The sequence below is a fragment of the Numenius arquata genome, chromosome 9 (assembly GCF_964106895.1).
Source record: "Numenius arquata chromosome 9, bNumArq3.hap1.1, whole genome shotgun sequence".
NCBI lineage: Eukaryota > Metazoa > Chordata > Aves > Charadriiformes > Scolopacidae > Numenius > Numenius arquata.
The window spans coordinates 37,066,808-37,209,573 of NC_133584.1; the positions used below are offsets into that span (position 1 = coordinate 37,066,808).

Consider the following 142,766-nt stretch of genomic DNA (forward strand, 5'->3'; position numbering starts at 1 on the left):
CCTATTTCCCCCTCCACTTTTAATATATCTTATACCATACCTACAGTTTCTTCTTACCATTTTTTCTTTATGGTTTTTATGGAAATGTACCAACTGCTGTACATGTGCAATTTACAAAGCTGTCCAGGGGTGTAGAAACAAACATGAAATGTAGGTTTAGGTCATGACTATCTCCATCAACTCTGTACTGGAGCAAAACTGAGAAAAGTCATTAGTTTTTTAATTCCTGTAAACCTTTTTCCTCTTGAATCAAGCTAGTTATAACTCTTTGTGTCTGTCAAAATTCTGTGGGCAGAAGTCCAGCAACTGATTGAAGCTATCCTGATGGTAGGAGAGAAAGTGCCCTCCATTCTCACCAAGTTTCCTTTTCTGCAGATGATTTCTGCAGGTAACACATCCGTATTCATTCAAAGTTTTGAGGAAGACAAGTTAAAAATGCTTGGCAGTTTCTCGCTCTCTTACAGAATGCAGAAGTAATCAAGTGAGGATCAGGAAAAACAGCCAACAAAGTAAAATACAAAGAACGGAAAATAAAAAAAAAGAACTAAGAAATGCATGTGAGAAGTGAATTACAGTGCAATTTGCTTTAAAAAAATTAGATAACTTACTTTTTATGCACGTGGTCCCAGTAAGAGAGACACAGAAGGGCTTTCTTCTCCCCTATCTTATAATAGAAGTGGAATAAGACACTCAGTGAAATTAAAAGCAGCAAAATACAAGCAATGAAAGGCAACATTTTCATACTAAGATGGTGGAAATCATTGTTAGAGGATGATGTTGAGGCCAGGAATTTAAAAGGATGAAAGTGATATCAAGGGTAAAATAATAAATGCTGTGAAATCTTGAAAGAGATTGAACATTCAGGGGTTAAGCAGCTCTCTAGTGCTGAAAGATTAAATTGTGAGAGGCAGATTGTCCCACTACTGGCCATTGCATAGTTTTATACCTTGCCTTGTAGGCTTACACCATCTGACTTGCACCTAATTTTCTCTGAGGTTGTATCATCTACTCCTGGGAAACTGCCTCCTCCCTCATCATCAGCCCTGAGCCACCATCTGATGAAGATGATTCCACAGGCTCGTGTTGGCTTGTCAGTAGAACTTTCCCCCACCCTTATTCTTAGAAGTTGCGTTGTTTTCAATTTTAGGCTTTTAAAGCAAGAGTAAGCAACATTGCCCCAAATATGAAGTTCCTCCAGCCTGGCAGCCAGTGAAAGCCACCACCAGCTGAAGAAGCTTGCAGCATTAATAGGTTTGTTTTTTACCAGGTTCCATCTGCTGTCATTTTCAACTCCTTTTCCTACTTAAACCTTGATTTTTGTTCTTCTAGATTTGTGCGGTCTTGCACGTGCAACATGAACAAATGAATCTCATGCTGAAAATGTCATTAGAGAGCAAGCCACCTTACATTTCAGAAGCTGTTATCTGCAAAACAGGTAAATGCAGAGTTAGAACGTTACTCATAAATGTCATTAAAACCCATACATTTCATAATTTAGAACATGCTACCAAACAGTGAATAAAGAGTATCTTCTTACAGGAGAAGAAACGGACTTGTGGTCAATAAAACCTATTTCTCCTTGTCTGAGAAGTATAAATAAATCTGGTCTTATTAAAAAAAAGGACCAAAACAAACAAAAAATGTTTTACAGGCTAAGAACTTATTTTAAATATTTTCAAAGTGATCAATTTTTATCTTTCTTTTATTAAAAAAACCATCCTTTTTATTGGGGAAAAAACCCCATATTGTTGTCCAGCTTTATAATTGGCCAACATCAGATAAAAACAGGATGGAAATTTCTGCTTTTGTTCTTTACACCCTCTTTTGAAAATGAAAGGGTTCTTTAAACCTAAGCTTAGATTATTACTAGTTTTAGTTGTAACATCATGCGTAAACTCAGAGTCTTAAAAAGTTTACAGCACACACCAGAGACCAAGCAGAGGAAACATACAGAAGTTTCTGTCAAAATATGAAGTTGGTAAGATACCCGAGTTATTTAAGATAAATATTTCACAATGAAATTTGTACTACTAAGGTTATTTTTCAGTTGTCTTTGAAGCCTTGATCTTGCCTATCTTGTGCCTATATAAATGTGCCTTTTGACCATGTTGAGACACTTAGATCAATAAAGACTAAATGATCCAAATAATAGCATACTGTAAACTGGCTCTCCATTTAAGCTCTCCTTGCCAGTAGCACAATGGGTGTAAATCAGAATGAGGGTTACTGTGTCCAGACTTTTCTGTGCCAGTGGCGCAGGTAAGTGCCAAACAGCTTACAGAACTACGTGTGAGGGTGAATCCAGGCTTGGTTAACCTTGTCCTCGGGCAGTCAGTAAAGATTCCAGGACAGAACCAAAGCACTCGCTGAAGGTTTGCAGCGAGTCTAGGTTTGAGTGACATATGAATTGTTCTAACTATTCATGTGGACTCTAATTTTTTTATCGCAGTGGTGGTGTGCGTCAGTTTAGGAGCTCGATAAGCAGCACGGGGAGAATTCTCCAGTGGCAGTTAGTTATATACCCTGTCCCCATCTCTGAGAGGATGCTGTTGGAAGCTGGAATCAGGCATGGTCTCCCAAGCCAGCTGCTTAGTATCTTGTGAGGATTGCAGGCAGGTACGTTTTGAGAAGACTTTGGGCTTGGTCTAACCTACAGCACAGTGAGCACAGAGCACAGTTAGGAACTTGGCATGCCAGGGCATGGTATATGCACTATTTAAAATCTGCCTATGCCCCACCCAAGATCACTTGAGTGGTACCTGGGCTTCATGCCAGCTGCCTGAATACTCACAGGCTGGCTTAACAAATTATTTATAAAAGAAACTTATTTTCTTCTCTACTCTAGAGGTTTAAAGAACAGCTATTCAAGTTATAGATAATAGTAACCTCATTGATACAATACCTTTAGATGTTAAAGGAGCTTTACAATTACATTATGAAAGGCTGTGCTGGAAGCAAAATAAAAAGAGGACAAGAAGGAAAGCCTTTCTGGCAAACAGGAGTGTGTGGAAGGGGAACAACAAAGTTGGATGTGGTCACGTTCAGCAAATCCAAAAAGCATCAGAAAGCTTTGCCTGACCACTCATCCCTGAACCTCAAATCAGAGACCTCTTCCTCTCCTTCTTCTTTGCCATATGAGACTGCAGAAAGGACAGGGAGACACTAGTTACTTGCGTAGTGTTCTGTGCTCACTGTTCCTGAGCCACCCCTTGCACTCAGGTACATGCTGATACCACAGACCTCAAAAGCAGGAACAGATTAATCTTGATTCAGTGCTGGGTTCTGTGAACAGATCTTCAGATCAGCTGTACTGACGTCTGCTGCAGGAGTGTTAAGTGATGCCCAGCATCACATGTGGGTCTATGCTAGAGGTGAGAACATGATGTTTGGCACCCAAATCCCATTTCCCACCTGCTATGCCGTTCTTGTGTCTGTTCACATCCACTTTGAGGTTTGGTATTTTCACCTGAAATGTAGATAGCAAAGCTGAAGCAGTTACTTTTCATGGAAACAGGGTAGGAAAATCATAGTTTATCTCATCTCTAACTGAGTATTAGCCACGTACACTCAATTTCCAAAACTGAGTGTGTTGCCTTAAGACGTAGGGCAAGTTGTGACATAAACTGTTCATCTATTTTTTTTACCAAGTCATCCCTAAGGGAGTTTGATACTGGCAAACTGTATTTTGAAGTAATTGAGCATTGTTATCTGAGACTTTGGGTATCTTTTCTGTGCCATACAGGACTGACAGTAAAAACCTGGGTTACTGTTAAATAGTGAAATAAGCCTAGAAACTTCAGTGGTTAGTCTTTAAATGGTTACTATTACCCTAAATATGACCCAGAAAAATCTGTAATTTTCTCAGTGTTTTAAAGTCTCTCGCCCTTATATTTGAGTAAAATGCCCCAATAATTCCAAGAAAGCGGTTTGAATAGATGCCTACCATAGAAACTATGAGACTAACCACATGGTGCAGTCATATCAGCAACATGAGAAAGGAAGATAGATAGTCTCCACCTTGGATGGCAATTTTCAGAGACGTACGTCTTTAAGCTGGGTAGAGGCAGCTGAATAGCAACGGGAGATTTTCTCTCTAATTGGGTATGGCTGGAAACTCCCCTAAGCTCCAAAGTTTAAACAGCCCCGGGGAACCTGCCTGTGCTGGGTGGAGGCTGAGTTAAGGTCAGGAGGTAAGTACTAACTTACAGTTTCCCTTTTCTTAAAGCCTTTGAGCGACTACTTGCAGTGAAGCTACTTCCAAATTTATTAGGGCATCTGCTGGGTTAATGTAAATTCTCTGCTCTCCTTAGTTCATGTGCCAGGTAGAGTAAGCATGGCTTGATAGTAACTCACCAGCTGGAAGCTGCAGGAGGGAGAAAGCATGAGAAAGACTTTTTTTTTTTTTAACCAGGAAATGAATCCTGTGGTGCAGTTCAGAGCTGAGGGAGGCAGCCGTGAAACTGCTGAGGGGACAAAGCGTGGGAAAGCAAAGGTGGGTGGGAGAACAGCGCGAGCCTCTCGCACCGTGGCGGTTTCTTCTGGGTTTGAGCAGGAAAACTGGCCCATTTGGTACCCTGGACTCTGCTCCCAGCTCCAGGGCTAAAGGGCTCTGCACACTGAATGCAGATAATGGTGTTTCTGAAAGACCATCCCATCTTAATCTGTTCTTACAATGCTAAGAAGTATCCTTGGAGAAACTCAAGACAGGCATGTCATTAAGGCTCACGAGGAAATAGGATGGAAATATGGATTTCAGACAAAAGCAGTGAAATCATTTGTATATAGACAAATTTTGTGTTGAGGTCTTTGCTAAATATTAAGGCTAAAGGTAGTGCATGCAAGGTGTGGTTACTTATTTAGCTGCAGCATAAATTCCTGACATGAACCGATTCTTCAGCAGTGTCTGGGCTAGTGCAGCAATCCCAAAATGCCCTGGATGGTGATGCATTTTTGCTATGGCAATCAGGTATTGCTTAGGTAAAATAGGGAAGTTTTCCATATCTACTTTCCATGTTGCCTTGGGAGTCTTTGACCATTTCATACCTTTTGCAAGAGTCCATTTCTTCAGCAGGAAGAGTCAAATGCATCTTTTTCAGCAGTGGGCAACACCAGGCCAGACCTCTGGAAGCTTGTAAGCCCGGTGGTTCATACGGCTGTCGTGCTGTGGCTTTAGGAGCAATATCTGTTAGACTATTTCTTATCTCTTCTTCTGTCCTTCGCCAGCATGGGCTGGCTGATGAATGATAGCAAGTTTCTCTGGCAATTGTATAGCTTTTAGCTGTCCACTAATTTGTGGAGTGTTTGATATTTTACTTCCACTAGAAGTTATGATCCCACACAGCTTCCATAACTGCCCAGTAGCATGGTGTGCTCCAAATGCACATTTAGAATCAGCATAAATATTTACAGTCTTTTATTTGGCCAGCTGATAGACCTCTGTTAATGCAATTAATTTGGCTGCTTGTGCACTCAGCTTCGAACTGAGTGGTGAAGCCTCCACCAGTTCATTCGCAATAGTTATTGAATAACCCATAACCCAGTTGCTGCTCAGATAATAGGAAGACCCGCCAGTAAATAGTTTTGGACTGGGAGTAAGAAATGGCACGTTTGTTAAATCTTCGTGAGTCTTTTCGGCTTCACGGATGGTAACTACACAGGTGTGATGTGGAGTTCCTTCCCCAGGTGAAGGGAGTAGAGTAGCAGGGTTCAGAGTGTTAGTCACCATCCCAGAGACTATTCCTTGCCCTTCTTGTACACACAAGGTAAATGGTTTGTTGTAGTCTAGCAGTCCCAGGGCAGGGGCAGCTTGCTTCCAAAGCCCAAATGGTTTTACCTGGTCTGTTGTCCAGTGAATGAGTTCTCCAGCATCTTGAGCAATAATTGGTATCAGGGGGTTATGCCATTTCCTCAAAAACAGCTATCCAGGGGTGGCAGAATCCTACAGCTCCTAAAATGGCTTGCATTTGTTTTTAGTAACTGGTCGGGAAAGATTTTGAATGAGTTTAATATGGTTTTCAGATAAATGTCGTTCCTCTTGTTGAAGAGTGTAACCCAGATATTCTACATTTCTCTTAAAAAAAAAAAAAAAAAGAAGATTGTAACTTATGTGGAAAGGACCAATGGCCCTTTCCAGCTGAGGCAAACAGTAAGGAACGGGTGTTAGCTACACAAGATTCCTTGGCTGCTAATAAATCATCAATATATTGCATCAGAAACAGATAATTTTTTTTATACACAAACTAAAATCTGTTCTTAAAATTTTAGAAAAATAGTGGAGGACTGAGTGAAGTTCTGAGGGAGCCTTGTCTATGTTAGCTGTACCTTTCCCCAGATGAATACATCTAGGCATTGAGAGCCTAGACGGCTAGGTATACTGATTTAAGGTAGAAAAAGTTGCCCTGACTCCAGTAAGATGAGGGATATATCTGCCCACCTTTAGGGAATCTCAAGTGTCAGCAGACACATAGGAATGGGCAACCAAACTGAGCTCTCGGGTCCAGACGCAGGCACTGAAACGCAGCTGCCTGTATGTGAGCTACCCGTGCCGGGTCCCTGTGCAGTCAGCGGAGATGCATTCAGTGGAGCTAAAGTTTGAGGAGGCTTTACCAAAAACCAGGGGTGTTTTTCCATGTCAGAAGCTTAAAACAATTAAAATCTACTTAACAGCTGACAGAGTTATTCTTAAAAAAAAAAAAAAAAAAGCTGATGACAGGTTTTTATTCTCCATTTGTCATTGTTCTTCTCACATAATTTAATGCCATATAGAATTTCTTGTTCATGTAAAACGATAAAATTAGACCTAAGGCTTTTCACTCCCTCTGCTTTTGTTCTGCAAACAATAGATAAATTTTCCAAGAGGATTAAGTTTCGCATTCTTGGTATTGCAGTCTGTGGCTTTTTTAGTTAAAAGTCTTATTTACTGTAAGTTTCTGCTCATCACAAGTTGGGGTGATGTGTGTTGGAATGATAGGGATGCAATGTATCGGAGAAGTAGGATAATGAAAGAGGCACAAGTTAGCTGTTGTGGGCTATATAGATAAACCCCACTGCCTTACAGTGAAAGTTAGTCACACAACGTGCAGAAAGTAATACAACCACTGTCTTAGAGGCAAAACATTGTAATTAGCAACAGTTACTCACATTTTAAAACTGGAGGTGATTGTTTTTTCCTTTATGTGTATTTGATTTTATATTGTCTAAATTACCCCAAGTATCCCTATTTATTGTAGTAACATGACTTGGTTCTTACCAGAATTGCTCAGGGGAGAACTCTCGATCTGATCGTTCTTTAAAGTCAAGTTTTGGCAACATATGTTCCAAATGTACTTTAAGTACACGGACAAAGCACTGTGATTAGAAGAAAACGCATCACTAGAGGATGGCGAACCTGATTTGAGTGGGAAATGCCAGGTGGATGCAAAGTGTAACAGACGTCATGTTGCAGCTTCGGCTTTTAGCTCTGAGAAAACTGGGGTCATCTGTAAATTATTATTTTTTATTTTTTTTTAAAATCAGGCACCCTATGCTGGTTTCTGAGCCATTAGGACACGATTAGGATACCCGTTTTTAGGTGTTTTTTCCTCCCAATCATTAGTATATGATACTACTGTCTTTGAAGGGGAAATTCTATTTCTTTTTTTAGCAACTAGGGCAACCAAGCACAGAGAAATCGAGGCCTGAATTTGCAAACGCTTCGCCTCAAGTGTCAGCACCAATAGTCCGGCTGGCTGTCCCTCGGCATGAAACAGCTCAATACGGACAGACGTGGTGTCTCTGCCACGCTCCCTGCGGCTCCGGGTGCCGAGAGAGGGGCTGTTACAGCCAGCTGCAAAACGCGCTCCAACATCTGGCAAACAGAGCTTGGGCAAAGTGGGGCCTACCAGTAAAAGACGTTTTCCTTTTCTTCTTTTCATCTTTTCCGTGAGGATGATGGAAACGAAGGGTGGGTGAGTAACCTCCCTGAGGATGTGGCAGCGTTTTTCAAGTGGCTTTGTACAACTGTGTTAAAACGCAGCCAGGTTCCCCCTGCAGCTCGGGGCTCACACCGCTTCTTTAAACATGTCAGTCTTTGCTTGCAATCATAACAACCACCCCCCGGTAGCCCTGGGGAAGGCTTTACAGCCCTGCACATCCTACAGGCTGTGCGGTGTCAACGGCCCGTCTCTCATTCTACCTTTCAAACCAGAGGAAGTTTAAACTTCAACAGGCATAGCGAGGATAAAAGGCTCTCTCTCCCCTCAAAATAATGGTACTTATACCAGTTTTATGACACTGTTTTCTGCTTAATGTGTTTCAGGGGACCAGGAGCTCGGAAGCATGTCGGGGAAGCCCAGGCTTACCTACCTTAATGGAAGGGGGCGAATGGAGCCCGTACGATGGCTGTTGGCAGCCGCTGGCGTGGAGGTCAGTTGACACTCGGTACAGTGTTCCAGACTGGTGTTTTCAACTGGTCTCAGCATCAATTTAACACGCACATGGAGGATTAACGGCTACAAGAAAGTGGCTTTTTAATTCATTTGGCCAGCGGCACTGCGTGTTTGTAACTACGTTGCTCAGTGGTTAATATTTGGGGTGCAAACGCAGTTTTGGAGTTTATTAGAGATAGTATCCGTCCCCTGGAGTAATTAATCATAAGACATCAAAATGGGGATTTACCTAAAGGCCCTTAATTATTGGATTTTTCCAGCTGTGCAAAACCACCTTAGCTCAGTTGTCTGTAGTTTGCAGTTACAGTGTGCATGGACAAATGCCGTTGCTGACCTTCACGCCTAGGGTGGGGTTAGAAATGGTTGATTTACCTTCTCCTTCCCTTTGCACTGGCTGCAACCTGTCTTCCTCCTGAAGATGTCTGTTCCTACCTGTGCTTACCTTATTTCTGAATCGGTGCCTTGAGGCAGAAGTGGCCAGGCCCTTCTGCTCCTCCCCAGCTGTGGGGATGTGGGAGTGATCCTCAGGACATCTGTGGCCAACCAGCGCAGCTGAAGATCCAGCCCACTCTTTTGCTCAATTCGGTCATTCTGCACGTGTTTATGCACAGTCACTTACAGAATAAAAATGTCCACGTGCAGCCGTGTAACACTATTCTCTCTCCTTTTCCAGTTTGAAGAAATTTTTTTGGAAACAGGAGAGCAGTATGAAAAGTTAATCAAAGGTAAGAATCCCAGTGCCTGGGGCTTAGTCTCTCAAAAAATTGCTCTGATTTAGCTAAATTTGTCACTTAAAAACAGTTTATTTAAACCAGTGCAAACTTCTAGAGGCACATCTTGGATACTGAAATACTTGTTTTGAGTAATCTGTTTTTTCCGGTGCCAAAAACTGGTATAAGCTAAAAGCTTCTGTGACTGTGTTTATTGTAGTACTTTCAACAGGGGCAGCAAACATTCCTATTTAATGCGACTTAATTATCTGGGCTGTTGAACTGTTAACATGGTTCCTGGCATATTTTTGGTCCAGGGCAAATAGCACTCCCTGAAGCAATTCCAAGGCATCATCTGGGAGTTGTCCCAGGCCAAGGGCCATTTCCAAGATGTGTTGTTTAGATGTGACCACCACACTCTATAGGCAGAGAGAGCTGAATAGAGTGAATGTGGCCATTCTGTGCCAGCTGGCCTGAGCTGCTGTTGAGTTGACCAATATAGATGTACCTGTACGCTGGTTCTGAACCTCAGTAAGATAAGCCTCTAAATGAAAGGCTGGCATTCCCAGGAAAGCAAGTTTTCCTTTGTGCTAGGCTGTGTGTGAACACACTAGTGAGAGTCTTAAGCAGGATAAGCCTGAGCCATGAAACTTTCCCCAGTTAAAAAACAGGGAGCCAGCGGGGAGACCTGCAGAAAGTCTGACACTGTCAAAGCAGCAAGCCACAAAGGCTTCATGTCAACCTTGGGAGTGAGACCAGTTCCCAAACACCAGTACATACCCCCAGTCACTGCCCTTGATATTTGGCCTGATGAAATCCAGCACTGAACCCCTCCACAGCCACCCTGGAAGGAGAAGACCTTGCTGCCGGGGTGGGGAAGGAGTTGGGACTGCGAGGAACACTATGGAGTGCAGTTTACCTGCTGCCCAAGACATGTAAGAGAAACCTCACAGCAGGCTGAGCTTGCCAAGACATACTAGGAGCCTTGGAAGAGAATTCAGCTGTGTTCTGGCTGCTTGCTCGGAAAGGAAAAGCTGTGTTTAAAGAAATTCTGACAGGAAAACTAAAATGAACAAAAGTGAAGAAGAAGTGGTATCAAGAAGATCAGAAGCAAATTGGCAGGCCCAGCTGGCTGGGAATCTGACAATGTGGGAGGGCAGTGCAGTGTAAAGACACCAGTTATAGCTCTAAATATGATAGCTCAGGTACTGAAAGCCCAAATCTAAGTTTGCTTCAAAATACTAATTAATCCAGACAGAGTGGTACAATCCTGGATACAGCAACCAAGTTTATCCATACCCAGAGAGAAGAATTAAATGGTGATGAAAAGGATAGGGAAATTTTATAAAGAAGATTAAGGGCTTTTCTGTATATATATATTGAACTTAAGAGGGTGAGAACACAAAGAAAAAGGTGGAGTTTCATGCATTGTGTTGAAGAAAGACAAATTAGTCAGTCATCCTGATAAAGGGACCTCTGGAATGCTGTCAGTCGTGCAGGGAAGGACTGAACACGAATAATCCCACATTACTTCTCCCTCTATTTTTTTTCTTTCCCTACCAACATGCTTTTTGCTAGGGTACCCTGTGTTTAGACACCACCACTTTGTTAGAATGGTGGAGGCGTGACTTTGGCCCGTGCCAGCTGATGATCTAAGCGATGCCCCAGCAGTGTCCAGGATGAAGCCTGGGCTGGGGCCTGTTCCCAACTTGCAGACAGACAGCAGTTTTGGAGACCAAGAGAGTTAAATAGCATTGGCCTGGCCAGACCTGTACCTGTTGGCCTGAGAGATGACTAGCTTAGCTCAATCTGTGCAGCCATGGGTTGTCCAAGTTGCTACCTGGATATCAACAAGCTCTGCTGGTCAGTGACAAATGGTCCAGATGATTGTTTCTAATGTATGCTCTACAGACCACCTTCAGACAGCACAATCCAACCCGCAAAACAACTGGCAAACTGCTTTTAATCCTGCGTATATATTCTTTGCAGTGATAATGTGAAGTGCTTCTCACTGCAAAGTGAGGAGAAGCAGAGCGCTACTGGTCATAAGAGAGAAATCCCTCTTTTCTGTAGATAAGAAACAAACCATGCATGTAGGTCACTCACATTTGCTGCATCACTTTTTGTCAAGGGCCAGAAAGTCAGATTTTATTTTTCACTTCACATCTTTCTGCTGAAAAATATCCTTGCAGAGCTCTTAGTTTTCCAGTTCTTCTATGTTTCTGCTAGATAGATACTGATTAATATTTCTTCCTTAAGCTGCTGAAGTGTGTTCTGGAAAGACACGAAGACACATGATCTTTCTGAGAGCATTTACAAGAAACAGGCTATTTGTTGCTGCAGAGAAAATTACTATTTGAATTTAAACTGTAAATTTGTAATACAGAATGAGTGAAGAATATTTGTTAATTCTAGACTAGCAAAGTATTCTAATAACTCTGTGGAGAGCAAAGCAAACAGAAATGTCTCTTAAAATGAACCCTTATACCTAGAAGAAAGATGCACTGAACAGGTTAAAATTGAGCAATTAAAATAAATTATTAACTTTGAGCAATGCAAAGTGGAAGCTGCCTAGTTGGATTTGGAGTTTTGCTGTGATTTTTAAGAGGGCGGGATTGTTCTCTGGATGCCCTTAATGTGTAAATGGAGGAGGGAGTATCTCTGAAGACAGTGAATTAGTCCAGCAGAAAACTGGTCTAGAAAAGACTGACTTTGCTATGCTGAATCTACGTCAGTTTAGCCCTCAGAGCTGCCTCACTGAAGGCTCAGACAAACTGGCTGGCTCCTACCAGCACCAGGAGAAAAGGAGACTACAAAGACACATCTAAATAGGCTTAAACTTTTGTGGAATGACACTGAGGATAGGCCTGTAATGAAAATCTATGGGGACTCTCAAACTCTTGTCCCTGGAGTGACTGTGTAAAACTTACTTAAGCAGCACTTGCTGTCATAGTCCCTGCCTCTAACTCCGTAACTTCACAACGTTTAAGGTGGCCTGGCCTCTTCCTTTATCCCAGCAGCTCAGTCTTCCTGTGATACCACCCCTCTCATCCTTTCTACTCGTGTGTGTATGTCCCTGACAGGGAACCGATCCACATCCAAAATAATTTTAGGGTTTTTTAAGCTGTGATTTAACACACATCTTTATTCTCCTCCGATCCCTTGGGTTGAAAGTGCTGGTTCAGGCTTTTCCTGCCAGCATGAGGCAGGTCCAGAGGTGCAGAGGAGCAGGCGGTGCCAGCTCCCATCAGCCAGTGAAGCTCTGGTAATGCTGTCAAGCGAGGGGCCCAGCTGCACTGCCATGGCCGAGCTACAAAAGCCTGATGCAGGCTAGTCAATGTTTGATCTTTCCCACAATGTTAGTTTACTGCATGGGGTTTTACAGTTAAGGCAAGACATCAATGAGCTCCTACACTGCAAAGGAAACGTGCTCGTCTTTCACTCTCCTGTAAAGCTAAAAGTCTATGAGGAACTAACAAGCTTTCCCTCAACTTTCCACCCTAGATGGAGTCCTGCTGTTCCAGCAAGTGCCCCTCGTTGAGATTGATGGGATGAAGATGGTGCAGACCAGAGCCATCCTCAGCTACATAGCAGGGAAATACAATCTCTATGGGAAAGACTTGAAGGAGAGAGCCCTGTACTGTTACACCTCCTTTCACTTAATGAGCAATCTGTTATTTGATAGTTGTATTATATATAACAAATTCAATGCTGTAAATCCAGTAGAAAGGCATGAGAAAGGCTAATGCAATAAATAGCAAGGACTCTAGCCTTTGCTTAGGTTTTAACCACTGCTTCTGAAACACTGCTGAACAGAAACAGGCTTTTAGTCCTTTAAAAAAAATATTTAGCTTTACTTTCTGTTCAGTTTTGGCTATGAAAATTGGCACTATGGTGGTGATATAAAATTCCTGTAAGTTGCCTTAGTTAATTGGAAAACAGATGAAATAACTTCTGTGCTCTTTTCTACTGTCTTCCCCCCACCAATAGGATTGACATGTACGTGGAAGGAATAACAGATCTGATGCAAATGATTTTGGTGTTTCCTTTCTCTCCACCTGAGGCAAAGGAGAAAAATATGGACTCAATTAAGGAGAGGGCAACTAACAGGTACTTTCCAGTCTTTGAAAAGGTAAGAGACAGTGAGGAGGTGTCTATAAAACTTGTATTTACAATTATCAAAAAGTTTCCCCAAAATAAGAACATGTTTGTAGTGCAGGTCAGTTCCAAATCCTCAGCTTTCCTGGCTCTCTCAAAGAAGGAGAAATAGAGCAGCATGTTTTCTCTATTTGTTGGCTTGTGTTGTCAGGGCTGTGGTATGTGAACATCTACAAAGCAATATGTTCTCAGCTACACAGCAAAACTTTTCACTAAAGTAAAAGCAAGAATGTATGATTTCTTTTTTCCTTGAGGGCACACTCCTGCACTTATATTCGTTTAGAGCACATCTCTCTGCTCTACTTAATTTCAGGTGGAACCTTTTCATTAGAAGAATGCAAAAATCCCTTACAAATAAATCAGGTAGGGAGATTAGGAGCACTTTAGTAAAACAACAGTCATAGATTTCTGCACATCCCTCTTTCGAAAACAACAAACCAAACCCAAATGACTCAGACGTCTGGCAACATTTCTCAGTTTTGTAACATTCATCTAGTTTTGATGGAAAACAATAATAAAAGCTGAACATCCTAGAAGTTCTTATGACTATAATAACTTACTCCCAAAGGCAGGGGAGCTGCCAATAACCAATAGCTTTGGTTAGCTATTGTAGTTCTGCATTTCTAAGTTTGCCTCCTGGTATCAACATTGGACATAACTTTAAATGAAATATCAAAATGACAATTTTATAAATTCCCCAAGTTACTTTCTCGTACCTCTGTTATCCCTGTTTCTAATTCTATGAGTGGCACTCGTCCACCTAAGTGTGTGGTTTTGTCCCTGTTCCCAGTGCCTATCACCATTCATCATTACTGAGTGACCAAAGTGTGTAGTCTGTGCACTATAAGACTTCAGATTTTTTTTTTGGCTCACAGCTTCCAGCTGAAAACTCCACCCTGAAATTTCAGATGTAATTGCTTTTCAGCTTTGCAGCTGTGCTGTGAGGCTGAGCTGCCAGGCGTCATATGTCCCCTTCTCATCTGCAGCCCACTTTCTCTTCTGTCCTACAGGTTTTGAAACAACATGGCCAAGACTTTCTCGTGGGCAACAGATTCAGCTGGGCAGATGTTCAGCTAATTGAAGCCATTTTAGCAGTGGAGGAGAAAATACCAGCTGTGCTGTCGGGGTTTCCTCAGTTGCAGGTAACTTTGCTGTTGAGCATGCCCCTACTCAGGAGTTAGAGGGCAACCCTGAAGTGATCATCTCTCCATGCTATGTACATCAGGAGTGGGTGCTCTTTGAGGACCTGTCCCTGTTGTGTGTTTGCTTAACACCAAGCACAAGAGGGAATTGAATTAGCTGGTTTGTTGTAAGCTGTAAGACACCGTGCTCCTGACTAACCCTGTTGAGGTATGCCTATCTCTGGGTGGTATATGCCTCCTCAATAGAAATAAATTAATATCATCCCAAGGGAGTCACTGATCTAAACTGCCCTCTTTGCATTTTCCTGCTTCCTGCCAGTAGATGCTATCTAATACCAGATGTCAGGCTGTATCACAGGCTTAATTTGTTATGTTAGAATTGGTGTTACAGCTTTGGGATCCCAGTAACCTCACTTCACTTCTGCCTTCTACAGTGTGACTAGAAACTCAAGCCTTGGCACTAAGCCAGGCTTTTCTTTCAATAATCAACTCCATACAATCGAGAATGAATTCTCTGCTTTTGTGCCACGTACAAAGTCTGAAACCAAGCAGAAGTGAGGCGCTTCTGCTGTGAGACTCGACCAGAAACCAGAAGCCTCCAGGCAGGCAGTGTGCTATGGAGCACAGCGCGTGGGCAGACCCGGGGCACGACCTGCAGGAGTCATTAAGAGCTGAGATACAGTGGGCCCAAGTAGCCTGTGACTGGAAAAAAGCTGATAGTGTTCTGCAGCTCTCCCATGTGCCTGTAGTCACGGTAATAAAGCAGTGTAGGCAATGCAAATTTGGGTTGAGGAGGCAAGGCTTGAGGTCCTGCTTCTTTGTGCTTACAAACTGTTAATTTGAGGAGTCCACTCAAAGACTTTGGCTTTATTCCCATTAACAAAAGAAATAGTTCAGCATCAGACTATCACAATTAAGTTTTCTGCTTGCAATTGATGAGGAAAAGGGCTTTTATTTTTTTTAATACTTTTTTTAAAAAGTTTTAAAATCTCAACCCCAACAGTTTAAGCCTGAATTTAGTGTGACAGAATGAGGCACTTCAGCCACAAAGTGGGCAGTAACGTGTGTCAGATTTTACCCCATATGCAGTTTTGCTGCCCTCGGGTAATTCTTGCCTTTAGCTCCCATCTTCTAGCAAGCTGCCTTAGCCACTAGGCATGGACACGGTTCAGTTGAAGCCGTGCTTTGAGTTAGGGAGGGAATCCTTCGCTGCCAGAAGGGAAAGGTGGTTACATATTTAACAGTTTTTCCTTTTCTTGCTCCTTCTTGTATTTCCCCCTTATCCTTCCAGCGCCTATAAGGAAGAGGAAATTACGTTTATACATTTGCCAGCAAGAACTGGCTGCTGTTCTGTGAAGCTCCCCTCCCTTAGCCCCGTTGTTAGAAGAGGTTCTTGTGTATCTAAGATTGCTCAGCTACCCGTGGGGTCTCCAGCCGCTCGCAGTCTGCATCACTGAGTCCTCTCTGACTTTCTGTACAATGAGATGTGTCAGGATCCATGACTCAGTTGCCTTAACACAGGCATCTCTCGCCACCTGAAATGCCCAACTCTTCCCTAATCCTAGTCCTGGCCTCCAGCCTCTGCTCCAGAAGGGAATAGGTCTCCCTGAGGGGCTGTGTTATATCTGCCAGCCCTATGTAGATATTTTGGCTACTCTAGGCTGCAACACAGTATGAGAAACCTCTAATGGACAACTGAGTTGAGCCAAGGATACCTCCAGCTATTTCACCTTCACCCATGCAATCCTAGAAATGCTGGGACAGTGGGACAGCAGTGGCCATACCAGATGCAAGCAGAGCTCAGATACTTACATAATGTAGTAAAAATGGAAATCGTGTTAACGTATATCGTGGTTTGCCCACACGGAAGAACCAGCAATGAAAAGAAACAGGTCGTGAGCTGGCTTAGTGCACTTGTACCTTCAAACCTATTCCCTGGTGCTCCCAGATATTGAATTTTTGCCTTCAGTTTCTTTCAGGCAGCAGAGATTTAGCTATTGTCTGCTCCAGGACTGCCTTCTTTGGTAAGAACAGGCGTTTTGCAGCAGCTGGGTCCTCCTGTTGGACAGAAGAAGACTTGTGTAGGTGGCACCGAGACCTGAACGAGCCTTAGGATCTTTTCTAGCAGCAGGGGGAAGCAGTTGTTCTGTGCAAGGAGCACTGTTTGCTACCGGAGTAGCTGGAATTTCACTCGTACTCTGTTGTTTTTATGTTTTAGGCTTTTAAGAAAAGAATGAGCAATATGCCTACAATTAAGAAGTTCCTGCAGCCCGGCAGCCCAAGGAAGCCCCCACCAGATGAATTTTATGTAGAAACCGTGTTGAAGATTTTTAAGAAATGAATGCCTTGCTACCTTCAGTGAGACCCAAAATACTGGGGAAAAAAAATCCCCAAAACCCAAACCAAAGGAAGTAGGAAGCTCATTAAATTAGTGTTGTTGTAGTTAAAACCAATAGCGAAAAAAAACAAAACCCCAAACTGAAATAAAGCCTTCTGATTACTCTGGCAATGTGACAGCAGATTTGTCTTTATTGATATCAAATGCTTCACAAAACATGAAAACAAAGGCATATGGAAGCAAGAACTATTTGTAGGGAAGGGAATTAATTCATTTGGGAAAAGACTGATGCAGTGTTAGTATTGTCAGAATGTAACTTGTTGAAGAAGATATTTTTCTGGATGAAAATAGGCTTTAGAATAAGAGCTATGGAAGAGAAAAAAAAGAGTACTCACTGAATCACTAACCCTTCAAGAAGTAGACTTGTTTCAGGACCAATTTTGGTAAGTACTTTATATTGCAGTATTTTTACAGTATTGTGTGAGTGAAAGTGAAGTGAAACTTGTAATTTAATACTAGTTTCATCTGTTGTTATCAAAGCCAAATCTCTTTGGTTTCTCACACTTCCCAGGTCTTGCCTAGGAGCCAGCTTTTATAATGTTCCATTATTTTCTTCCTCTACTTGTTTAATGTGATTCTTCCAGGCACCTTAGTTCATTGTTCCTGGTGCACCGGAGCCTGTGCGCCTCTTCACGAGATGAACCACTTCAAAGGGTGGGGAGGGCAGAGCCACATCTGCAAACAGATGGTCCCTCAGGTTCAATATTTGTTCATGCTTCTTTCTGGGCATTCATCTGCCATTTTGAGGGACTCTCAGCTGCTTCCTAGCCCTGGTTCTGGATACCAACGGCCAGCTACATCTTTGTCCTAGTAAAACAAGAAGCACCAGGCTCGGTTCCCTGGCTCTGAGGCCATATACACACTATTATTACCCAAAGCTGTGTAACCACGTCCAAACAGCCCCAGCGTGGACTGACTGTGGCTGGGAGCCATCTGGGCGAGAGCGATGGGCACAGAACAGTAACCCCGGAGCCAGCCGCTGTCAGTCCAGTAACACAGACGGTGTCTTCCAGCGCCTGTGCCCTGGCACTGCCTGGTGTTGGATGGGATCTTAGGAGAACTCCAGAGGGCAAAGCCTGAGCCTGAGCTGCCGCTTTGCAGGGAGTGAAATGTGGGCAGCCTAAGGGTGCTGCTGCTGCTTCGGCGGCACTGGGGGGCACCACCCGTCCCTGCGGCAATGTGCTGGGACCAGTGACACCAAGGCGGTCACAGCTCCTTCCAGCGAGGCCGGTCTGCAATGGTGGAGGCGATTCACAGGGTGGCGTTGGGGAAGGGAGGAGTCGGGTCACAGGGCAGCGCAGGTTTCATGGCCAGGACATGTCAGGTGCAATAAAGTTGCCTAGATTACCCTTACTATCAATTCCTCCTTGTGCAGAAAAAGTTCAGTGGTCATTTAGTGAGTCGTGCTCATTATCTCCATCTGAAAAGCTATTTAAGGTTTCTTGGAAAGTGATTTTGGTCCAGTGTGAACAATGAAGAATGTGCCATTTAAAAGAATCCCAGGTCTGATGTCAGGGTCAGCTCAGGCTGAAGGGAGGAATGGACCTGTGTCGCTCTCACCCTGGATCTCTGCTCCAAATACTGAGCCACTGGGCACAGCGGTGGCAGCCACCGTGGCTGGCCTTGTCACCTTGCTCCACAAGACTGTTAGTCCTATTTGGTGGTGACTGTCTAATCTTCTGGGAGTCACAGGAGGTCTTGGAAAGATCTTCTCTGGAGATGGCTCCCTCCTTAGCCAGCGTGCCAGCACATGGGATCTGTGCTGGCCTCTCTCACCCTCACCAGGTGCCTGGTAAGTGAAAGCAGCAGGTCTCAAGCCGTTGCCGGAAAAAGTTGCTTCTCCTGTAAAATCTAGAAGGCTGGATTTTACAGGAAAAGTACCTGGACCGATTTGTTAACAGTTGGCAATGCCACAGGCAAGCTGCCCGTGTGGCTGCAGTGCTGCGGTGCACCCTGCGACCTTGTGTCACCAAGGCACTTCTGCGCTGTCCCAAGAAGAAAGCCACTGCCTACCTGCCCGTGCAGAACACTTGGTGGCATCTAGGTAACCCACTTGCTCTTCAAAATGTCTGGGAAAACACCTAATGCCCTTCACATACCCAATACCAAGTGTTAAGTCAGGAGGATCACCGGAGAAAAGGGCAGTTTCTTTCTTTTAATGTCTCTCTTTCCTCTGCAAGGCTATCCTTTGTAAACGTGTTCTTGGGTTGATGAGATGGTTGCATTGCACACTTACCCTGCTGGTTTCTGAGGGCACAATTCGGTGTGGAGAAATGTTTCATGGGACATAATGCGTCAGCTGCGCTTTCGGAGCGTGCTGAACGCAGGCAGCACCACTTTGGAAAAACAACAACAAACAGGACCTTTGTTTTAAATAATATGAGAAAACGGAGCTGCGCTTTGTTTCTGCAGCAAGGCAGGGCTGGGTACGTCCCAGCAGGTCTCATTAGCCACAGAGAACAATCCCTTCTCTGCAGTCCCTATTCCCCCTGCTGATACATGTGGGCACCTGTTTCCCCTGCGAGTGTATTTGAAATATCGGCTCATAAGATTGAACACAGCTCCAACCCAAATTAAAATAATTCTGATGCGTTTTATATAGAGAGGAGAGTTCACAAAGCCTGATGACACAAACATTTTCCAGTGCTTTGTCAAGAAGTCAGTATCTTGTCTGAAAAAAACAACAACAATTTATTTTTTTTTTTTCTGGAAAAAAGGTTTTAAAGGAAGAGACTAAATGTAAACAAGCTGGGGGCAACAGCAGCAGCTGGGGTGAATATTCATCCCTAAGTTATTAGGATATCTTTGACATTTCTCCTGTTTTAACTCCTGGATGGTCAATCTGAACCTAAACGTTCTTAAGAGACCAGAAACCTTCAGGTATGCAAAACACAAATTACACTTCTATAGCATTTTCCAAAATACTTTACAAGCCCAGTGAAGTGACATTTCCAGAAGTCCTGTTAAGTTAGGAGACAGATGGTACCATATTTTTCACTTTTATTTAGGCTAGTAACTGTGTTGAAGAAGAGTTGCCTGAAATCTTGAGGGATACCTCTGATAGGATAAGAAATGTCAGTGTTGGGGTAAATCACCCTCTGAAGACTTTACTCCTCTCCCCAACCCCCTAAGGGAAGGCTGAAGGGACTGGCTTCATCCAGGAACAGGAACTGGAACAGGTTGCCCAGGGAGGTGGTTGAGGCCCCTTCCCTTGAGATATTCAAGGTGAAGCTCGATGAGGCCCTGGGCAACGTCATCTAGTTGGGGGTGTCCCTGCTGACTGCAGGGAGGTCGGACTAGATGACCTTTGGAGGTCCCTTCTGGCCTGGACCAATCTATGAATCTAAACTTTTAACTGCCTCAGTTGAGACACCATCCTTGCGAGTAGTTTGGATATCAGCTGTAGCTCAAGCACGTGGTGAGGATTCCTCCTGAATTTAGACCTATTTAATGGAAACTAAACAGCTAAAGTAGATGTAGGTGTCTACAAAGTTAGGCGAGGTGAGTTCTCCCAAGTTGCCTACACTGTGATTAACTTTCATGCTTGCACTTGTGTTTTCATACCCTGTAGTCCTCTGACACGGTGGATGTCAAGTCCTTGTAGGAGTAGTCACTAGACCTGAGATACCTCCTAGAGTTCATCATGGCCAGGCCTACAAATGATTAACCCAGCCGAGCTACCTAAGAGTGAGTTTGCATTTGTGAAGCGCCACCAGACACACCTGGGTGCACGTGTCTATGCAGGGAAAGCTTCGGTCTCCCACATTATCCTAGATTCGGGATCGTAAGTCATGTCTGTCCAACGCAGGAAACAGAGTTTCCAGCAGTGTAGTCTGATCTTTCACTCTCAAAAAGCCCCTGTGCTAACAGCAAACGTCAGCACTCCCAGAAGCCTAGAGGGGAATGCAGTCACTTCTCAAGCAAGCAAATAAAACATTCTCATGCAGAGTTCTGCTTCATGACCAAATATGAACAAAATATTTTGAGCTGGATGTTAACAGAAAACAAAAAGCTTGTGCTTCTACAGTGATACCAAGAGTGGGCTTCTGCTGCACTTAGCACAGGTGGCTGGGGCTCTCCAGGACAGCTCTGCAGGGCTGGCCATCGTGCCACAGCACGTGCCACAGAGCTGGGCTCTCCGGAGCAGCACCTGGAGGCCAGCGGAAACCCTGGAACATACACAGCAGCGTGGACCCCTCTGTGCAGGTGACTGAGCCCTGCTGCAGGCTTTCAGAGGCTGGAGAGAAGAACCTCCCCAAATGTAAGAAGGGGACAGAGTAAGAAAAATAAGAAAGAAAAGAAAGAAAAATAAGAAAGAAAACAGCCCGAACCAGAAGGTGGAGGCTACGGGATGGACTGTCAGTGAGGAGTCCCCTTCTGTGAAGCCTGGCTCTCCTCACATGTGGTAGAGGGTATGGAGTGTTCCATTTAGGGACTAGGCACCCCCTAGACATTGCACTGGTGACCATTTTGATGCCTTGTCTTTCTGTGGTTCTAGTTCTAAATAAATAATTAAGCTTATTTTACTGTCAAACGTGGAACACATTGGTCTAACAGGCACAGAGTCACAAAATCACAGAATGGTGGGGACTGGAAGGGACCTCTGGAGCTGGGGTTGTTCAGCCTAGAGAAGAGAAGGCTCCGGGGAGACCTCACAGCAGCCTTCCAATCTCTGAAGGAGCCTACAGGAGAGCCGGAGAGGGACTCTTTGTCAGGAGATGTAGTGACAGGACAAGGGGTAATGGTTTTAAATGGGAAGAGGGGAGATTTAGATTAGATATTAGGAGGAAATTCTTTCCTGTGAGGGTGGTGAGACACTGGAACAGGTTGCCCAGAGAAGCTGTGGCTGCTCCATCCCTGGAGGTGTTCAAGGCCAGGCTGGACGGGGCTTTGAGCAACCTGCTCTAGTGGGAGGTGTCCCCCCTGCCCATGGCAGGGGGGCTGGAACTCGATGATCTTTAAGGTCCCTTCCAACTCTAACCATTCTATGATTCTATGATCATCTAGTCCAACCCCCCTGCTGGAGTATCTCCAGCAGTTCCTTGTCTTTCTTGAACTGGGGAGCCCAGAACTGGACACAGCACTCCAGATGTGGAGCACCACTAGTGGAGACTGATGGGATGAGGGTCATTTTCAGCTACATAGCAGCAAAGTACATCTACAGGAGGGACCTGAAGGAGAGACACCTCTCCCCCCATACTGTAACAACTTGGGGGTTTTTTTGTTTGTCAAACTACAATTCATACAACTTGCCTGTGCAATATGAGGAGAGTTTCCCAGCTCGCAGGTACATTCAGAGTGATTCAGCAGATTTTTATATCGCACGGTGACCTTGCCCGCAGGTGATGTCTACAACAGTATTAACCAAGGAGATTAGACAGGCAGGATGGGGCACAGGAGTTTATGCTGTATCGACGCTTTGAAGTCAACAGAGTTATCAGAAGAAAGCAGTCAGGAGTGCAGAGGGCAGTTTGCCTTCTGATGCCGCTCTTCATTTACTGTTTCCTACAGTTGTCTTTGGCGTGCATTTTCACCAGGTCAAAATTCAGGGGAACGTTTTTAACAGAAAAAGAAAAAAAACCCTTCTATGTCCAGGAATGAAATTCAGCAGAAAAATGCCCTGGAGGAGTAGCCCCCATCACTAAGGAAGGAAAGGAAGTCAATGAAGGATTCAAGCTGAATTAGTTGATGTGACTTATGTAAAGCAGCAATCTGTTAAAAGTAAAAAACCATAAACCATTAAAATAAAATTTTGATTGCTATCACAGTATTATTTTTTTTTTAAATCTTAGAGGAGTTTTTCAGCCGTTCCAGTTATTTTTAACTAGCAGGTTGACAAACAATGAAAATAGGAAGCATGCCATTTTCTGCTGGCACAGATGTTCCCACTGACCATGAACTCTCATGAATCTTACATTTGTACATGGTCAGCATTAGTCAGGAGTTTATTCCCTGTAGGTGAGAAGTGACTAAACAGACCTAAGTGATATCGTTCATTTCAGAAATAGGGGTTTCCAATCGGCAGAGACCTGTTCACAATTCTCTTTGTAGGAGGGGCTACAGACCTATATAGTCTCAAGGCAAAGCTGCTGAGAGTTTAGCGTGGGTTACACTGTGTACAAGGTAAGCTGCCTGGATTTTGGACATGCATAGGGAATTAGTGCACTTGAAACTAAGTCAGTGAATGGGTTTTATGGGTTAAATACTTGTATGTACTTTCTTTACTAACATGGTTATGTGCATTAAATATTAATTTATTAACCAACTGCTTTCTAAGCGTACAGATTTACGAAAAAGAAATTTAGATCTCAAAAGTGTGGAGTGTTTCCCCTCACCCCCTTCTTCCTATTGTAGAGAAGATGATATGTTATTTACAACAAGGGCAATTTGGGTTTTTTGCTGCTTTTTTAATGCTGTAGCTTTACTGTTGACACAAGTTTATTAACTGTGAAGCTAGTATAAACTAGGCGCTGTCTCTGTGTTTGCTGCTTATCTGCCTGCACTGGTTCTGAACGGGGAGATGACAATCTGCCTAAAAACCCCTGTTGCTTTAAATTCCAGCAAAGAGTTGGAATTGAGCAGATCAGGTATTGCACTTTGCCCCTCTCTGCGGTCAAGGCAAATCTAATGTTACCAGAGACGACATTAAATTCCATGTCCTCAGGTGCTTGCCTGAAGAAATGAGGAGGGTGGGGAGTGTTGTAAAGAAGATATTGAATGTTTACAACGGGGGGGGGGGGGGGAAATCCTTCCTGTCACTTTATAATGGAGTTACATAACGGTTGCTGGAGAAAGCACAGCAACTGCTGAGTTTATATTGTGTACCTGATTAAACAGTGAACTGTACCCTGAGATAATGCCATAATACACAGAGCAGTGTATCGTCTCGCGCACCCTGCTTTTTGGTCAGAGCAGAACGCTTTGGGATGCAAATGGGTTTTGATTTATTTGCTTGTTCTCTGACATGGGGCAATCTCTCTCAGGATAGAGTTCTGCTTAACTGAACTGCACATGGAAAAGACATCTTAAGGCAAAATGATACAATGCAGCCTCTCAACATAGTCTTTTACCTCCCCTACGAATTCGATGAGAGTCTTGGACCATAAATCATTGGTTTCAAACAAGACAACTTTGAACAATGCTTGAGAATGAATTAGAGACTCAAAACTAGCATTCTGAATCTTTATTTTGCAAAACTTACTTCTTTATTCCAGGTAGTGGGAAATCAGGCACGTACAAACATGTCTGGGAAACCCAAGCTGCACTACTGCAACACACGAGGCCGAATGGAATCAATACGGTGGCTCCTCGCAGCAGCCGGGGTTGAGGTTTGCCTCCTTTTTTTATACTAAGAGCATGTGACAAATACGGATTTTTACTGTTCCTTATAAAAAAATGTGACTGACCAGCAGTTTCAAGTTCTGCATTTAGTGCATTGCTGACCAAGCCAACAATGACCACTAGCTTACCCTAAGGAGGGGGCCAAGTTAACATTTTACTTCCAAGCATCCAACCGTACTGGTAGCACCATAAATGCCTCTCCCCTGTAGCTAGGGAAAGAAACAATTTAAAACCACAGCGGCAGAACCTGGCCTCTCATCTTCTGGTCACAGTGGTAGAACACTTTCAATTCTGAAGATCTTCAGTTAAATCCCAATGTCCAAAAGAGCAAAAAATGATTATGCCTACTACAATGTGGCTTACCCCTGAAGGTACTGTATATTATAAAACACAAAGTAATTGTTTTTAGCTCTAACCGTTTCTGATATTAAACTGGAGAGGGAGCGTGGGGATCTGTGTGTTTTAAGAGCTGTGAGGTTTTGTCATGGTGATGGGCAACCTGCCAGAGAGCTGCACGGGGCATGTGATCTCTTCTCTTCATCCCTCCTTCTGCCAGCTTGTGGCAAAGGACCTGTAACACAGTTCTGCTGCTGCAGTGTGTACTTACCTGTCCTCTCCTCTGCCTGCACCATCTCTTGCCAGCACCGGCAACAGAAGCAGCATGGTCATCGTCACCTCAGCAGACAGGGATTTGTGCCTTCAGTCACCTCAGCTTTAGCCAAAATCTTACCTGCACAAAAACATGACTCGCATGTGAGAGGGAAGAGGAGAGGCTGCGACAGAGGCAAAATAAGTTTCTAAAGATATCACTTCCAAATTGGATTTATTTTTTTTTAAATAAAATTCTCCAAAACACAGCTCCTTGTGCCCTCGCTGTCTCATGCAAAGAAGTTAAAACATGCAATGACAACACAACTTTTCTTCTGTATTCCCTGCAGTTTGAAGAATGTTTTCTGGAAACAAAGGATGATCTGACAAAGTTACAGAAGGGTAAGTTTCCTTCACTTTTTAATGATTAGGTGATGATCATGATGATAACAGTTTATCTTAGAACACCTAAGTCTTATGTCTCTCAAAAAGAAAATCTAGACTGGATTGTACACGAGGTATCACACTGCGGTGTGTTAGATGGTGTCATCCACCCAGCTTCTTCAGCCTTCACTGAGTCACAGAAGGGCTGAGGTCAGAAGGGACATCTCAAGATCATCTGCTCCAACCCTGTTCCTCAAGCAAGGCCACCTAGAGCCAGTCAGCCAGGATGGTGTCCAGTTGAGTTTTGAGTATCTCGAAGGATGGAAATTCCACAGCCTTTCTGGGCAACCCACGCCAGTGTTCAGTCACTCACAGTAACAAAGCCTTTCCTTAAGTTCTGATGACTGACTCCCCTGTGTTTCAGCTTCCTGTCTACCACAATACAGGTCATCAGATCATCTTGAAATTCATTAGCATTTTAGGTTGCCTACAAAGTTGCTGTTTTAGATCTGTATGAAGCCAGAGTTCTAGATTTCTGAATTTAACCCATACCTCTGATGCATTCCTGTTTCCCAAGGCAACTACTCACCTTGCTATCTTTAGCTTCCATCTTTGTGGACATGATATTCACATTTCCTCCAAACCAAATTACATGTCTGTTCTCTTCCAGGTCAGTTGGCTTTTCAAAGAAGTCTGGGATAGGGTTGGCATTTGTAGTCTTGCTCTCCTTTAGGAACGATGACTTGATCCCTCTGCCACCTGCCGGCTTGCAAAAAGTATTTTGAGACACAAGCATAAATGAAAATGTGCCCTTAATAGCAGGCAGTTCTCTGCATGCTTGCCTTACGGTGGATACAGAGATGGATGTAGTTGATCAGTTATTTGAGTCAAGAAATATGATTTTATAAAGGAAATATTTTTGACTCGCTTCTCTGATCAGTTCCTGGAGGTATTTCGACTTCTGCCTTGCTAGAATAAGGCTTCTGCAGACTAGTAAGGGATTTACATGGCTACAGTCTCACACCAAGTGATATTTGCTCTTGGGGGAATTTCATGAAACCCACCCATCATTCCCTGCTGTACACCTGTACAGATTTATGTCATTGTATAAAGTCAGTATAGTAGTCACAAAGATAACATTATATATTATAAATATTATATTTACATTCATATTATGTGTTGACAAACCCTTGAATAGTCCAGATTTCCAAAATATTTACCAAAGCATGACAGAAACAGGCTCATTATGGGTCAGATCCTTCAGTCTTTCTCATCTGTATTAACCTCCATGAAAACACCTGAGCTAGGGCCATGCAGCGCAGGACTCGTCTTTTTCAGTGCGTGACTGCTAAAAGTTCTGCATTTGAGTGCTTCTTCAGATTTGAATAAACTTCAAGGAGCTGATCGCTGTAATATTACGTTATTAACATGTCACTGAGAAATGGTTCTTGGCTTCATAGTAAGCTTTTTTCCACACCGTGTTATGAGAGTGAGGAAGACTGCCACAAATCAAAAATAATATGGTTACTTTGCCAAACACCCACTAATGGCTCTCATTCAGAGACTGAATGCCTCTTTGTCTTGTCCCCTTTTCCCTAGATGGATCCCTGCTGTTTCAGCAAGTGCCCATGGTGGAGATCGATGGGATGAAGATGGTGCAGAGCAGAGCTATTGCCAACTACATAGCAGCAAAGTACAACCTCTACGGGAAGGACCTGAAGGAGAGAGCCCTGTACCGTAACAATACCTCCTTTGTTTGTTAGGCTACAGCTCATGCTACCTCTCTGTGTAACACAAGAACATCCCAGCTCACAGTCAGGTTCGGGGTGACACAGCAGCTTTTCACGTGGCACATGCTGACGGTGCCTGTGGGTGATGTCTACAAGAGCAGAGTAATAACCAGCCAGATTAGATAGGCAGGATGGTGCAAGGGAGTTCATGAAGGTCAATACAGTTATCAGAAGAGAGCAGTCAGGAATGCAGACACTCTTACTGATGCTGCTTTTCATTTTCTCCCGCGGCTGTCAGCAGCAGGCATTGTCACCACACCAAATTCAGGGAAATGTCATTGATGGAAGCAAAAAACTTCTCTCTCTAATATCCAGGAATTAGAATTAATAACTGGTTATTAAAGGACAGGGCTCTTAGGGCACATGGTTTGACCTGAAGCATTTTTAAATGCTCCAAGTAAATTAGCACAGGTAAACACATTTCAAGATATTTGTTAGAAATTATATAGAGTTGTATAGACCCACAGCTACCAGACCCCGCAGGGGGAACTGCTCCAAGCTACGCCAGTAGCTACCGTGCTCTCTAGACCTACTGTGTTTGACCTGACCATCTGGATCTATTCCTTTCAGAATTGATATGTACGTGGAAGCAATAATAGATCTGAATGAATTACTCATGACCTATACCTTCCAACCAGCGGATAAAAAGGAGCAACATTTAGCTACTATTGTGGACAAGGCCACAAACAGATACTTCCCAGTCTATGAGAAGGTACGTGGCAAAGATACAGTAGCTTAATTAATATTGTTTTCCTGAAACTCCATCCTGCATCTACACAAACATTTTTATTGAGGAAAACAGAACAGAAAAATTACCACTTAAATATAAATGCTATGGTTTTGGTGGGGAGAGGACACTGGATGCAGACAGGACACTACAGAGGGGACAGAAGGCACTACAAATCTGCAGAGCTGCAAAAACCCAGGGCACACTGAGCTTCCCAAATGTCCATGGTTCAGTCTGTAAATTGCTTCAGGCAAAAGACACCATAGCATCAGCTTTTATATAAAGTCTCTTCCTGAAGTGCAGACCCCCCTCTACCATACCAGCCATGTAAAGCACCACTGCTCCTTCTGTGACACAAGGGAGGGTGGATTAGCTGGGCGTCAAGACCACGAGGCACAGGTTACACGAGGGGAGCCCCCAATGCAATATTCCAAAAAATTGAAGAAGAAACAGGTGAGAAGTGAGGGAGCTGCCCATAATTTGAAAGAGTCCAAGATACTCTTACTATGCCCTGGGCTGAGCTTAGCCCTCTTGTAAATCTTGTGCAGGCATTTGCAGTGATGGTTGTATCCCATAACGTTTAGCCTTCAACAGTGCTGATTATTACCTGAGCTACAACAGCTGCCGAGCGGCGCTGATTAGTACATGAGCCACGGAAGTGAAGGCAAGGGGGGTACCATGCAGCTGCCATGAAGAAATGCAGAAGAGAAAGGACTGATAAATTATGCCTAGGACGACAGAGTGTTCAGATCATTTGTTTGTACTAGAGGTGTTCTGCCTGCACTTCCTTCTTTCAAGGATAACTCCATGCAGTGTATGACCCTGCGTTGAGGATATATGAAGTCACACAGAGAGAAAAAAAAAAAATCACATCTCCTTCTGGTTCTCTGTTTCTAGGTTTTGAAAGACCATGGACAAGACTTCCTTGTTGGCAACCGCTTTAGCAGGGCAGATGTGCAATTACTTGAAACTCTTTTAATGGCAGAAGAGTGCAAGCCTGATATACTCGCCAAATTTCCTCTCTTGCAGGTAATTGAATGGACAGTTTTCACGGACAATGAATCAAAGCAGGACCACTGGTTTAAACTGGCTGAGAGATATGGGAGAGTGGGAGGGTGAGGAAAGAAGTGAAAAACAAAATCAAAATGGTGTGTCCTAAGTACTTTTACCCAGCCTCAAATAGCAATGGTCATTACCGCCTTCTGTCACTGTAGCCACAAAAGCAGAATAGGATGAATCATATAGATTATTCTGCAGGATCAATGCATAATGTTACTTTTAGAGCATGGATAGCATCTAGAATTCTGACAGTTACCATGGTTCTTAAGGGCGGTGCTGGTTTTGGTTTTGTTTTGTAGAGTTTTAAAGCAAGAACAAGCAATATCCCTACAATAAAGAAATTCCTGCAGCCCGGCAGCCAGAGGAAACCACCACTACAGGAAAAAGATCTCCCAAAACTGATGAAAATTTTCCATTGAGCACCATCCTAAAACAAGAGAAACTCTATTTCATTGTCTTTGCGTTTGCTGATAGCGGCAAAGTGATATTAATGAAAATAGCGAAAAGGGTTTTGATCTCTCTATCCTTAGCTACAGGACTGGTTTTAGCTTACTGCAAACACTTCCAAGGTAAATCTACACGAGCACACCAGCAAATTAAATAGTTCACTGAATTGGGGGGTACACTGGACAACACAGGATGTCTTAAATTACTTACGAGATTACCTGAAATAAAGTCTTAGTATTGACACTCATAGAATCATAGAATCATAGAATCATAGAATGGCTAGAGTTGGAAAGGACCTTAAAGATCATCTAGTTCCAACCCCCCTGCCATGGGCAGGGACACCTCTCACTAGAGCAGGTTGCTCAAAGCCCCATCCAGCCTGGCCTTGAACACTTCCAGGGATGGGGCATCCACAACTTCCCTGGGCAGCCTGTTCCAGTGCCTCACCACCCTCACTGTAAAGAATTTCTTCCTTATATCTAATCTAAATCTCTTCTCTTCCAATTTAAAACCATTGCCCCTTGTCCTGTCACCACTCTTCCTGACAAAGAGTCCCTCTTCAGCTCTTCTGTAGGCTCCCTTCAGGTATTGATAGGCTGTTATAAGGTCTCCCCGGAGCCTTCTCTTCTCCAGGCTGAACAACCCCAGCTCTCTCAGTCTGTCCTCATAGGAGAGGTGCTCCATCCCTCTGATCATCCTCGTGGCCCTCCGCTGGACCCGTTCCAACAGGTCCATGTCCTTTCTGTGTTGAGGACTCCAAAGCTGGACACAGTACTCCAGGAGGGGTCTCACGAGCGCAGAGTAGAGGGGCAGAATCACCTCGCGAGACCTGCTGGCCACACTTCTCCTGATGCAGCCCAGGACACGGTTGGCTCTCTGGGCTGCCAGTGCACACTGCCTGCTCATGTTGAGCTTCTCATCCATAAGCACTCCCAAGTCCTTCTCCTCGGGGCTGCTCTCCAGCCATTCTCCACCCAACTTGTATTTGTGCCTGGGGTTGCCACGTCCCAGGTGCAGGACCCTGCACTTGGCTTGGTTGAACTTCATGCAATTTGCACGAGCCCACCTCTCCAGCCTGTCTAGGTCCCTCTGGATGGCATCCCTTCCCTCCAGCGTGTCAACTGCGCCACCGAGCTTGGTGTCATCAGCAAACTTGCTGAGAGTGCACTCTATCCCACTGTCCATGTCACCGACAAAGATGTTAAATAGTACTGGTCCCAGTACCGACCCCTGCGGAACACCACTCGTTACTGGCCGCCACCTGGACATTGAGCCATTGATTATAACCCTTTGGATGTGGCCATCCAGCCAGTTCCTTATCCACCGAGTGGTCCATCCATCGAATCCATGAGTTTCCAATTTTGAGACCAGGATGTCGTGCGGGACAGTGTCAAATGCTTTGCATAAGTCCAGGTAAATGACGTCAGTCGCTCTGCCCTCGTCTACCGAGTCTGTGGCAGTATTGTAAAAGGCCACCAAATTTGTCAGGCACGATTTGCCCTTGGTGAAGCCATGTTGGCTGTTTCCAATCACTTCTTTATTCTCCATGTGCCTTAGCAAGGATTTCAGGAGGATCTGCTCCATGATCTTGCCAGGCACAGAGGTGAGACTGACCGGCCTGTAGTTTCCCGGGTCTTCTTTGTTTCCTTTTTTGAATATTGGAGTTATGTTCCCTTTTTTCCAGTCAGTGGGAACTTCACCAGACTGCCACGATTTCTCAAATATGATGGAGAGGGGCTTAGCAACTTCGTCCGCCAGTTCTCTCAGGACCCGTGGATGGATTTCATCAGGTCCCATGGACTTATGCACCTTCAGGTTCTTTAAGAGGTCTCGAACCTCGTCTTCTTGTACTGTGGGTGGTTCTTCATTCCCAGAGCCCCTGTTCTTGCCCTCCGTGACTTGGGCAGTGTGGTTAGGGCCCTTGCCAGTGAAGACTGAGGCAAAGAAGTCATTCAGTAGCTCAGCCTTATCCATATCCTGGGTGACCAGGTCTCCCGTTTCCTTCCGGAGGGGACCCACAGCTTCCCTCGTCTTATTTTTATCCCTGATATATCTATAGAAGTTCTTCTTGTTATTTTTCACATCCCTGGCTAGATTTAGTTCTGCCTGGGCTTTCGCTTGCCTGATCAGGTTTCTGGTGACTCGGACAGCTTCTCTGTATTCTTCCCAGTCTACCTTTCCCTGCTTCCACCCTCTACAGGCCTCCTTTTTGGTCCTGAGTTTGTCCAGCAGTTCCTTGTTCATCCACGCCGGCCTACTGGCTATTTTGCCCGATTTTGCCACTCAAACCCAGTTTGTTCAATGACTTCTTGCCGCTACTTATACACTTAAGGGCTCTCTGGTTCTGTCTTTCTGGTGTTGCCAAGAGTTGTGGGAAAATGAAGAGAGCTTAGCCCTAACAGCGGGCAGCATATCTGTTCTGGGAAATGCCAGGAACAGCCTGCAGGTTCTGGTTTGATGGGGATGACAGGCTTGGATTCAGCTTTCCTCTGAACTAAACTTGAAGTATGCTGGGATGAGAGGTCCTACCGCACTTCTGTTTTGCCACTAGGCGTTCAAACTCTTGTACTGTGGCTTCACCAATACTTCCTTTAAGAAAAGGTCTGTTGTAGCAGCTAAAAGTACTTTGCAGACTTGACTGAGAAACATATGCTTGTCACCAACTGTAAAGTTGAAAAGTTGTCGTTTGAGGAAGGATGAGTCAGATTGGTGCCAGGTGCCAGTGAGACCTTGAAATGGAGGATTTCATGTTGGCTTATGTCACTTTATATTAAACTCAGTTGCACGTAAGTTGCACATTATGATCACTTAAATCTAGCTCCACTACTGAGAGGCTAGCAAGACAGCTGAACACATAAATATGTATATTATTTAAGCACCAAGTCAACCAAGTACCCTAAAACCAACTAATGCTCTTGTACTGGCAGTTTTAAGCTGGGCAAACTCAGGGCACTAGAACTCTTGCTGACGCCGATAGTTCCTTTGTAAGGAATTTCAACTAGTTTTTACCATCCAGAAAGGAAAAAAAAACAACGTTTTTCTGCAGCAGAGCATGTATTAATGAGAGTTGTTGCTGGAGCTGTTTCCCTCCTGCCCCACCGAGGCACCTGGGCTGCCCTGGCAGCTGCTGGGCACCGTCAGAAACTCGAGATGGAACCTTTGGCCGTGGTTGCCAGCTCCATGCCTGGCAAGCGTCCCTCCATGGCTGGGCCGTTTCGGGAGCCTGCGCACAGACCCCAGCCTTTGGCCAGGCAGAGCCCAGGCCCCTGCTACCCCTGGCCGAGGGGCTGCGGCCCAGGCCTCTCCCCCGGTCACCCCATCGCTGTGACCCCATGGCCGCCTCAAAGGCCTTCTCCAGCTCCCTCCCGCCCCGGCCGCCGTGTCCCTCCTCTGAGGGGCGGCCGCCATGCTCGAAGCCAGCCCAGCGGAAAACAGCCCGCTTCACAAAACTTTGGGGACATGGCCGAGGTGGCTTTTCCCTCAGCTACGCTCGTCGGGCTGAGGGAAGCCGTTTATCTGCGGGCAGCCGCCCCCCGCGCCCCCCGCTGCCGCCGGCCGGCCTGAGAGAGAGCGGGGGCGGGCAGCGGGTAGGCGGACTGGCCCGGCCCGGCCCGGCCCGGCCGCTGAGGGGAGGAGCGGGCCGGGGGCGGGCCGGGCGGTGAGGGCAGTCTGCAGGGAGCTATCGGTCGGCGGTGCGGCCCGGGCGGAGGGTACTGGCGGCGGCGGGCTGGGGCGCGGGAGGCGGAGTGGGGAGGGCCGGCGGCCGGTCCCGGCCCGGCGGAGAGTGTTATGCTGCGAAGCGGGGCGGGCGGGGGCCGGGGGCGGCCGGGCGGGGGCCGTGCCGGGAAGGGTAAAGGCGAGGGGTGCGACGGACCGGTCTTGGCTTGAGGAACCTGCTTGAGCGTCCTGCGGGGTGTTTGTTGCGGGGGTCACCCCCCGCTCGCTCCCCTGCAGCCCGGCGGGGTGGGTGTGCTTAGAGGGGGGGGGCTCAGGCTGGGATCAGCTGGGAACCTGAAGAGGAGTTGCTGTCGGGAGTTAAAAGCTTGTCCTGGTTTGAGGAATCTTAAAATCTCTCGGGGGGGAGAGGGGGCGGGAATTTGCCTTTCGCCTGCTTCAAACGCTCCTCCGAGCCCGGGTGGTGGGAGGGAGGCTTCTTGGATCCAGACTTGGCCCGAGTCTCCGTGGAAGCCAGAGGCCGGAGAGCGGTCAGGGTCCTAAGATGTTTTGGGGAGGCGGCCGGGCTGGAGGCAGCGCGGGGCCTGTGCCGTAAGGTCATTCCGCTGGAGCAGCCCCGGGCGAGCGGGGTTCGGGGAACAGGGAGTTGCAGGGATCTACTTGGGGGTCCACATCCAATTAGGAAGAAAGTCTAAGATTTTGCAGCGGAACATGAGCTTCCTGTTAAGTGCACTTACCTGTTTCTCGCTGGAAATCCGGCGCCTGAATTGTTTTGGACAAAATAGCAAGATTTTTTTTTTAATACAACGGTCACAGCGGGAGCCGCCACTCTGACAGCTGCCTGGCTGAGGTCTGAGGAAGGTCCGATACGCTGGAACATCAAGAAAGCTTGTGATTTTCAGGTCTGTTATTGCTACTCAAGAAAGGTAATTTACCAACTTTGCTACTCTTTCATGACTTGCTGCTTTACAAAGGGGTATCCATTGCAGAGCAGTAACGGAGTCACCAAAGTGCTTTGCAACCCAGTGTAAGCTTTCAGCCTAAACCCTGAAGTCTGTCTTTAAGGGGTGCGGTTCCAGAAAAACGCGAGCTTTTTCTTACCTGCACAAAAAGCCTCAGCTTTGGCCAATTCCCACAAGGAACTGTCATGGACAGGTTATGTTGATACCTGGACTTTTTTCCACTGACACTTGCTCTGCTCTTCAGCTTTCCCAGCTGTTTGGAGTGGAGCACTGAGCTGACAATGGTAAGCAGAGCTCTGGCTGGGCTGATTTTTAGCTCTACCTCTGCTTTTGGGAGAGGTCAGGGAAGTTTGCTCTTTCTGCTTATGCTAGGCTGTCCTTGTAGTGTGTTTCCCAGCCCAGATCCCCCGTGCTGGAGGTTAGAGTGGTCTGTGAGGGACCAAGTGCAGTTCTCCTCTGTGATGGAGTGGACTTGAGACCGTCATCTACTTACCGAGCACTAGGGAATGAAATATTTTTGAAGTATGGAAAGTTGAGAGCTCTTTCACTGGGTACAGTGTAACTCACACACTCATGGGAACTGGAAATGGAGCACAGGTTGTGGTCTTCTGTGTGCAGGGCCTGCTAAGGTAGCTGTGATAAGGTACTTCTCTAAAGATGCCTTGTTTATGTGCCCTATTGCTGTGCAGGTATTAAGAATCTAGCTAGGCATCCAGCAGGTCGAGACTAGATGCCAACTCTAAACTGTCAAGACATAATGAAGTCTTTATGAAAAAACACATATTTATGTATCAGGAAAACTTTGTTGCAAGAGGCTGAGGTGCCTGGGGATGTAGGCATTGCCAGGGCTAGGTGGAAGCTGAGCAGTTTTGAAGACCTGTGTTTGGACTGGGGCACCTGAGTCCGGCCCCTAGTAGAGCAATGGCTGTTTGCTATATAGGGCCTATTGAAGATACCACCCAACACAAAGGAATCCAGGGGAGAAGGCCAGGGATGTAGTTTCCCATCTCACTGTTGTACTGTTCATGCCTCTTCATTGACACCTTAGGGATTATGGCCAAAGTTTCCTCTTTGTGGCTCAATTACATACTGTGAAATCTATGCAAGAATAAGTAAGCCTTCCTGTAAGCAGATAGAACCTTGGCTTAACGATGAAGCACTCTGTTAGTCTGTGACTCTGTCCTCTTGTTAAATCTGCTTCGTTCTTCTGGGACCTGTTAGTGACAAGAGTACAGTGTTAGCTTTGTTTCCAGCCCCAGCTCACATCAGCTGCTGAGTTCATACTATGGCATGTGACCGCACTGGTTTGTGAAATCTGAAAGGACGAAGTGTTTCATCCCGGTACCGTCATCCGGTGGACTGACTTCAGCTCCCTGCTGCTGGGGGCATTGACCAGACCTTATCTGCCCAACAGAGGTCAAGGTCTCAGGTTTCTTGGTTTTGATTTTAAAGTTAAGTTTCCAGGGCAAATAGGATATAAATCCATGTGACAGTTTAAGTGTTGTTCATAAAATTGGAATAGGTCTTAAGTTGACCCGCATTCTCTATAATGGAGATATTGTGATTTAGTTAATGGTCAAAACAGAACTAACTAAACATGGAAGTCAGTAGGCCTGGTAAAATATATACTGGAACGTATATTGCTGTTATGAGCTCGTATTTGTGAAGGCACAGGAACACGGGGCTCTGACATGTCATAAGGAGAGAGGTGAAAATAACGCTGGTGTCTCCGGATTGGTGTTCTTGTGAAGCAATTCCTTTAACATAGTACATTTTCAAGTCTGGTATGACATGGATGCTGTCACAAAACCCAACACCTACTGAAGAGATTGCATCACTCCAAGGTTAAAAATGTATTTATTCAGGAATACTGTGCAATTCTGCTTTTGGTTGCTGTCATGAGCTCTTAAAGCTATGTTAATATTTTTAAAGATATTTATATGATCTAGTAGATGCTTACTACATTCTGGTGTGATTCTTTTTTCAATTACTGCATATTCTGGTAGTGTGTACTTCTTTTTTTCCACTAATCCACAGGAAACTTGGTTGCATCAAGCCCAAGTACCTAGGCCTTGATTGCCTTTCTACTTTCACATTCATCCACCTGCATTTAGTAGTTTGAAGTGGAACATTTAAAATGCTAATTTAAAAAATGCCTCCCTATAGGGTCATCCTCTTGAATTTATCAGGAAACAAGAACTCTGAAATCATGGCGGGGAAACCCAAGCTGCACTACACCAAGGGAAGGGGGAAGATGGAGTCCATCCGATGGCTGTTAGCAGCAGCCGGGGTTGAGGTTTGTACCTTTTTTTATGAAGTGATCAGATTAATCTGTGATTAAAATAGGTGTTCTTTGGAAAGGTTTCCCAATTACATCTATGCTTAGAGATATACACAACATCACATATTGTGATGTGGAATGTTTAGATTCAGTGATACACTCTGGCATGTTGCATTTAATGTATTCCTTGAGCAATAGTCGTGCAGTAACAGGATTTTAACATACAAACAGAATTGTTCAGTGCTGGTTTTGAAACACGCTTTCATCTGAGATCTTACACAGTTTCGGTCTGTAGGAACAATTTATCTGACTTTTTTTCGGAATGCTTATTGCTTCCTTCTGTCTCATGATGGTTTCCCACTGAAAGACCATGCCTAGCGCGTGAAAAAACTTTAGAACACTATCTCCAAACAAAGTGCTTTTCATTCTTTGGGTCAGGACCTGAGTAGGATAAATCAGCAGAGCTGCCCTGAAGGCAGTGGGGGAGCAATCTAGATTCCCATCAGGTGAAAACCATCCTAAGGCGTCTTAATTTCTACATTCAGTTTTGGTTTGAATACGGTGCTTTGAAACTATTTTTTCAGAAACTATTTATACTCCATTGGAAATAAAAGGCTTTTTTAATGGTGCTCACTCGTGAAAGCTGCTGACAGAGAAGCTGCAGAGCACGAGTGCCAAGGAAACAAAGACCTTGACCTGATTCAAATGTCCTTCTCATTTAAAAAAAAAAAAAAAAAAAAAATCCAGCAGGGGGAAAGAGGTAGATAAATGCGTAACAGAGGCATAACCTATTAAAAATTTCTCAAAATTTCACACGGCATTAGCTGCTTTTAAGTGAATGATCTGGTGTCTGTTAATTGTTCATGCAGGAAAGTAGACTGGTCTTTATAGTGAAGAAGCTTTTTCTGAAGCGTAAAACATTGTCCATTACTGTAGGGCTGGGGGCACTACAGTCCTGGGTTATTTGCTGGAGCAGAAATGAAGAATAGGAGCAGGGGGTCAACACAATCATGAGAAGAATGTGGAATAGTGTGGAGAAGTGGAGTCAAACTTCCAGGCTCCCTTCCACTTCTCCATTGCCTTTGGAGCGACACGTTGTTTTCTTTTGTTACTTTTCAGTTTGAGGAAGAATTCATAGAAACAAAGGAAGACCTAGAAAAATTACGCAATGGTGAGTCTGTAAATTCTACCCTAACCATAAATTAACGCCAATATAACAAAAGGACAACTGGTGAGATTTTTGTAAGACTTCCAATACAGTGTGACCTGTAAAGAGGAGATTTGAGAGACCTGCTTGCTTGCAAATGCTTTCATCCCTCAGAATTGGAAATGTCTTGATGTGTTACCGGGTCCGATTCATTGTAGTACTGCAGCAGTCCGAGTAGTTTGGTGCTTTTTCTCCCCTAGATGGAGTCCTGCTGTTCCAGCAAGTGCCCATGGTGGAGATCGATGGGATGAAGATGGTGCAGACCAGAGCCATCCTCAGCTACATAGCAGCAAAGTACAACCTCTACGGAAAGGACCTGAAGGAGAGAGCCTGGTATGGTAACATACTGTGCATACTGGCCTTGCTAATACTCTTCCATGATTTTTAATATTCATGAGAATAATATGGCTGTGAAATAGCTGCATGTAAAGGTGCGTATGCAGCTGCCAGTGTTTTTTTCCCTTACATCCAGGGATTGGGTGAATGGACTTTGTGACTGATCAATGATTGTTAATTGTCAACATAGTGAGAATGTTATCGCCACTTTCGGGCTCGTTTGATTTCACAGAGATCAAAAGTGCAATAAGTTCCTGGGCAACTGCAGGACCTTAGTACAATAATAAAGGCTAAGTGTGCCTTTTATTTTTCTCTTTAAACTGGAAAGCAGTAGGAAAAGCTACAGATGCCTGAAAAAAAAAGTAGTGTAAAAAGGAAATTTGAACACTTAAAGACACTTAATTTTTTTTCAGGCAGCTGTAGTTTTTCCTAGCTTTCATAGCTGATTTAATAAAAAGACATGTTCAGTGGCTTAATGCTACTGGAAGTTAAACCAATATTTTCCTAACATTACTTTACGGTGTGATCTGTGGATACTTTCCATTGTCATAATTAAAGATCAATGCAAAAGCAAAAATCCTTGTTTGAAAAAAAAAAAAAAATCATGCAAAAATTCAATTAAGTCCTTAGCCTGACTACCACTTACTGTAAAGGGTTTATTCAGTGGTAACAGAGGAGCAGCTCTGGAGATTGTGGTGATTATTATGGACCAGCACATCTGAACTGGCAATTGACAGTCATTTGTTGCTGGGATGCTTTCACGATTAGACCTCAAAATTATTTTTTTTTTTCTCTAGCATGGTTTGCATATCTGGTCTTTTCTCCCACAGCATAGATTAACAGGTTATCAATGGAAAACAGTGTGAACTCCACTTTAAATATGTTAGTTGCAGACTCTTACTTAGACATTTTTTGTTGCAGACACTGTGAGCCTGTTCAGAAAGAACTGTGCTTTGAAACAAACTGACCTTGAATCAAAATGGAAGAACAAGATAACAAACTAGTATCTTATGTCATACTAATAAGCATTTTACTAGGAGAATACAGCATTGCATTTCAGGAAAATAACCAAAAAGGAATGTTCAAATGATAAATGTTAAATAAAAATGTTTGTTTCAGGATTGATATGTACGTGGAGGGAACTACAGACCTGATGGGAATGATCATGTATCTCCCTTTTCAACCAGCTGACACAAAAGAAAAGAATCTTGCCTTAATCATTGAACGAGCTACAACCAGGTACTTTCCTGTTTATGAAAAGGTAAGTGATAAATCACCAGTACTCCACAAAGACAGTAAAGCGGGGTACAGGTTCCCCCTCAACCCACTCCCCTGGCCCCACACACCTACCTTCCAGAAGGCCAAGTCTCAGTACAACTCTGCAACTGTATGATGGAGCCGGTATTCAGCAATGTGAAAAGAGGGCCACAAGATAATATTTGGCTGGTTTCAGTACTGAGCATTTTTGCTGTCTTCTTTAAAACTCCTCAAAGAGCAGATCCTACCCTTTAAACCTAGCTTAGTGGGTGACAGCTCCTGGCATTTTGCATAAATGCACCATTTAAATACCTGTGCCAGCTTTCCAAACTTATTGCCTGAAAGTCTATATACCCTTGCTGTTCAAAGTTAAATATAATTGTGCTTTATCATTAAGACCTAATTCTGTGATCATTCTCAAACCCATTGCTTAAATATATTATACTTACAGACTATTACTGTCTTTTTCTGAATTTGGGCTATTTGGCCATCCTTGGGTGTACACAAAGAGGCTCTGCAAACAGGATGTATCTAGCTTAAACGCATAAAACAATTTACTGGCCAGAGTGCACTAAAGAGTTAGCCACTAATGAGCTATGAGGTAAAGCATTGGTACGCTTGCCACCCCCAGAGAGCACATGAAGAGTCTTTCTTGGCCAGGCAAAAGCTGCTCAGGAGGGGACGGGTTGTTCTTTGTTTCTCCCTGGAATCCAGCCTGGATGTTACCGAGTTGCCATTTTCCACCAACTTGCTGTTTGTTCTGTTGTTTTGTTTTTCCCTTTAGGATATTTTAGTACTTTCTTTTGTGTTAACATTTTCCTGTTTGAGTTGAACCAGCTGTGACCCACATCTCACTATCCTATTTCTGTTTGTAACTTTACCTTTTGTACCTTGTATGGTTGTACTAAAAAGACTTTCTCGGAGTGCTTTTTTCAGAGCGTGTCAGTCTCCTCAGAAGCCTCTGCCAAGGGTACAAAGCTGCGTTGTTTCAAAGCTGAGCCAGGTTTCTAGCTTGAATCCTTGGTTCACAGGCAGCTGAAATGCATTCAAAAAATACAGGACTTGATGCAATTTCATGTGCCTCTTTATCAGATCCTTAAATTGCACAAGCGAAACCCACAAAGGCTGCCCTTTGAAAGAATAAATTGCACATAAACAACATAAACCAGCACCCCTGTAATCAGAGTTCATATAGCTCCACTGCCATAGCAGTGCAAGGCTGTGCTGACAGAGATTGATGGCACACACTAATCTTTCAAAGATTTGAAGCCTGATAACGTAAGTATTTAAGTTATTAAAAAATAAAAAAGCAAATTTAGACACCAGTATTCCCCGGACCTGTGCCCAGTTGGCATAAACTACTGTTATGATATGCTTTAGTGTGTGTGATCACTGGAGAAAAGTCTTTAAAACAATCCTTGTTCACTTACGGTAAAGACACAGCTAAACTTTTTCATGATTTTTAACTTAGTTAATTTTGTTAGAACGAGTCATAATTTTCATAATTTTCCTTCTGTACTGTCCTGGTTTCAGCCGAGAAAGAGTTAATTTTCTTTCCAGTGATTGCTGTGAAAGGAATGTCAATAATGTATATTGTTTTAGTTGTTGCTAAGGGATGTTTATACTTTTCAAGGACTCTTACCAGCTTCCCATAGCAGCTGAGATGGAGCCCAGGCGGCACAATGGAATGGCCAATGGAATATTCTGTGCCATAGGTGTCATGCTTAGTGTACAAATGGGGTTCGGCCGGGGGGTGGGAATCCGCCATCTCTGCTCGGGATGGGCCGGGCCACCAATTCACCGGGCGGTGAGAGTGACTTGTGTATTATTTTATCATTATAATTATTGTTATTTTCCTTTTCTGTTATTGTTTTATTGAACTGTCCTTAATCTCAACCCACTAGGGTGGTTTTTTTTCTCCTTTCCCCTCTTTTTCTCCCTCTTCTCCCCACCCTTCTGGGGGGAAGAGGAGGGTGAGCGAGTGGCTGCGAGGCCCTAGTTGGTGGCTGGGGGTTAAACCAGGACATGTACCAGCTTTAAGTTGTCCCTTGATTCAGCTTGGCAGGGTTTGCAGTCCCTGTGTTAAGCAATACTGACGGAAAATACCCCTAGCTCTGAGTGTTCACTTTAAAGTGACTTCACTTTTAGGGTGGCAAAAGGTAATATAGAGCACTGCAGGCAAGCCTGGTTCCCATGCTCTGTTTGGGACTGTCCATGTGGCTTTGATGGACAAGCGGTGGTGGACCTTGTTAGACCAGTATGGGGAATAACAACATGAAGGCATCAGCCTGTCTGTAATGAAATATCTAGATACAACTGTTACATCCTAGATGACTTTTTTTATTTGTTCATATTTTGTAGGCCTTAAAAGACCATGGGCATGATTATCTTGTTGGCAACAAATTAAGCTGGGCTGACATCCATCTGCTGGAAGCCATTTTAATGACAGAAGAATGTAAGCCTGATATACTGTCGGCATTCCCTCTGCTACAGGTTAGTAATCATCTGATCTCAGTATGGGATGTAACGTACAAACCTCGCTGCTCAGTTTTAAAGGCTGATTGACATTTAAATCTTTTGAATCTTGAATCTTTTCTCTGGTCTACATCTGTTGACTAAGCAAGCTGGACAGATGCGCGCTGCCCTGCCCCCAGAGCTGCTGGAGCGGGCGCTCTCCTTTCATCCAGCTCTACCTTTCCCGGGTGTTCTCAGCTGGCAGGAATTCACTTACTGAAGTTTGCTCCTGTAACTGCTGCTTTCATGTCTTCAAACACAGCAGCGAGCATCAGGAGGGGAAGGCTGTGGCCTGTCATGTCTGCAGTTCCTGTCCTCCTGGTTTTGCTAGCAAAAATTATATTTTGAAGAAATCACATACAAGAGCTGCTGAGTTTCTTATGTCTTGTCTTCCATGGTGCTTTGCACTGAGGTATTCCTGTCCTTGCCTCTTTTTTTTTTTTTGTCCAAATATATCTGCAGGATTTGGTTCGGGTTGTGGTTTTTGCTTTTTCTTTTTTTTTTTTCTTTTTTCTTCCACCTTTACCAGATGAAAACTCTTAATATTAATTTCTCCCATCCCCATCTGGGAAGCTAAGGTAAACTTTATAGCACCAGCGCTGCTGATAAGAATATTCATACCTGGATTTTCCAGAAAGACTAATATGTTATAGGTACGGTTTTGTTATAGGTATGGTTTTGCCCCATCTTTTTTTTTTTTTTTAATGGAAAATGCTAAGTGCTGAGCTGGCTATAAGGAGCTACTACCTTTCTCTGTCTGAGAAGTAAAAATCCAAGTCGCCTGATTTTTAAGCTATAAAGGTTGGAATTATCATTTCCTGACTCTCATTGGCTTTACTGCTGCTTCTTGCAGGCTTTTAAAGGAAGAATAAGCAACATTCCAACAATCAAAAAATTCTTGCAGCCTGGCAGCCAGAGGAAGCCACCAACAGATGAGAAGTTTGTTGCCGTTGTGAGGAAAATATTCAATATCTAATCATGTGGCTGCTGAAGATAACACACCTGCAGTATGTTACCAGAGCTGTGCCTTCCAGTTTACTAGAGTGTACACTGCACAGATGTATTCTATAGCTTGGATCGTAGAGCCAGTCACACGGTAATTGTTGAAACAGAATACGCTTTTAAATTAGAGTAAAAGGCTGATTTGGACCTGTTGAGTCCAGAAAATGGTATTTCATGGAATAATTACATGAAATAAAATACGATCATACTTTGTGTTTGTTGATTTACAGTACGTGCCTGGGAGGATAAAATGTTTCAGCTGTAGCTTTCGGAGGAGTATAGAAAACACACACACACACACGCCCCACCCTGCTTTATAAACTGCAGGAGAGAAGAGCCACTCCATAAAACTGGAGAACTCATATAAAATCAGGCCTAGAATTTTCTGGTTTTGCTTTCTAGGTGGTCTCCGAGACCAAAGTTCACTGTCCCCCTGCTGCATTTCACTGCTGTCTCTGTACTTCAGACCTGCAGTTTAAAAGAGAAATAAATACGTATTTTAAAAATGAAAAAAAAATATTAAAACTCACGATCCTCGTAAGTTTATGGGCAAAAGTGAGAAACTTGTTTAATCCCCATATGAATCTCTTAGAAGAGATTTTGTTCACTGAAAGATCAAAGCACATGTGTTTAATGAGCCTGGTGTGGGTTTCATCCATTGAAACCATCAATTCTCTTGCTCTTCTTTTTGCTTGCTTGGTCACAGTGAGGAAAATGCTGCCTGAGTGGTATTTTCTAAGATTTTTTACCTTCTCCAGTCACTTCCCAAGCAGTTGTAAAGAGAACTGCATTGGCTACTTACCTTTTCAGTAAAAGAGTTAGTTTTATCTCAACAGCGTTTAAAGCATTCGCTACTATTTCAGATTCTTCACCCTAATTTCATGGGAACCATCACTGTCGCCTTTAAGAACAGTGCCATAAACCATTCTTCCTTGCAGTCAGTTGGTTTTTTTTCACTAGGACTCAAGCTGATGAGGCAGAGAAAACAGTCACCCAGTATATACAGAACTGCTGCCCACCAGAGTTAACCCCTTCTCTGACTTGTGCATAAGAAAAGCCACGTAATGTATCTATCTCAGAGGTACAAACCAGAAACACCCCAGTCACCTCAGCACTGCCCAGATCAGCTCCTGAGAGTTTTACGTTAAAATGACCTGGGCAGCTGGAAGCAGTAGTTTGCCAAGGCCACCATAGTATTCAAGTTTCATGGAGCTACACTTCTGTTCCAAACAAGCGCCATGATTGCTGAACCGTCACAGAGCCTGACGCAGGACATCACCTTTGCATTTTGTGAGCGAGGACATCTCTTGTGGCACAGGACACCCCTTTGGATAGGGATGTGTTGGACTGCTGAGAACGCTACTTGTGTCCAATCTGAAATCCCTAACATACCAGCTCCATCACCCGTAAGCCTGGCAAGACCTGGAAGTGACCGACACTAACATTTGTTAGCAAAAGATTCCAGAGCTGGAGGATGTGGTTTGGGGTTGGTGGGGTTTTTTTCTTGTGCCTCCCCCCCTCCTTGTTTTTTTTTGTCAGTTGTACCTTAGACATCTGAGCTGCTCACAGCACCTTCTCACCACTTAAGCCCCTGCCAAAAATAATAAGCTTGGTATCCCACTGATGGATTTGTGCAGCGCTGAGATCTGGTATCTGATAGCCTTCATAAGCCAGCTCTGGATGAAAAAAATGAAAAGAAGCAAAATTTCTTTGTCCACAATAGTACACTCGCCCATATTCAGTTTCCTAATGATTTGGCTGCACATTCCTGTGCACCAGACGATAGTCTTAGCCAAGCTCTCACACCCAGGGCATATTCAATTATTTTCTATGCAAACTAAAGCAACTTAAATCCCCGAAGAGTTTGTCTGAATACTCTCCTCTGCTTACGGGGAGGACTTCAGCAAGATAATCTCTATCAGAACACACCAGCAAACCTGTTCAAGAGTATTGAGACTGAGAGTTTAGAACCTAGTTGTGCAAGAGGGTGAACCTTCCTCAGCTGTGGTTCACGTCAGTGGGGATTTACAGCGCGGTACATGTTTTAAACCGGTGCTGGGTACAAAGCAGATCACCAGACTCTTCCACTGACAAAACGGCTCACTAGTCTGCATAAAAAACTGAGAAGCTTTGAACATTTTATGTTTTATTTGAACACCGATAATAGTTTTTACATTTAGAACCAGTGCAACAAGATATGTGTGTCTGAAAGAAAGGTGGGTTTCCTAGTGCAACACAGTACAGGCCTCTGCCTTTATTAATTAGTAAGTGACAATAAGAAAGAAACTGTAAAAGACAATTCAATTGATTATTTAATCTCAGAAGATACAAAATTATGGTTCAATACACCTTTTTAGCATAAACACATATTTATATACTTCTCTCAGAGATACAGTGCAAGACTAACTCAAATTTCTTGGGGCGCTCAGCACCCCTGAAAGAGATCAAATTTAGAGAAAAAGATCCCTTGAGTTAACAAACTGCTGAAACGGAAATAGATCAAAATATATCCTTGACAAAACATTTGTTTTAGTTTTTTAAAAAAGCTTGCAAAATATCAGCAAATGTCAATAATCAAATTACAGGTAGAGATCTTTTGCAGAGAAGATAAATGCAATGTAAGACGTGTTCAAACTTGGCTTTCAAGTACGGAGAGCTTGCCTGTTTGTTCGGCGAGCATGACTGTCATCCTCTGGTTCTTAAGTTGCTAAATTCTCCTACAGCAGCATAAAAACAAGCCTCAAAATCATCAAAAGGCTGAAAAAAAAAAAAAAAAAAAGAAGAACAAGAAACATAAATACACTTGTGCATGAACAAAACCAGTGCAAGTCATCATTACGAAACAACACATGGGTAACTACCTGACACTAGAGCCTCTATGCAAGCGAGCTTCCACAGTGCCTACACCTACAGCCTCAGCGTCTGCTGAAACACACAGTCCACCTAGGCCTGAAAAGCGACCCACAAGGGAAAAATAACTTGTTCCAGTTTAAGTCCTGATTCTGAAATTTTGCATCTTGACAATTTGCATCTGATTTTTTCCTCCCTATAAGTAACTGGAGTAAAAGAGTTGATGGCGTTATACTAAATCTGGTAACAATGAAGCAACAGTTATTATTCCTTCAGAAGATGGCGATTCTGACCTACAGCTGAAAAATGTTTTGAGTTACAGACTCACTTGGAAAAAAAAGTTTTGTCTTAGTCCAAAATTGAATTCCAAAAAAACAAGTACAGAAAATTATGTTTATCAGAATGCCAAAATAAACAGCAGCAATAAAGCACTCAGAATGGTTAAAAACATCGTAATTTGCAGTAATACTGACCAAAGTTCTTAGGTCAGGTCAAAAACGTCCCAGTTTTCAAAGGTGCTGAGCTTATAGAATCATAGAATGGTTTGGGTTGGAAGGGACCTTAAAGATTGTTGAGTTCCAATCCCCCTGCCATGGCAGGGACACCTCCCACTAGAGCAGGTTGCACAAAGTCCCATCCAGCCTGGCCTTGAACACCTCCAGGGATGGGGCATCCACAACTTCCCTGGGCAACCCGGGCCAGTGTCTCACCACCCTCACCCCATGTTCCACTGATAATGACTTGAATCAGATGCCAAATGGCAACTATTTGAAAATCAGTGAAATCTTTACATTAAGATCCTCAAATATATGTTTACCTCAGGCATGCTACTAGTCCGGCTGGCATTAATTTCTTGGACCTCTTGAACCTCATTCCCATTATAATGGTCAAAAGAAAAGCTGAAACTGTAAAAGACAATTCAATATATTTATCTTCTGACTTCTCCCAGTGGACCATTCAGGAATATGGAGAGTTATCAAGTCATTGCTATCGTTTGGTATGAACTGCAATTTCATAAAACATTAGATCAGAGAGGCAGGACTCCCCACAGGCAGCTGGGCTTTATCACTCTTGCAGCCAAAGTAATGGCAGTTACACAAATCTCTTTCCTTTTTTATGAAGCAGTTAAACCATCTGACTAATTCTCTTCAGACTCCACTGTCTACTCCTGTGGACAATCCTGTACTCACAGGTGTCACGAATTACTTTTAAACTCACTCCAGCATTATAAAACCAGCTCTGACAGTTACAAGCATCTTAGGAAACTCCACCAGCTATGCATGTGCCCTCATTAAAGATATCCTGCAAAAAAACCTCTTATGCTCCATTATCCATTGCTCTGATTTTCTGGTCCCATTGTCTTGATCCTCTCAGGAATGTCTGAAGAGTGGACTATTCCACAGTATGCGTCTTGCCAGAGCCCTGAGTACATTTACAATTAATTACAAGCTACTAAGCATGTTCACTCTGTAATGGTCTTTTTTCCAGTTAATAGCAGCTGGCTTTTCACATGTGCCATTGAGTTTTTAAGACGTTCAGAAGTTTTAGGAAGTTTTCAAAAGTGCTAGATATTCACTGTTTCACCTGAAATCAGTCAAAGAAATTCAATAAATCAAGCTGAATTAAATTCAGTAAATCGGATTCAGATCAGAAATTCAATAAATCAGGTGCATCAACTTGCAGTCTGAACAGCGCTCACTGTTGCATACTGAAGTCTAAATTCCTATACGCCTATACATAAAATTGCATTTAAGTATTCAAGAAAGCTCAGAGTTAATTTCAGAGGGACTGGGAAAATGCCTGAAAGAATAATGTATAAAACTGAGGAAATTTGCTTGGGGTATCTGTACGCTACATACTCTTTGTATGTAGTCACAAGGACCCTACTATGAAGGCCTTGTACTTAAACATTACCTACATTATTGCAGGAGACTCTTGCGTAGGTGACAAACACTGTAGATAATTATGGGTTTGGAGGGGCATTTTTTTTTTTTAAATTTCCTAATCTTTTAAACATTTGGGTACTTGCTTCATTTTACATTGCAATTTACTCTACTGGTTTCTAAGTTCAGAGCGGTCACTTTCTTCCATGCACTGAATTTCCTTCTTTCATCTGTGCTCTAGTTGCTTTTGGCACTTTGGCAGGTTAGGCACAAGTGAAAACCTTCTGATTTTCTACAAAAGCAATACACATTTATGATGAAAAGCCCTTATTATTCTGAAAGTAGCAGATACAGCAGCCACCAAAGGTTTTTAAGGTGTGGACCTGTAGATGTTTTTGAGTGTGTTTAATTCTCCCTTCCTCTGAAGTCTTCCTAACGAGTTCTTTATTAATTTGAGATATATAGAGTATATAGACGCCAGAAGACACCCTCTTCGAGGCTGAGATACATCTGCCTGGAAGAGATTAAAAGCAACCTGAATGGCACTGGCAGAGAGAGTACTTTCTATGAATACTTGCTAACTCACTTCAGGCAAAAATGACCAGTTAGTTCAGACCATCTTACTGGTTTCATTCAACACAAGTGGATCTTGAAGAGGCCACCCATTCATAACCAAGGTAAAATATATGTTGAGGTTTTAAGCAATCAGAACATCACTTTGTAAACATTCTGAACTATGACTCCTTTAAAGTGTCTTCACTCTTTTTACTCTACATAGTAAGAACTCTCTAAGGCAGGTGTAGTGAACTGTATCTCATCAGTATTGCTATAATTTCTATTAAATTAGTAATACATATTTCTTCAGTGGAGAGAAAGTCCTTACATGCCTACAGCTACATGAAACGCACAACACTGATAATATTTTAGTATATCTGATGTCAACAAGCAGATCAGTGGAAACTTTGTATTAGTCCTTTCAAAACTAGCCAGTTAGGAAATAGGCAATATTTACTATGTTTTAATTAGTCTTCTTTTTCACAAATTCTGCATCCAAATTAGTGATTTAATTGAACCACAGAAGTACAATACCGTATGCTACTTAAGAGCATGTCACACAGAATCATTACAAATTTACATATACTTAAGGCTGTGTCTTCATTCCAAAAAAGATGGGCTTTTTTAACAGTGGGATAACTTAATCCAAGCAAGGTCATGGTGGTAAAACTGGAATATTCAATTCTAGGCCATCTAGGAGCAGGTCATGTATGCCGTTACCACCTTTCCTAAAGAACGCAGTTGGTGCAAATATACTTTACTAACAATGCTATTCAACATTTTTTTTTTGAAATGGAAGTTTTTACAACTGTGGCCGGTGTAAGGCACACAGCCAGCGTGAACGCTGTACCATAAATTCTAACTAAGTTCAGAAAAATGAAGCGTGTACTCACCCAATCTGGATTAAAGATACTTTAAATGCATTTCTGCATGTGAAACTACAGCCACCTTTGCTAAAACCATGAGTGAGACAAGCTCTAATAGCTCCTACTGCAAATCAGTTGGATGAGGTTAACAATGTCCCCCTTAGAGACTGTAATTCCTTGCCTTCATGAGGGTTTCATGGCAAAGTAGCTAATGTGACAATTATTGCATCGTTCATATCCTGTCTTTCTTAGCAGTGAAGGAAAAACACTAAGTCAAACTATGGGTTTCATTGGGAACTGAGGATACATTCCATCGTGCAGGACCGGATCCCACACCTACTTCACTTCTCAAATTACATTCTAATCTGTAGCTCTAATGAGTTTATTCCAGTGCTCTCCCATGTTTCTCGGCTGGATTTCACAATATTTGCAGCATTATGTAACCAGCTAATAAAAGGAGGCACTGGCAGGTGGTGACATGGACCCGCTGGCTGCGTATGAAGGAGCTGCCTTACCTTCCAAACGGTTAACAGTTCCATGTTTAATTTTGCAAGCTAAGCTGAATTGCCTAACTCTATTTAAAAAATAACATTTAAAGCAAAGCAACGCTCAAAAGTTAACGTAACTTTTACATGCAATTCAGGAAACTGCTAGGTTTTGTTGCTGGGGTATTTTTTGGTTTTTGTTTACTGTGGTAAAACACTTACACAACGATATCTTCACATTTCTTGGATCACGTGTTACGCAGTAAGCTCCATAACCAGCCACAGATCCAAAGGTGAGCCCAGCAGCTAAAGAGATTTTACTACCTGCAAGAAACCATTCGAGCGTTACTTCTCAATACAATGTCTTTAAGATCAATCTTTACACAGTATTTCTCTCTACACAGTTTTATCCAAATATTTTAAAAATAGAACCGATTTTGCCACAGGGCAGCTAGCTCTCTCAGTGTGAATAGAGGCGGTATTTCTGTAACTGAGTCATTCTCTTGCATGGCATTAGGGGGAAAGTTGACTAAATTAGGGGGCGATGATGAGGATCTAGTTATACTTGCAATTGGGAAAAAATAATCTTTGAAGCACAAACCTAAATTTGGCCATTTTCTCTACCATACATACCTTTAGAAGCATTTTTGTAATTTCTCTGGACTACCTGTTGATTTTAACGGTATCTTACAGCACTTGGGAGTCTCCAAAAATGGTAGAAATGTGTCAATATATAAAGGGTAAATTGGACAACACATGCAATCACAAAGTTTTCAGTCTGACATCAGTCCTGGACAAAGAAATGGTATCAGCAACTTCACGTTTAATTAATAAAGAATTTTAAAAGAGTTAAAACAATTAGATGACAATGAAGATGAAAATACGGTTTTAAAAGTAACTCAACATCTTCTTTCAGTGCTGTTACAAAACTGGTTCATATAAAGCCCCAAGTTTCAGTAATATACCTACATTTCTGAACAGGCATTTGACACGGTGCCATATGATAAAAGCACAGAATCAGCACAGCAAGCATTATCCACATTGAGCTGATCCCAAAATTTTTATAAATGAAGAATCCAGATCCCCAGATGTCGTTAAGCTCACAGTCCTGATACGTGGAATATTTTTAATCAAGAATTTGCAAGAAAACAGAAAGCGTTACCAATAAAAAAAAAAGTGAAGAAAACAAGTGAACGGGATAGTGAGTGCAACTGAGCACAAACAAAAAAATAGAGCATTTTCAGTAAGTCAGACATAAAGCCATATGCCTAAGAGCAAAGCATGTGCACACTGCGCAGGGAAACAGTGACCCTGAATCACAAGAACTGGGGTGGATAACGGCCACAGCGAAGCAGACAGATGCGCTGCTGGGATGCACACTTTGTGGGAGAGCTCAGGGGGACCAGGCTGGAGATGCTGCCTGCCCATCCCCGGTACCACTGCGACCTCTGCCGGGACGCCGTGCTGGGCTCGGGCAGGGCGCTGCCAGCTGGGGAAGGACTGCAAAAGTGAGTGAAATACGGAAAACGCACTTTATACTACACGATAACCTAAAACCTGCTTATCTTAGAGTTAATATCTAACAAATAATGAAAACATCAGATCAGAATATGCAAGTAAAAGGTTTTCTTTCCAGTGTGTGTCTGAAAATCTCAAAATCAAGCCAGGATGCCTTTGTAGAAACTAAACTTTAATCCATTATCATCTACTGTGCTCATTGCAGGAATGATTGAAGGAAATGAGAAGGCCCAAAACACACCAAAGGTCAAAAATAACATGACTTCCCCTTTTTGCCCTGAAAACAAACTCATCAGTAAATTAACAGAAAAAAGCAACCACTTAAATGCTTAAGTTGACCCAAGCAAATCTCATGAGACTCAGCTCATTTATAGCAGCACAGGATGGATTTAAGATGCAGTCATGTTCATTATAGCAGAGTTTTCATGTCTTGCATCTTTCTTTTTTTTTTTTTTTAAGAAAGTGTAGTGAAGAAGAAACAAATGCTTCATTTCCAAACCCTGCTGTCCCAGTACTTACCTTTCCGAGTGTATGCTACAACACCTCCAACAGCCAGCAATGCAGCATATGCAAAACCGATCCAGTCGATAGCCATGGTCCCAACTCTGGAGAAAAAAACACATTGCAACTGAAGACAAACAAGTTCCTTCCTCCTAGTAAAAAAAAATAAATCAGTACTTAAAGTGTGCTAAATAACACTACACTCTCCTAAGTTCTGTTTCTCTACTGTGTCAAAACATTCAAAAGCTGGTGTGTCTATTGGCTATTTTATCATCTTTTCACTAACGGCTGCCCTTCCTTAGCCCTCAGTATGTAGGCATACCATATTTCTATTAAGGGAAATTGGTATTTTGGGGATGTATGTAGCATGCATTTTTCCCAGTCAAAAATACATGTATGCATGCAAAAAGCTTACCACCACCCAAAAGCACCGGCTATGTGGCAGTTGTGCCACAGGGCTGATCTGGGCATACGCTGTAGATACATACAGGTCTCGCGAGTGCCCAGCTTAGTGCCCTTTCAGCCAGGCTGAAAGCACTGGGTGTGCTTCAAGCGGAACGTCACAGGCCCTGCAACACCAGGCAAAAAAACCAGGAATTTTCAGAGTCTACCCAAGGTTTGCATACAGAAACCTAGGCTGTCTTCAGGAAGCTATACACACAGACACTTTACCCTGTCTCAGTCTATGTTCCTTTGGTTTCACCTTTAGATATGGTCCAAAGTCAGGCTTCTGTCCTCCAAAAAGCATTTAAGTTGCTGCTGTAATGCTGATCCCTACTGCAGGGATCAGTAAAGGCAGCAATGGCGGTGGTCGGCAGCCCAGCAGCACTACGGCCTGTCCCCCACCAGCCGGTGGGGTACACCTTTACCCTCCTTCTCCCAAATTAAGGCTACACTTAATTAAGCGCACGTTTTATTTTACCTGAGTGGGTGTGCCCCTGGTCACAGAGTTAAGGGGGTGGCAGGGAAGACCACACGCTCCATCATTTCATGTCAGGCCTTTAATATTAAAGTTAGCAACTCATAGCGATACCCGCCTCCCCCCCCCCAACTGTAACTCCCTCAGGAGGGCAGCTGTTTTTAGGGAGCCATGGCTCCCCCAAAACCGAGGCCTGCAGAGGCGGGGACCAGGCTCAAAGCCAGGCCTTTCATCCGCCCGGCCTCGGCGGCCCAGGGCAGGCGGGCCGAGGCGGGGCGCGGCCGCCCGCTCGCTCTCCCTCAGCTGAGGGCTTCCACCGCCGGGCCCGCCGCCCCCCGCAGCCTCTCGCCAGGCTTCCCCCGCCTCCGCTCCGCCCAAGCCCAGCCCGCCGCTCGCTTCCCCCGGAGAAGGCAGGTGGCCGCCGAGGGGAGCCCGGCCAGCCCTTCCCCGCTGGCCCCCCGCCGTACCTCGCTCCCGCCGCGTCGTGCCCGCCCCGCCGCCCTCCGACCTCCCCCGGCCCCGCCTCCCGCCCCCGCCGGGCACCGTGAGTCGTTGCGGGGCAGTGGAGGCGTTGGCTGCCGCTTCGCTGTCCCTTCTCCGGCTTCTGCCCCTCAGCGGAGGGGAGGGAGGGCGTCTGCCGCCATCATGGCGGGGGCGCGGCCTCGTCGCCGCTTGCGGAGCTCCTTGCGAGGAGGGGGAGCGGCGTTTTGTGGCCTTTGGCTGAGGCGGGTGTCGGGGAGACAAGCCCGGGACAGTGGGGGGGCTTTGCACCCTGTGTGTCGGGGCCCCTCGGTGGCAGGGCCCAGCTCCCGGGTTGGCAGCTCCCACTGTCCTCAGGTGCCTGGGCTCCACGGGTAGCTGAGAGAGCTGTGGCTTACTTTTAAGCCTTTTAAGCCTAAAAACCCTGTGCCCTACCGAGTTGGGGATGGAAGAACCCCTGAAATTAGAGCCATGTCTGCAGAGCCACATGTCCCCAAAGGGCACACATCCCGTGGAGACCTGGGCAGGGACTGTGGCTAGGTTCTCCTGCCGGTGCTACCCCAGTGTCTCTGGGTGCTGTCACCGTGCTTGGCTCCGCTCTGCCAACTGCCTTTCACGCAGGAGGGTTCCTCTCGCCTCCTCCTCGCCTCCATCTTTGCCCCTTGGAGGGCAGCCTGCACAGGGTCGGGCAGGCAGACACCCAGACCAAGCGCTGAAAGCCCAAGACTGGGATACTGCACGCGTAGCTGTTTTATGAAACTGATTGATGTTGTTACTTTAACGCAGTGACTTCTCATCTGCTAGCCCCGTTTGCTGGAGCTAATCCGCCACAAGGTATTTTTATTTGTATTTTGTCACCCTCTATAGTATGTAATTACAGAATCATAGAATGGTTTGGGTTGGAAGGGACCTTAAAGATCATCGAGTTCCAACCCCCCTGCCATGGGCAGGGACACCTCCACTAGAGCAGGTTGCTCAAAGCCCCATCCAGCCTGGCCTTGAACACCTCCAGGGATGGGGCATCCACAGCTTCCCTGGGCAACCTGTTCCAGTGTCTCACCACCCTCACAGGAAAGAATTTCTTCCTAATGCCTAATCTAAATCTCCCCTTTTTCAGTTTAAAACTGTTACCCCTTGTCTTACCGCTACACTCCCTGATCAAGGGTCCCTCCCCAGCTTTCCTGTAGGTCCCCTTTAACTACTGGAAAGCCACTATAAGGTCTCCCCAGAACCTTCTCTTCTCCAGGCTGAACAACCCCAAGTCTCTCAGCCTGTCCTCACAGGAGAGGTGCTCCAGCCCTCTGGTCATCTTTGTGGTCCTCCTCTGGACTGGTTCCAACAGGCCCATGTCCCTCTTGTGCTTTCTTTAGCTTTCTGTCAAGTGAGCTGTTCCTGACCAGCACGGAATGTGTCCTTCAGCAGTAATTGAGGGGTGCCTGCCTGTGACATTCCCCACGCTTCCATTGTTCCCACAAACAGGCTGAGCGTAAACATGGCCACAACAGGGAGAGACGCACAATGTCGTGTGATGGGACTTGGATACCTGCCGCCTTCAGGGGTCACTTGAAAATCCCTGCCAAAATCTTGTGTTTCCTTTAGATTTCTTTGCTTAAAGGTGTGGGAGTTTTCCGCTCCAAAGAGCTTGCTGGAAAGCGAATCAGTATTCTCATTAGGGTTAACGTATTTAATTTCCACTCCTAATGTTCCATTTGTTTTTTCTGTTAGCGTTAACTGCTGTGACACAAACCCACTCCGTGTGAGCTGTCCAAGTCCGTCTCCTCGGTGGAAAACAGAACCGCTCTCCTTATCTCACCAGTGTCTGTGGGAAGGAAGGCTGAAGGTACAGCAACGTTGGAAAACAAACATAGGACACTTGAGGGCAGGACGGCTCCAAAATGCAAACCAAAAGCAGATTCATAAGCAGAAATCCAGAAATCTTGGATTTCTTTATGAAATATTCTGAGACTTGTGGCTCTTTAAAAGCACAGTAAAATAAACAGTGGATTAAATGGAGTGAAACCATGCAATTCTATTTGAAAGGGCTCCAAAGTGGAACAAATACAGTGTCCTTTGGCACCTCTAGGATAATGACCAGTTGTGGTTACTGATTCAATGATACTCCTCACTAAAGTAGACTGGACAACCCTGAAGTTTGGGTTAAATTTGAATTTGCATAATTATACGCTGCTTGTTATGTTCCATTTTCAATTACAAAAAGTATTTGGTATTGTTCTCCCTAAGGTGTTACTTAAACTATTATCTGATGTGAAATGGTTGCTGTATTTCACAGTACAGGTAGTCTCCTGTGGGATGTTTTTAATGGGAGGACATTTAATGAAATTGCTTTGTTCGTAGCATGATAAATCAAACCCCTCAGTCCTAACAGAGAGGTATATCAGAGCTAGCAGCTAAAGCTAGTGTTAGTGTTGCTAAGCGCTGTCTATTCTAGTTTTCAGTTGTTCATAACTGCCAATTTGAGCTGAAATTTCCCCTGTTGGGTAGCTGCTTCCAGCTGTTTTATTTTAGCTTGTTTTCATTGTTTTGTTTTGTATTATGATTTGTTTGCTTTGTTTGTGGAAAGTTCCATTTACAGCCTCTAGCATCTCTCTGGTTTGGAAAAACAGCTTTCAAATTTGGCAAGTAAATTGCTTTAGTTTCAGGGATGTATTTTTCCATCTTCATGAAAATGTGACCTGAAGAGAAGAAGGGTTAAAAGTGCTGAGCTTCTTAAAATCATACAGCCCAGTCCCCAGAAAGTTCCACCCGTATTGATAATGTGTGACCTTTTTAAGGCCCACCTGCACTCACATCTGAAAGTATGTGCTCCCTCCAGAGAAGGGCCAAGTTTGTGCCTCGCTTTGCTATAGTGTTCTGTGAAAAACAAGAAGCCTTTAAGGCACTTGGGCTGAAATGCAATGCAGCCCATCTCTCTCCCCTTGAAAATTTTTGCTCTGTTGTTAGAGAAGGTGTTGGCAGAATGTCCTGGTTTGAGGTAAAACAGAACCAGTTTTCGGTTCAGTAACTGAATGAATTGGATGAATCACGTAAAATCATGTCTCCTGCTGTAAGCTGTGTGTGGTTTTTGTTGGTCTTCCTATATTAACACTAAAGGCTACTCATAGCTGTAAGCTTCGAGTAAGATTTAATGCTAACTGCTATCCCAGAACATAACATGATACCAGAAGGGATCTGTAGAATGGAACAGTCCTGCTGAAATACCAGAGACAGAAGAGAAGGTCCTGAGTGGGGGAAAAAGGAGCAGCTAAGCACCCTGAGACAGCTGTAATTCTGGAACGTTTTTGTGCAAAACTCTCTTCATCAGGAGGGACTATGGAAAGGGGAGTAAAATGTAGTGTTAAAAATGCAGATTCAGAGGCTTCAGGTTTAATAGTCTGTAGTTAAATAAAGAAGTCAGTTACCGCATTCTACTCCAGAAAGGTGACTGTTAGAAAGAAATTCTGTAAGCTTTCAAATATATATAATTAGTGAGAAGGAAAGTGGTGTTAAAAATAATAGAAGGTTATTTTAAAAGGCTGAGGAGAATGATCTGGAGCCTCATTGAGCTGCATTTACGGGTCATTACCCCTCAGTCCTGAGGTGTGAGTTCTTGGAAAATTTAGTATGAAAGCTTAGATCCAGATCATCCCTGGCAATTCAATCAAATGGTGAAAAGCAGAGATACTGCTTTTTATAATAACCATGAAGTAATCTGGCACAACATATACATTAATAAGCAGCCACACAAACTAAGGCCTTTTCTTTAGCTAAATATATATGAACACGGACTAAAGCCTGCAAAAGAAAAAGAGATGAGTTCTTGCGGAGTGATTTCACAGGAGATGGTGCTCAAATTTAACAGCTCACTGCTGCCAAAAGGACCCCTCCATTTCCAATTCTGCTTTCCAGTCCCTTGTTTTGTGCAGTAATTAATGGGTTTTGCATCTTCTTTCTCAATCCTCAATGGCTGACTCAACTCAGTAGCCCAGGAAACGCATAACTGGGTAGAAAAATAAGTAGTTTTTTGTCGAATTGGTTCAGCCAGTCATTTGTTTCGGTTAGTTCAGTCAGGAGGGTCTCACAAGCATCAGGACATAAAGGAAGAGCTGGGACTGCATGACCAGGTGGAAGGCTGGGGAGACCCTCTGCAGGGATCAGCAAGAAAGAGTGAATTTCCTGACTTTCCAGGGAGCTTCGCCCGTGAGAAAGCATTATGGTATGGCACTGAGTGAAATTCTTGGTAAATTCAGTGAAATCCAGCTCAGAATTATGGTTGTTTAGTGTCTCTCAGGAATCTTCCCAGGTGCTCGAGTCCAACAAACTAGTATTTCTGGAAGCTAGCAAACACTGAAATAAGGTACATCCCCACCGTAGGGGGATTGTCAGCCTTGAGCTAACAATATCCAATTTTACTGTGAGCTGACAATACCCACAGTTTTACTGTGAGGTCTCCAGCGAAGTTAGGTTCTAGCTACCTAACAGGAACAGTTACTACTACCTAGTAACAGGAAAAAAATGCAAGAATGTGATTGTGATATGCAGTGATTTGGGAGAGCATGTATAAAACTGCTTCTGCCCACCAGGCATGATCAAAGGGCTGTAGCTAGTGTTAAGAGCAAGTGATTCAACTGCCTTGGGTTCTGATCAGTGTAGTGATAGACTCTTATCTCCTGAAGAAATGGAGGGTTTTCTCTTCAGTATCTGAGGAATCCTTGGGCTAAATAAATCCAGATTAGGATGACTAGCTGTGCTCTGCTTCCGATACGTCCCAAACTTCCCATCTTTCTTAATAAGTATGTGAATTTTAAAGCAGTTCAGGAAGTCAGAGTGAAACCCCGAGGGATTTCAGAGACATTTGAAGTGGGTTGTTTGTCATTGTGTTATGTTTTCAGCTGATGGAAAACAACTTAGTAAGATGAAAGTTTCTTGGAAGGGAAGAAGGGATTTTGTGTATGTGTGTGCGTGTGTGTACGTGTGTATTTTTAGACCCTTTCCCTAATGCTTGTGGTCCTATGATAGACATCAGACTTCTGATACGTCTCACCACTATGTGTTTTGGTACAGAGGGGTCTGTTTTCAGCTGCACACACTGAAGAGACAAGAGGTTTCCAGACAACAGCTCACTGAAGGACAGAGACACAGGATCCCTTGCCCTCTCCAAATTCTAGCAGGTACACCAAGGCATATCTAAGACCTATGTATGCCTCAAGGTAGCTTTCTGGGCTGAAAAATAGTTTGAAGCTGGGAAAGTTTTAGGATAAAAGTTCATATATGCATGCCCTGTCCTTAGTCTTACCTAGACGTCAGTTCACACCTACTGTCCTTGCTGTTTCTCTCCTACCTGTGGCCATTGACTGACACTGGAGCATGAGCTGGCTGGACCTTTGGCCAGGTCCAGTACGGACAAGCTTATGGATAGAAGTATCCAAATAAACATCCTTTGGATTATTCTCACACCCAAAAAGAAAGGAAAGTAAAATACAACCTCCCTCCCAGAAGGAAGAGGTCTGTGAGATCCTAGCTTTTATGGGGTGCAGAGAGGGTGGCTCAAACTCTGATTTTGCAATAACCAGTTGTTTCAATTGCTGGCTTCCCCATTCTTGATCCCTTCCTGGAACCACCTGCAGCATTCAGTGAACTCTGTGCCAAGCCATGATGATAAATTATCAGAAAACTGAAAAAGTGCTTAGCTCACTGCTGACATTTCTGCTCAGAAACTGCAGTCTTGGAGAGCTGATGATTCCCGGGATCCGTGCTCACGTATCGAAGAGAGGAGTGAAAAGCTGAGGGACAGTCCTGTTCAAACCCATATGCCATACTCTCAGGAGGCAAAGAGGGTATAGTGAGGCTATCCACAGCATGAGCTTCAATTTGGAGAGAGTGGATATGATCAGGATTTGCAAAATCAAGGCAGTGGGTAGAGTGAATGCAGGTTATTGTTCTCTGAATGCTGCAGTACTAGCACTGGGGGGCACTCGTTGAAACCAATAGGAGATTGGTTTAGAAAAGGTAAAAGGAAATACTTTTTTTATGTAGCAGATACAGTAAACTTGTGGAATTCGCTGCCAGCAGAGCTTTCAGAAGCAGATAGGTCAGCAGACTGGAAAGCAGACTAAGCAATTAAATGGACTACATGTTCATAAAGAGTTATTCAAAGGGATGAGAAGGGATGTGCTCTGTAACATTCCTAATAACAGTGATTGTGGATGCTGGAGGAGAGCAAGGGAAATGCATAAAGTAGCCTGGCTTGCATGTTCTCTTTAAATAGCATCTCTCATTATTGGAGAAAGGATTCTGGGCAGGATTGGGTTCACATGGTAGCATGGAGGCTACAGGGGTGGCTTCTGTGAGAAGCTGCTAGAAGCTTTCCCTGTGTCCAATAGAGCAAATGCCAGCCAGCTCTAAGACAGACCTGCCGCTGGCCAAGGCCGAGGCAGTCAGCAACAGTGGTAAGACCTTTGTGATACCATACTTAAGAAGAGGGAAAAAAACCCAACTGTGCAATTGTAGCCAGAGAGAGGAGTGAGAATATGTGAGAGAAACAACTCTCAGTGAAAAAGGAGGGGGAGAAGGTGCTCCAGGCACCAGAGCAGAGATTCCCCTGCAGCCCGTGGTGAAGACCATGCAGATTCCCCTACAGCCCAAGGTGCTTAATGGTGGAGCAGATATCCACCTGCAGCCTCTGGAGGACCCCACGCTGGAGCAGGTGGATGCCGAAGGCGTCTGTGATGCTGTGGAGAGTCCCTTGGACCTGGCTCCTGGCAGGACCTGTGGACCTGTGGAGAGAGGAGCCCACACTGAAGCAGGTTTGCTGGCAGGATTTGTGACCCCATGTGGTACCCACCCTGGAGCAGTCTGTTCTGGAAGGACTACACCCCGTGGAAGGGACCCGCACTGGAACAGTTAATGAAGAACTGCAGCCTGTGGGATGGAGTCATGTTGGAGAAGTTCATGGAGAACTCTCTCCCATGGGAGGGACCTCACGCTGGAGCAGAGGAAGAGTGTGAGGAGTCTTCCTCCTGAGGAAGAAGGAGCAGCAGAGACAAGATGTGATGAACTGACCAACACCCATTCCTCATCCCCCTGTGCCACGCAGGGGGAGGTAGAGAAACTGGGAGTAAAGTTGAGCCTGGGAAGAAGGGACGAATTGGGGGAAGGTGTTGTAAGATTTTGGTTTATATCTCATTGTCCTACTCTGATTTGATTGGTAGTAAAAGTAATTTTCCCCAAGTTGAATCTGTTTTGCTTGTGATGGTAATTGCTGAATGATCTCTCCCTGTCCTTATCTCGACCCACAAGCCTTTCATTATATTTTCTCTCCCCTGTCCAGCTGAAGAGGGGAGTGACAGAGTAGCTTTGGTGGGCATCTGGCATCCAGCCAGGGTCAACCCACCACGTGGGGATAGCTGGATGTTGGTCTGATCCACCAGGGCGTCCCTCGTGTTCTTTTCAGGGTCCTGGTTTTGTGTCCACAACTATGTGAGGACGAATGTGATGTTGGTTGGAGTTTGTATTTTATGTTTTGAAGGTGATCTCTCAGGGTTCTCTTAGATCAGTGAAACAATCCACATAGTATTAGCACTTAGAAAGGGGCCCTTAGACTAAACTGTAGCTGTCCTGATGTTCCACTTTTCCTCTGGGATCCTTCTGCTCTGTCTGCACGAAGCTTGATGAATAGTTGTGTCCCAGGAAAGATTTCATAAGCTATCATAGAATTTTCCCCCAGGATATCAGTGTATTTTGGATATATTATTTGAGAGTCTTCTGCTGGAAAATGTATGGTGCAGCTGAACAGGAGAGAGTGCCAGATTAGACAGATTACTAGGCATGAATCCCAATTCTTATTTGTATGAGTATTCCGTCTGCCTTTAGATAATCACATTTACATCAGGAGTATTGCTTACACAAGTACTACTGAGAAAAAGTCGTGAACAGACTTGGGCGCTCAAAGCAATGTTCTAGTTCCAGTACTTTCCCAGTGAGATTCTGACCTTGTTTCCTCTTCAGAGTTCATTGGAGTTGGGATGTTCAGTAAGGAGGACCACCCACTACTCAGGAATGATTACCAACCCATCTTCTAGACCTATCAGAAGTAACATTTTTAGCAGTTCAGATGTTGTTTTCCTTCCTCTTCCAAAGCTCATCCCACACTTGGATACACGAGGGTATATTAGACAGTACTATATTTCGTGCTTGGTTGATTATGGAGCCAGATCTTTGGTCTCTGCTGAGGGTTTTTTTGCTGCTTCTCCAGTGCAGACAAGCCAGAAACCTTCCACGACCATGTAGTAAAGGAGCCCCTGGTGGGCGTGAAGACTGGTATCTCATGGTGGTTGTCATCAGGCAGCGTGGGTTAGGATACGTCTTCTGCCAAGCCAGCCCGGAAGAGCACAGCTCAGTGAGTCCTCAGGGATCTCGCCTAATAACAGCAGTGACCTCATTTGAAAAAAGAGAAAAAAGCTCTCTTCATTTTTTGTGGCTGATAATACCCAAAGGAGTACCACTGCGGCTGCAAAGGGAGGATTAGAAACACGAAATGATAGAAAGTGTTTATACATCTACTTTCATGTGCAATTAATCAAGCTTGGAAAAAAATGAAGTAATTTTTATTTGTACACCTAAAAGGAGAAGCCAAGTTAAAGCACTTACATAGATCAGCCCCAAAAAATGAAAACGTGAGAAAAATAATGCCAACAACACTACAACTTAAACTCCGGATTTCAAGCCAAACATCTATAAAGGAAGAAGTATTCCATGGAAAAATATCATATTCTTGCCATTTTTCTGACCACAGAGTTGCACTCGTTATGGTAAAGCGATAATTACAGCGTTGTGAATACAGTGCCGCAGACAATGGCCTGTCAGTGTTTTTCCACTATAAACCCTCACGTGGGGTTTGCAGTTTTGTGAAATACAGTTATCTTTGGCTGGGATATCCAGCTACAAGCTCAGCCCAGAAATAGATATTTTTTTTTTGTTTTGTTTCCTTTACCAAGTTGCTCAAAGTTCATTGTTTGGTAGGTGTTAGAGCTTCCCTGACTGATTGCCTGCGCGTGCCCTGCCCGTACTGCGAGGATGTGTGGAGGGTTTGCTGTCGCTGTTGGTGCATCAGCGCCGGGCTGCGGTGCTGTCGCCAAGTCCACGCTTTGGACCAAACTGCCTACATTGGTATCAGGGCAGTCTGGGAAAGTCAGGAGAGCAGGGATATAGGAAATCAGCACTGACTAGCATATCCAGGCACGCACAGCCAAACGTGCTTTTGGGAATACTACAGTATGTTATTACAGCAATGGAAGGAGGGAGAATTGGCCAGGCCCATTAAATGGGTAAAATTTAAAAGATTTGTCTGTCTTACAGAAAAAAGAAATTCTGAGTTGATGTTACAAAAAAACCTAAACAAACCCCAAACCCTATAGGATTAGTGAAACTCTGCAACATGCAAAGAACACTTGTACAATTACGATTTTGAGTCTTTAGTGGGGCTTAGCTGAGGCTCTTCTGTCAGATTGTGGTAATTGAGATCCAAATCCAACTCAGTTTGTTCTTTTCACAGACAAATCAGAGGGAAAATATCGTGCAAACAGGGAGTGCTGGTCCCCAAATTGAAGTATAACACCATGTTTAATTACAAATTCTAACCATGTAACATCTGCGTCTGAACTTCTGGGAAATAGGTATGAAATAACCATATGTGTAATGTCTTACTTCAAAATAATCATTTTGAGACAAATATTCCATGCATTTAAGGGATCTTGCTCACCTGTATTTAGATGTGATTCACTAAACATGAATTTATTCTTTACATGGATTTATTCAGTGTCAATGCTCTGGAAGAAAACATAAAATCCTTGTGGTACAGAGACCTCTCGTTGCTTCAGCAACTTGTGAGACGTTGCAGGGAAAAACTGCTGAGCTCATATAGTTTAAAATAAATATGGAACAAAGCAGTTTATTGCTTTATTGACAGTATGCAATTAACCAGCAATCACTGAACTATGCATACAAGATCAGTAATGCCATAGGTGAACCATACTGGAAATGTCTAAACAGCTTTCTGTAACTAATCCCAAGGCCTTCTTAGTGTGCACAAACACACACACAGCAACTCACGGACACACACACGGACAGAGTTGTATGTACCCTCTCACTCCTGGGCAGTATGGGTTACAGAAACACCCCCCTTCCCAAAGATTGCAGGTCTCCCTGTTTACACATGCCTCCTGCAGGAGATGTGGGTCTTCCACCTTTATGCAGACCCCAGCAGCTCCCTGCAAGTCGCTGGCTGAACTACATGACCTTGAGAAAGCTGTTTCTCTTCCCAGGTCTTTCCCTCCTGTTAGTTTTCATGCATCTTTTATACTTCTGTTCAGTCTGACTCCTACTTTGTGTCAAGTCTCTTTGTGATTCCCCAGTAACTTTTTAATCTGGCTGATGGTCATCTTCTGTAACATGACTGGTTTGGGCAAATGCTGACCAGGTAGTTTGGTGTATTTGATCCACAGACACTCTTAGGATACATCTTTATCACAGAATCACAGAATCACCGAATCACCTAGGTTGGAAGGGACCTTTTAAGATCATCTAGTCCAACCGATGAAAAAAAAAACAAACAAACAAAAAAAAAACACACAACACCCACAAACAAACCACACACACCACCACACCACCCAACACTAATCCATATTCCCAAGCACCATGTCAACTCCTCTCTTGAATACCTTCAGGGATGGTGCCTCAACCACCTCCCTGGGCAGCCCATTCCAATGCCTGACAACCCTTTCAGTAAAGAAATATTTCCTAATATCTAACCTGAACTTCCCCTGGCGTAACTTGAGGCCATTGCCTCTTGTCCTATCATCTGTAACTTGGGAGAAGAGACCGACCCCCGCCTCTCTACAGCCTCCTTTCAGGTACTTGTAGAGAGCAATAAGGTCTCCCCTCAGTCTCCTCTTCCCCAGACTGAACAACCCCAGCTCCCTCAGCCTCTCCTCATAAGACTTGTGCTCCAGACCCCTCACCAGCTTCGTTGCCCTTCTCTGGACCTGCTCCAGCACCTCAATGTCTTTCCTGTGGTAGGGGGCCCAAAGCTGGACGCAGTACTCGAGGTGGGGTCTCACCAGTGCCGAGTACAGGGGGACGATCACCTCTCGGGTCCTACTCACTACACTGTTCTTGATACAGGCCAGGATGCTGTTGGCCTTTTTGGCCACCTGGGCACACTGCTGGCTCATGTTCAGCCGACAGTCGACCAACACCCCCAGGTCCTTTTCTGCCAGGCAGCTCCAGCCACTCTGCCCCAAGCCTGTAGTGCTGCCTGGGGTTGCTGTGACCCAAGTGCAGGACCCGGCACTTGGCCTTATTGAACCTCATTCCGTTGGTCTCAGCCCATCCAGCCAGCCTGTCTAGGTCCCTCTGCAAAGCCTCTCTACCCTCCAGCAGATCAACACTCCCACCCAACTTGGTGTCGTCTGCAAACTTACTGAGGGTGCACTCGATCCCCTCGTCCAGATCATTGATAAAGATGTTGAAGAGAACCGGCCCCAGTACCGAGCCCTGTGGGACACCACTCGTGACCGGTCGCCAACTGGACTTCATTCCATTCACCACCACTCTCTGGGCCCGGCCCTCCAGCCAGTTTTTCACCCAGCAGAGAGTATACCCATCTAAGCCATGAGCATCCAGTTTCTCCAGCAGAATACTGTGGGACACTGTATCAAAGGCCTTGCTAAAGTCTAGGTAGATAACATCCACAGCCTTTCCTTCATCCACCAAGCAAGTCACTTTGTCATAGAAGGAGATCAGGTTTGTCAAGCAGGACCTGCCCCTCGTGAACCCATGCTGGCTGGGCCTGATCACCTGGGCATCCTTCATGTGTTGCATAATGGCACTCAGGATGATCTGTTCCATCACCTTCCCAGGCACCGAGGTCAGGCTGACAGGCCTGTAGTTCCCTGGATCATCCTTCCGACCCTTCTTGTGGATGGGCGTCACATTTGCTAGGCGCCAGTCGGCTGGGACCTCCCCAGTTTGCCACGACTGTTGGTAGATGATGGAAAGTGGCTCTGCAAGCACTTCTGCCAGCTCCCTCAGAACCCTCGGGTGAATCCCATCTGGGCCCATAGACTTGTTTATGTCGAGGTTCTGGAGCAAGTCCCTCACCATCTCTCTTAGAATTATGGGGGCCTCATCCTGCTCCCCGCCCCTAACTGCTAGCTCAGGGGCCTGGGTCCTCGGGGGACACCCTACTCCACTGCTAAAGACCGAGGCAAAGAAGGCATTCAGTACCTCAGCCTTCTCCTCATCCTTTGTCACTATGTTACCTTCCATATCCAGGAGAGAGTGGAGGTTCTCCCGAGTCCTCCTCTTGCTGTTAATATATTTATAGAAATTCTTTTTATTGTTTTTAACATCCAGGGCCAGGTTAAGTTCTAGCTGAGCTTTGGCCTTTCTAATCTTTTCCCTGCATAACTTTACTACACCTTTGTAATCTTCCCAAATAGCCTGTCCTCTTTTCCAAAGGACATAAACTTTCCTTTTTTCCCTGAGCTGTGACCTTAACTCTTTGTTCAGCCAGGCCGGTCTCTTCCCTCGACAGCTCGCTTTCCTGCGCACAGGGACAGCCTGCTCCTGTGCTTTTAAGACTTCCTCCTTGAAAAGTGTCCAGCCTTCCTGGACTCCTTTGCCCTTCAGGGCTGCCTCCCAAGGGCCTCTGTCAAGCAGACTTTTGAAAAGACCAAAGTCTGCCCTCCGGAAGTCCGTGATGGCAGTCCTGCTGGTTCCCTTTCTCGCTTCCCTGAGAATCAGAAACTCTATCATTTCATGATCACTGTACCCCAGACGGCCTCCAACTGTTACATCCCCCACAAGTTCCTCTCTGTTTACAAACAGAAGGTCAAGTAGTGCTCCTTCCCTAGTTGGCTCACTCACCAGCTGTGTCAGGAAGTTATCGCCGACACACTCCAGGAATCTCCTAGACTGTTCCCTCTCAGCTGTATGGAGTGCCCAGCTGATATCTGGTAGGTTGAAGTCACCCACCAGGACAAGTGCAAGTGATCTCGAGACACCTGCTAGCTGCTTATAGAACATTTCATCAACCTCTGCATCCTGGTTGGGTGGTCTGTAATAGACTCCCACCACAATATCAGCCTTGCTGGTCCTCCCCTTGATTCGTACCCACAGGCACTCAACTCTACTATTACCCTCGTTTATCTCCACACATTCATATTCCTCCCTAACATACAGGGCCACTCCTCCTCCTCTCCTTCCTTGCCTGTCCCTTCTGAAGAGCTTGTAGCCATCCATTGCAGCACTCCAGTCATTTGATTCATCCCACCACGTTTCCGTGATGGCAACTACATCATAGCTTTCATGCTGTACAATGGCTTCCAGCTCCTCCTGTTTGTTGCCCATACTACGTGCATTTGTGTAAATGCACTTTAGCTGGGCTAGTTTTCTTGCCATTTTTATGGGGGGGTGAGGCCCAACACCTCCCTGACCATGCTCAGACCCTTCTGTGGTAGCCAGCCTATCACTGTCCCTCATGTCATTACCACATGGGTTACAATCCTCCACCTCTGCTGAGGCAACAGGCCACAAGACCTTGCTAGCACTTTTACCCATCGGCACTGGTAATCTGCTCCCAGGCTCCTCTTTAGTAATCCTGCTTTCATCCCCATCCCCCTTCAACCCTAGTTTAAAGCCCTTTCAATGAGCCCTGCTAATTCTTGTCCTAGTATTCCTCTTTCCCTTTGGGTAAGGCTTGCCCTACCAGTTGCCACCAGGTCTAATGTCCTATAGATCATCCCATGATGAAAGAAACCAAAGTTCTGACGGTGACACCAGCCTTGGAGCCAAGAGTTAATCTGCTGGCTCTTCCTGTTTATACCCTCATCAATTCCTGCAAGTAATGGGATGGAGGAGAACACAATTTGTGCTCCTGATCCCTTAACCAGCTGTCCAAGGGCCCTAAAGTCTTTCTTCAGGGCCCTTGGACTACTGTTAGCTACCTGATCCCTGCCTACTTGAAATACCAATAATGGATAGTAATCCGAGGGGCGGACCAGGGCAGGGAGATTTTTCTTTATATCCTTAATCCTGGCCCCAGGGAGGCAACAGACTTCTCTGTGCGAAGGATCCGGTCTGCAAATGGGGCCTTCTGTTCCCCGCAAAAGAGAGTCGCCCACCACAATTACCTTCCTCTTTTTTTTTGTTACTGAAGTCCGAAGGCGTGGGGGTGGCTGGCTGACTCTGGGTAGTTCACTGTCTAAATCCTTGTCCCTATCCTCATATGCCTGGCCCTCGACTTCCAGAGCACCGTACCTATTTTGTAAGTGCAACTGGGAGGGTGACGGGGACTGGCAGGAGTTTTGCTTGCCCTTCCGAGGAGGGACCTGCCTCCATTCCTCATTGTCCCTTAGGTTCCTTTCTTCTGCCTGGTGACAAGCAGAAGGGAGATCATCCACATCCTGCAGAGCCTCTGCCCCACTCCTACGCCTCAGTGTACGGCTCCACCAATCTGTTTCGCTTTCACTGTCTCTAATACTTCTAAGTCTATCCACCTCTTCCTTCAGTTCAACCACCTGCCTGAGTAGGTGGTTTATTTGATCACACCGCACACATGTGGTGTCTCTGGCTCCATTAGGAACACATGCCAGGCTGAGGCATTCACTGCAGCCGGAGACCTGCACAGACACGGTTTTTTGTGGCAGCTCCGTCTGAGTTTCCACATTCTTCCTTGTGGGGCATTTTGCACGTGTTGGGGCCATGTTCTTGTCTAGAGCCACGAGGGGATCGACACAGGTGACATTATCTATGCCATCCCCACCAGGTCCGCGGTGAGGGAGAGCCATCCTTGGGAGGCATGTGGGCCACAGGAGCAGGCAGAGGAAGGGGCATGGGCAAGAAGCCTCCTGGAGCCATGTGGCTGGTGCTGCTCAAACCAGAGTTGTGATGTTCTGGATGCATCCCACGCGGTTGAAGGTAATGATAAGTGGGCAAGCAAACCTATTTCCAGACTCTTTTCAGGCTCCAAAATCCAAAAATAAAATTAACAGTTGCTTTACTAAATGTCTTTTGAACACCTATTATGATTCTCAATAAGGGGATCATAAATGAGACGGAAGCAGCAAATCGGATCATTGGAAAAACTGTGCAGAGAGGCCATCTGGGCCTGGTGCTTTATGGATGGTGAAGAATTTACATTTCACACTCCCACAGTTTACATTTTCTGAGGTGATAAAGACATTTGGATCATTTTATTTTTTAGATGTTTTACATAAAATGAAGAGCCATGATTGAAACTGGAACCGGAGTCAGGAAATAACCAGACTGTGTACAATGTGGTAAAGTGCTAACAAATGCCACGTGTTACATGATTAATTTAGTATAAATGCCAGTTATGGTTTCGGTTTGTCAGCAGTTGGCTCGGGTTTTGTGACTGCTGGCCAATAGTTTAACTGATGATTTGATCTATAACAGAATCCTCAACTTTTGGGAATGGAAGAGAGTTGCATTGATAATTTAATGCATTAAGTGTACGCAGAGCTGTTAGCTTCTAGCAAGGATACGGATAAGTTCTGGGGTCTTAACTGTTGAGTAGCCTTTTCTTTCAATACAGCGTGATTTATGGTGGTAAATCAGGGCAGGGGGATAGAGCTACGTGGCTGCTATTGTTTCAGTATGTCTTCAGGCAGCGTTTTTGAATTGCAGATGGGCATGCAAGGGAAGCTCTGGGTCTGACTATAAATACAGCTGCAAAGTATGGCACCGCTCTTGCCTCTGAGTCAACCTCTAATCTCTGTTCTTGGCATATCAGCACTGGGCCATAGGGAAGGGCCATCTGTCAGAGGTAATTGAAAATGGAGGCACTGACCATCTGTAGGTATTTAAGGTCCCCTGACATTTTTTACAAGCTGAAGGATAATCCAGTGTTATAATTTATAGTGTGTCTACCTATTATCCTCTACATTTTTCAAGGGAATACAGTATTCTTGGTCTTTTGTCTTTCACTTCTGTGGCCTCTTTATGTCACAAAGTTATTTCCCCCCCATCTCTGCAGTTCACTGTTGACTGGAATAACCCCTGTAAATCTTTGTAAGTCTGAGATTTTTTCAGAAGGTGTGTTGTGTAAATTACGGGTCGCTGTTATTGCTGGAGCTAAAATGCAAGCAGAAGCTTTACCTAAAGCCTTAGGATTTTGAGCGGGCTAAAATGGAATTCAGATCTAGTTTCTACTTTGCAAAAGTCAATGAATGCTATAGTCTCTTGCTTTCTGTTATCCGTATGGTGAAAATCATTTGGCAAATGCCAGCTCTGTTCCAGAGAAAAAAATGTATAGATGTGTACAGGTGCTGTGCCCGCCGACTTCCTGTACATGCACAGCTACAGCTGGCTACCAGTAAATAATATAGTATATACTATAATATAGTATATACTACCTGTAAGATCAAACTCTTGATTCCGTTAAGAAATTAAGAAGGATTTTAATGGTAACTTCACATGTTGAACAGTTGAATTTTACACAGATATTTCTATTTAAACATTTATTAGGTGTGTCAGTGTGGAGGAAACCAGCTCTGCCACATGCAGGAACATACACACACATGCAGAGTAAGTTTGGTTTCTTTCAGGAAAAAAAAGACAAGGTTGCTTGAATGTTTTTATTAATTAACGTTGTAATCCAGACGTTTAAATACTGCACATGTGCTGAGCTCATGTGGAGAGAAAGGAAAGATACAGAGAATTTTTAATAAAAACGCAGTCCCAGCAGGATTTGAAGTACACTGCTTTGAAATACAAAGCCAGAGCTTGATTATCCAAGCTAAGCAAATTTTCTGAACATATGCAGAGTGGTGGTGTGGTAAGTGAAGGAGGCCTGTGAAGTTGCTTGAGTTGTTTGAAATTTACATTTCAGTGGATGCTTGGCAGAGATCAGAACAAAGTCCATTTTTCTGATGGATCTGCAGGATCTGCCTGCACACAGACTACAGAGAGATGAGGCTAATGGCTCTTTTGCTACACAGGCTTGTGCTCTTTTTAGGCGAAAACTGCATCAGCATTTGGAAATGGGAGATGAGGATGGGATGCAGTATGGAGCACAGAGCAGCTGAATACGAAGGCTATGCATTTGTGTCCCAGGGAGGAAAGGCAGGGAATATGCAAGAGTATTCCTCCCTTTCCACATAACATCCTCCTCTGCCATTTTCTCTTAATACAGAAGTACGGGAGGAGGGTGGAGGATATGGCAGTTGCTGAGAAGCAGAGAGAGTGGAGACTGCCAGTGGCACACTCAGCCCTGGCACCTTAAAATAACAATGGTTTTGGCAGAAGCAGTCCTGGGTCCTCCAGTGTTCTGGGGCTGCTGTGCTCTGCTCACCCGCGTGAAGCAGTGTCTGTTGGACCAGGAGCGCTGTGACCGTCTGCCTGTTCGTTTTCAGAGCTGGAAGCTCCCAGGTAGTGCTGGGAGCAAGGGACTTTGTCACCTCCCTGTTCCTGCCACCCCGAGAGCCTGCCTCTAAAGGCCTGAAATGACCCGCTGTAAAACTTCCACGAAAGACTTACTCATACAATATTTCCACACGGAAGCTGCTGCTGTCTGTCACATTCCTGCTGCTGTTCACTGGCTCCAAAGGAAGGAGTTTGCACTTTTCTGTTTTAGGGTTGATTCGGAGGCTTTATAGAAGAAGGGGGTAAAATTGGTTCAGAGCTTTCAACCACAGACTATACAAAATGCTTGTATTTCCAGCATGGACATGGTGTTCCTGGGCAGAGTCGCGCTTCAAATGCTACAGCTCTGTTATCTCTAATTCACCGTTGTCTTTTGGGACTATAAGTAACCTCAGCCCAGTCTATTAAAAGCTCAGGTGATCTGAATTCCCTTTTTATTGCTTTGCGTAGAGCAACATTTTAGCTGCTTCTGATGACAGTGGTTTTGCGAGGGGGAAAAGTAAGGAAGCAAATTCTCACTCTTTACAATTGCAGCCTCTTTTTGAGAAAAGATTCAGTGCACCCACATTTAAATGTAACTTAAGGTTCTTCTTCCTTCCTATTTCTGAAGGTTACTCTTCATGTATTTTATGGAAGACGGATGTTACTTGCACAGAACAGTGTGGTTGTTATCTATTATACCATGATATATTTACTGAGAAAATTTTAATAAATAAACCACAGGCTTGAACCTCTGAACCCTTCTAAACCAGCTGATTCCCATGGGGGGTTCAGGAGTTTTTATGGACGGATACTGTGTTCTCATGAGAATTTTATTAGAGCTCATAGACTTGAGACTGACTAGCAAGAGAATTTATGAGGTTACATGGGAACTATCACATCTTTCATTCCAACACCCTATGAGTTTATAAAATGAACCTTTCCTTAAACTGTGTTATTAAATAGAAGAGTTTAATGCAACTTTAATGAAGTATCTAACGTTATCAATGATTTCTCATCAGTCAGTGCAGCTGGTTAATTTTACCAGATTTTCCATTTTCAGTTATCCTGGGATAGAGAGGTGGGTAAAGCATTTTTGCTAAAAATTGAAAAAAAAGGCAAGGGAGGTCATAAGTTACTCAAAACACCAAAGAACACTTGTCAAGATGGATAATACGAAGGACGAATAGTGTCCGCTATGTATTTGTTTTTAGCCTCTATTCTGTTTACTCTCTTGAATACTCTCTAAAATTCCTCTTGCTGGTTTTTTTTTTTAGATTTAGAACAATGTTGAAGTGCTGTAGCTGCTCATTATCCCACTTGAAATTTAACTTTAAATGTTATTTTGCATCATGTTGTTCAGCTGGAAAGCTGCCCAAGCCAAGAATTGAGGTCTGTGGTAGTGAACTACAGAGGAAGTGGTCTAAGCAAGACTCCCTTCTGGGGATATTCCAACATTTCATTACATTGTGTGTACTAATGAGTAGAGCAAAGGACTGAGAGCCAGGAAGGGCAGAGTTTTAATCAAATGACTCACGATGTGGCCTTCAGCAAAATACGTGACCTTGTAATTCAGCCATCTTAGTTATAACAGTGGGTGAAAATAGGGGCTCGTTGTAGTGTTCAGGCAGAGATACAGATGTGCCTGTTTCAGCTGTGTTCATGGTCTGCAGTTTTTTTCCTCAGCTTTGGAATAGACACCATAGGAAGACAGAAGATCTCCTTTTAGCTACTCCAGAGAAGCTCAAATCAATGTTGACATGTATTCTTCCTTGAACAAGAGCTTTTAAAACTGTCAGATGGAGGTCAGTCCTTTGCTCAGTCTGATTCACCTGTGAGTGATCAAGTTTGTGTCAGGGAGACCAGGCACAAGGAGGATGAAAACACACGTTTTGAATGGTGGATTCAAACTAGATGTACTCCTGGTGCAGTTTGTCCAACCAGGTAGAGCTGGGAGTCTATAAAGACTGCAGTTTGGGACACTGGAGCCCAAAGAACGTTCTGTAACTGGTACACAAAGTGCATTGGATTTCCAAGTGGCACTGGAAACACTGGCTTGGCCATCATCCTGACAAACTGTGGTTGTTTAAGATGTCACAGGCCTTGCTTTAAATCAAGGTAGAACTTAGGTACTTAGCTAGCTCTGATCTAGTTAAGAGCAGCCTGCTTGTGCTGCCGCTTCTGCAGCTCCAGCTATGTGTGTTAGTCCTTACAGCTGTCTCAGATCATGGCCCCAGCACCGAGGGACCTTTGCACTCTCAGCAGTATGTGAAAGCATTCACCTATCCCTGAAATTCTCTTGTATGGAAGGTGCCATACAGAAGCATTAAAAAGAGCTACCTATCCTATTTCTGTATTTTAGGCCCTAAAAAGAGGACAGGACTGTTTCACTTTACCAAATTTGGAGCCATCCCTTTTATTTCAGTCCCACATTACACATCTACCTGACTGTCCTTCAGAAATGGGACTGAGGAAACCTGGTGGGATTTGACTGCTTACCTGATCAGCTTTCACGTCTTAAAACCCTGTTGTGATGGCAAAGCACAGGAGTCAAAGAATCCTTGGTTCTTAGTCTACTGACTTAGCAGAACTGCATTTTTATGACGATTGTTCAAGCATAGGGGAAACATAATAAATGCGTCTCATGTCTCTAATCTTGACTATCTCAGTACAGGAAGGAATGGGCAAGTTAGATACTGGCCTGCCTTTGGTAAATCAATTGATCTATGTATTTTCAGATGTTTATGCAGAACAGGTTGACTAAGCCTCTTGTGCTTCAGAGAGAAAGTATGCCTGAGCTAACATTTCACTGATCCTGTGAAGATTAAAATAGGAGGAAATAGCATACAAACAGGACTACAAATCACTGAAGTTATTTAATAAGAGAAAAGCAGTGGGTTGGCTCAAAACCAATCTGGAAAGGCTCTTTGTTGAAGTTATAAAGGTGACCGCATAGTCAGATATAATTTCTAGCCTTATTTTTTATATCGTCTAAATTTGTTTCTCTTCTGTTTGACATTTCTCATTCACTGGGTTTTTTTCTTTTTCTGTTTTGGTTCATGTGAGCATAACAGTTTGGAGTTGGATCATTATTCCTCAAATTCTGCAACAGTTAAGAAGAAAATGTCGAAACAATTTCAATTTCCATGACAATAGAACAGAAAAAGCTTTGAAAGTACAGGGAACTTATATAGTCAACTCCTGGCACTTCTCATGCAAGTTGCATGCTTTTGAACATCTCCATAAGAAATAATTACCATATGGGTGATTTTCCATCTCCTTAAAGATTTGCATCATATTGGTTCTCCGTGCCTAGCCATTCCTATTCCGGAAAATTTCTTAACATAAACAAGGACCAATCAATGTAACTCCAGATATTTTTCTCACCAAAACATGTTCCTATAAAACAAATATGAATTTAGTCAATGGTCCTTGGTACAATGTCAGGCTGCTGATGGGTTAATGAAAACATTCTGGTTTTCTTTTACTCTTTAACAAGAACTTTATGTTTTTCTCTTTTTTATCAGCCCATAGCGTAACAAACAAAGAGGCTCATTTTGTATCTCTGAATGACCATCAGGTTCTCATTGGAATACATTGCAAAAAATGCTGTAAACTGTTAGGAATGGGTGAACAACAGTTTTCACAGGGATATTTGCTGCCTCTGGCAAATAAAAAATTGTTCCCCTCATAACAGATAGTCATACTGCTGGTTATCTGTATCCTCTTCCTGCCAGCCAGTGCCCTAGCAGAGGTGCTGGCTACTGAGCCCCTATCTCTACTAGAACTGCCCCACTTTGTGCTCTGAACAATTATTTCAGGCTGTAGTGAACGTGTATTTCCACAAACATCTGGCCTGTGAAGTGTGCGTGTTGACACAGAGGCACGCTTTTGTTACCCTCTCCAGGTTACCATCCCTCCTTGCTGCCTGTTTGCCAGCCCCGACTCTGCCAGCTTCTTGGGCTTCTTCAACCAGTCCTACATTATAATTGTTTAGTATTTTAGAGTTAGTTTTAAATGTAGGATAATAGATTTTATTGCTGTGGCCTGGCCAGGAATTCTGGTTGTAACTTGTGCTTCAGTGTGCTTCACTGCTTTAGATATTTTCTAGTAAGAAATTACTTCACCTTTCTGCTATCTGTCAGTGATGACTCTCTCTCCTCATCTAAGATTCTGGTGCCCTGTTCATCCACTCTGTTTTTCTGCTGACAATAAAAGCACTGTTTTTTCCCTACCCATCCACAAAGAAGAAAAAAAGCTGAGGGCCTTCTTGTTAGCAAAGTTCAAGCTGAGAGGCAGGATGATCTGAGTATCCTTTCCATGTGGAATACTTCAAATGAAAAAAAGAAAAACAGAGGAACCCCTAAAAGAATGTTTTCTAATGATGTGTTTTTCAATTGGAGTTTGGATTAAAAGAATGGGAGAAGGAACCTCCTTTTGTCGAGCTAATTGATGTCGTGGAATAGCACAGAAGTGTTTTGGAAATACTAACCAGCCGTTTTCCTTCACAGCCAAAGAAGGAAAACCCAAGGGAACTGTTGCCTTCCTAATTGTGGAAAAGTGCAGCAGTGCAACTCAAACATGCTTTTTCCATCTTAATTTTAATAGCACATTATAGTTTAAACTTATTTCCATAGTGTGCAAAACAGTAGAGAAATTTGAACTCTAGGTCATGAAAGAAATACACATGGATATTTGCAGAAGGTGCTCTCATTGGGTGCTGCTTTAGAGTATCATTTACATTTTTAAATTCCCCATCCTTAGGAAAATTACTTTGTAGAAAGTTAATTTCATCAAATATACTTAAAGTTTATAAAATGTTCATTAGTATGTTTAAAAATATAGTGTGAGAAAACCTGTTTCTCTTGGCACTGCCAAGTTATTCATCTATCTTTTCAAACATGTTTTTGTTGGCATTTTCATCTGTTTGACCTCATTTTTAATGAATTTTTAACTGCTAAATAGTGGTTATCTGGGACACAAGAATCAAAAGTAGTTAAAGTTCCTCAGAGCTAAGAAGAATAGACAGAAGTACTGCTCAGCATTTTGCACAGTAAGCTGTGGAACAATGAGCTATAATTATCTCCTGTTAAAAACAGCAAAATAAGAAATATGCCAGTTTAGATTTGAAGTTGGCAGCAGTTCAAAAGGTTGAGAGAATGAGAAATTGTGGAAATTCTCTGCCTTATTTTTCCCTTCATGCCTCTCCTATGTGAGGCTTTTAGGTTGTGTGCAGATGCTCAAGATTTATTTGCTCTAGAACCTCTGTCTTCCATCCCCTTATCATTAATAGTGGTAGCATGAAGCCAATAAGAGAGGCTCAAAAAGATGTCAGTTATTGTTACTCTAGACATCAGGCAAAAAACTCTTCAGCCTAACTTAGTAGGTGCAAATAGATGTGAGAAACAAGGAAGCATTATCATCCTCGTTTTACAGATAGGAAATTAAAAAAAAGATGGCAAGTGTATGGTTCATCTCACGGGCTTAATGTGTTTAATACTGAACTAGTTGCTTAAGCTCATTCCTTACTGGAGACACTTAGCCCTCAGTGATTTATCCCATCTGTCTTAAAAATCTGTATTAGAGTGGACAGAAAGGGTTATTCTTTGATAAGGCTCTTGCTGTATCTCTCCACTGACTGTAAGGGAAGCCAAAGGTGAAAATTCCTCCAGCCAATTCCTCCACTGGTGGTAATGATCAAAACTAGCATAATGGAAACGCCGGATCTTCATGAACCAGTCTTGATCAGTCTCTGAAGCAGGTTGGCCAATCTCTGCTTATAAGGTTTTCCTAAACCTTTAGATGCAAATTTTAAGCATTCTTCAGTCCAGAAATAAACTGGTGGGATGGTTGGGCTCAGCAGGTAGTGACTGATGGTTTGTACTCTTCCTGGAGGTCAGTAACAAGTGGGGTATGCAGGGGTCTGTCCTGGGACCTGTCCTGTTTAACATCTTCATCAATCGAGGAGGTCAAAGAGGGAGGGCATTCTCATCAGGTTTGCTGATCAGATTTTTTCTCATGAGTTGACATACATTTGGAATAGTGGTGCCAGCAGGTGAACGGAGGGGATCCTTCCCCTCTACTCAGCACTGGTAGAGCCACACTGGAGTTCTGTGTCCGGTTCTGGGCTCCCCGTTACAAGAGAGTCATGGGCATACTGGAGCAAGTCCAATGAAGGGCCACAAAGATAATTAAGGAACTGGAGCATCTCTCCTATGAGGAAAAGTTGAGAGAACTGGGACTGTTCAGCCTGGACAAGAGGCAGCTCAGGGGGATCTTATCAATGTGTATAAATACTTGAAGAGAGGGTATAAAGAAGATGGCTCCATCAGTGGTGTCCAGTGACAGGAGCAGGGCACAAACTGAAACACAGGAGGTTTTAGCTGAATGTCAGGAAACACTTTTTCACTGTAAGGGTGGAGGATCATCGACACAGGTTGCCCAGAGAGCTTGTGGGATCTCCATCTTTGAAGATACTCAAAAGCCATGTGGATGTGGCCCTGGGCAACCCACTTTAGGTGACCCTCCTTAAGCAGAGGGATTGGACCAGATGACCTCCAGAGGTCCCTTTGAATGTCAACCATTCTGTGATTCTGTGAAAAAACCCTGTCAGCAATTCAGGCCAGAGCCTGACTGCCTGCAGGGCAGCTCTGCTGAAGAGGCTTTGGGGGTCCTGCTGGGTAGTGAGCTGAGCATGAGCCCTGTCAGCAGGGATGGCCAACAGCATCTGGGCTTGTAATAATAGGAGCATGGTCAGTTGGTCTGGGGTAATGCTTATTACCCTGTACTTTGCACTCATTAGACCTTACCTAGATTAGGATGTCCAGTTTTGCCCCCAGTCTTCCCCTTGCAATACATGGATAAACTGGCTGCCAAGATGGTCAGGGCTGGAACACGTCCTGTGAGGAGAGGCTGTGCTTGGCTTGTTCGCTCTGCAGAAGAGATGGCTTCAGAGAGACCTAACAGCAGCCCCCAAGGAGATGGAGCTAGGCTCTTCACAGTGTTGCATGGTGGGAGGATGAAGGACAATGTCGTAAGTTGAAACAAGAGAGTTCACACTGAGTATGAGGAGAAACCTTTTCCCCACAAGGACAGCCCAGCAGTGGAGCAGATTGGCGGGAGAGGTTGTGCAGTCTTCATCCTTGGAGATTTCCAAGAACTGCCCAAGCAACCTGGTCTGACCCCATAGCTGACCCAGCTTTGAGGAGAGGGTTGAGCTAGAGGCCTCCTGGGGTCCCTTCCAACCTGAACAAGTCTGTGACTCTCAGCTGACTGTGGACTCTGACTTCTCCTTCATGCCTTTTCTTCTTGCCAAGGCCAACCATGTCAGATGTTATGAAGAGAGGGCCTGTGAACAAAACTGAACACAGTATTATGTCACTCTCCTAATCTACATTGTCCTTGGCCTTATGAATGCTCTGCTTAGTTCTGCTTACCATGCTGCAGAATAGATGTAGGAGAACCAGGAAAGATACAGAAAACACCACTGTGAGGAAAGACTAAATAGGCTAGGTTCTGCAACATGAAGAGAGCTGCTGGGTCTGGATGCACTACAGGCCTAGAAAGTGACAATTATTGAGGAGATGCTAAAAAGGGAATGATTAGTCACTGTTTCTTGGAATGCAAGAAGTAGAGAGCACTCAACAAAATGATCAGGCAGCAAGTTTAAAAACAAACAAGACTTGTTCATGAGTATATAACAACATTGTGAAAGATTTTGTGGGGGCCAAAAGTACAAGTAGATTCAAGAAGTGATTAGATGAGTTCACGGAAAATATATCCATTGGTATACAAGGATTTAGATGAAATTGTCGCCTCAGGAAGTTCCTAAATGGCTGTTTGCTGGAGGTCAAGAGAACATGTCAGGAGAAATTTCAGCCTGTGCATGGCCTTGGTTGTGCCCTTGTGCATCTGCTGCTGTCCACCATAGAGGAGAGTCCTGTGCTAGATGGACATTGGCCAGTCTGACAGTTCTCATTACTACCTCAGCAGTAGCAACCATGGCCTGCTTCTTTTCCCTGATGAGGGTGGATGAAATGGCAGGTAAAGGAAAACAAACCGCACATTCTGAAGGAAAAGGAAACCACGTGAGAGAAAGGCTCAGGAATTAGGAGACCACACTTGTTCTTGACTTCGGGCTGATGAATAGCTCTAGACTAGCAATTACTTTTTTCTTTTTGTGTGACATTATCCCCATCTATAAAATTAGTCTTTTTGAATCTTCGGGGGGGGTGATTAGTATTAAAATATTAGTAAATATGAAACACAGGAGGTGCCATCTGAACATAAGGAAACACTTTTTCACTGTGAAGGTGACTGAGCACTGGCACAGATTGCCCAGAGAGGCTGGGGAGTCTTCATCCTAGGAGATACTCAACAACCACCTGGACATGCTCCTGGCCAGCCATCTGTAGGTCACCCTGCCTGAGCAGACAAGTTGGACCAGATGACCTCCAGAGATCCCTTCGAAACTCAAACACTGTGATTCTGTGAAATAGCAATGTTAGTAAATATTAAATATAATCGAAATGTTAGAACTATTCATTTTAAACTATTGAACCTGCCTGGAGGTTCAACAACGTGCCTAAGAAAGAAGGGGAGCTGCTCTCTGTTTAGAGATTTTAGCCATGTTTTTTTGACATGACTAATATTGCAGTGCTCTTTGTAACCTACTCTTTTATGAGGATTGTCTTGCACTGTATTTGGAAGCTTCTTGAGTACACGTGGGTGAAATCATAGCTACCATCCACCACTGTCTTCTTTAAAATGTCTCAGCAGGGCAGAATACTCCTAAGCAAGTACATTAGATGACTAGATGGCCACTTTATGTTCAAAGGCAAGTGCCATGTTTATACAACCATATCTTTGTCTCCAGCACGCTGGGCACGCAACTACTTTCACTATCTATGTATTGTCACCAGCTTCCGTTATTTGGAGCTTTGTCTTTGTTCCGCTTTGATGCATTTATCTGGGCAGATGCCCTTAGCTGAGCTCACAAACACAGCTGTAACCGGACAGCATGGATTTTACCCCAGGGAGAAAACAGAAGTGTTTGGTGTGTCGGTAACAGGTCTCCAGCTGTGGACTCCTCAGTTTGCACCTGTCCCTGAGTGCTTGTGCACAAACACCTTGACTAGCCATTGCAATGGTACCCAAGCCGTGAGCCCAGTGTTGCTAATTTGTCTTTCTTATTACATGAGGTTTGCAGCTTCGGTACACAGAGTTACTGCACCTGGTTTCTTCTAAAACCCAGGTGTACATGGAGATCTCTGTATTACACTGCAGTCCGTACAGCAGATGTCCCCAAGTGTACATACAGCATGCCCTGGCTGCTGGCCAGGGTGGGCTTTACACAACAGTAGTGACACTGCTTTGCAGCTGGAAGAGTATACGGCAATGCTGGCTTATCCAAAATAACTAGATAGGAAGACAAAAGATATTATTTATTGCTACTCATTAACAGACTGAGTGCCTGAAACATTCCAATTTTCCATTGTCCGTTGTGTAAGATTTTCCATTGCTGGTTAACCTTTTAATTTTATTCTTCCCTAAACAGAAAGGATCAGGAGGATGAGAGAAAAATTCACTTTGATCTCAGGCTTCACCCCAAAGCAGTGTTACTGTATAAAATAAATACCTTGGGTACTAAGGCATAGGGATTCAGGTCCAGACAAAAAGAAGACACAGACAAGATTTAGATGTGTCTATGTGAAGCTACAATTCTGAAAATTACTTTCTCTGCCCCTGAATTTGGAAGATTAAACAGGATTGTAGTTTTATTAATTTCAAAGCGTTACCTATAAACAGGCAGATATATATGTATGTACCTTCAAATGCACATACACATATACAGAAAGAGATACATGTGCAAAGACTTGACAAACTTGATCAGCATCACATTTGGTTCACAACAAGTAGGAGCAGAAAGCGAGAGTCCCTTCCACATCAGCTCCAGTGCGGAGTCTCACAGCGTTCCCTGGCATGGAGCGAGCTCCTCGCAGCAAAGAGAAGGAGCTGCTTTTTCCTCGGGAAACTCCTGCATTTTACACAAACACATTAAGGTTAGTTGGAATCTGTGTATTCTATGTGCAATATGTCCACCTTATTTAAAAGCAAAATTTCATCCTTACACCATTTTCAGTTTTTAAGATTTAAAATATATCAGGGCTATGTGAGATGGCGAGCTGGTGACAGTCTAACAAGACAACGTATAGACAAAGGGTGAAGAGGAGAGTTAAAGATAAAATACTGTTTTTCTGCATGTTTGATCCCATGCCGAGCTGTAACTTTTTGTTTCTTGCTTTAATCTTTGCTTGGTATCTCATTTGTTATTGTAACTTTGCCTAATTTTTCTCTCTCTTTTCTTTCTTTATGCTATATCTTCATATAAATACAAAAAGCACAGCAGTAAGCATTAAACCCAGCAAGATCAGAATGACTTCAGTTGGCTTACAGCAGGGATGAATTTTCTCCCCTGCCATAGGCCGAGCAAAGGAGAGCCAAGATGAGAGGAATGGGTTTCTTTAGAGTAATCAAATGCAGACTTCTCACATTCATGCAGCTTTTAAATCATCAAGGCCGTAGTGTTTATCTGTCCACTCTTTCTCATTGTCTGTTGCTCTCGTGACCGATGCTTTGGTTTTCTTGTGTCACGTTGAAATGATCGAGAGATGGTTTTCTTGGTGCAATTCATTGATTAAGAAATTAATACTAGAGGCACAGCTCTCTATGGATTTACGCGTTGGTTTGGAAAGCAGAAATGAAACTTTACAAAAACGGCACAGTGGCATTAGAAACCCACCTGGCAGCAGTAGTTTCCCAACTTGAAACGAAGAACAGCAGTGAATTAGGCCCTGAAGTTTAATGGCCTGAGTAGGAGAGGGAGAACGAGCGTCCTTTGTATGCAAGCCAGGAACCGGTTGCCTTGACAGTCCGTGAAAGTCAGATCAAAAGGCTGTTTGAAAACCCTGGCTTTTAGAAGCGTAGATGGGAAACAACGCCTTTCTTTTCTAGCTCTGGAGTTGGGAGATAGAGGAAACGATAGCTATTGTATAGATAGGGAGTTATTTGAATTCTTCCCTCTACCTCTGTGCACCTGATCAAACAGCCGACGGTTGAAAGGCTGATGTACCGTCAGGCTTCCTGCCTGATACGAGCGTGATAAAAATTGTTGCAGCTGAAACATCTAAGAGCACAAAGCTCAGAAAAAAAGTGGATCCCAGGGAGGAAAAGTGAGGCACCACAAAAAGAGTCCTAAGTTGGGACCTGTCGTTCTGGCCTGCGCAGGCTTCAGAGGAAGACTAAGGGGAGGAGAGAAAGCGGCTTCTCTCCAAATATGCCTTGGATGGGCTGTCCACAAGCAATAAAGAAGACACACTTCCAAACCCACCTTTTCTTTAATATAGTCTTATCCCTCTACGCTAGTACGTCAACCCCAGATATGCCTCTCCTATTAACAACACCCTCTCAGTCCAGAGTCCTGCTCTCCTCCCTGCTCCTCTGGTATCCCAAGCATACCCCGGCCTCTCTCCCTCACTTCAGCAGCTGGGATCCCATATCTCGCCTCTCTCCACTTTACCCTTATTCTTCTCACATCAGTCCATGTTTCCTACGTTTCCTGCAGCCGGAGCGAGGGTGCAGCTGCAGTGTCGGTGGCCTCCTGCTTCAGGGGTCTGGCAACTGTTGGCCTGCATGCCCGGGCTCAGCAGGCAACTCAGCAGCTTAAGACAGGAGTTGTCACCAAAGTGGTACATGAAACCCCAGCAGCCTATGAACTAGCCTTGGAGACATTAAAAACCCAACTGGACAGAGTCCTGGGAAAACTGCTGTAGGTGACCCTGCTAGGTGACCATGGGCTTGGACTAGACCATCTCCTGAGGTCCCTTCCCACCTCAGCCTTTCTGTGAGTATGTGAGCACTGAGCTCCGTGATGAGTGAGGCAGGACGAGGGAAATGAAACTAACTGCCCTGTTCAGAGCCGTGAAAGTGGAGTATGAACTACATCACTGAGTGGCAGGCTTGTTTTTCAACCCCTTGAGCACATTTGCTGCCTAAAAGAACTCGCTGTGCAAACCTTGGTATATTTTTCTTCAGAGAAAAGGCAGAAAGGAGAAAATATTACTTTCTGTGAGACACTTGGCCAAGGACAGTCCCCGGCAACCTAGGCTGCTGGGCAGCAGGAGCGAGATGCGGGGGGACTGCCGGCTGGGGCATGAGAAGTCACATGAACTGATGGAGGGATGGGAAATGGCAAGGGTATGCACAGGGACAGGTGAAAAGCTGGAAGCAAAATTCCAGTTTAGCCAGCATGTACAATCTTGATGGCTCTGGACAACGAAACATAAGTCAATACTGGTCTCCAGTGCAGCGTGGGAAAGCTGTGCTACTGTCTGCATTCATTAGGAAAATGAACTCTTAAACATTCCTGCTATGAAAAATATATCCATTGTAAAGTGCAAAGGAGCAATTTATTTCAGTAAAGGAGATGGAAATTCTATTTAAGGGATGGTATATTCATGTCCCCATTATAATCTGCTCTAGGTAAAATAGATAAAATTACTGCATTTTCACTGGGGATGTTGTCAAGACAACTTTTAGTGCAGCTATTTTGAGAAATTTGTAATACCGTGCAATTTAAAAAGACATGATTTAATATGCTTCTACATTTTATCCGCTTCCTCAAGTCCTTCAGCCAGTCACGGAGCAATTTCAGCTTTACAGCAGTTTCAATGTTGACAGCAATTCTGATTGTGTGTTAGTAGCAATGTGAAATGCAGAGCGCGACCCCCACTCATTCCTGTCACCACTGGGGAGGGCTCGGCTCTGCATTTGCAGCGTTCAGAGGCTGATGGAGATCCACGGCACGGGCAGCATCCATCGGGCTGAGCTGGGGCACCAAAGGCCATTCAGCAGGTCAGCTTTGAAAGATAGCCTCGCAGGGCCTGCCTAACAGTCTATGTTGTTCTTTTGCTTTGGGTTTTCTTTTGATTTTTAAATCACTACATTGGAGAGAGCATTTGAACACTTGAAAATTTTTCTTCAACTAAAGCCAAAAAAGAACAGCTGTACAGAAACAGTGAGGGGATACATTTATCCTGGCGGCCTGGGGACTTTTCAAAGAGCTTCGAGTGACAAAAGGAGTTTTGAACATACCTAATGGGAATTATACAGGATGGGCATGTTTCGGATATTAAGTCATTGCAACTAAATAAGGATGGATTAGACACAACTTTTTGTGAATGTATATTAATAGACTGCTGTTTGGAAGCCTTACCTTCTTTGCAGTCACGCTGCCAGCAGCATTACCAGCCCTGCGAGCCCAGCCAGCAGGAAGGTGACTGAAGGAACTGACAACCTGCCTCAGATACTCATTGGTATTAAGTCTGGTCCCTTAATTTTGCTCTCACATTTTCTTTCGCACAGTCTGGCAATTAAGCTGCTGCCCTACTGACTCAAGTACAAGCCAGGGAATAAACTAAGGCAATGTGAGGTGCTGCTGTGCTGTATAACTGCCTCACACCAGGGACTGGACCGATAGTACTGTTTTCATAAATAGAAATCGTCTCCCTAATCCCAGTATTTCTCTCTCTTTAACAACTTGCATCAGCAGATTCTTTGAACAAAGGGACAGATGTTCGTTGTGTTTCACAGCCCAGAGACAGCTAATGTGGGAAAAGGAAGAGCTCTCCATCATTGGCCGTGGGGGAAAAAGGCAATACAAATGCAGGTTGTATGATACGAGTTTCCCCAGACACCTGTAGCCCCAAATTCACTTCTAGTACCTAATGTGGGGCTATGGCTAGTGGAGGAATATGTTGCTGTTCCATAAGGATGCTGGGAAGTCGTGCCGGTGACCTGACCCTTTATTTGCTTGGCTCTGGAAAGTTCAAGTGAGTTTACGGCGTGCCCCGCCTGTGCATCGCAGGTCTCCTCCTGCTCCTGGGTCTAGCAAATCCGTACACCTGGCAGAGTTTTCCCTTTACAACACAGGAGCATGTAGCTTAAGGATTATTGTAAGCTTTCTCTTCCTCTTTTTGCCACTTTTTACTATCTGGGTCCTGATCTCTTTCAAACTGGATTATCCTCTTATTCTTTCTGGTGACCCTGAAATCAATGAAGTCAATGTAGTGTAAGTGATGGTGAGAGTATACTCGAGAAGATTAAAGAAATGCAATGGGTTTTCCATGTGAAAATAAACAACCAGTCCAAGTAACAGTGTGTAAGCCAGGATACGAAAAGCACAAGGCAAAAGCAGATGGGGAAAAGAGTACCCCAAAGTGAAGAGAGGTAGAAGATAGAGGGAAGGGGCAAGATAAAGTAAAAGAAGAAGCAAGGATACAATAAAGCAGCACTCAAAGAAATATGCAGTGTGTCTGGCTAAGAGAGCAGTGATCTAGAAACCACAAGGAAGGCGACAAAAAGAGGGAAGACGGCATGAAGTGAGGAGGATAAAAACCTTTAGGACCACTGAACAACAGAGAAACAAAGTTGAAAGCTGAGAGTGTGGGAGGCTTTTCCATAAAAAAGAAAAAAGTACAGAAAAATGTAATGAAATCGTGTGCTGAATTCATTGCGTTCAGGCTCATTTTCTCAGCAGCAGTGATTACTGCGGCAACCAGCCATGGAGGAGCTCTCAAGGTCATCTCATCTGACTGCCTGCAGAGCAGAGAGCTTCTCAGAGCCAATAGTGTCTTTTATTTGCTTCCTCTGGCTTTTAATAACGACTAAATATAAACCAAGCTGTTGGCAATATAAGTTACGTTCTCTGTGAGCAGTAAAAGCATGTGTTAGATCCTGAAGATAAGGGGTACAGTGTGGCGCTGAGGGAGGTTGTAGGTTACAGTCAGTGTATTAGTGGGGACAGGAGTTACAACGACTGCCTGTGTCTAGAGAGGCAAATCTGGTTTGTCTGTCCTTCCCCAGGTCACTCGAGAAGACAGGCCCCAAGGTGCTCTGCAAATAAACCCAGCTCTGTCGTAGTGCCCAGTCCTCCAGTGCGGGACTAGACAGATTCCTCCATTTTCAGCTCTTCGATTTTCTCTGACCATGGGCTGCGCAGATAGAACTATGCACAGCTGCCGATGGTATGTTGTTGAATACACACCAGGATGCCTCGGACATTCTGGCTCCGCTGCAGGTATTTCATTATATCAGTCTGAGAAACACTATTATAATGTAATATAATACAGCCCCGCTCTCATCATGCATCACTCTGCATGGAAAGTTAAACAACAGGAATGCTTAGTAGATCATTAGCACCACAGAGCAAGTGATCTTGCCCAGGAGGAGAAATTAAACTTATAACAGTCCAGTGACTCAAAGGTTTTATGCAAATGTATTGAAAACTGGATAGGAGGAACTTACTCTGAATCTGGTGGGAATGATGTGCCACGGCTGAACACTGCGCAGGGCCCATGGCCCCAGCCGTCTCGCTCTGCAGAGCTTTCAGCTTGGGTTATGGTGGTTAGGTTTCGGGTTTTTCTTGGTCATCCTGTAAGTGCACCATCGACTGCCCTGAAATGCATTTTAGAAGTTTCCGAAGTAAGGTAGAAATAGATCTAACCATGGTTTAGATTTTTCCTTCTAAAAGTAGGCACATAATTGCACTTTCTGGGCTTCCTGTTTGCTTGGGCAATAGAAACCTCTGGATCAGAGCATGGCATTTAGCTGTGTACTTCACTAGATGCAGTACATCAAACATTGCCTCAGACTGATCTTTTGTATGGGAACATTGCTAAATATAACCCAGCTTCTGTCGTTCTCCACGAGTAGCTCCATATCAGCTGGATATCGAGAAAACACAGAGGCAGAGAAAGCAGACCTGACGAGAGGGCAGATCTCTCCCCAGGGTCATCCCCAAAAGGGAGGAGGGTGGGATTCCCTGTGTGAGGATGTCAAGACACAGAAGTGAGACCATGCACGCGTGCTTTAGGTGTGGTGCTTTGGAGCTCAACTATCATTTTTAACAGCCTGCAGGAGGGTGGCATCCCCACGTCAGCTTCTTTGCCCAGGCCAGGAGCAGAGGACAGCAGGAGGTGATCCCTCTGCTCAGGGGTAGCTGCACTGCCTATAGCCCTTTCCCCTGGGCCGCAGGCTGTGGGATATCTCCTGCGCCCCGGTGGAGGCAGAGGGACAGGGACAGCATCCACCTGGCTCAATGTAGGCAACCGCTAGCAGGGACATCTGCACCTGAGCTGCTCAGGCTGTGCAGCCAGCAGACACATAGTCAATATAACGAACAGGCTAAGCTCTGCTTCATCTCATCCTGAAATCAATGTCTAAAATTGTTCAGATGAAGGAACCACTGAACATGCATTTATCTCCCGAGTGACAATATAGAGAAGTAAAAGGGTCTAGGCTCCTCTGTCTCCTATAAAGAAGGCCAGATCAGCTGTAACTGTGTATGTTGTGGATGTCTCAAGTCATCCGAGATGAGTGTGATACCAAATGCTTTGTCTGCTCAGCTGTAGCTCATGGGCCTGCTGATCTCAACACACAAATTTCAATCAGACGCCCTCTCTCTAGCTGGGAGGGCCAAGAAGTGAGCAAAGGAATGCAGGGAGCTTGGCATGGGATCCACAGGCAAAACAGTCCTCTCTAGGGGTCCCTCAAAAATGGGAGGAGAAAATCCCTGGGGTTCTCTGGAGGAGATGAAAGAGCACAGAGATGTCTCTTTCTCTCCCTGGTTTTACTGCAAAGTAGGAGATGGAGTGGAAAAAATAAAGTAGCTCATTCCTATAGACCACAGGTTAGTCAATACATGGAACCTGAGGTCCAGCTGACTAGGCTCTGTGTGGGTAAACCAGATGTAAAAAACCACCCTCTAAACAAATGAGATGAGCATTTGTTTAGACGCTTTCTTTGTTGTCCGGGGGCGCTCAGTAAGCCTCACTGGGTTTGCGTTGCCTTAATCCTCAGCTCCCTTCCCCCTGGTTGAGCTTGCAGCTCGCTAACCCTCCACCCCACACACACCCGAGACCTTTTCTAATTTATTATCAGGCTGGGGAGAATCTCAAAGGTTAGAAATTAGTCCACTGTGCATTAAGCGAGTTTCCTACATAAAGCATGGCGCATTAAGGCTCGTTACTGTGTCACTGGTTTCTGAAAGCAGCTATAACGAAGCTCAAAACTGCTTCACATATTTTCGGCAGGAAATCATAAATCTTCCCCGTCATTTTGGCAGCCCTCTTCCTCTTCTGCCCTCCCATGAAATTCTGTTTTCCAAACTGATTTCCATCACTTATTTCGCTGTGAACCTGACTCTTGCTTCTGCTGCTGGTTTCATGTATTTTACCATCCCACAAGAAAAAGAGCAGGGAAGTTGGGCTTTTTCCTCCCTCCAACCGTAAAGCATTTATGCCAGTGTTGGAGGGGAAGCATCATGGCCCCTTGCACCACCCCTCAGGACTGGGGGCTCCTTGGAAGGTGGGTCTCTTACACAAGTTTTGTGAGCCCGGTGAGTGTAGACCCGCACAGGTCTGTTGGGTAGACTTTCTTGGGCCTGTCCTGGGCTGGGCACATATTGCAGGTCGCCTGTGATCTCCAGCAAATGAACCTGGTGATGTTTCCCTCACCTTTGGTCAATCCCGTTCAGTGAGTTCCTGGCATCTCCTCTGTGCCAGGGGTGGGTGACCAGGGACAGTAAAACATGGACTATAAAAAAAAAGCAGGACTGTAAAATGTGAGGGTCAGCTCACCGCTGCTTCCCTTTGCTGTTAATGAAGAAATGGACACTCAGCAGAGCTGGTATCTTCTGGTTCTCCACCAGATGGTGGTAAACGCCAGCGCTGGGCCAGTGCCGGAGCAGTGCTGCATTCCCTGTCCCTCCCGTAGCAAAACCACGCCGGAGTGACAGATTTATGCAGGGCATCCGCAAATGCTGGCAACGCACTCTATTTTCATTGTAGCCTAACTTCCTCTCTGTCCGTCTCCTTTACCTTTTTATGCTATAGTCCCTATATATTCAGACCTATTTACTCCTTGTATTTTCGTCTGCCGTTTTCCCTGCTACTCGAGTTTGGGGTTCGCACGAGTTTGTTCCTTGTTTGGCACACACGCTGCCTCGCACGGGGCAGGGAGGAAAAGATGGCAGCTCTCCCCAGTGGCTAAACCTGGGGTTTGCTGGGGGCAAAGCGGGATTATCTGCAAAGGTCAGGCAAAGAGAGTCCATCTCACAGCCTGGGCTCCCCAGCACTCTGGCACAGGACTCCTTAGGGAATAGCTGTCTTACAGAAAGCGCCTTCTTACTACGCATCGACTACCTTAGAGCAGCCACCAAGTTACCAGAGCTGTGCAGGCAAGACAGCTAAGCTTTGAAGCTTCATAAGCTTTTGAAGCTTCAGTAGGTGGAGGGAGGTCATTCTCCCCCTCTACTCTGCACTGGTGAGGCCACAACTGGAATAGTGTGTCCAGTTCTGGGCTCCCCAGTTCAAGAGAGACAGGGAACTACTGGAGAGAGTCCAGCGTAGGGCAACTAAGATGATTAAGGGATTGGAGCATCTCCCTTATGAGGAAAGGCTGAGAGAGCTGGGGCTCTTTAGCCTGGAGAAGAGAAGGCTGAGGGGAGACCTTATCTATGTTTACAAGTACCTAAAGGGTGGGTTGAAGGAGGATGGAGCCGGACTCTTTTCAGTGGTTCCCAGTGACAGGACGAGGGGCAACGGGCACAAGCTGGAACATGGGAAGTTCCACTCAAATATGAGGAAGAACTTCTTTCCGGTGAGGGTGCCAGAGCCCTGGCACAGGCTGCCCAGGGAGGTCGTGGAGTCCCCTTCTCTGGAGATCTTCAAGCCCCGCCTGGATGCAGTCCTGAGTGATGTGCAATCCTGCTTTAGCCGGGGAGTTAGACTGGATGATCTCTAGAGGTCCCTTCCAACTCTGACAATTCCATGATTCCATGATAAACTGCACAGAAAGATCTGGAGCTGACCTTTTCACTGCAGTGAAAACCAGTAGGTCCCTTCTGCATTTGCAGTTTAATGTGGAAAAATGCAGAAGAATGGGGAAAAAAAAAGAAAACCTCATGCCCAAACACACAAGGTGCAGGCTGGCGGGTGTCCTATGGGCAGATGCCACGAGGTGCAGTGCCACAGTCCCGTAGCGTGCTCGGCATCGGCGCATGCTTGCAGACGAATAATAAATACCCCCTTACGACTCTAATCCCTTGGCTTATAAACTGCAATGTCTCTTCCAGTCTTTCTGCGTAGGAGCTTCGCTCGTGTAAGAATTTGGTGTGAGATCTTTCAAAAAAACCTCAGGCAGCCTGGATGACTGCAGGGCCCCAGGGGACGGAGAGTGGGATCAAACATCCACCCTCCTGCCTCCGGAGGAGGCTGAGCTTGCAGGGATGGGGTGTCACCCGCTGGTGACTGTGGGTGGCTTGCTGAGAGGACAGGCGAGTTGGAGTTCATTTGCGCAGGGAAAAGTAGCTGGTGCCCCTGCGCTCGTTGCTGCAGCCTGGTTGGTGATGACTTCAGAGGTGACACAAAGGCAACTTTCCCACGGCAGAGGAAAGGCGGGAGGCATCCTCCCCACTCCCCCCACCCCCCCAGGACTCTGCTGGCCGAGCGCCTCGGGAGCGGGTATGAGCAAGGGGAGGCTCGTGTCAGGCAACCTGTGAGGCAGCATCCACACCGCATGTGTCAGCTGGGCCCAAATCCTGGGGTTTAATCCAAGATGCTGGCCAAGCCGCTGCTGCTGTGAACAAATTAGGTCCTAACAAACACTGGACGAGCCGCTGGGCTCGTACTTGCTGCCTCCACTGTTTGCGTGAAGCCGCTCCTTGGCTCTGCTCCTGTGCAAACTCAACAGAGTCGCTCAGATGGCAGGTGGTGTAAGAGGACCCCTTTGATCCAGAAAAGAGAGGGACGGAGTCTTGGCAGAGCGCTGGGGTCCTGCAGCCCTGCCTCTCACAGCCCACTCAAGATGCGAACTCCAGCTGTCCTGGCAGGCCGGCCGCTTGTCTTAGGGCCTCTGGAGGATGCTGGAACCCCAAAAAGGAGCCCCGTGAGCCTGAACATACGAGCTACGTGGCTGCTGCTGAACACGTAGTACTGGCGTACTGTATGACTGAGGAACTGCGTGCTGCAGGGTCCGCTTAACGACAGAAATCTTTTTTTTTCTTTTTAATTAGGGGCTGCATTCTTTCCCCGGCCTGAAGTCTCATGTTTCTAGTGCATTTGATAATCAAACTATCAAACTTCTTCCAGGCAGAAGTTAGTGATGTCAGCCAACCGGTTTGGTTATGGCAACACAGACCTGGCCTGGGTGGCAGGACTGATGCTGAGCGCTTTGAAGACACATGGGTGCTGGATGGGGAAGGTGTGCTCGGGAACAGCTGTTTGTTAGAAATTCATACTCAGTGAACAAAATACAGTATTTACTTACACGAGGAAGCACATGACTGACTTTTAGCTACTCTCTGCTTCAGCCCTTTGGTTTAGTTAAACCTTTATAACCTCATTTGTATAGCCAAGCTGTCTTGGCATATTATTGGGTTTGGCTCAAGAGGATGAAACTTCATTACGTGGAAAGCAGAATCTGAAATATGTGCAGCCATAAAATGGAGTCACTGAAGATACCCAGTTAAAAACAAAGACTGAGCCAAATCTGGTCCAAACCACAACCACATCGGTCCTCCAGTCCAAACTTTCTCAGAGTTCAAGGTTGAGGGAGGGAAAGGTGTGAGTCCCATGCATGGCTGGTAGCGCAACCCAGGGCTAGGGCTGCCCAACGCATCTTGCCATCGCGATCCTGGGCTTAGTTTGCCCAATCAGCAAATATTTACGCTAAAGCTTTCCTTGCCAGCTGTGTATTGAAGGCTGGGTTTTCTTCAAAGTTTTCAGCCCAAACAGTTCCCCATTTCTGAGAGCATCCTTTTTCCTTAACCTAATCACAGCCAGGTTTAAGACAAAAGCCCACATCCCCCTCCCAATACTCTGGCAATCTTCTTTGAAAAGCTGTGGTGCTTTTCTTATTGGAAGAGGGACTTAGAACTGGACAAAAAAAGTAACCTTACTGCTGAGAGGGACTTTTTCTGATCTCAGTGAAAAGGCTTTCCCAATTTGGCCAATTCATAAGGCTTTGGAAAAAAACCAAGCCAGCTGTAGTTCACACGTGCTCACCAGAGGCCAGCAAGAGCTTGCAGGCTTCGTTCTCTGGTGAGTTCATGAGCATGGGACATGCTCCAGGGCCTGGAGCAGGACTTCTTTAGCAATTGCAATTCCTAACTGCTTCAGTCCAGAGCAGCTCTAAATCCAGATACTCGGAGTCAAAAGCATGGAATTCTAATTTTTTTTTTGTCACCTGTTTGTTTCCAGGCTACATGACGGACGTCAGCTGAGCTGCATTCAGAGGAGGTGAGATGTGCAAGAGGAGAAGATGTATTGGAAAAGTAGAGTCGGAACAGACAAAATGAACCCTGGCAGAGAGCTGGGGGGGCCTAAAGTGCACGGAGGCTGGGGGCAAACCAGAGGACAGAGAGGAGACTGATCCACAGCAAAGTGCAGAGTCTGGCAAGGCAACGGGGAAACGGCGCACGGGGAAAGGGTGTGAGGGGTCTCGTTTCAGCCTCCTTTTGCACAAGATTCTGAGCTCACTTGGGAACACTTGAGCTCACTCAGACGGCCTTCCCACACCTTACTGACCAGACGTTAAATAAACCTGGTTACGAAGACAGAATCACACATTTCCTCCTGGTACCCTCATGGTGAATGTAATAAAAAAAGTTCCAAAAGGTCACAAAGGAAAGTGCTTGTTGAACACCCCCGAAACGCAAGGAAGGGCATTGCCATGTTACAAAGAGAAAGCCAGAGCCTGGAAGAATTTCCCCATTATTCAATCCAAGAAGTACGTTTGCTGTACCGGGAGACTGCCGTCTAGTGTGGTGTGTGGATGGACTTTACATGTTCCTGTTGCCTTCTACAGCAGATACAAGTCCTAAATTCCTCTGCAAACTGCGCTTAATTTAAGTCAGGCATCTAAGGAATAAGGGACGTAAAACTTGTAACTGCCCGTGGAAGAATTTGGCCTGAGCTGAGGAAGAAGGGAGAGGTGAGAACCTGCAGCCTGGCAGACCCTTATCTAATTATTCTACAGTATCATTTGATATCAAAGTTATTCCAAACTTTGAAGGCTTGGGAGCACTCCTTCTTTTCCAGGATGCCATAAAATGTGAAGAGGGTTTTTCTTCTAAAGCTTAAAATTTGTTCTACTAAAAAGAAACCAAAAAAAAAGGAGCATGAAGTCCCTACTTACTCCATCAGAGCCTGGTCTGGCCCCCGCAGACGCTGCCTCTGCCACGCACACTGTGCAAACCCAGGGTGCTGCCAGTGCCACCGCTCGCTCTGAGATTCCCCGCTCAGACGGGCACTTTGTCGTCTCCCTGTGACTGCAGCTCCACCGTTTGGCTTGCGTTCCCGTTCCCCACCTCCCGCAGGGCTTGTTGGGTCGCTTCATTTTTATCCCTGTGACCAGCATTCTTGGTAAGGGGACATGTCCCTGCTCACACCTTTGCTTTTGTACGCGTTGCGCTGCCAAGAGTAATTGAATTGTTAGTTTTAAAGCGGCTCCGAAAGCATCGGCCGGCGTTCCAAAGGGATGCGGAGGACAAGCTAGCGACAGCAGCCACTTGGCATTTCCAGCCCTGCGGTGCAAAAGGGGATGTGTTTTAAGTATTGCAACTTCTTGAATCTCTTGTTATCTTGTCACAGAACAGGAATACAATTGCCACTATCAGGATATGTATACGCAGCCTCTTATTGCTGTTTAAACATAGAAAACAATACCGTATCCTGGACTGGCAGTAGTACTATTTGCTATGCAAAATTATTTGTCAGCTGTTTGGAATACCTTTCCTTTTCTGGACAATAAGACCACCATTTCTTCAGCAACTTCTACTTTTCTGTCTTTTTAAACAGCAGTGTGGATTATGTTCTTCACCTATATTTATTTCTCTCTTGTTAGAAAAGCAGGTGGGCCTTTGGCTGCACTCGAGTCCTATCTACAAGTGCGTGGTTCTAGTAAGAGGTGATTCTACATTTTAATTTATCCTCCCCAGCTATAAAAAATTGTGGTGTTTTTTTTTAAAAAATGTTTTCACCATCGATGAGTACATGACCATACTATTGCAAGCCTTTGAGGTCAACAGGAATTTATTAAAGCCCCTTGATGGCAAAACAACTGGTTTTATACCTTGTGTGACAAGAAGTGAAGACTCCTTAGTCTATAGAAGCCAAAAAATGCTCGTAGATTACATATATTAGAGGCAAATTTTTATAGTCTCTACCACACAAGACTAAAAGACTTGGGTGCAAACTAATGTAAAGGCAATGCCATTGTCTGGACCTATAATGTTTCTGCTGAAAGTGCAATGTTAGACTATGGGAGATGTAAATGCCTGCTAAACCGTAAGTGAAAACCTTAACGAGGGCCAGTTATGCATATAGCATGGAAAGTAATTTAACTTAATACCTCCAGTTCAGGTTTCAGCCTTGAGAACTCTGCAGATTCTTTTATTTGTGCCTAACGATGTTGTACAGCAGTTGATACTTTTTGGGATCGTGGTAGCGTTGACTCTCCCATCTCGGCCAACTGGAAATTAAATTCTCTCTAGCTCAGTTTTCCCTGTGGTCCCAACTGGATGAAAGAGTTGCAGGGTTGAGTAAGACCAGGGGCTGGCTGCAGCCAGAAATTCAAAATTGCTTTGGCAATTTCAGCCTTCGTGGGCGTCGCTGAAGGGGAAGGATGGTCTTGGTGCAGAGAGCGTGGGACCAAATCAGGCATGGGGGTGACAAGGTCTGCTGGCACCCGTGGCGCTCCAGGCTCGCTCCTAACAAAGATGATTCAAACATATGGCACTTTTAGGGCAGAACCCTTCCCCTTTTTCTCATACTGTAACTGCAGCCTGGAGGCTGCAACCACAGGCACGCTGGTGTTGGCGTGTGGGGTCATCTCTGTTTCCACCTTGTCCCCGGAGTGGTTCATTTTTGGGTCCAGAATGGCCCAGGGCAGAAGCTGAAGGCAGACATCCAGTTACGCAGCCAATGCCTTCAGCAGCAGTTACAGTCAGGCAGCCCTGAAAAATCTTGAAATCTTTTCCAGCGAGCCAGAGCCCCCAGAAGAGGTGAAAAGTGGTGCTACTCCAAAGAGCTTGGCACACATCCCTGAAGAGAAGGGGGGTGGTGGTGGGAGTACTATAGCTCCGGTCTTCCTCAGGCTGGGAGATGTTGAGACCATATCTCCTACTTCCCGTCCCAGTGCCTGGGCTTTGATGCCCTGAAGTAGGCATCTTCCTCCAACTCGTTGCCTGCCTACGCTTCAAAGCACGGATGAGCCCCAGCCCACCTTTTGGAGGGACCCTCTGGAGAAAACACCAGGTCCTGGATACTTTGCAAACAAGCCAAGTGGGTTTTAGGACCTTACTCCCTCCGAAACCCATTGACTGGCAGCCCATAGACAGCCTGGCCAGTCTGTGGTGGTGGGACTGGGATTTGAGGGGCCCGCTTACTGCAGCGGCTTTGTGGGGAGCCTGGCAGCTCAGACCAGCAGCTCTGGCTGCCGCTGCACAGCCTGAGGAGCAACAGCAACTTCTGCCCTTAAACATCTGCGTCCTCTGGGCCAGTCGGGCAAACAGGTTGGAGTGGCTCTGGTTCGAATTAGCCACGCAGGGAACACAAACAGAGGCATCAAAACGTCCCTCGAAAACCGAGTTCCCACACAAGATGAAAGGGAGGCAGAGCGGCTGTGAAATAGTTTGTACAAGCAGAACTAATGAAGTTTTCACATTACAAATACGACCCAGGAACAAGTCATTATTTTTCAGGGTAGCTTCTAGTCTTCACATTCACTTACGGCCGTGCAAATTGTCCATCGGTGGCAGAGCAGGCTCTGGTGGAGGCAGGAGGGAGATCCATCTCGGGTGTCCCATACAGACTTGCCAAGAACCCCTCTCTGAAGAGCAACACCTACTGCCAGCCCACCAGCAACAGACTCGGCCTCTCCGCCAGCGTCTGCCCACCCAATGCCAGTCCCCAAAAAGGAGAACGTAGCTTGAAGGAGGTGGGCGTCAGTGGGCACTTCGGGTCCTGGAGGAAACCAGATTCACATCAGTGTCTGAAAAGCGATGAGGGACTCCTCGGCAGGAGAACAAGAGTCAGTCAGTGCAGGGTTGGGCAGCAGAGCTGGGACTGAAAGAGGACAGGTAGGAGAAATATTCACCGTTCTGACAGGGAAATCGGTCCCTACACAGAAACCAAATCTACCCTGGAATCAATCAGACGTGGTCACGCCTGACGGGGGCTGATGTTTCTAATCTTTATTTGTATTAGATTATTGCTGCTTTTCCTTCTTTGGACTTGCTCCATGTTTTGCGTCAGTTGTGTGACTTCTGCCATTATGCAAACTTACAATAAAATTTTTTTTTTTTTTGGTCTTATGCTTAGCAAATTGTACAGCTCGCTTCCCTGGGACCAGATTGCTCCAAACTGCTGAGACGGGCAAGAACATGAAAAAGGCGAGGAGATGAGATACCCCATTGTGTTCACTTCAAGCCCTGTCGTCAGAGCCACTCTACTAATAAAGGTGACCTAGAACTGCAGGCTAGGACCAGACTCTGGTCTCCGTATTTATGAAGGAAAAGTCTTGATAAAGCCAAGATCTTGAACATATTAACTGGTTTTCCATTGCCTTTCTGGGCATGGCTGAAATTTCTGCCATTAAAAGTGTTTTTTATTTGGAGGTGGTGGTGGAGAAGAAGTCTCTTTCTGCAACACTAAAGCCAAAAATACCAGTCCTGCTCCTGGTCCCCTTCATTATCCAGTTCCTAAAACAGCTACCTCCCTCTACCCCTAAGTGAGTATATACATTCTATGCATGCTAAAATGCCAAAATAACCAGGAGCCAAATTTTAAGTACTAAAAAACGCCGGTTTTACAGGTATGCTACATTCTACTGATGGGAGAAACCCCAAGTATTAACACTAACAAAATGCTTCAGAGGAGTCAGCAAAAGATCGCAGCAGGCTGGAGCAGCTCCAAAGCCAAGACTGGGCCCGGAGCTTCAGAGAACTTGCCAATTCCTGCTGCCCTCTCTTGCCTTTCCCGAGTGATCGCCCCTCACGTGTCCCAGTCAGGCTTTTCCACTGCAGCATCACCCAGTGCTTTCAGTTCTCTGTCTCACTTCGCTTCTTGTCTTCTCCGTTATTTAAGTTAATGCTTCCTTACTAGCCCAATTCCTTCCACAAAAGCAAACACGAGAATTACGTTGTGGGACCAGGACTTAGTGGTGGTCGGTGCCAACTAGAAAAGGTTTACGTCTAGCTTACGCGTGTGAACAGAGCAGTTCTTGTGCAGAGGAAAATTGTTTTTATCAGATGTACCGATACAGCTGGAAAAATATGTTTTTGAGCACACAGGTGCCTCTCAAGATTTAGTATGTCACTAAAACTTAGGTGGCAGGTGCTACTGAGAACTACTCCGTGTATTTGTTTGCAATGCCTGCTCCCGCCCGCTGGCTCTGCCCCCTCTGCCCCTCTTGCCTGGGCAAGGATTATCCCCACGGAGCCCGACTCCTGCCCAGAAGGGCGGTGCCGCGCAGTAACGGGCATCAGTAACAAGCAACGAGCGGTGCCGGTGTTCCCGGGTGAAAAGCTATTCCAATCCGACCGACCTGGCCGTGTGTTGCGTTGGAACAAGCACAAACCGATACTAACGCATTTTTTTAGCTGCACAGGGAAAAAAAAAAAAACCACAACCAAAAAAAAAAAAGCCAAAGTTGTTTTCTTTTCATTGACTGCTTCGCACACAAACCCTTCTGCCAAGGACTTCAGACCACACTCGTAGCCTTTTTGTAAGCAGTTCCTGTTAACCGAGTTACAAACCTAAAAGCGCAGAAAAAACTGAACAAGTAGACAGGACAGAAAAGTTGAATGAGCAATTGGCTCTTCTTATTTTAATGAAGAAATCTTTCAAGTTAATATCAGTGCATATTTAGAAATAGCATGTGATACTCCCAACGTCAAATACATCAGCAAATTACAGTTTCAAAACTTTATAAATTAATGGCAAGAAAAATATAATTAAGATTAACACAGAGAATAAGGTTCAAAATAAACATCCTGTTTGTTTGTTGCACTGTGTCATCTACATTCCTGGTACTTAAACAGCCCGAGAGATCCAGTATTTCGTGGTAATTAGGCTCTCCAAAATAGCAGTTATTTTTCTACAAATGAATTAAGCAGTTTGCGTTCATTTTTGACGTATAACTAAACGTTACTCTTAGCTGTCACCGAGAAGTTTAGTCCGTGTCAGAGTAAAATTTCATTCCCGTGACTGAAAAATCAGGCTAACCTGGGAACGCTGCCTGCTGGTTATACCCACTGCAAAGGGTCAGCTGAGAATAGGAAGAGCTACACGTGAGCACATTTGGCTGTTACATAAAATAGGTTTGCCTTCTTTTTTTTTTTTCCCCCTTCTGGTTTCGCAGCCTCATAACAATACTGTTTTTCAACATTGTTCCCAGTCATTGTTTTTAAAATGGTTCATCAACATATCCTGAATCAATCACCGATATAAATAACCCCAGTGACAAAATCCATTATGGAAGGACACAGAACTGCAAACTGAATGTCGTGCCGAATGATTTTAAGGTGGAACTGTAATTACTCTATAAAATACTGTAAAAAAAACAAAAAACAACCAAACAAAAACCCCCCACACAGTAAAAGCAGTATCTTTAATTAACTGGCAATGGTGGAATCTGAAAAACTGAGTTATAATTTTAAGAGACATTTAACTCACGATGGACTCTAACACAAGACAAATTGCACTGAAGCTAAAGAGATGCACATTTAAAGCTTGCAAGTGTGATATAAAAATATTCTCTAGTTCTTTCATTTTGATACAGGGAATCCAATTCCCTAATGGAAGAAGATAAAGGACATCCTCTTTCCTACCCCATTGCTGTCCATACAGACTATTCCCTTGATATCAGGAAACGGTGTTTCCCCAACAAAAATACCAGTCCCGGGAATCGCAGACTTTCTGGTAGTAAGGATTTGTTGATTTTGCTTTATGAAGTATATTTTCAAGCAGGTGAAATACTAACAGGATACGCGTGTCTTTCACTACTAGCCTATTGTGCAAATCGCATACATCAACCCCGTAACTTCAATCCGGCTGCAGTCTGCAGCGCCTGGAAGGATTTGAGAATCTAAGTGTGATGCTACAGCACGGAGAGGAGTGCCAGACTACGAAACATCAGCCTAAATCAGATGAGTAGGAAAAAGGCACATGCTTCGGATTCAGCAGGAACATTCGAAGGTTCCTCGTTACCGTACCCTTACGCTCTCCCAAACGACAGTTTGCTTCCAGAAAAAGCCGTGCGGTAACAGGAAGCTTCCGAGCGTTCCCCGCTGCTTATGGCACGTAGACAGGAGAGGGCTGTGAGCCGGGCTGGAATTCCCGAGGCGCCGGGGCTAACGGGCGGGCTGCAGTCTGGTTAGGCCAGAAACAAAAACTGAACATTTCATTACACTGCATACGCTCCTTTTATGCACAGATACAGGGTGCGCAAAATAAGCCGTTTGCTCAGGAAAGTTTAACGTTTTGCATATGTGAAATAATCAGCTAATACTGCAATATAATCAAAAATCATGCACTAGATAAACAGAGCTTCTTTCCCATGAACAGTCGTCCTCAGGAACGTTTTATTCTGCTTCGGGTAACATCTCATGAATTGCTAGCTGATGTAGTCCCTTTTAAAGAACACAGCATTTAGCGAAAACTGAAAAGCAAAGTTTTTAATAAAAAAAAAAAAAGAAAAAAGTTTTGATTTTAGTTGCGATACAGGTGGGATCGGTGCATTGCAGCAGCTCATTTGCATCTAAGAGTAACGAAAATTCAACATGAATATCAGAAGAATAAATATATACCCTAAATTAATCTCTGTAAATACATTCACAGGTCCACTTAAGACACCCTTATGCATAACTCGTACTTCATCGAATCTGCATTTAGAGATGGATGTTAGTTCATGGGGAAAGCAATTTATCATACGACTCGGTTTATCTGTCATTATTCCAGCAAAAATCAGTAGCAAATTTGAAAATCTACACTTATTTTCCCCAGACCAACCACACAGAGGCTTAAGTCACAAATTCTATTATTTCCAATGTTCAATCAATAAGGCTTTATTTACACTTTTTAAACTATAAAGTCAGGAAAAAGTTTGGTGCAATGTGCAAGAAAAGACTGCACATTTCACTGATTGGAGACTAACATCTGCTTATGGTTTAATGCTAACCCACAGGCAGCCAATTAATGTCCCATATATCCATGTTTTTACATAAAGTTTCCTTCCAGATTCTGTCAGAAGCATACTAGCAGTCAGGCCACCTAAAAACAGCAAAGATGGCAAAGTTTTCTTGAGGCTTAGTTTGGAATGAACACTTTTTCCAGGGAACTTATTTCTTCTTTTAGAATCCTTCGCATCGTAAAACTCTATTAGTAACCTAAAAGCAGACAAAAGGAGACGGTCAAAGTTACGCATCAGCTTAAGTTTTAAGCAACTTACTTTCATCCGATAGTTGCTTCAAAACACACATTATTTAAGAAACGATTTAACAAAGCGCAGCAGCTTATTTCTAACAAGTTTAAGCAACCAGCACGCCTTAAGAACACGAAGCATTCAAAGTAACTTTACACATCAGGAAACTCAACCTGAACCTCTGGGAGCAACAAGAGCACGTTTTCTGGAGGGACCAATTTTAAGACTGAAGATAAAAGCGGAGAGGAATCCTTTTCATTCAGCATTTAGCAAATAAACGATATCATAGGACAAAATAGCACACAGTTAAATCACTGAGGGCAGGGAGGGTATTATCTTCATGAAATAAACTAATAACATGCAAGAGTAAAACTACTACACCATAGGTTTAGTAGCAATTTTTTTCTCCTGTTTTTGAAAACCAGTAATAAATGGATTTGAAAATGCTGAGGTTTTGCTTTAAGTATCTCTCAATTTGCCCGACAGACTACTTTGGTCCCCAGAAAGAAATTCCAGTCAACAAGAGTCTACAACGAGACACAGATGATCAGGGTTCAGTTTTGCTGGTCTTCACCAGAATACTATTTGTGGGCCACTGGACAGTCTTTTATCTTATCCATCAGTAACTTGTCCATAAAATGAAATTCAGACTTTCTTGCCTCTCAAAAGCGAAGAAAAGAAAAATAACTTAGCAATCCTAAACTTCTTAGACACTTTGGTAATAGTGCCATGGTTACAGACAGGCATGTTAACTTTCACACGGATTCAAAGATCACAGGACAAATGAATCCATTTTTTACTCCCACGGAGCGTGAGACTGGCAGAACAATTTCAAAGCAGAACGTATCTGAAGAACCAGGGAGACTCCTAACTCACACAAATGTTATTCAGGGTTTTGGAAGGTAAACAAATTTAGCTCCCTTAAATTGGACTTCAGACGTGTCGAATTAAACCATCATGTCTCAAACAGGACTTAAATCTCACATTTAGGCACAAGGTCCCCCAGGGTCTGTTGCATATGCTCACTAGTGACCTGATCTGGAGATGCTGGAGGGAGCCAGGCACTTTAGTTCTGCCATGATTCAAAGATGGACAGATAGAACTTCTTCCTCACCCAATTTTCCCAGTGAAGGTAAGAATCTCAGGGATACTTGTGATTTTATCCAGTCGCTGTCTGATGGAAGATTGTCCCGGTTTGAAGTGAAACCGAACCAATTTTCTGTTCTGTAACTTTACATCCTAGCTAGGCCTCCTCTAACTCTCTGAAATTAACGGCATATTGTGGAGAAAACTGCTCGTTCTCAGAGTGATAAGCCCAATGTTTGTGCTCCATGCCAAGGAACGGTATGCAGGGAGGCCCTTGCTTATACTTACTGCCATAACAACCAAGGTCAGCCAATTTCGTTATTTGCCCCCTTAGAGGGTCGGAAACGGAAAAAACGTAGAGGGGTCACATCAGTGGGGAGGAGTGGACAGGACAGGTGACCCAAACCTGACCAACTGTGGTATTCCATCCCATCTGCCCCATGCTCAGTATAAAGGCTGAGGGATCAAAGGGTCAGCCCCCTTCCTGCGATGGCCGACGTCCAGAGAGGACTCTGTCTGTTCATCTGCCTTTGATCCCGATCCGTGTGTTCCTGACTCCAGAGCTGGAATCCAGTTCCCATTCATCACTGAGTCCAGTCTGGGACTTCCCCAGTGCCTGCCGGTGACGTGACTGTCATCCTGGGAGCTTGATGCGGTTTTGTATATATTGTATCTATTTCATTATTTTCTTCTTTATTTTTATTTTAATATTAATTTTTCATTAAAGTAGTTTAGTTCATTCTAAACTTCTGAATCTCCTTATCTCTTTCTCCTCCTCTCTCCTCTTTTAGGGGGGGGAAGGGGGGGGAAGGGCCATCTGCCGGTCAGGTTTTGGTAAATTCAGCCAAAACTACGACAAAGATGCACAAACAATTTTGGCAGAAGAGATTAGATCAAGACCTGTCCCTTTCTAACTCTAACACTAATTACGAGGCTAAAATCAAACTCCTTTTGCTTCCTTGCCTACCTCGGGCATCTTACATTCCTGGCTGTGCATAACTCAGCTTCAAGAAGATAAATGGAGAGTATTCAGATGAATATGAGTCTTGCCTGAAACACGGATTCACAGCTCTTCAGTCTAAGGAAAGCCTAAATCCCAGGAACCTCAGTCTCCCGAGCAAAAGCTTTAAGCACAAAGGCATCGTACAAAGTCCGCCCAGGAGTACCACCACCACCTCTCTTCAGAGAGCCCTACAGCTTGCACTGCTGGTAACACAGAAACCGTGGGTACATCTGTTAATATAACAGAAGGAAGACAGCTTCTTGAGACAGGAAGTTCTACATATTGCTACTCACTTATCCTTTATTTCAAAACGTTCATGAAGCCACCTTCTCATATACATCTGCTCTTCTGGAATGTCCTTCAGTTCAATTCGATCGATGAAAATATGAACTCTTGGGCATTCCTTGCAAAGAAACTCTAAAAAGAGAGGAAAAAAAAAACATGACTGAGTTACAAAAACACCGTAAACCATTTATTTGTCTAAAATATGCTGAAAAGCCAACCTCATAGTAAGTTCTAAGTGCCTTGGAAGCCTGCTTCAGCTTTCCAAAGCCTCCCTCTTTATGTCCTGCATCCTGAGCGCTTCACTGAACTCAGAAGCCATCTGGCCTACATGTTTTTGAAAAGGTGGCCCATTCTCATGCACAGCGTGGAAATATTGTCCTCAAATGCACCTCTGCTAACTGTAAAATGCTGTGCTTGACAATGCTACACTTCTACCTCAGCAGCAATCCACTCATGCTCTAGCCGTGGGATGCAATAACTTTGATGTCATCAAATGATCCAGCCTGCAAAAAAAAAATAAAAATAAAAAAAAAAAAAAATCTAAATTTTGTTTGCTCCTGGATGACAAAATCTGAATTACAGTGATTTCCCAAAGCATCTCCAGGAGGAAGTGGGCTTCAGTTTAAGTAATAACCTATAATTAAAAAGTGTAATAGGGCAAAAGACTCAGAACAAAACACTGCTTTCCGTTTTGCATCCCTTCATTTTTCTTCTGTCACACAGCACTGCAAAGCCTGAGACAGCCCTCTTGGAACTCCCCGTCCCCCATTTCCTCAATTTGCCCCTAGAAAAATTTAGCAAGCAAGCATTAGGCCAGTTGCAAACAGAACTCCATTACTCCAATTAGCCTTGTGGGATTTCTTACAACTAACAAGTCGTAAAAATACTGCATATGGGATGAAAAACACACCAGTATTTATTTGTGTATTAGTAATCATTTGCATTTATCAGTAGCAAGGGGTATTGCAGCAACTACAGCATCCCTGTACGAAGAGACGCACCATGTGAGGATGGAAGTCCTTGGGAACGTGGGCAATCTTTGTATTTCGAGAAGAGACCACAAGTCTCTTCCTACAATATAGATGGGCAACACATTTAACACAGACTGGGTGGTCCTTTTAGGTTGTTGACATTTTTTGGACAGCAGTGCAGATGTACAGAAGACTTTGACCTTTAACTGTTAGGGGTATCTTGAGGAATGACTCTGCAAAGTAACTGTCACTGCATGTACATCTTTATTATTGTCTGCCAAGCAGATATCCCCTTATTTGTTTTTCTTCTTTACAGGATTATTTATTTTTTTAAGGACTTTGCTGTAAAAGCAATCCTTATCATACACTAGAAATTACCTTAAAAAAAATTTTAAAAGCCTGCTCATGTAATGTCTTTGCGTGTTTGCAGAGGGGGAGGGAAGGATGAAGAGATAAAGCAACGAGGAAAGTCTTACAGCATTTTGATGCTGACATTTGTAAGGTGCTGTGTGCAGTTTGTCTAGTCCCCAGGCAGAGAGTGCCCTTTGCTGAACCGCACCGTAGCGTAAAGGGAGCAACATGGCCCAGGCCCCACCACCCAAAGAGGTGGCTGAGGGCTCTCACCAGAAATAAAGCCACCTCTTAGCCATGGAGCAGCAGCACCACTGTCGCTGAAAGCTTTCTGGTAAAACCATCTCCAGGCTCCAGCTATCAGGTGGCAGGCAAGCTGGAGTCCAGAATGATGGTAGATATAGACGTTGTCTTCAGGTTAGAATCATAGAATGGTTAGAGTTGGAAGGGACCTTCAAGATCATCGAGTTCCAACCCCCCTGCCATGGGCAGGGACACCTCCACTAGAGCAGGTTGCTCAAAGCCCCATCCAGCCTGGCCTTGAACACCTCCAGGGATGGGGCAGCCACAACTTCCCCGGGCAAGCTGTTCCAGTGCCTCACCACCCTCACAGGAAAGAATTTCTTCCTAATACCTAATCTAAATGACCCCTCTTCCAATTTAAAACCATTACCCCTTGTCCTGTCACTACATCTCCTGACAAAGAGTCCCTCTCTGTCTCTCCTGTAGGCTCCTTCAGAGATTGGAAGGCTGCTGTGAGGTCTCCCCGGAGCCTTCTCTTCTCCAGGCTGAACAACCCCAGCTCTCTCAGTTGATGCGCAATGCTTTCTCTAACCACAAAGAAAGCAGCTCTTTCCTCTTGCTTTTAATGGAAATAAAGGATTTTCCAGGTCTGTTTCTCTGAGGATACTATCCAGGCCACTATATGAAGGTCATTCACTATATGAGCACCTAAAAGCATACTATTAATATTTTAAGATGACAAACGTATTATCCGTGTCTTAAATGCTTATAACGTTCATGGAGGTATAAGTCCTCTTTTTGAGTGGCATTACCTATTAAGTGGAACATTCTAAAAATATGCAAAACTGTATCTGGAAAACAAATGCCTGGAAGCCAGATTATACGGTCTTTTTTGTACTGGACTCCTATAAAAAGCGTCTGTGCTGTGCAGCACATTCAGCTAGGGCCGGAGACGTAGCTTTAGAAGGTATTTGAAACATCCTGTGCATTGTATAGTGTACATTTCTTTTGCTTCATAGCACATAGGTTGTTCTGTATAGGAATACACAACTCTTTCCTGATGTTATTCATAATCTCAGTTATAAATTATTAAAGGCAAATTATAAATCCAGCAAAACTCTACGTTAGATGAGATAGCATTATTAATAGCTATGCGGTACTTTTAAAACTCATGCTGTGCTGTTTAAAAAAAATATTTATATTTGGTCATTTAAAGACAGCAACAGAGTATATTATCAATAATAAGCTCTAGTTAACAAAACAGGAATAAGACATAACTATTTCAAAAGAAACACCTTTCCCCACCAAAGCTGAAACTCCACAAATCTGCTTAAAAAAGCAAAAAACCCTCCACAAATATCTAAGTGTTGCTGCTGGTTTTCTGCCTTATGCCATCAAGTAGTTCCAATGCGAGTTGATTCTTCCTACTTCCCACTCCGGTTGTCTTCAGCCAGTCTAAATTGAGTCCCCGCACGTGAAGATCCTAAAACTTTGTCTCAGTTTCCCACCTTTGTAAATCCCAGCGCTCTTCCTGCTCTCCCTTGCTGCCTGAGCCTTCCTGCAGCCTCGCCAAAGGCTGCGTCACCTGCAACTGCGGGTGCTCCCCTGGAGAGGATCACAATTCCCACCCATCGACTCAAGGCCGTTATATCCAAGGCCTGGGCATCTGCAGATGCCATTGTAATGCCTGCAATCAAGCTCATCAGGGAATCTGACTAGTCTTTAATTATCCAATTACCCAGGGCTTAATGCAACTAATCCAAATTTTTTTCTTTAGATGCACCACGTCACTGCAATCACATAAGAACACCAGTGGATAAGAACAAAATTTTGAGAAGGAACAGCTGGATTTTATCACCGCAGCCTCTAAAGGTTTGTGGTGGTCCCACGACCCTTAATTTCACATTAGCCTAACTCCCAAAAGACTTATGTAATTAAGCTAAGAAACAAAATCTTATTGAAGCAATTTATTATGTGCAAATTACATCCTACTTCAGGGACACTAGCCCTTAAGGCCAACATCTGACTGGCTTTTAGATCCCTAAACTTGCCAGAATTTGTTATAATTAAGAGCAGGAATAAGCAAGCCCGAACTTTCCTTCAAAAGACACAATGTAAGAGCAAATCATGCATTATAATCAAACACTATATTGGGGACAGCATTAGTCAACCAAGAACCGAGTACAATTTGGGTTAAATGAACACTAACAACTTGTGTGGGAGCCAAATGGACGGACTTTTGTGGGGGAGATAATTTCCTAATAAAGCTTTCTATCTAGCTAAATGACAGATACAGGTGCAGAATGTTTGTAATGCTTCTAGCGACCAACCACAGCAGAAGGAAGGAATTTAAAATAATAAGGTGGATCAACCGTTTTTGTTCTTAAACTGTGACATTGTGGCCCTCCTTCTGCGGGATGGGATTCACGCTAACCCAGGACTGAAGGATTCAGTGCAGAACCAGGATTAATGAATGGGATGCAACAGCCTTCAGGAAAGGAATCGGATCCACAGAGTTTTTAATTGCAAACAAATGTTTTGGGATGGTGTTTTGCTCGCTGGGGCTTCCACAAAGTTCCGCCAGTTTTCAGCTCCTCACCTTCAATAGCCAATTAATTCTGTCTTGAATTATCAGCATTACCAGGGAAAGTGAGGGAAGGAGAGAAGCTCCAAAGAATAGACAAACCTGTAACTGAGGAGGGACATTCAAATGGCCTCAGACCACCTTCCCCTTAATGCTACCACGGAAGTTCATTCCACCACTCCAAATTATTTGCCTTGCCCCTTAAGAAAGCTCTGACAGTGACGTTAACACTTCAACAGATATTCCAGTTTTCAATTACTAATGAAGTCTATTTTTATATGCACTTTAAATACGACAGCAATAAAGTAGCTCAGATTTCAACCTCCTGCATCCGCTCTTTATTATTGCTGAAGTCCTTCAAAATCAAGAAAGGACAAACTGAAGCCTGACGTAGTCGTGTCCACCTAAAGAGCCCTCAGTTCTCTCCTGTTTTAACAGATTTCAATAATAAAGTTTGTGATAAATTGAAAGTGATATCACAGGAAAATGAAATCTGAATCACGTATATTTATTCCAAGTAACTAGAATTTCAAACGTGTGAGAATACATCTCTTCAGTAACAGAACATTATTTGTTGTGGTGCATATAGTTTTACAGGCAAAACCATGATAGCAAAGACATTCTCCTCTGAACCGTAGATGCTTTCTCCACTTTAAAAATTTTCACTAGTCTGGACTTCAGACTGGTTCAGCTACCAAAGCAGTTTGTAAACCATCTCCTCCCCAAAGAAAGAAATCCCATCTCCCCACTTCCATTTACTTTGTACACCAAATTAACAATCCATTGTAAAACAAACACAAATTTAAGTGCTGGGTTGTTTCTCAGCTTCACGCTCTCCATCACCTCTAGTTGAGCTGACAGGAAACTATTTCACGGCTTGCTCTAACAAAATAAAGCAGTGGTACAGCGAGGCGGCGCTCGACGGGAAAGCAAACATCCAGGGCACAGCGCAGGTGGTTCAGACCTGGGTTGACCTGGGGAGCAGCGGGCATCACCAGCTGGTACCGCTGGTACTGCTGATGTGGGGAAGCACAGGGTGGATGCTCTGCAGGCCAGACTGAAGCTTGCAGCCAGGAGACGAGCCTGGGACCTGAGGAACAGCACTCTCCGAAATACTGCCAATCCCCTGTGCGAGGCCTGAGGTGCACACAGAGATCAGAGCCCACGAAGGGCATGGCGAAGGGAGTAACCACCTTGGGAGCTGGGGGTCCTTGGGAGACAAGAGACATGGGATGCACCTGAATCATCATTAAGCCAAGGCGCTGGCAATGAAAAATGAGAAAGTCGGAGAGCATTTCAACTGGCAGCTGGGGAAAGCTGAAGGTCAGGAAAAGCAACCTGTTCAGATGGACTTCACGTATGAGGTGGATGTGGCTAAAATTCAATGTGAGGGCAAAACTCAGAAGTGCCTCTGCACAAACATGAGAAGCCTAAACATGAAGGCAGGGGAACGAGAATTACTGGCACCAGGAGACTACCCCTGTAAGAGAGGTATCCTGGTGGCCCTGAAGGAGCATGCGATGTTCCTAGGCTACTGGATTTATAGGAATGACAGAACAGGAAGTACAGGTGAGGGAATGGTAGTGTGCATGAAAGATTATATATAGTATAACAGCTTTGTATAATAAGGAGACAGAAGCATAATGAAATCCTTGTGAATGGAAGTCCCAGACTCCAATAAAACATATATTAGATAGATATATTAAATTACTTCTTGGTAAGTTTGATAACAGTGACCAGAAACCGTGAAGCCAGTTGCAGAAACCTGCAAGCTCAGGGCTGACAGCAGGAGCGTGAGATTCCAGCTACTTTTATCGACCTGAATCGATGCTTCATCGGGATGAGGTGTAGCGGGGGGGACAAAAACCAAACAAACCCAAAACAAAACCAACCAACCAACAATACCAGAGAAAAAGAAAAAAACAAAAGAGATTGTTTACTGGAAAAAAACAGTAGCAAAACCCACAAGAAAAGATGCCATTCCTGATGTGGTCTTGAATGGTGCACAGTGTTAGTGAGAAGTGCTCTGCAATCACAATACAATTAATTTCAGCATTGTAGAGAAAGAGTCTTAATGAATCCAGCATACAAATGCAGAATTAAAGGAACTATGTAATGAGGGGAAAAAAACCCAGAAGGCAAAGTGTCAAAACACCCTAAAAGAAACAGTCCGAAAGCAGGCAGCCTAGGGGCTGTTAAAAAACGCAAACACAAGTTTTTCTGGGGTTTGGTATTTAGGTATTAGAAACCCACGTAAAAGATGTATAACACTGCAAGAGAAAAAGTCTGGTTGAGTCTGAAACCAACCTGTATGGCTTAATGGGAAAATTAAGGGGGCTACCACTATATTCCTACCTTCTCCTCTTTGCAGAATGGAAAACTTGTCCAAATAAGGAAAAGCCACAAAACTGCTTATGCCAAATGTAAACATAAAATTAAGAGGACTAAAAAGGAACTTGAAAAATGCAAAGGATGCTCTAACAGTTTTAACTTGTTTGAATATATTAAAAGCAGTAAACCAGCTAAGGCACTGGTGGGACTGCTGGGTGACAAAGGTGTGAAGAGCAGCATTCATGGTAAAGTATAAACCCACACAAGAGAAGCTCAAATATTTGTTTGCATTATTCTTTCTCGCAGAAAATGTTTGATTCCTACACCCATTGCATTCTTTGTACCAGATTGCTGAAAGGAACTAGATCAATAAGTAAACAGACAGAAAGTATGAGACTAAATAAACAAGTTAGATGTCAGGAAGTCACCAAGACCAGACAGCATTCATCCAAAAGCTCTCAAATGTGGAATTTAAAAACAAAGATGTGTAACCTATCATCACAAACAGCCTTTGTGCCAGAAAAACGGGGAGTTTCCCTTCTACAAACGAGGGCTTTAGAGATGATGCTGGGAAATACGAACCGAAGAGTCTTACATCCCTGGATAAGACAGCAGGGTCTATAATAAGGTCGCTAAGCACAGAGATAATCACAATCTGTTGGAAAAGAGTTGGCGTGAATTCTGTAAAGGGAAATCCTGTCTCACCAATTTGCTGGGTTTCTACAACAGTGTCAAGGAGCAGGCGGATAAAGGGGATTCACTGGACATGATATATTTGAATTTTCATAAAGCCTCTGACAGGGTTCCACACCGAAGGCTATTAAAGAAATTAAGCTGCCATGGGATTAGAGGAAATGACGTTTTATGTACCAAAAGCTGCTTAAAGGAAAGGAAGCAAATGGAAGGACTTAATGGTCACTTTTCGGGATGGAACAGACCCAGGAATTGGGGTCCTCCAGGGATTGACACTAGGACTGGTTTTATTCTGTGTCATGGCCGATAAGGTGAAGAAGGGAGCAAACCCTCCGGTTTTTCGCATCTTTTTCAGAAGATCCTAAGTTCTTTTGGGTAGTCAAATGCTGGCTGAACTGCAAAAGGACCTCAAAGCTGAGCAAACAGGGTGAAAACGTGGCAGCTGAGCTTCAGCGTAAGCAAACATGGGGAAAAATAACAGAAAAGGCCAACTGAAATATTTAAGGAGAAAAGCACCTGCCTTACAAACAAGGAGAGATTAAAAAGGAGGAGATTTTCAGTTTGGAGAAGGGAAGCAGAAGGAAAGATACGACAGCTTAAAAAAAAAAAATCCTGAAGATGGCATCACTCCCAGCTTCAACAAACTGTAGCTCAACAAATCCTGCAAATTCAAGGGTAAATAATCACCTATCTGTACCTTCCTAAAGATGCCCTGATTTAAAGAATCCTTTAAAATTATTATTAGAAAATGGTACATACAGTTTTCTATACTGGTATTAGCACCGGAGACGCAGCGCAGCGTCACTGTAAGCTGTCTTGCTGAAACAAGATGGTATTTGATGAAGACCCACCGTACTCGCACACTGCAGTTCAGTGAAACAATCTTCAAGTGGCTTTAATCTGTTTTTCTAACAAGCAGATGCATTCTGGCCTTTGTACTGCTCTGTAACAATTTGTGAATATTGTACGTTGGCCAAGTTAGCAGGAGGTTTCCTACAAAAGCATAACAGGTTTGATCAACAGGCTGCAGCAACAGAACCTGGATCAGGTCAGATCCGTGAACTACATCTAAAGGGTCTCCCACTGCTGGCAACTGAAAAAGACCAAATTTAGGAGATACCTGTGTTTTCATTGGAGCATTTTAAAAAAATTTCACAAGTGGGTAAAATAAGTTCAACTATGCAGTTAAAAAAAAGGCAAGGAAAGATACAAGGACTGGACCAGTTCAAAACAATGCTCCCTCTAGCAAATAAACAGGATCTGTTAGGAACTATGCCAGTACCGCTTAGTATTGATGGTTTTGCCTTTCCTTCAGACACTCTGTTTTGATAAACAGAGAACAGGACCACAAACAGAGTAGAAGAAAAGAACTCTGATGCACAAAAAAAAAAAAGCAAAAATAAACACAGGCTCTCAAAACAGCAACAGATTTCTGGCCAAACCTGACAGTGTTAAGAAATTGAAGTTGTTTGTGTTATCCTCAGGGTTTAGATACACTTTTGCATAAAGATCAGGAGTTCCTTGAGCTGTTGTACTAAATGCTGCCTGGGGAGCTGAACGCTTCCTCAAACATGTGCATGAGGTCCAGGGTGCAGGGCGATTTTATGAATCTCCAGTGTAAATGCTTTCAAAATCCTCCTTGTGTAGCAGAGATTTTCTGATGACCGTGTGCTTTCTGATCACAAATTCCCAAAGGGAAGCTACAGATAGCCACCGTCAGTAGAAGCTGCTTGAGAATAACAGAGACACACAAGGTCCTGGTTTACCATCAGAGGAGCTCTGGGCTGGAAGGGATGCGGAACAGGGTTATTACCCCCATTGAGGGGTTGTTATTAACACACAGATGCAGCACCTACAGGTGTTTTTGATTTGGGAAAAGAAGAATCTTGCCTTATTCTTACACTCCTCCTTAGGCAACCAAGTTTGGTGGTTGCTGGAGACAAAAAACTGGGCTACAGGGACTCCAAATACAGTCATCTTTATGTGCTTGTCCTGAGATCAGTAAAGAAACAGGTGCTACTCATGCTCACACTGGCCTTCATTCTCTCTGATTTTTGGAGTCCTAGGAAGAACTACAGCAAGGTCTGCATACATTCCCATAAACTGATGCTGCTCTTCAGGGAAATGATGTTATTTTCAAGCAGAAGTAAAATGTTTGATTGTTACAGTACAAAAACACTTTGTATTTACCCAGACCACCATTATCTGCAGAATATTGATGCATATGTCTATGTATCTGTGTTCAAAGTGCCATTTCAAATAAGTCATCCACAAATTAACAGATCGGCTTTCACGTCACTCAAACTACTTTTAATAGGAAATTACAGGGGTACCAAAATGACAGACCTACTCCTACGGAAGACAAGTGAAAGCGCATTCAGTTTCAAACTGAGTGAAAGTTTACTTACTTTTGTGGTACCTGGTGAAATCATGTTATTTAAAAAGTTGTATTTTAATATTTAACACAAAATAAAACCAGGGTTTTCCTTTAAAGGAAAAATGCATGACTGAATATCACAGAACTATGTTGCCAGCTAGTGTTGCTATCAAAATTCCTCCAAATATTTCAATGGAAAATTTGCAATTTGAAATATGAAAGGTAGTTACTTAAATTTTGCTTGAACAGATGCAGAATGACAAGTTCTTGATGTGAGATTTACTATACATGTTAAAAAGCCATCCCACACTAGATGCAGATTTCACCAATGCTGATGTCCAGCCTCAGTTTTAATCTACATCCTTTCTTCGGTTGCTCTAAAATAATTACCATTTAATTTTCAATATTCTTTCATGCAATAAGAACACGACAGCTAGCAGAGATCTGATTAGACATTTCATCACTATAAATCTTAATTTGGACTGTTTTTCCTTTTACTATCAGTTTTTCAATTGAAGTTTTTAATTCTTTCAACATATCTATAAGCATATGCTTGTTATCATTCTTTGGACCTTGAAATACAATGGATATGATCAAATTTGGGCCACAGTCCAGACTAAGATTGGTTTCTATTGCTCCAGTTTCTTTTCTATTGTCCTGTACTTCACTGTCTAACCGGGTCCTAACAAAAGTGCAAGCATTTGGAAAAGCGTAATTGCCCCTAGGGAAGTTAGGGCAGTCTGACCTCCTCAAATTATACCGATCAAAGTGATGTACGGATTTTCAGAAATGCACACATACATATGCTTTCAAAGTGTTTGTTCTGGAATTGATATACAGCAGAGTCAATAATTCTCAGGAATTCCTCTGACTTCTTTAAGACAGACTCTACATATACTTGCTATTTTTATTCAGTGTTTATCATTGTCACATGCTGCTATTTCACACACTCTTTCATCTACGATGGCCAGATAAATACCATCTGGTTATGTTAAAGCCTTCAGGCAGAATAATAAAGATGTTGATGTGTACATAATGGTCTTTCAGGTGCAAGAATGACAACAGTTCCCACGTTCCACGAGACCTGCCCCTTAACACCAGGCAAAGCTGGATGTGAACACTTAGGACTTTCATTCAGAAGGGGGAAAACTAGGTTCTCATTCTTTCGTCCCAAGCTTATTTCTACTTTTTACTTAATGACAGCGCAGTAAAATAGCATCAACAAATCCTTCACAAGAGTTTCTCGCCCTTCTTTTCCCTTTCAAATAGTTCTTCCAGAATTCAGTACCGGAGATGCACTTCAGCTGTGCCACAATGCCTGTATGAATATTGGCATCTTATTCTAATGCCCACAAATAAATACTGTCTGGCAGCATGGTCCTCCCTAAGCAGGACCATCGCATTCTGTCATTAATGATCGGGACAAACGATCTTCAGTAGTGAGAGGGGAGAAATCTGTGGGAAATTGCTATTCTTTGGAAAGGCTGCCATGTACAGGACAAGTTTGCCCTGGAAACGTACCAAGATCTAAACTTGTTGGAATGAGAAGGAATGAATAACGAATAAATGGTAGGAAAAAAATTGCATCCATTGGTCACAACTGGATGTGAAGCAATAGCAGAAAGCAACATCCCTGTCTAAACTAATCTAATCTTAGTCCCTGTCTAAGACTAATCAAATTCGATGTCTTCTAAACCAAACAACTTGCAGCTAGAAAGTGCCAACAAAACATTAAAATGCATAAATAGTGACATCTGGAAGGGTATAGTATAATAATTTGCCTGCTCTAAAAAGGTCCCGTGTTATCAGGTGTGCCTGGCATTCACTGTTCTTCACAAAGCACTAATGCAGAAAGGACGGTGAATGTCTATTTTCCAGTCGCTAGTATACTATGTTTTGTTTTAATCCTGTTGAGCCAGTCAACATTATGATATTTAAGCTTGCTGGACTGAAAAAAAAAATTTAAAAAATAAATCCAATTTTGCTAAGAAAGGCTATTTACACTAAGAGTTTCATATTACAAAATTTAAAATGCAATTCATTTTCTTCAGAATTTTTTTCCCATTTACAGTTTACTAACAAAATTTCTGAGATAAAGTGTGGTAGTACTGCTCCCAGTCACTAAAATGTTCCTTTTAACCTGTTACGTTTACTACTGGAGACGGCAGCCAAGAGCCGACCATACCCCTGGGTAAGCATGGGCTTTTCCAGAAGTGGCACAGGCTCTTCTGAGGAATTGCGATTTGTAGAACTGAAAGTAAAATGCATTTCAAGAAACACATTATATCTGTGTGGAATTCAGATTTCACTCACATGGGAAATGTCATACTATGGGAAATACAGTCCTCAAGTATTAAGTTGTGTTTATCAGAAGTTTGTTTTCCATGCAATAAATTTCAATCAGAGTTGCTAGATTGAAAAAGACATGTCAACCTTATCTTTTAAAAATTACCAGGATTGCACTGCCATTTTATTCTGATGAGAATGAAAAACAAAATTCTGGTTCAGCACTGACACAAACATGAAATGCTTATATGAAACGCACACATGAAAACCACACTTTATAACTGATTTTAGTACTGTCAAAGAGCAATAGTGCTAAAAAATCTCCAATGCATAACAACATGTAATTCAACTCTTGCTATATTATATTCCTGAACAGACCAATTTTGGGACTTCTGCATAACAAATGGCGAAATGATCCTGACCTCTTAGAACTGAAACTGTTTTTCTTCCACTTTGTGTCTGGAGAGCCTAAAAGAATGACAACTATGTTCCACGCTGTAATTTATAAAGCGTCCTTAATCTACATAATTTATATTATATGGAATACATGTGACCGCCACAACAGCGTGGAACGCCCTGGATGGATGTTTCATTTATCTGCTCTGTAACGGGTAACAACTGCTTGGCTGCGCTTCATTCTGTGCTGCTGCCTTTATTTCTGCCCAGCCCCTAATGGTAAGGGTGGCTGAAAGAAACGCCTGGGATTGCCTGCTGCGGAGTCTCCAAAAGGCTGTGTGTGGAGTAGCCACCCCAAACCATCCGATTATCACTTGACACTGGACACAAGAAACAGCCAACAGGGAAATTCCGTTTGTTGGATCCCTTTCCATAATTATATCATGCTTCATGCAAACTGGAAGGTTCAATAGGTGAAGAGGTCTTAGAAGGAATTTGAACATTTGCCATCTTATCATTAGGTAATGACATTTTAATAGTTTAATTAACCATCAGGCAAGGAGAAGTTCAGCATGAGAATGGTTGAAACTGCCTAATTATTAAGTCACGAAACAAGATATGCTGCAGGGAAGGGGAAACAATCCTATTTATTTTGAAGGGGGTCTTGAAAAGGGTTGGGTGACAGGACAAGAGGGAGACTGCCAGTCTTCAAGTGACTCTGTAAGGGGGTCATAAGGTATTTAAAAAAACTCCAAAACTAAATCATAAAAATCTGTAAAGTCAAGATAAAAAGAAAATTATAACAAAAAGATGGTAAATTATAAAAAGTGCTTTTGATATTTAGCTACAAAAAATGCCTGTTGGGAAAAAAAACGTACAGAAAATATAGAACCATCCTAAGACCTTACAGCACAACACAAGTGTTGAGTTAATACACAGTGTTAGCAGTTTTGTTGCTCACCTATCCAGAAGAATTTTAAATATGGTGAAAATGTAAAAATAGACAATTCCAGGACTTCTAAGCAACTAGCACTGGCAAGGAGTTCATGTGAACTTCACACCACCTTAAGGAGTTACACCCGATACTGAAGTGACGTGGAAAGAGCCACGCTACAAACTATTTTTAGCAGTAGAAGGAACAAGTCCCAGTGACACAGTGACATCAGGCCAGCCGAGGAGCGGGGAGTTAGCTAAGAAGTTCCCTGCAGGCTCCTCAGCCAACACTGCTCCCTTGCCCAAAAGTCTGAACAGCTCTGGAACTACTGTGGCTTTTCTTTTCCCCTTGATATCAGTAGTGCAAAAGAGTCAAGAGTACCACTTTGAGCCAACTAGCAATGGAGAGCTGTACACTGAGTAACACATCAAATACAACTGGATAGAAAGATGACATCTGGTCCCTCCATTGATGGCACAGATAAATTAATTACTTGAAAAAATAAAATCAATCAATCCACCACCAAGCACAACCGAAAACCAGTAAACCCTGAAGGCTTTCTGTCCCAGAGTTTCCCCAACAGAAACCCCAGAACTTTTTTTCCTTGTTAGATTACGCAAGGAATGTGTAATGAATTCATCCCATTCTCTTAAGGCGTTGTAGGTGGTTTAAAATACTACAACAAGTAAAGCCCCCTTGCATAAGAGGTTGTTAAGTGTTTGCAAGGTTACTGGGTATTTGTAGCAATTTGAAAAATCACCGCTAAAATACTATTACTAGTACTTTCCCTTTAAAATACATGCATGTCAGCAATTACATCACATGTACATGTATGTAGCACAGCAGAGGGAAAGGAGAGAGAATTTATGATGATGCCAGATCCCAGTGCTAGAAGAAACATGAAGGTAAACGGCACCTTGCTGCCTATGGCCCCAAGTTCGTTTTAACTCCAAGACAACTTGTGTGCAGAATCTGACTACAGAAATATTCTCTGCATGGAACAGGGAAGGGAAGGAGAGGGCAGGAACGTCACAGGTAACTATTGTAAAGCCTAATCACTGATGAACAATGTCCTGCCAAGGTGTGGAGAGATGGCTGAAGCCCTGTGGAGATCACCTTCAGAGCATTACAAAACAAAGCACCTGAAGTTGGTTTTGTATGTTAACAAGTATATGGCTATAGCATGTCTAACACACATCAACTCACCTGTCATAGATGGTGCCAGTTTTCTTTGCCCTTTGTGGTCCACAGTACCTTCATAAGCTACAGTCACATCATACACTGCATCCAGATAGTCTTTCATTGTGTCGATGGCTACATGAGTTGCCTTCACACGCGGCGTCAGCACATGCTTTAATATAGCAAGTCCTAGAGGGGGAAAAAATTACAAATTGCAGTGTTTGAAAGTAAACTGGACTACATTACAAAACAAACATCATGCCAAGGAACTTCAGCAGCCTCATACAAAATCACAAAAGGTTTATTTTTAATCTCAATTCTCGTTTGAGAGGGAGAATGTGCATGTGTGCACACTGCAAACGCTCAGTGAGCACATGAAGAAGATGAAGCAGAAATCCTAAAGTGTACTAATGACAAAAAGGCTGCTCAACAAGAGTCCTTTTTACAGCTCCTTCTCTAGAAGCAGTGATGGTTTTAATCTGGCTTATAAGTGATGAAACAGCACTTCACTGTTTACATTTTGTCCAACTGAGGTTAAAAAAATAAAAGAGCAAATTAACTGAGAAATACTAAACACACAGGACATCACCTCCTGAAATTCTGTATCAGAAACAGATTTTCTAGGTGAGTCATAAGCACAGATAATTTTAAGCATGCCTAATGCTCATCTGGCATTTGACTTCCAAAGGACAAATCAATTTTATCTACATACTTGGTCCCAATAGTGCACCATGGTAAAAAAACAGTGGTTGTTTTAAACTTCACATGCTTAAAACAGAGTGTTACATTTCTCCAAAGCTACCAAGCTATCAGAAATTCCTATACATTTTGCTATTTTCTACTACAGATTCTAGCTTTCCCTGCTTTTGCTTCCTTCTTCCTAGTGGCACTTTCTGGGCCATTAGACATGGTTACTCTGAGGGTCCTCACTTTGGGGAAGGACAGGGGAAAGCAGTTAGACTCCTGACAGCTTCAGCCCACTGCAATGACTTGCTGCTACAGAAAATGGGATGTTCCACTTCATCCTTGCAGTTGTTTCCCTTACTGCTCTTTTCTTGTTCCTGCTGCTAACCTTGTATTGCTCGGGCACCCCCCTCCCACCAGCGGATTCAACTCACCATCCCAGCAGAAAACCAAGCAGGGAAAGGGGTATTATAGCACTGAGAACAGACAGCAAGGAGGAAACCGATTCCCTGTTTCCCTGCAACAACCTATTACAACCAACTTGGCTACTAACAAATCCATAGTCGGAGAAATCAAAGTGTTGTCCTTAACCATCCAGGCCAAGGTACAGAGATGGTGTGACAAGGACACAAGCACATCAGGTGTACCAGCACTCCGCGAGTCTTAACAGTATTGCGTGTCCGTGTTGGCTCCAGCTGACCACTTCCACCTAGAGCATCCTTAAGAACATATATACACACTGGGCTCAAAAGTATCAACTTAATTCTATTTCTAGCATTTTAACATACAATGACTTTCAAAATGACAACAAACGACAAAAAAAACCTCAAACCTTTTCATGATTTGAACACAGCTCTTCCACACTTACTTGAAAATGCTTCTAGGAAAAAAAAAAGGGTATTACGCAAAAATTCTCACTATTTTGCTATAAGATATGTATCTTTCTCAAAAAGAAGTATCCAAATAAAATTGCAATTTTTCCTTTCTAGCCTTATTTTTCACTGGCTTAGTCTTCAGTCCATTTTTAAAGAACCATCCATTGGTGCTACTGGTTCCTGATAAAGCAAAAATTTTTCTAAACCAAAGTATTGTGGTATTGCTTTTGATACTTTTCTGCTTGAAAAAGCAATTCAAAAGATCCTATATTATGTCCTCATTTTGTACCAAACTTCTCTCCCTTGTCGGGCAAAGCACGCTTTGATCTACAATTATGAAAATATCTACTAACGCTGTAAGATAATGCTAATTTCTAAGCTGCTCTAACATTCTTATAGTTGAAAATTTCAGTATAAATCATTATCTTGATTTCTTAATATTTGCTAAAAACTTCCTTGTCTGAACACAAAGATAAAAGGTTATTTACTAGCACTCCTTCTGAAGTCATTGTTCTAAGCTTTACTGGCAACAGCGATAACTGTCTTTGCAAAATGTTATATGGATCATGTAAATATTTTGAAGTATAACATGGTGGCAGTGTTTTCTTAGCTTGTGAACTGTTACATCAAACAGCTAATTATGTTATGTTTCAAAATGTTTACTCTGTAAATGAAGCACTGAATATTCTAGTGTTGTGTCAGCATCCACATTAGAGTGGACATTCCACTCAACACAACTCTTGTTGATCCAAATTCCCAAACATATTCTAAAAACACCATCATTCCTCTCCTGCCCAACTCATCTTCCCCTTAACCAAACTATTACTGTTGGAAAGAAAAAAGGAAAACAGGTTTTGGTGAGAACCGAATCCTCTAGACAAATTAATTTAGGTATCTAAGACTATTTGGTGCTGAGTTTTTTGAATCTATGGCCAGTTTTGCTGATGAAGATCACGGAATCGCAGCATTGTCAGAGTTGGAAGGGACCTCTAGAGATCATCCAGTGCAACTCCCCTGCTAAAGCAGGATTGCCCAGAGCACATCACTCAGGACTGCATCCAGGCGGGGCTTGAAGATCTCCAGAGAAGGGGACTCCACGACCTCCCTGGGCAGCCTGTGCCAGGGCTCTGGCACCCTCACCGGAAAGAAGTTCTTCCTCATATTTAAATGGAACTTCCCATGTTCCAGCTTGTGCCCGTTGCCCCTCATCCTGTTGCTGGGAGCCACTGAAGAGAGTCCAGCTCCATCATCCTTCAACCCACCCTTTAGGTACTTGTAAACATAAGAGGGTCAGTCACAACCTGTGAAATGCAATTGTAGAGTAAGCCCCTCTTAGGCCATGCGCTAGCAGTGAACTCTTGAAGGTTTAAGTACAAAATGAGTATGCGTCTAATTAAAATCAATAAAGAAAGTTCATAATCCATTATTCAGAAACACTCCGGTGCATGACAAACATGCAGCAACAACAGGAGTTCAGCACATCCTTTTAAAGAATCTGTTTTATAAAAACATTAACCACACATTCTTGCAATTACTTCATGATCTTTGCTAAAATCAACATAACAGATTTTAAACCCAAGTAGTTACTGTATAGTTACCTTGGCAAGCTGCCTGCATCCAACTCACAAAACACACTGTGCTTAAACTGTTTTTAATGTTGTGCAATACTAAGTTAGGACTCTCTGTCAAAGTATTTAAGGTCATGAGATTTTATTTTAAATGCCAAAGAAAACGAACTAGATTTCTAATAATGTAATACTCTACCTTAACATGCTATAGCTTCACTCTTCTATGTTACCTAACTTTTATATGATAAACAAACATTAAAAAAATTATGAAGATAATGTGAAAATCTGAAGAAATATGGTGAGCAAGGGTACTTTAAATATCTACTGTTCACTAGACTGCACTAAGATGCAGAATTTCTTCAGGAAGTCTGCAAGAAAACTGAACAAAATAAGGTTTTAGTTTGGGAAGCACAAAGGCCCAAATCATTAACACCTACAGAATTAATTTTTCATCTAAACACAAAAGAACGAAAAACTCCAAACGAAACACCATTTATCTAACCTCTCAGGGTGAAGCTACATATATAATAGCTGATATATACATATGTTATATACATATATAATAACTCTATGGGGACGATCTCTCTTCCTCTTCCCTTCATCCAGGGCAAAACCTGCTGTTCAGTGCAGACAGGCCATCTACATTTTCAGACTTGGACTCCATTAGTCATATCTGTACCCCTGACATGAGCACACACCACGTTTTAAAATGAAAACAATAAAAAACCACCTCAAAATTAAGAAAATCCTATGTACATTACATTAGCTTTATCACATTTCATCAACAAAAGTTATGTGCTCCCTGCAAGTGGATGTCAGAATTAGTTTGAGGGTTTCCCCCCCCATAACACCATGCCACTGGACCGTAATACAAAAACTGAAAGCTAGGTGAAAAACAATTAATTGATATCAATACCAATTAGATCTTTCTTTCCTTATTTTTCCTTTCTCATGTGTATGTGTGTGCAGAAGCGATATTAGACTGAGGGCTTTGCAGTTGCCTGGGGTTTCCCGAGTACTCACCCAACACTGAGTTCCCACCAGCCCTCTGGAATGCCCCCAGTGATCAACGCCTTAATTATCAAAAACAGAGTCAGACTTATAAAATGACATTTGGTTTGTACCATCCGTTTGTACTCATCTGTTTGTATGCTAAGTAGTCCACTGATTTACATAAACAGGACTCAGATGGTGATAGCATCTAAAAACTGCACGCTCTTGTAAAAAGTATTTTCCAACACCATGAACTAAAGTATATGAAATGCAAATAATCCCCTCTAGAAGAGCATGACCATCCCACAGCAAAACACTGGAGACACCACACTTTGGTACACTTCCTTCCGTGATGCTTATTGCCAGAAATACAAGGTACTTCTTGCTTTCCTCAACTTAATTTCCTAAGGATGACTTTCAAGAACAGAAATCCTCTCTTCATCCTAACGGTGTCTCTCAAATGGTTCTCAATGTATCCACCCTACTTTTTTTTAAAAATTATATTCTTCTTTCCACAGCTCACTGCGCACACTTAGATCACGCTTGCGTACATGAAAGTGTGTGGAAAAAATATCACCAAAAGCTATTTTTTAGAGACAGTTCCAAATAACATTTCTGGATATTAAATAGATTGCTTTAAAATACAATCTAAAGCCAATGCCAAGATCTAGAAGGGAAACATTTTCGATTAGCTTGGTTGAAATACCTCTTTTTCGCATGATCTGTAAAAGCAATTTTGAGATAAGCATATCCTGAATGCACAAACATCTTAGTAGAAAGCATGATACTAGTCAAGATAAACTTAGCGTTAAAAAACATTTACGTTTGCAACTCTTCTGCACAAAACCAAGGGGGATAATAAATGCATACCTGAAATGTTTGCTTGACTAAATAACCTTTGTTAAAAATCAAACATTAATACAAAATTCCATAAATGCCTCTCACCAGGGAAGATTGTTTTGTCTTCATTCAGCAACAGCAAGCCAAGTTAAATTTAACAAGCTTCTTATCCCTTTCTCTTTGACTTTTCAGAGTTAGTAACATTAGGAGTAGGAGGGCTTTGGATTACTCCTATTTATTTTCAAATCTTTAGAATGCCATTTCTTAACATTTGGATAAAATTAATATCCTACTAAGCCTAAGAAATTTATGGTTGTTTAGAACATTATATAGGTCTAACTCCCAGAAAATGATCAGAAATCTATACATATATATTTCACTAACATATAAATGGAACAAATTTTATACCAGAAGCTGGTACAAAAATAATAATCGTGTATTTTTTGGGTTTTATAGAAATTTTGTTCTATAGTCCAGTACCATTAAAAACGCTCAGCCTTAGAAGATTTACAGTTTGGAATAAATAAATACATAAAATAAAAATTACCACTTCTGACATTATGACGAGATTAGAGTTAAATCCATATGAAAATATGACTGCCATCTACATATAATAATTCCCTGGATTCAGCAGCTCAAGCCCACTGACTAGTGTGGAAGAATCACTGCACTTTTAAGATGCCTAAAGTAATAGATGAGAGCCTAAAAGGTGTCACCAATATGTAAGTCAACTGAAAGACTGCATCACAGATTTTGAAGATGGGAATCACATTAGCCAACTTCTCCCTTACAGTGGAAAACTAAAGCAAACTCTAAACTAAGATTCCTGACTATACACTTCAGTAGTGGAAGCTGGATGGCAAAAGCTCAAAGGACAAGGGGCAAAACATATACCTTCACATTCTTAGATCTTCAAGAGAAAGACAGAGAGTAGAGGGAGAAATATCTCCCCCTACCATTTGACTATGAGATTGTTACAAGATGTCCCATTTCAAACACATTAGTCACCAACCATACTAAAACCTGGAGAAAAAGAGAGCCCTTCCTGGTAGCAATTGCTGGAATCACCTCATGCAGCCACCTAAGGAGAGGACAAGCAGCATCTGGTTCAAATCCAGCTAAGCGGCACATATCCCCATCAGCTTGGAAGTGGGATGTTCTCATTTCCTCCAACAGGAACATGAAAACTTAACAGTGGCCATCATCTGGTACTCTGGCATTGCTTACGTGGTTTGCTGTGGCTATGAAACCCCAGCAAATATTACTACTTTGGCCAACAAAGAAATACATGATTAATTTTCTCAACTCCACAGAATTTAACTTTTTCTATGAATAACTCCTGCATTAATCCTATGGTATATAACCAAACTAGTTTTAGAGACGTAGGTTTTGCTTTTGTTTTTAAGCTCTGGGAAGTGCATTTTTTCTCTCCCCAATGCAATCAAATGTATTTTGATCTTAAAATGCTGCCTGTTCTATCCTGGGGAAAAATCTGATGTGACTGGAATTTTCTGTCACTTGTAAAACATGTAGAATGAGTAATCTGCAGTTTCTGAAGGTACTAGCATTATCCTTAGATGATAGCATTCTCAGTTTATCACCATAAAACCAGTACTCCTGGAAGCACAGAACTTTCTGTATCTCCCTGAATACAGCTATGGTGGACAGAACTCAGAGTTCAAATTAATTAGAATAGAGTTTTGCTGTGTCAAATCCATCAGTGCTGAAGGCTAATGTGCACATGTCAGTCTCCCAACACAACAACCAGGAATATTAATGCCCAAATTTTACCATTTTGACCTCTAGATGGTTTTGGCATTCTTCGGTTTTAATAAACAAAAACCTGGCAGTACATTCAGCTTGAACTTGGCAAGGTAGTTAATGACAAGTTTTCAAGACAAGTTCATGGATTTCATTTTTTACTGTACAATATCCCTTATTTCTTTCTAAAAATAGCAAAAAAGTACATGGCCCTACTCCTTCCCTGGAAGTTTCTCTGTGCTTGTTAGCCTTCAGTCTCAACTTACTCATATCCAGATCTACCCAGATCTACTGGATCTACCTTGTGTGTTTGATTTTCCTGTGTTTCAGAGAGAGGAAAGCCATCTGCTCTTGCTAGGAGCCAAGGTTTGGTGTAGAACCCAAGTCTTATGGCAGAACACACTGTAACATGAAGTATTTTAAAAAGTTGCCTCTCTTTCAAGGGTGGCCTCAATCACCTCTAAATTCTTTTGCTGTTTGACAACCTTCCATCCCATTCACAGAGAGATAAGATTTATTTATATATTCATATCAGTGAGGAAAGACATAATAGTTGAAATCAGCGCTGTGAAAGTATGTCTTTGAATGTCAACCTAAGACTTTTTTTTTTTTTTTTCTTCTTCCCCCAAATTTCTTTTTGCTGAACTGGTCCCAGGACCGATTGTAGAAAGGCAGCAACTGTGTCCAAAACTGAGGTTTACTTAAGAAGTTCATCAAGATATGAGATGCAGCTCATCAGCTGCTCACGCTAAGACCAGGTAATTAAGTTTGGCCTAATAATTCTGTTTAAACCAACGAACATTCTGTAGAAGATAATCCAGCCCATGGAGAGTAAAAGTAAACACAAATCCCACAAAACCATTTCATACTTCCTCTCTGCAAAAATACTACAACATATACTCACGCTTATGTCAAAACCAGTATTTCAGGCAGCATGATAAACAGGAGTTATGCTCGTGCTCTAGGAACAGCTTTGTTATCTTTGGATACAATATCACTGGTCCTAACAAAAATTTGAAGTTCAATTCTTCCTAATTAAACCACTTTATCCAGTATTACACTTGTACTATTTTCTCAACACATGAATTGTGCAAAAATGTCAGGAAAATTTGTTATTTTAAGGTATAAAAACAAGGAAAAAAAAATTTCCCCTGCACGTCTGTAAAGCCAATACTGAATCACGGTGCTCCGTAACAAATATACTAAGACAACAAGACTAAATTATCAGACTTCTTCATATCTCCACAAGGAATGAAGTACAAATTTTAACCTCGAAGTTACAGTACGTCCTCATTCCTCTGACTGGCAGAGCTACTGGGCATTACTACCTTTCCCAAAACTGTAGGAAATGAGAAGCTCGTGATCAACTGGTCACGGTGCCTGTGCTGCAGCCCCAGCATGCGACCAGCAACCAGCATCGTGATGCGCTGGGGCTCCCAGGTGGAAGCCACAAGCTGCACAGTGGGACCACGGAGAGTCGTTGTCATCTCCCACCAGCAGCCATGCAGTGCTCCCCGTCCTCACAGCTCCCTGGTGTGTGCCTTGTACTGGTATGGCTGTACGGCTCTCAGCCCTCAGTAGAGTTTGGTACTCAGCTTTCAGCGTCAGCTTCTCAGCACGATTGTACAAGGGATGCTCTAATTCAAGCGAGTATCAATCCTTGCATGAACTCGCAGGGAAGCAAGGTCTGATACACACTGCTTCCCATTCTCTCCGTATAGAGACATTGAGGAGGAATCACCAACAAAAGAATTTAGCAATGGGGGAAAGCAGATCAAGAGAATTCTGCAGCAGAATAGGAGATACTTTCTGTTTAATAACTATTTGTCTTAAGAATTTTAAAAAGGAGTAACCCTTACAAAATAAAAGCAGACCAATACCGGAGAGAAAAGCACTAGAAGAAACAAAACAGGTGCTCTGAAAGCATAAAAGCAGGGTTTTTCAGTTTTGCAGACTGCTGAGATATAATTAAGAGGTTTATTAAAATAATAATAATGATGAGAGCCCTTTCTTTTCCCTGCAAAAGGAGAAGAGGAAAAAAAACCCCATCAAACAGCCCCTCTGAACTCTCAAAGAACTGCCAACCTAAATGAAACATTTGACTTTCATTTCCGACAGGAAACTAAGCGATGAATAAATACATTATGACTTAAGCTCTCCCGCTCATACACGCAAACAAATTCCATTCTTCCCAAGGAGGAGAAGAAAAGCATATATCCTTTTGGACAAGAGCTAACAATACTTAATAGCTTGATGATATCAACAGGCTGATTCACAGACTTGTGAATTCATTTCAGTGTGTCACAGAAATGAATTTACCAGACCTATTTGTTACTCTTTGTTTACATTCAGCGTGAATTATTTCACTTTTGGTCAACAGGAAAAAACAAAACCAGGAAACATGTTCACTGAACTGCTGGACTTCAAAGTTTACGTGTATTGTGCATACGATGTGAGAAAAATGAAAAAGCTTGGGACCCTTAGATTTTTTGCAAGCCTTTCCAAAGATGAAGTAATTCCATCTGCGGTTACAGAGACGACGCCAACAATCAAAGCGACTACATATTAAAGTTCAACCAAGGAAAGGTGAGACTGGAAGGTGAGAGGGGAACAAACCCAAAAAGCCACGGTAGTAGCAACAGTAATTAAAAGTGATGTGATGAAAGACTTTTTCTTTTAAGGCACAACAGTCTCTATGCAGAATATTCTTCGTATCAAGTAACAACTGTGATTGGAGTTATGTCAACTTCGGTGGAACAGTGCTCTGATCCAGTGTAGGAACTCTTATGTCCCCAAAGGAGCAAGGGAAGAATTGTCCATAAAAACACAGATATAGATAGAAACTAAAGAGAACTTTCTTGAGAATCAATACTCTTGCACAATGGGGAATGCATGAAATGTCTGTATATAAGCTACTCTGATCTTACTCTGTGATAAGAGAAACACTGGCTTAGGCTATTCTAACTGTGAAGTATCAGTCACACAGGCTTAATAGTTCAGTTAAGGTTAGACCACCTTCCTACTATAAAACAATTTTATGTAACATATGTTAACACTGTCACAGAAGAATAATTCAAAACTTTTTTTTGCTTACCTTCCTTTTCAGCAAATGATTGACTATCTGCAATGACTTTTGGTATTTCTGGATTGTAACGAGTCCCCTCTGGAAAAATCACTAAATACATCTGTGGGATTAAAAAGAAACAAAACAGACAAGTTCTTACAATGAATGTAACCCGGTTCCTGTTACAGAAGTTATCATCACTTGACAGGTCCATATTGTATTTAGTCCCCACCGTTGATTACTGTAAGGATCCAAAGAAAATCAGAATACTTGAGCTAAAATTTCTTAGCTCTAAGAAACTTACTGTTTGGGGTTCAAAATAATTCTCTTTGAATGTACACCATAGAAAGTTGCCCAGGTGATTTAGGAAGGGAGATAGCAAGCGTCAACAGAAGTGAGCAAGTCAGGAGCAGCTGATATCAACAACAGTATCTGTTTTGTTAAGTGGGATAAGAGCAGATTTTGAGAAGACAGTCAAATAATTAAAGACCTCCAAGTAATTCAACTCAAAACATAGCTTCTGCCTCTTGACATGTCACAGATTACCTAAATTATAAATTTTTTGCTTTAATACTGATCTTTCTTATCATCTTTCCTTATACTGACATCTACATTTAATTCCAATTGTAATAGGAACTACTACTAATTGAAATTACTATAGGTCAGCTGTCTTATGTGCCTTTATGCATCTCATTGTGTTAGATATTAAATATATTATGAACTTTAACTGATAGTTTAGCATAATTTGAACTTTAAAATGACATTCCTTCAAGCATGAATGTTTGCAAAGTTACATTTCCCAAGTAAATCCGTTTGCTTGCCTACTCAGGAGTAACCATCTACGTGTTCTCAGATCACTAGACAGAAAAAGGTTGCCTAAGTATCTACATATCTGAATGTAAAATTATGTACCCAAACAGAGGCAAATTTGATGAATTTTCCATTTGCTTTTGAAACAGAATAGAGGTTTCCACCTCTCTCTCTTTTTTGTGTTTGCCTTTTATAGAATCTCCTACACACAAAATAGATGTAAAACATTACTTAAGAAGTGAAAATTTCACACGGGGGGCTCATGTGCAGAAGGAAAGGCTACTGCCACAAACGGCAACTAGCCTGGAGTTGAATGTCCACTGACACATTCGCAGTAAAATCATGCCTCCTGTGCCTAGACTAACTAGTTTGTTATCTTTGCAGAAATGACTCTCATGAAATATTTGAAAGAGGAGAGACAGTGGATTTACACAGCAGTAAAAGGAGGACTATCAGTCAGTACAGGACACTGACAAGTGGGAAAGCCCATTGTGACAAGATGTAAAGTAAAATAAAAGCTCAGAAGAGAGACACAGGAATATAACTTCGTGCTTCTGGCCCACAAAACATCAGTGTGCTGGTGTGTGCACTTTTATGATTGCAGAGCAGCTACAGAAGAGGCTGAATGCAGCAAGACAGGACCCAGCAAGTGAACTCTCCAGAATCACCCCACAGTGAAGAAGGTTGAAAGATGCGCTAAAATGCAGAGGAGGGGAGAAATCTACGAACTGTGCCAACCAGTGAAGCCAGCAGGAGATCAAGAAAGAGGAAAACTGAGTACATAGCCTAGAATCCGGCAGGGGAAAAAGTCAAAAAAAATATTAAGAATGGCAAAACCAGTGTCAGCAGAGTGGAGTAAAGAGAGCTGGAGGAAGGGCTTGTCATGGCATGTTTGGGGAGGAGGAGAACTAGCAGATTGCAGGGGCAGGTGAAGCCCAAGAATGTTCAAGGACAGACAGAAATCAAAGATGTATACAGATTTGGTGGGGAAAGAACAAAAGAAAATGGGTTTAAGAGGCAAGGTGCTTACTTTTTTCTAACATGACAGTAGCATAAGCACAAGGACGAGTACAGGAATCCTTAGACCCAGCTGCAGTCCACACTTCCCCCAGTCATGTATACATTTCATCTATGAAGTTCACTGTTGAGATATTTAAGTGACTAAGTAAAACTTAGTTAGCTGGGAAGGGCATAATATTAAAATTCAGATGCATTTTTTCATAAATGCGCTTACATTCAAACCACTTAGTTTGGATCCTTAAAATGGTACTCAAAGATGAGGTTACTCCTCCTCATTAAAGAACGAATGCTCAGCTCCAAAGGGTAATACAGTGGCTGTAACAGGTAATAATTGACAGAGCAAAGAAAGTGAAGCACACGGGATAGGAAAATCATCCTTGGTACAGAGATCAGCACTTAAAAGCATGCAACAACACTACTGGTCTTCAAAGCAGATAATCAGCCACTAAAAGCTGATTACACAACAGAGAAGAGTATCTCCTCACTCCAGTCCTAGTGTGTAATACAAAGCAGAGGCTGAAATTGTATTTAATTATTCTTGTAAACCTCTAAAACAGAAGCAGCTGAACAGGTTTGTTGACCAAATCTCTCTGAACTAAAAGCATACCGACAAGACAGAGAAGTGTCCTTTGCTTTAAATTCAGCCTATATAAACCTAATATGTATTTCATTAGGTCTACTTTACCTGAGTAAAATTCATGAATGTAAATAGATGTCCTACTTACACCAACATAATCTTGTGCAAGACAAAGATATTCTGCCAGTGCAATTCAGCCTAACAAATCTACTTGTGTGACTGGCTTTTCTCTTCTCCCACCATGGGCAGCAGAAGCTAAATCCTTAAGTACTGTTTCCAAAGATTATAAGAACTACAAATCTCTAAGATTTTAATAACTAAATAAGCTCCCCTGAACTTGGATTAAGAACTGTTGAGTTGTAGGAGCATTTTAACTGCTTAGAAACACTAGCTGCAGCTAAGGCAATGGTTTTATACATAATTTTTCATTTAGGGCAATTAGCTACATAAAGGTTATGCACTTTATCACAGTGACTGCAAAATACAGTGTTTGTGTTCAAAATGACATAGAAAATTTTGCATTACCACAGTCCCTGATTCACTGATACACCAATTTTAATCCAAGCAGAGCAGGTCCCTGTGTTCAGTTACATGGTACTTCCATGCCTGTTTCTGCGTAATGGGTGGGTGTCAATACACTTGCCATCTCTCATCAATTTGAAAGCTCCAAGGAGTGGATCAGGATTCATTCAGTAGAACCCTACTGATACTTGCCGGACCCAGAAAACCAGAAAAGAGGCAGGGGTTTTCCCCGCAGAGTCCCCAGCATAACATCAGCAGACTTGCCACAATCCACAGATAAAATGAATGGATGATGATATCTGTTTTGACCCGAAGAACAACTCTATTCATTTCCCCAGCGTTGTCAAGGTCTCCCAGGCAAAAAGTAACAGCACTGAGAGGGGCCATGCTCACAGAGGGGGGAGAAGGGCAGCTGAGGAAGTCCTTGAGATAGATCAGAGTGCCACAAAAGGAGCTGGTTTGGGTAGAGCAGGGGAAAGGGACGCAAAGCAACACCTGAGTCCCTGGAGTACAGAACAAAGTCAGGCCAGATACCATACACATACAGCAAGAAGAGGCGACAAAGAGAAATCCTGGCTGAGAAAAGGGCTTTGGAGGGTGTCCTGGAGAGAGCAGCTGCCACTGTAATAGAATGTAGGGCGTCAAGAGATGGTAACTACTGCCTAAAGATATCTTGCCTTTACTTAAGTTCTGGGGTGGGTGACAAGGGGAAAACAATGAAATATTTCTATTTACAAAGTTCAAAATTATATTAAACAGTGCATTTGCTTAGTTTTAATATTATTATTATTGCATCCTGACAGGTAGACAGATTCATATCTGAATCCATTTAAACCACTGCCTCGAAGATATGCTTCCGGTGAACCGGATGAGAAACATTAACACTCAGATCAACAACTGAAAAAGATACGATATGAGAAAATGTATCTGGTATAACTGGAACAAAATACAAAGGGTGATGTGAAGAAAGCAGGCAAGGACATCCAGGATTTACAAAGAAGTCATCAAGGATTTGCAAATTAGTAACTATATGACAAAATAATTACATTAAGCCTTATAGCAGTTGCATTAATGTATTAATAACCTGTGCTCTCCAGGTTTTTACTATTTCATTGGCACTGCTTCACATGAGAAAGATTTATTCTGTGACTGAATGAATGACAAAACCAAAAGACATAGTAACCAGCTAAATATTGGCTGTAATGGGTTAAATCCCACATCTCAGAATGCAGATTTCCTACTCTTGATGCATGAGAAAAAGAAATATAAGTTACATTTTCCGTTATAAAACTGAATAGTTTGCTGTTCAGAAGAGTTAACTTTCTTTGTAAAACAAGCAGATTGAGTATATCAAGTGTTGGCTGGAGACGTTACATTGAGAAATATGTTTATCTTGTTATGGCTTACATTAAAACAACATTAATATAAAAGTGTCCTTCAAACTGTGTGACAGTTTCTGCTCTCACAAGACGTAAGATTGCAATTTGTTAACAATCAGCCAGATTTTATGTAATTTTAAACAAAATCATATCATTTGAACTGAGTTTTGCCAACAAAAGGCCCAATAATGAACCATTTGAGTCTATAGTTCAGTGACAGTTTGAGAAGCAAAATAATTTCCAGAGAGAAATAAGAAAATTTATTAGTTCAAGATCTCCACTAAGAAACGCAACGGCGTTTCAGTTTAGCATCAGTTTTGCGCGTGCCTAACGTTGCTGTGCTGCATCTGGGGAGAAGGGTAGACCAACTGCGAGCAGCGGGACAGAAAAAGGGGCTGTTGGAGGCAGGTGGGTGGGTGGGAGTTGTAAGACAAGGCGAGCAAGAAGCATCACGCAGTCCACTGTCCCTACACAAAATCAAGCATACCAGATCACTAATCCAGTTCTACTGTGAACGTAGAGGCCAAGAGGCAGGCTGATTTTTCCTGTCTGCGTTCCACCTCCAATTTACTTTTCATAGGCAAAAAAACCCCAGAAAAACAAAAAAAAGACCAACCACATGACATGAGGCAGTAAAACAACTCAAGGCCTTGCTACGCTAAGGAGAACAGAAGACTAGTTCTGCCTTCCTACACGTCAACGGTTTCTTAATGGGAACAGGGATGTCTCCAGACAGAATGAACATTAATCACTTGGATTCTTTGTTTAAACTGTATGTGGAGAGAAACTGTAAATAAGAAAGTGACCCTTAGCACAGATTCCCGTCCATCTCTTCTCTATTGGCATATAATTCTTTCCTTAGCAGCCAAAAGGCAGGCCTTTCTCTAACACTACGTTAAAGAAAGAACTCCACCATGTCCGTGCAGAATGACCACGCAACAACAGCTGCTCACTAAACTGAGGAAAAGCCCACCCTGAGCTGTAACATCCAGTGCATAAATTTTAATAAAAATTCCAGAGTAGTAAATTAATTATTTTTGCATGAAGCTGATGAGTTTGGGTCATACTTGCTTTACTGATTAAAATGTCTGCATTTTAAAAGCTTGTGAATGTCGCATTAAGTTGCAGGATTGCAAAGTTTCTTCGTGAATAATGCAGTAAGGACACAGGTTATCACGTTCTTCTCCCAGTAGTAATTGTAGGTTAAAGGGCATTTACAGCATCTACATTTAAATTCTCAGATAAAGTGGATTATAGAAAACCTAGTCTTCCCTCAAATGACAACTCAGTGGTCTGTGTCTTTTACCCCAGAAGATGCAAACATTTGTCTCAGTAAATAGGCTTTTGACAGCTTTGGTTTTGTAAAGCTTAAGTGTCACTCTCTACACTGTTCAGTCTCATGGACTGAAAGAGATTTAAGAGAGAATGCATTTCTGCAGTAGTAACACTTACTTCTCTTCTGTACTGCTACCCTAGATAGTATGACGAAAATGACAACAACTGCCTGGTAATCATGTCCAGGTTCTGTGCCCATTTCCAACACCATCGAACTTCCAGATAGCCAAATTGCATCAAAAAAAAAAAAAAAAGTACCCGAGTGGTTCCAAATTCATTTGGCATTAGCTTAGGTTGTTTAGGTATAGGTTTTCAATCCACATACAGCTGTGGAGGGAGAAGAACGGTGATTCCCCACCCCAAAAAAAGACTTCTGGATTTATTTCCTTTATTTATCACATTTAGATATCCCCCATGGAAAGCAGAACCAGTAGTTTAAAAGAAAAGCTTTACGCTTAAACCTCCCCTTGCATTCCAATTGGACTAAAATCACACACCAGCCTGTTCAGTCAATTTGTAACACTGAAGCTACACTGAACATCATTTGCAGGTTTCTGAAGAGACGCAGAATTAGGTGAGTTTCTAGGCACATCTTCCTAAGACTGTATTAAAAAAAAAAAAAATCCACATTTTTATAAAGCAGACATTCAATGCAGAGTTCAAATCAAGACTCTTATCACTATAAAAACCTTACTGTTACATCAAACCCCTGCATTTCTGTATTTTAGGGAGGGCAGAGGGAAGCCAGAAAGCCAGAATCAACCAGAAGCTGCCTCTCTGGCTAGCAAAAAGTCCATGGCAAAAAGCCTATACAGGAAAACCCCCTGCTAGGATATTTCATCCAGACTGACTAAAGCAAAGTGAATCAGCACTCTGCAGGGGGAGCAATTGCTTAGGGGGATGACTACAAATCTCTTTCATACATCCTGCAATTTGTCTTTGTTTATTCCATTACATGGCAAGTTTTACAGAAAGTAGAATCTTTGCCACTGACATACAGAAAATAACGTGACGGAGTTCAGCAACATTCCAGGACCCTCAGTGATGCAGGCACAGGTTACCTCTACTGAATATTGGCCATCTTCTCCATGTGGACATTATTAAATTAGACATTGGACAGGAAAAGCTTAGCTGTCATAACGTATTTCTGGCCTTTGTAACTTATATGCTAAAAACTGGAAATAGATCCACTTTCTTATCTTAATTAAAAACAAAAAAAAACCCCAACCCTGTTCATGCTAAATCTTAGTTCAAGACAAAATGAGTTTGAGCACTGTCTTAAATAGGGACGCTTTACTCATTTAAGCCTCTCAGTAAGTGTAAGGCCAGTTTACCTTTTCAACACAGACACGTGCACAAACATAAACACTCTATATCCAAAAGATAAAATATAAGATGACTATTCTGAAGGTCAGAACAACCTATGCATTCCTTTTGCCCAAGCCTCAGCTCATAAAAGGTTTGCTACTTAGTATTTGGAGTGGCAAGTCCTAATCCCATCATTTTAAATAAAATGAAAGCGTAACTGTTCTGTATCAAGGCTTGCTGAGTTGGTTTTCTTAAGTCTAGCCAAAAAGGCAGGAAACATTTTAATGCACAGCAAGTAATGGAAGTGAAGCACAGTGATTCTAACCACTGAGCCACAAACCATAAAGGGAGTCATGAGAAAAGTCACTTGGCACTAACAATCATTCTTCAAATAGAAAATTATCAACACCGGGTTTTTTTGGTTTTTTTCTCCTTCAAGCGTAGCAGACAAAGTTACTCAGTTCTAAGATGTCACGGCCATTAAAAATGATTTATCATTGGCATGACTAACTTAAGATTTGGTAAGAATCGTTCTTGACTTTCAGAAGATCAAACAACTGGTATTCTACAAAAATATCAGTCTCTGACTGTAGTCTTACTACAGTAGCCAAAATGTTGTCTTTTGAAACACAGGGAACACTGGCAGTGATTTCTCAAAGATGGTGCTACAGCTCTTCTTAAGATTTAGTCTAGACACCCCCTGCCCTCTACAGACAGAATCACAAAGTTCATATCATTCATAAAGGAGTAGTCAATTTTTCTTGAATTAGAGTTATTACTCTAATCACAAAAAGTAACTGTAAAAATACAGAAAGAAAACAAATCCATGATTACCATCTTGTAGTTTGTAGGAATCAGGCATGGCTCATTTCTCCAATAAGCCTTTGCCATTAAAAAAGTCAAAGAAATGAGAAGGGGGGGGAAGGAAGGTATAATCTTACCGGAGTCTCAGCTTTCATCTGGGCCCGCAACTTCTCTCTCATTTCTTTTTCATTGAATTTGGCACTTCTTTTTACATAGACTCCTCCATGCTAACAGAGAAAAAAAAAAAAAAGAAAATAATTAAATATTTAAGCAGTTTAATGTAGAATAGTTGATAGAAGAACAAACAAGATGACAGCGACAAGTCACCTTTATGACTCACGATGCAAATTGCCCATAAGATGTTTTCTCCTAGGATGAAAGCACCTGAAACTCATTTTACATTTGCATGTACTTCAGTTCACAAAATCTGTTTAAATAAAGAGCAGATCTGAAAAAAAAAAAGTCCTAAGACACCTGAAGTGTCTTCTTAAAGGTGATCTATAATTAACTGGAAGATGGCATTGGAACTGACCCCAGGGATCTATCTTTGGAGCACAAGTCTTACGAAGAGAGGCTGAGGGAGCTGGGGCTGTTCAGTCTGGGGAAGAGGAGGCTGAGGGGAGACCTTATTGCTCTCTACAAGTACCTGAAAGGAGGCTGTAGAGAGGCGGGGGTCGGTCTCTTCTCCCAAGTTACAGATGATAGGACAAGAGGCAATGGCCTCAAGTTACGCCAGGGGAAGTTCAGGTTAGATATTAGGAAATATTTCTTTACTGAAAGGGTTGTCAGGCATTGGAATGGGCTGCCCAGGGAGGTGGTTGAGGCACCATCCCTAGAGGTATTCAAGAGAGGAGTTGACATAGTGCTTGGGAATATGGATTAGTGTTGGGTGGTGTGGTGGTGTGTGTGTGGTGGTTTTGTTTTTGGTTTTTTGTGTTGTGGTTTTTTTTTTTTTTTTTTTCATTGGTTGGACTAGATGATCTTAAAAGGTCCCTTCCAACCTCTGTGATTCTGTGATTCTATTCCTGACAACATTAACAAGAAGCTTAACTTGTATATCAAGGGAAAAAAAATAATCATACAAGTGAAGTTACTCACATACAAGTACTTCTAGGTCACTGTTTTCAATTTTATGCACCTGCTCTTAAATAGTGACTAATGCAAATACTGGAATTATAAGTATTGTGCCTATACATACGAAATTTATGAGTAGCACAAAAGTAACTAGCTTAAGTCTTGAAAACTTCCATGCACTTTATTAGAGAATCAAACTTTTAATAAAGCAGTTATATACCAAGAAAATAATTGAATAAGTAAGACAAAATCTTTAGAAGGCAAAGGATTTTATAAAAGTACTTTTACTAAAAATCATTATAAGAAGTTAGAGCATTTCCTGGAAAATATTCCTTTTATAACTTGTTCTACACAGTTTAGCACAAAAACTTCACTAAAAGGACTATGGCAAAGTACACATATAAAAATGGGATATAAAGAAATAAAATTTGCCCCATCATTTCCCTCTTCCACCACTTTGTTTTATCTACAGAAGAGCTACAAGAGGATGTAAACAAACATGTTCCAAAAGGGACTACAGAGACAATGAATTCTGAAAAAAAAAAATAGCTTCCAAATAACAGAATTTCATTTTTTAGGTACAGAGTTTTCATGGGTTTTCTAACTGATTCCCTAACTTGGTAATACTCTTTTCTGCCCACCCTAGCTGTTGGCATTAGGATCTGTCAGATAATTTCTGTGTATTTACAGTTTTACACACACTAAGAGCTGAACCACATTCAGATGTCTTATCTCAGGAAAAGATACAAGACATTGTAGGAACAGGGGTGGTGGTGAGTGTGCGGGGAGCTGGTATTTTATTTGCATGCCATGGCCAGGAATAAAGTCTGAGGGGCTGGGAGGAGGCAGGCAGATGATGCAGTTATGCAAAGTGCTTTCGGCCTTTGCTTTTCATGGTGTGGAGAGCTGGCTGTGCAGCTGCTTAGCTAGAGGTACTTGATGTGACTTTTAAGTTGTTCTCCAAAAGCTGCAGTGAAAAGGAACAGAAAGTCAGTGGTGCATTAACTCCACCATATTAAATTTTCTGCCTTAACGTTCCTGCCTGTGGTTCCCTTCCAAGGTGAAGTAGCCAGCTGCAGCGCTCGGCTCTGCTGCTGTGGCTGGCAGGGGATCAAAACCTAGAACAGAATCCCCCAGTACACCCAGTGTGGCCTTTAGCAGGCTGGAGCATGGTATCAGCACCATCCCACAAGCAGTTTACCAGTCCTGGATAGATACAGGCATGAACAGAAAAATGTTGCATCAGCTGCACAGCAAACAGAGAGCCACATGTTATCGACACACTCCACATGTAAGACCGTTTTTAAGATCTGCCACCATTAAAGGGAAGTAGAAGTCTTACTCTGTACAGTCACACTCACCACAACAACTTCTTTCAGGAAGGGCAAACTCAGTTTGTTATGAGAAATAATGCACCTACTACACAAGACTTCCATGTAATTGGTGTGAGCAATTCTGTGTGATCATTCTGTGTGAGCTCAGCGAGGCCAAGCTTTGATAAATGAGGGAAGGCTGGAATCAAAGTCTTCACTTATTTATCAAATTACTAACCAGCTGCAGTAAGCTGGGAAAATACCAAACCACCTTTTCCTTTTTTAATTCATAAACTTGGAGAAATCGAGTTGCTGTTGTACAGTTTGCTTAGGGACACCGCAACACCAAAGACAAGCCTGGCATCCCCACCTCAGACTTTTTAATGGCCAGACATAGATTTGTACTTCTCAAGTAAATATGAGAATATAGTCACTTAACATAAGAACAGACAAATTACATATTGCAACATCACCATTTGCTGCATACAACCCAACTACATAAATAGTTGTATGGCGCAGTTGTATGAAACCCTCCTCTATGGTGCAGGGTTTCAAAGCTAAAGAGAGGCAAGATGCCATACCAGCTGAATATTTGGCCAAAATTCAGTAACAACCAAAAGGATGCACAAGCTGATGCTGAATAACAGAAAAGACAAAGACATACTTCCTATGTTAAAAAGCCAAGCAAACGCTGGGATATTAAAAATATTTATCAAACTTACATCCCAGCCCCACCAGGTGGTACAGGATGAATAGGAGCTAGCTGCATTTTGGTGGCGAAAGATAGGGCAAAACAAAAATTTCAGATCCACCCAAAAATAATAAAGCCAGTTTTATAAAAAGAAATAGCTCTACCTAATAAATCAAACCTGGAATATAACAGGTTAATTTAAGTGGTTCTTTTCTTTTCTTGCTATTAGATAGCTGCCTCCAAAGAAGAATGCTAATTATGCAATTGTATATAGCTCAAATTCCCCAATTTGTATTGCATTTCCTTTTCACCAAGAGATCAAATATATGAATGCTTTTCAAAACAGATTTCTGGAAGTACTGTTTTTAAGGTTATAATTTTTTTCCGCTGTACTTTAAAAGCCCCTCTCTCAGTCAACAATGGATTATGTTTACAAATATACTTCCTTTGTGCCTGAATTTCGCTCTCCTGGACATCCAGACCACGTTTATTTCCAAACAGGATGTTTACCTGAGGTAGGGAATATGAATTCCGTGAGCATGGCGTAATTACGTGGCTCTGGAAACTTTTAGTGGAGTGTAAGTGACATCACTGACAGAACATCAACAGGAAGGGCAGGAAGTGTTTTATGTTTTTGCACTGTTTGGTGTGATAAAAACAATAAAAATACCTATTAGCTTGCACCGCAGTCCTGCTGCATCCCGTCTTGGTCATTTAGGCACACACGCATCACCACTGTTACTAAGCTGCCTTTCATTTGTGTCACTGAATTAAATGTATAAATATATTTATAATCGTTCCCCACTAAATCTTGTAGTAGTTTTCTGTTTTGAGGAATCCGAAGCTGAACAGATTTTATTTAATATATATGTTTTGATTAAAAATGTAGGCTACATTCAGATTAATTTCCACAGGAACCTTCTTTTAACACTCAATACAGCAGTCAGGAAACTGAGTGCTGGATATCGCAGATAGCAATAGTAATTTTCCAAAATCTGGAAAAAAATCATTTCTGGACACCTAATGATAGAAGATGGAATATATATCCTGTCTGTATTTTAATGAAAGCAGACTTAAATCATCACCAATGTAATGACTACAGGCAAGGACAAAGAGCAAAATATTTCCATGCAGCAGACTGGTCACTTCAGTGCAAGAAACATGTAGAGAACCAGAGTCATTAGTGGGGACAAGCATTAGACAACAGAGAAGTCTGTTTTCTCCCAGTGGATACCCTCACTGAGGTATGAAAGGGTGTGACAGTCCGTACTTATTTAGGGGATTGGGACACTAACCCCACCAATAAAAAGAAATCGTGAACAGTTTTCTTATTTTCTCTACAGCATATTCTTTTCTGAACATAGAGATTTTAGAATAAAGGACGGCAACCACACATGCTCCAGCCTAGATTTATAACCTACTCGCTGCCTAAGGCACTCATCCAGAATACAACAAACATTTTCAAGCACCAGGCTGAAAACATCAAACCTGGATCTCCCAGTATCTCAGGGGACACACTAACCCCCTTACACACTGAGCAGACAGTAGGAACCTCAACTGCTGCCTGTGCTCTAAGATAAAACACTGAGACAGTTCACACCCTAGAGATGGGCATCTTATGTGACCCCATCCAAGGCTCTGAACCCCTGTTCAAATTCGGTACCTACAAGACTGCATCTGATTGCTGGGAAAGGCCACTGTTTAAGTCGGTTCCTGTTCTTCAGCATGCTAATTAGGCAGTTCATGGATCTGTACCTCCCCTCGCCCAATGCTCTCTAAACCCAATCCAATTTGCGTTAGCTTCTTGGAGGCAAAGTTTCAGAGTCAACTGCCACAGAAGGGCTATCCTGCCTCCTCCCTGCCTTCCCACCTGTGCCCGTATACTCAAAGCTTTCCCCCTTTTTCTGGTTCTAGCAATCAACTGATCTGATGACTTACGGATGCAACTAAGATACACATCTAACTATAGTGAGTGAAACCCGCTGTTTTCACGTCGAAATAAACAATAAATAGAACATCTTCCTAGCACGTACAATAAATGGAAGGAAAGTACATTTTATATATTCGACCCACAAACAGCAAGGGAAAAGTCAATGGGCTTACCTGAGAAAAATACCACCCATACAGTGGGAGCCACTTTAACCCATCTTTCAAGACATACCGGACATGCCCGAGAGCGTTCTGCCTAATTGCCAGCATATCCGCAATAATCCAATCAACTGCAAAGACAAAAGCCCAAAATGTTTAGTTAAACTAGCTTTTAATTGCCACTGCTGAAACAAAAAGCGCATGTTGTACATATAAGTATCATTAGAAGTTTCTGAACTCAAAGTTCCTGCTCATTAGGGCAAGGCTGGAAAGACACACAGTAAACAGATAAGCAGATTTTGTTAAATCTATAAAAGTGCTAAGACAAACAACAAAAAAAATACAAACCTGTACACTGATGATTTGATAAATATATTACATTTTCTTTATTTTTTGGCAAATCCCCGTAGATTATTACCTAAAAAAAGAAATGTAGTATTACTTTTTTGTTTATTTCCATTGCATTAGGCAGCAATGAGATCCACTGTAGTAACTACCTATTTACTAGAAAAAGTGTCAGCAAGTTAGCACCATTAACAGAACACCAGCCCATCACCACATCAGTACTCATCATGCATACAACTGACTTATCAACCAAGCAGTGAGTATTAATTAATGACGGTTTAAAGAAAGCTATTCTGTTCCTGTGCCGGAGCCCTAGAACTGGATCTACGGAAGGTGACCCACATCCAACAAGATCCCTACATTAATATAATTAAAGGTAAAGAAGAAACATAGACATGTACAAAACCACCATTTAACTTAATACATCCAATGAATAAGACATGCTTCAGCCAGATGCTTGTTATCATTCAATCCAAAATGGCAAATTTTCCTGGATTAGATCAAGAACAAAAATCTCAAGCATTTGCCATGATTTTAACCGTCAAGAACCAAGAAAAAAGCATGAGGTTGAGAGGTATCTTTACGTTGGTCTTCAGCTTCCAGCTAGCAGGTTTTGTTATGTTTTTTTTTCTCTGTTACATTAAAGATACCCTTTAACTTTGTAGTTTCTGCCCCCCCCCCCCCCAAAGATAATTGCCTACTCGCAAAATAACCTTCTGAGAGCATGACTGTGGAGCCAGATGCTGAAGCAGTAATCCAAGTCAGCTTTTAAAACAGATTAATTCAATTAGTTTTATTTCAAATATAAAATGAGAAATTAATTAAACCATTTCAATTCTGAATTGAAGAATCCATGCATCTGTTTAATTACCTTTAATAAATATTTTCATTATCTAATAAAGCTTAGTTTTTCCAACCTACATTCTAGGTAGCATTCCCCTCTTGCCCTGCCAATACCAATGGCTGTACTCCCTGTTTCTAGAAGTTAGCTCTATTAAACATACACTCTTAATCAAAGTGACTCCATTCACCAAAAAGCAAAGCTCTATTTGGAAGGTTTGCGTGCTTACTATCACCACTTCCCTAGTCTGGACCACCAGGGAATTTTATCAGGAAGATCTAACTAATATTCAGAGCTTGATTAATTTATCATTTAGTATGCCAAGACACATATTGATCCTTACAGAAGGTGTCTCAGGAGAATCTGCCCACCTCTCAGTTAACCCGTGGTACTGGATGGGTAACGCCTTGTATTGTAACGCTAGGCAAAAACCCCACCGAAAGCTGGATGTTTTACATTCATACTGCTCCTTCTTCTTCAGAAATGCAACTACACTGTTGGTCGCATTTTGTTTTCAAGGCAAGAAACCAAATACTGGCAAACCGAGACATTCAGAAAACATGTGAACAAGAGATCGCCTAGCATACAATAAAGAGAATATTACTTAACTCAAATGAATTTTTTTCCAAAAAAAAGGCAGGCACAATAAATTTTAACTGAACATTAGTTGTAACAAGTCAATGTTGACAAGCATATTCTGAACCGCATCCAAGAAATTCAAACAAGATTTTGAAAAGCTGTGGGAGTAATCTTCTTGTTAAAGTTCCAGGAGAATTTATAACCTTACTGCTGACACTCTCAGGTACCACATACTATTTATTGCAAGGTAGCACTCAGAGGGTCTGATCTTACAGCTCAGGTGCAAAAATTCCACTGAAATAAAAAATTATCTTCCTACTCTCACTTATGGAGTGAAAGCTTCATTTTCAAAGTGTACATTTTCCCACAAGTGTTATGCAGTAGGTCCATAAATACTGTTTTCTTTAATTCCAAGTTAAGACTCCACTATGCAGTTTCTGGCAAAAACTGTTTTCGAGGAAGGGAAAAGGTCCAATAGAACAAATCGCTAAACCAGAAGGTCCTGAATGCTATCTGTGCTTTTTTAAAATGTAAGAGAATAAGAACCAGAGGAAAACAAAATCTGCCCTTGACACTCTAAGAGCTACCCCACAGAAGAAACAAGGTTTGAATTATATAATTTATAACTTCAACTTGTAGAAATTTCCACTTTAATGTACAAAGTCAAAATCTCAGTGTAATCAGACCCACAATTCAAAGCATTCACTCGTGACTATTGCATGAGTAAAAACAAATATAAAGGATCATTCCCTTAAAAAAGCATGTATGATTGTGACTGCCAAATATAACAGTTAATCTGTATTATTTTTTATTTCAGTAAGATTGGATCTAGTTCACTTCTTAATCCCAGCGGAACACCCGCTCGTTGTTACTGTAACCAATTTCTATGTACAACATTTAAGTCTTACTGTAAGTTACGTGTGTTTACATGTAACAGACCAGAATTTTTGACTCATGATAAAATACATAGCTATACTGTCATACAGAACTAAAAAAAAAAAAAATTAAAAAAAAATCTAACTTTTCCTATTTATAATTACTTCTTAATAAACACAAAACCCAGGCTGTTTTATTTCAAAGCAAAGGAAAGATTCGAGAAAATTTGGAAACCCATTTTGTTTGCTCCGATGGCTCAGCCTAAGAGGATGCAACTGCAGCATCGTTCACTTCAGCACTGCCCATTTCAGCAATCTCGAGCAAAGGCTTATACGGTTCACGAAAGGCCAGCAAACATCTATTCACGTAGGAGAGATTCACAGCTAGGAACCCAGAGCTACGAGACTGCCATACAACTGTGATACAACCAGGTAAGAACGGCGGCTTCCAACCTGCATTCTCTAGAGGCTTCTTCAGAGTTCACAGGAGACACCCACTCTGTGGGCAGCCATGCAGCTCTCCTTCTGAAAACAAAGCAATTTTGCTTTATTGTTGTGTTTCTGGAAATTTTCATAGACCCTACACAACAGAGGGCTAACAGTTAAGGGCTTTGAATCCTGCAGAAGCGTTGCCCGTTTCCCTTTGAAATGACATCTGAAGAATTCAACTACTTGGGGATAAGCAGGGTAAGAGTCCCCCCCCAGGGTAAGCCTTTAATTTCTGGCAATCTGATGCTTTTAGGTGAAGCAGAGCACCTAATGTATACTATAAGTGCAGAAGGAAATGATACAGTACTCTCCTCATAGTCTCCAGAAAACCCCTGACTCCCTGCTGTTTCTTGTAGCTAACTTTGCAGAATTCCCTGCTGCAGAGAACGTGCAGTCTCTGGCTCCTTCTCAGCCTGCTGGTGCAGAAGAGATCTGTGGACCAGGGGGAAGGCAAGCACTTGAGTAATTTACCAGGGACAGCAATGCAGAAAAAGGTATCCATGGTGCCAGGCTGCATGCATGCCCCTTTTGAAGCAACCCGAAGAGATAATAGCTAAGAGACTCATAGTTCCCCTCAGAAATACAGTGCTGTTCCAGGGGTCTGCAGAGCACCAGAGGGGGTGGTCTCCCCCTCTGCAGGGCACTCACTAGCCACCTCCATGGAAGTGGTGTAGGACGTGCTCGGGAGGCAATTTTCAGTTTCAGAAGCTAACATACCTAGTGTTTCATGTATTCTATGCACAGCTCTCCAAATGCCACAACATACATACCTTCTACCTATATATCAGC

General features: G+C 43.1%; 5 protein-coding genes across 11 annotated transcripts in view; 3 read left to right on the plus strand and 2 right to left on the minus strand.

The window, feature by feature from the left end:
- Positions 1-4,169: 4,169 nt before the first annotated feature.
- Positions 4,170-16,777, plus strand: LOC141468898 (glutathione S-transferase 3-like). The gene is made up of 7 exons (XM_074154181.1): positions 4,170-4,190; positions 8,297-8,403; positions 9,100-9,151; positions 12,641-12,773; positions 13,127-13,268; positions 14,305-14,436; positions 16,655-16,777. The coding sequence occupies exons 2-7, from the start codon at positions 8,317-8,319 to the stop codon at positions 16,775-16,777; spliced, it is 669 nt and encodes a 222-aa protein (XP_074010282.1). The 5' UTR covers positions 4,170-4,190; positions 8,297-8,316.
- A 6,004-nt stretch (positions 16,778-22,781) lies between these two features.
- LOC141468885 (glutathione S-transferase-like) lies at positions 22,782-29,418 on the plus strand. Its single transcript, XM_074154141.1, has 7 exons — positions 22,782-22,957; positions 24,049-24,162; positions 25,114-25,165; positions 26,747-26,879; positions 27,508-27,649; positions 28,562-28,693; positions 29,023-29,418. Exons 2-7 carry the CDS (start codon positions 24,076-24,078, stop codon positions 29,140-29,142), a joined length of 666 nt encoding a protein of 221 aa, XP_074010242.1. The 5' UTR covers positions 22,782-22,957; positions 24,049-24,075; the 3' UTR covers positions 29,143-29,418.
- A 3,379-nt stretch (positions 29,419-32,797) lies between these two features.
- LOC141468692 (glutathione S-transferase) lies at positions 32,798-42,634 on the plus strand. 6 transcript variants are annotated; one of them, XM_074153843.1, is made up of 8 exons: positions 32,798-32,862; positions 33,662-33,747; positions 35,974-36,103; positions 37,208-37,259; positions 37,496-37,628; positions 38,751-38,892; positions 41,250-41,381; positions 42,256-42,634. In XM_074153843.1, the coding sequence occupies exons 3-8, from the start codon at positions 36,017-36,019 to the stop codon at positions 42,376-42,378; spliced, it is 669 nt and encodes a 222-aa protein (XP_074009944.1). In that variant the 5' UTR covers positions 32,798-32,862; positions 33,662-33,747; positions 35,974-36,016; the 3' UTR covers positions 42,379-42,634. The 6 variants fall into 6 exon arrangements, with proteins under 6 accessions (XP_074009944.1, XP_074009942.1, XP_074009945.1 ...); XM_074153841.1 differs by having other exon boundaries at positions 32,803-32,880; XM_074153844.1 differs by having other exon boundaries at positions 32,819-32,880; positions 33,662-33,771.
- Positions 42,635-44,536: 1,902 nt separating this feature from the next.
- On the minus strand, positions 44,537-52,509 carry TMEM14A (transmembrane protein 14A). 2 transcript variants are annotated; one of them, XM_074153721.1, is made up of 6 exons: positions 52,449-52,509; positions 51,985-52,061; positions 51,081-51,166; positions 49,266-49,367; positions 46,072-46,159; positions 44,537-45,161 (listed from the first exon to the last, which is right to left on the minus strand). In XM_074153721.1, exons 3-6 carry the CDS (start codon positions 51,154-51,156, stop codon positions 45,122-45,124), a joined length of 306 nt encoding a protein of 101 aa, XP_074009822.1. In that variant the 5' UTR covers positions 51,157-51,166; positions 51,985-52,061; positions 52,449-52,509; the 3' UTR covers positions 44,537-45,121. The 2 variants fall into 2 exon arrangements, with proteins under 2 accessions (XP_074009822.1, XP_074009823.1); XM_074153722.1 differs by lacking the exon at positions 51,985-52,061 and having other exon boundaries at positions 52,449-52,473.
- A 44,293-nt stretch (positions 52,510-96,802) lies between these two features.
- AGPAT5 (1-acylglycerol-3-phosphate O-acyltransferase 5) overlaps positions 96,803-142,766 on the minus strand; it is a 60,124-nt gene continuing 14,160 nt past the window's right edge. The window contains exons 2-8 of the mRNA XM_074153500.1: positions 139,197-139,266; positions 138,864-138,979; positions 133,820-133,909; positions 125,958-126,048; positions 116,170-116,331; positions 101,806-101,929; positions 96,803-99,388 (exon numbers count right to left, since the gene is read on the minus strand). Of these exons, the coding sequence (XP_074009601.1) occupies positions 99,163-99,388; positions 101,806-101,929; positions 116,170-116,331; positions 125,958-126,048; positions 133,820-133,909; positions 138,864-138,979; positions 139,197-139,266 (879 nt within the window). The 3' untranslated portion in view covers positions 96,803-99,162. The remainder of the gene's footprint in view (positions 99,389-101,805; positions 101,930-116,169; positions 116,332-125,957; positions 126,049-133,819; positions 133,910-138,863; positions 138,980-139,196; positions 139,267-142,766) is intronic.

Excerpts from the sequence above, each read along its gene's own strand:
- LOC141468885 (XM_074154141.1), top strand. The coding sequence starts at position 24,076 with ATGTCTGGGAAACCCAAGCTGCACTACTGCAACACACGAGGCCGAATG. Across the intron at positions 24,163-25,113 it reads TCGCAGCAGCCGGGGTTGAG|TTTGAAGAATGTTTTCTGGA; the intron begins GTTTGCCTCCTT and ends TATTCCCTGCAG. Across the intron at positions 28,694-29,022 it reads CCAAATTTCCTCTCTTGCAG|AGTTTTAAAGCAAGAACAAG; the intron begins GTAATTGAATGG and ends TTTGTTTTGTAG.
- TMEM14A (XM_074153721.1), bottom strand. The coding sequence starts at position 51,156 with ATGGCTATCGACTGGATCGGTTTTGCATATGCTGCATTGCTGGCTGTT. Across the intron at positions 49,368-51,080 it reads TGTAGCATACACTCGGAAAG|GTAGTAAAATCTCTTTAGCT; the intron begins GTAAGTACTGGG and ends GGTTTCTTGCAG. Across the intron at positions 46,160-49,265 it reads AAATGTGAAGATATCGTTGT|TTTCAGCTTTTCTTTTGACC; the intron begins GTAAGTGTTTTA and ends TGTCTTTTACAG.
- LOC141468692 (XM_074153843.1), top strand. The coding sequence starts at position 36,017 with ATGGCGGGGAAACCCAAGCTGCACTACACCAAGGGAAGGGGGAAGATG. Across the intron at positions 37,260-37,495 it reads CCTAGAAAAATTACGCAATG|ATGGAGTCCTGCTGTTCCAG; the intron begins GTGAGTCTGTAA and ends TTTCTCCCCTAG. Across the intron at positions 41,382-42,255 it reads CGGCATTCCCTCTGCTACAG|GCTTTTAAAGGAAGAATAAG; the intron begins GTTAGTAATCAT and ends TGCTTCTTGCAG.
- LOC141468898 (XM_074154181.1), top strand. The coding sequence starts at position 8,317 with ATGTCGGGGAAGCCCAGGCTTACCTACCTTAATGGAAGGGGGCGAATG. Across the intron at positions 8,404-9,099 it reads TGGCAGCCGCTGGCGTGGAG|TTTGAAGAAATTTTTTTGGA; the intron begins GTCAGTTGACAC and ends CTCCTTTTCCAG. Across the intron at positions 9,152-12,640 it reads GTATGAAAAGTTAATCAAAG|ATGGAGTCCTGCTGTTCCAG; the intron begins GTAAGAATCCCA and ends TTTCCACCCTAG.